The sequence below is a fragment of the Gymnoscopelus microlampas genome, assembly GCF_963454915.1.
Source record: "Gymnoscopelus microlampas genome assembly, chromosome: 11".
NCBI lineage: Eukaryota > Metazoa > Chordata > Actinopteri > Myctophiformes > Myctophidae > Gymnoscopelus > Gymnoscopelus microlampas.
This window is the reverse complement of record NC_139948.1, coordinates 5,611,731-5,720,895: the sequence shown is the minus strand read 5'-3', so window position 1 is coordinate 5,720,895 and position 109,165 is coordinate 5,611,731. Positions and strand designations below refer to the sequence as shown.

General features: G+C 41.8%; 1 protein-coding gene and 1 pseudogene across 2 annotated transcripts; both read right to left on the bottom strand.

Annotated features, from left to right (window-relative positions):
* Positions 1-36,891: 36,891 nt before the first annotated feature.
* LOC311054528 (high affinity choline transporter 1-like) lies at positions 36,892-63,326 on the bottom strand (the record flags this gene model as incomplete). The annotated part of the gene is made up of 8 exons (XM_084070541.1): positions 36,892-37,452; positions 50,690-50,907; positions 52,549-52,702; positions 55,218-55,352; positions 57,566-57,714; positions 58,528-58,683; positions 60,934-61,047; positions 63,143-63,326. The coding sequence occupies 8 exons, from the start codon at positions 63,324-63,326 to the stop codon at positions 36,892-36,894; spliced, it is 1,671 nt and encodes a 556-aa protein (XP_083926667.1).
* Positions 63,327-77,985: 14,659 nt separating this feature from the next.
* Positions 77,986-93,872, bottom strand: LOC311054527 (sodium- and chloride-dependent GABA transporter 2-like; annotated as a pseudogene). Its single transcript has 14 exons — positions 93,747-93,872; positions 93,527-93,661; positions 91,029-91,169; positions 90,811-90,898; positions 90,270-90,401; positions 90,036-90,170; positions 89,826-89,932; positions 89,464-89,588; positions 86,467-86,579; positions 84,229-84,366; positions 83,514-83,616; positions 83,315-83,415; positions 80,086-80,256; positions 77,986-78,183 (listed from the first exon to the last, which is right to left on the bottom strand). The product of its transcript is annotated as a sodium- and chloride-dependent GABA transporter 2-like (transcript).
* Between the last annotated feature and the right edge of the window lie 15,293 nt (positions 93,873-109,165).

Genomic DNA, 109,165 nt, shown 5'->3' with positions numbered 1-109,165 from the left:
ACATTGTATCATTTCACCTTTCATCTTGGCATCATCTTGACCCTCCTGGCAGGTGGTTTTGGTACACAGGCGAACATCCTTTTCGTCCTGGCAGTCCATATGGACCAAGAAGCTGACCAGTATGGTCTCCAGCAGGCTCACACCCGTCAGGGTGAAGACTGCGATGCAGTGAAGAGCTAGAGACAAACAACAGCCATTATTCATTACGAAACACAGATACATTTTTGTCTCCGCCAGGCCGAAAGGCATGGCAAGAGAGTATGCTTTGCACCCTGTCCAACCGTCCGTCCGCGCGTCCGCGTGTGTGTGTGTGTGTGTGTGTGTGTGTGTGTGTGTGTGTGTGTGTGTGTGTGTGTGTGTGTGTGTGTCCTGTCCGTCCGTTAGCAGCTAATCTCCGGCACCGTTGGCCCGGTCGCTGCGAAACTGTGCACACACACTCCCTGGATACCAATTCAGAACCTCTGTCCCAAATTTTTCAAATGGGCATATTATAGCGCCATCCGGAGGCCAATTTGTGCAAAACCCATTTTTTTTTATATTACTACTACAGATTTTATTCAAACTTCATGAAAATTGGTACACAGTATCTCTATAGTCATGTGATCCAGAGGGATCTGTTTGATTTTTCATATTCCATCCTTATTGGCTAACATTGACATCTAAAGTTTGCAGGAGTGGCCCGTTTTGAACAAAATGCCGCAAATCATGAATCATTGCGGTGGAACTTTGCACACACATTCGCAGTACGTTGAAGAACAAATGCTACCCTTTTAACATTGCCCTATTTTAGCGCCACCAGGAGGCCGAATTTTGCTAAACCTTTTTTTCTTATAACTTATACAAATTTGGTCCATCATGATTGGTGACTTACGAACATTGCTGGCCCACAATAACCTACCTGACCTGGCGGAGACCTCTGCTCCGAGGCGCATTTTTTCTAGTTTTACTTTCAATTGCAATTGCAATTGAATTGATTAAACATTTGGTTATCGTTGTGTGCAACTGGTTCATTGATATGTACCTTGTCATGACTTGTGATGTAAATTGTCTACCCCCCACACACACACACACACACGCGCGCGCGCGCGCACACACACACACACACACACACACACACACACACACACACACACACACACACACACACACACACACACACACACACACACACACACACACACACACACACACACACACACACACACACACACACACACACCCACAAGTTGCTCCAGTGGGCCTGGGTGTCTGGTGTGACTACTAAACTGAATGATACACAGTATGAGTATTTTACAGTATACACTAAATGTTTCCAGTGTCCTCACCTATCAGTGGCAGACGGTTGGCCGTGGAGGGCAGGAGGTCTTTCAGTATCAGCAATAAGACAGAGATGGACAGCAGGATGGTGACTTTGAAGCCCAGTTTCTCGCCTCTGGCCTCGTCGATGAAGAAGGAAGCCACATCCAGGAACAGCAGAAAGGTGACGGGGATCACTAGGTTTATGATGTACAGCAATGGCCTGCGCTTAAGTGTGATCTAAAGGAGAATGCAACAGGAAAAAAAGGCAAAGCAGGTGAAATTTGACTTTACTCCATACTGCATGGAGAGTGTCAAATGTGTTATATTGTGAATTGTGTTCTAACAAGTGTTAAATATAGTTCTTCATTCTGATAGCAATCATTGTTGAGTGTTAGTTCAGTAGTTTTCAGGTCAGAATAGCATTGTCCAATTAAGAGAGAGAACTCACGCAGGATACAGGATTAATATTGGAAGTGATGAACCAAATAAATGAGCAGACAAAATTGTAACTGGAACTACCGATACATGATCCTTGTATGATTCTGTCTCCTGATTGGATAACATTGGTATCCTAACCCAAACATTTATTTCATGTTTACTGAAGAGCTGGAGAGACAGGCATACCCATTACTGAACAAACACTCTATAGCAGGGGTGGGCAACTTTTATGACGGAGAGTGCCACTAAATGTCCACATTCACTCCAGGAGGGCACATTGTGTACCTGCACTCTCACCAGTAGTATACTGTAAACCTCATCTCTCAATTGAGTAATATTTATATTAACTTGATGAACAATACAAATAAATTGGACCTGCAAACAGTGCAATTTAATAAAAAAAATATTTTAAGGTAAATAATATCTCAAATGGGCCAATGTCCAGGAGGAGCAAGAGCATGTAGTTTGGCTATTTTCACAACGTTTGCCTCTTTCTCATGTGATATTTGACAATTTGGCCAATTTGGTATTAAAAAGGTCTCAAAAGTAATTAAATTGTAACTTTAAAATGGTGCAGATACCCTGTATACACTTTTACTGTTTGTTGTTGTTGTTTTTTTTTTACTGTTGAGTGACAAAACAATGTTGCACAGTAAGCTAATCATGGACCCCCCCCCCAAAAAAAAATATATAAATACATAAATAAATAAAATAAACAACGACCCTCGGTTTTGGAAACACTGGCTTACGGTATACTTCAGCTGGTCCCAGGCTAATGAACCTATGTTGTACTTCCCCACAGTCATGTCAATGTCCACCATGTCCCATTCCTCTAGCGACGTCAAGATGTCTTCAGTGTGCTTCTTCATTGTGTCCTGGTCAAAGTAGGTCCCCAGCGTTATTTCTAGATCTGACATGAAAAAGAGCAGAGTTGGATTTGCTGGGAGGGGGGGTCATGCCTCTGCTTTTGAGCTTCTGGTCAGACTGAAGTAAATAATACACTTCCTGTGAGGATATTCAGACTTCTCTGATTATGTTTGATTATTTATGTTTGATCATATCACAATGTATCAATGTAATAAACCACTTAAACCCTAAATTTACAATAGGCTCTATGCACAGCAGCCATATTATCACTTCCTTCACATGTGTTACCAATGATACTAATGAATGCTCTGTTCCATTTAGTGTAGCACAGTGGTTCTCAGATTTTTCAATTTCCAGAACCCCCATAACTCTGAGAGTGTACAAATGGAACCAAATGGACCCGTAAGGGTCCATTTGGTTCCATTTGTACAATCTCAGAGTTACACACCCGTAAGGGGCCATTTGGGAACCCCTTAACCCATTAAGACCTGAGGCCGCTTCTAAAAAAAATCTAAATCCTAATAGTTTTTCGGAAAAAAATATTAAAAGAATTCACGATTTTTCAAAAATAGCAGATCTACAAGCTCGTAGCGCGGCACTCGGTGCCGCGCTATGAGCTTGTATATCTTCTATTTTTTAATAGCCAAAGAGATCTAAAGTGACTCAGATGCGTTCCCGGTCTTAATGGGTTAAGGAACCATGACGGTCCCTGGACCCACATTTTAGACCCACTGGTGTAGCAGAGTGTTTCCAGTGGGCCAACATGCACAATATCAACACCCTGACTCTGTTTGACCAGAATGGAACACAGCCTTCATTAGTATCATTGGTAACACCTGTGAATTTCTTAACACTATGGCTGTTGTGAATAGAGCTTATTGACCAGATTCACAAGAGCTCTACCCAGATAGCAAAATATGGTTATTCAACGTTGAATTATAGTGGTTAGGGTTGATTTTTGGTTACGATTGAAGACTGATGGTTTTTCAACATTGAATCACTGTTGTATTGCAGTGCAAAATTCAATGATTGAAATGCCAACATTGAATCAGCGTTTAATCTATGGTGCAAATTCAATGATTGTGATGCCAACATTGAATCAGCGTTTTAAATATGGTGCAAATTCAATGATTGAAATGCCAACATTGAATCAGCGTTTAATCTATGGTGCAAATTCAATGATTGAAATGCCAACATTGAATCAGCGTTTTATCTATGGTGCAAATTCAATGATTGAAATGCCAACATTGAATCAGCGTTGAATCTATGGTGCAAATTCAATGATTGAAATGCCAACATTGAATCAGCATTGAATCTATGCTGTTTGCCTTTTTCTTTTCTTTTTTCTTGATGGGGGGAGGGGGGGAGGCACACCCCTCCTCACACCCCCCCTCCCCCCATTTAATGATTGAAATGACAACATTGATTCAACGTTTTATCCATGCAGTTTGCCGTTTTCTTTTCTTTTTTTCTTGTTGGGGGGAGGGGGGGCAACCCCCTCCTCCCCCTCCCCCCTCCTCCCATTTAATTATTGAAATACCAACATTGATTCAATGTTGAATCTACACTGTAAAATCCAATAGCTATCTATACTTAAATAAATATAAGTTAGCTTTACTCATTTGTTACAATACTAGGTTTAATCAAGTAACGTGTACTAAAAAATACAATTTACTTATTGTTATTAAGTAAAGACATCTTTGTTTACTTGCCCAGAATCAGTAACATTTAATTGCACTGTGTTTAGTACACTCTTAAAAATGCTGGGTTATTTCTATAAACACATTGCTGGGTTGATTTGGCTGGGTCATAATTATGGGTTATTTGGGTACTGTAAACTGATGGGTCAAAGGGGTTATTAGGGCTTCAATTGCCTGCCTGGGTTATTTTTAACCCAGAGGTTGCTTTATTCATTTTCCCACTTGTGAATCATTCTGATACCTTCTTTTTGTCACTTCTCACATGAAAACACAAGGTACGTAACCTATATTTTATCACTATATTTGACCTATATTCATATAATGAGGGGGATCATTATAGGGATCTGTATTAATTGTAATATGGTACAATACTGTGCAAAGTATACACTGTAACAAATTTCTGTAATTTCTACAGTAAAAATGTACAGTAATTTACTGTTCTGTCATTTTACAATGTTTAACTGTATTTTGCAATGCATCATGGGAAAAAAATCATTACAGAAACTTGAACATCATCATCATTATCAGTTATTATCATCATTATTAATTGTATCCTTCATCTTCTTGTTTATGCCCCAAAATGACTGAAGAGCTGATCGATAATCCATTGCCCGATTGTTTCGGCGCACCCTAGGGGCCGAGACAATAGTGAAAAAGTGTTTGAAAGGAGTAAAAACTAAATTGGACACCAAATTCTGGGTCAGCGCGTCGCCCCGAACGCGAACATATAACTCCCCTAACACACGGCCTTACCGTTCTCCTTAATTGGCTAAGGTCCAATGTCAAGTTATTATATGCGCAATAAAGCAATATATCTCGATACGATACGTTTTTCGAATCCGCCTTTCGGATATGTTGTACAGCTTGCCAAGACGCACACGTGGATGTCTTGTTTGTCCCGGTACGACACTCCTAAGTTGACCTCCTACACTATTGGAAGGCACATAGAGTCTTAAACCTTAAGACCATACCAAAGGACAAAGTCAGAAAAAAAAATGTGCCGTACTGGGACAAACAAGACATCCACACGTGCGTCTCAGCCAGCTCTACAACATATCCAAAAAGTGGACCCTAAGTCCTTATCGTATTCGAGATATTGAGCGAGATAGCGAAGCCGTAACCATAGCCAATTAAGGGATAATTAAATCATGATTTGATATGAGGGTTTGATGATTTCAAATTTTAGCATTATTTTACATGTAGATTTGGAAAAAAAATATATCGGGGTTATCACGGGCCTGGAACACCCTAAAACCAACCAGAAAGTGGCCTTTTGAGGCACTTCCTGTTTTCCGAGAAAAATATAACTTACATATTTGGAATCAGCGTCATCACATTAGTCTAAAGCCAGAGTATCGAAGAAAAATACAATTTCTAAAAATGTAACGAGGGTTGACCTTTGCAGTCTTTTCGCTGAACTTTGAGCTTTATCAGTGTCTAAAAAAATCAAGGCTGGTGCCAAAAAATCTGGCTTACTCTCAATATGGATGGAGAGAAGTTTTAGATTTTAAAAAAATATCTGGAGCGATTAGTTCCAGATTTTGTGCTCAACAAAATCTGTTTTTTATTCAAAAGTCAACGTCCAATCTTTTTGGTGAGCTTTTGTATTTCCCAAGGTCATAGAAAATCGAGACCTATCCCATTCGATTCAGCGTCCTTTTCTAAGTCTGAAAAAGTTTTTTTTAATTTAAAAATAAAATATTTTAAAAAAATGTGAGAAAAGCTAGACTTTGAACTATTTCAAAAATCTTTAACTTCTTATTAAACAATTCTAGACTATTGTTTAACCTACCATTCAACTCTAAATCATCTAAATAAGAGGGTTGAAGGGTCAAAATAAAATAATGATCATAATAATATGTTTGTGAAAAAAGCTTCAAGTTTATGAAACTTTAACGCTTGTTTAAGCCACTTTTTAAGGGTCATACAAAATCAAAACCTAGCCCATTCAATTCAGCGTCCTCTTCTGAGTCTGAAAACATGTTTTTTAATTAAAACAAAATATTTTAGAAAAATGTGAGAAAAGCTAAACTTTGAACTATTTCAAAAATCTATAACTTCTTATTGCAGATCGGCTATTTTCTTTTTTTCTCTCTTTCTTATATTATTTGACAATTTGGCCAATGTTTGACCAGTTTATAGTATAGTTTGTTGATTACTTGTATTACAGTCTTTTTCTTTGATTTGTTTTCATTTATTTTCTAAGGTATTAAAATTATTACTTAAATTGTCAGGGTCTCGACCCACAGGTTGAGAACCGCAGACATCCTTCATGCACAAGGCGGACAGTGTTGCCAGATTTTGCGATAGAAATAAGCAACCAGGTCTATGGAAATTAGCCCAAAAGAAGCAACTATGACTAATTGAAAATAGCCAATCTACAAGCTCACAACGGGTTGCGATGCGACGCGCTGTGAGCTTGTAGATCTGCTATTTTAAAACAAAACTCTTATCTGGAAGAAAATGTGAAAAATTAGGAATATTTTTGAAACATTTTAATACGAATCTTGTATTGGGGGTCCCCCCTGGCATAACATGTGTTCAGATGGGGGTCCGTTGATTGGATAATAGCCTACATATTAATCTGGGGGTCCTTGACATGAAAATGTTTGAGAACCACCACTGGTTTAAACGACAGTAAGGAAGCAAGCCCAAAAAACTTCACAGAAAAAGAAGCCCAAAGTCGCTTATAATAAGCGGATATGGCAACACTGAAGGCGGAGCTTGTTAGTTTTGAAATCACACCGGAAGGCAGAGGAAACGGCTGTTGGCTGAGAGATTTCTTTTTCAAACCGGGGTGCTTTCGTGTTTACTGTACTAGATAACAGGTAAGTTTAATTAGTTTATGGAATTAAAATGTTATCCAAACACGGTCGTACACGGTTACATGAACTAACACGTTCATGTAACCGTGCACGACCGAGTTTTAGCCATGGTTCACACGACGCTCGTCCTTTCACGAGCCTCATAGCCGGAATTTCAACCTGTTTTTTGCACTTTCAACCCGTACATCAACATAAATATTCATACTTCAACTATAAAGTGCTTACCCCACGGCCACGAATGTTACAATTTTAATCGGGTGTGTCTAAGTACCCGCATCTTCCGTATTGTTGAATAAAATATATTTTAATCCGATCGGTGGCCATTTTCTCATAGTTGTAATGCATGTGTATAATGTAATACACCTCCCAACCGACGGTCGCGTAGTTTAAAGCATACAGAAAACTCGGAGAAAATGGCCACCGATCGGATTAAAATTACTTTTATTGAACAATACAGGAGGTACGGATACTTAGACCCTCCCGATTCAAATTGTAACATCCTTGGCCCTGGGCTAAGTGCTTTATATTTGAAATCTGAACGTTTATGTATGGGTTGTAACAAAAAAAAAAAAAAAAAGACAAATTTGGTAATCCGTTTTTTAACTTAAGTTTTGTTTTGCAGACAGTAGCTAACAAAAGCAGGTAATGTTTATCATCAAAGTGGGCTCCAGGGGAGAGACAGCGAGCTCCATTTGCGACCGCGACGGGTCGCCTCGACTGGTGCCTGCTCGCTTCGACGGGTGCGCACCCTATAATCAACATAACCACACATTGCAACAATCCCATTCATGGCTCCTACAGGCATAATTTCCTTAAAGCAGTAAATTGAATGAAAGAATGAATGAATGAATGCATTAATGAATGGATGAGTAATTTATTTCGGTGCTGAATAGTTCAATGGAAAACTTAAACATTAATTAGAATAACAGATGAAGGGAGTCTGTAGGGAGAAATAAAAAACACAATAAGTGAATGTTTGTCAATAAAACTAGAAAGCCAGGCTGTTATATAAGTTAAAACAAAGTCTCACTATAATTTGCGTCACACGCACATGTCTGCGTCTGCGTGCGCTGACAGACAGACAGACAGACAGACAGACAGACAGACAGACAGACAGACAGACAGACAGACAGACAGACAGACAGAATACGTCTTTCGCAAAGCAGCAGATATGAGCTAGTATATGAGCGGCTGAATGTAAATGCATTGTAGGCTATATTGTAGTGTGATTTCTGTGTTATCTATTGCTCTCCCTCTCTCTCATGCGTAAAAAAACCGTCTCCAAAAACACTTATGTTTTCAATAGGCCACCATTAAACGATAAAATCGAATCAAACAAATTCCTTATTTCCGGAGGTTATTGAAGTTATATCAATCGATAAAATGTGATGCAACATATGGTTATTGGATTAAAATAATGGAAGCAATCAAATGGAAAGTTAACTTCGGGAATGCAGCCATAATTCACGGGGACACATGAAGGCATGCGTAAAGGGATCCCCAAGGGGACCCCCCCCCCCCCCCCAAAGGTCCACAGGGACCCCCACATATTAGGAAGGAGGGAAGGCAGATGCAAACAATTACATTGTGGATGGCGATGATGGATTATTTAGGCACGACGGAGTAATATTTCGGCGACGATGGATTCTTTATGTCGCGACGAGTCACACCCGTCGAAGCGACCCGTTGCCGTCGGCCCTATTTCGCCGCGACCGAGTAAGATTTCGGCGACGACGGCTTCTTTCCGTCGCGCCTTGCGTTGCCGTCGCACTTAGCTATAGCCCCGACGAGAACTTCAAAAGCCACGACGAGATCAAATGTCCCGACGTGTCGCAATAAACGCGACGGTGTCTCGACGAGCGCCCGTACTCCGCGGAGCCATACCGTGCGTCATGGCGCACGGGTGAAACGTCGCCAAAAACAGCCACCCGTCGAAGCGAGCAGGCACCAGTCGAGGCGACCCGTCGCGGTCGCAAATGGAGCTCGCCCCTCCTGATGGCAGGACCGCCCCGTGCAACGTACGTTTAGGCTGCATTATGGTCATGTAGTAATTTCAGATAATTTCGGTCCGATTAGGGCAGTGCCTATCCCCCCCCCCCCCCACCCCCCCAAATAATCATATTTGAACTGGGGACCCCCCCATTTTGTTTGACTCCGTTCCACAAGTCAATATTGTGAAAATAGCAGATCTACAAGCTCACAACGCCTCACGTTGAGAGGCGTTGTAAGCTTGTAGATCGGCTATTTTCAACATGTTTGCCTCTTTCTTATATTATTTGACAATGTGGCCAATGTTTCATAGTATAGTTTGTTGACTACTTTTGCTGCAGTATTGGTCTTTTCCTTTACTTTATCTTCTTTATTGTCTCCGCCAGGCCGAAAGGCATGGCGCGAGAGTATGTTTTACCCCCCTGTCCGTCCGTCTGTGGATAGCTAATCTCCCGCATCGTTGGCTTGATCGCAGCGAAACTGTGCACACACACTCCCTGGATGCCAATTCAGAACCTCTGCCCCATTTCTTTCACATGGCCCTGTTATAGTGCCACCAGGAGGCCGCTTTTTGCAAAACACATTTTCTCACAGTACTCCTACATATTTTGCCCTAACATCACGCAAATCGATACACAGTATCTCTATAGTCATTACAAAAAAACTGTCTTTCAGATTTTTCATATTCCATCCTGATTGACTAAAAATGGCTTCCAAAGTTTGCAGGACTGCTCCGTTTTTACCAAAATGCCTCAAATTATGAACACAGCATGCACTTTCCGTGCAACTTTGCACCCACATTCCCACTATGCCGAGGAAGAAATTCCACTTGAGATTTTTCTAATCAGCCTCATGGTGGCGCTATAACAGTCCGATTTGTGTTTTTACCTATAACTGCACCTATCTGTGTATAACTTTGTATGTGCACTCTCTAGAGGTCAAGGAAAAACCTTTCCCCTGCATTTTTCACATCTACCTTTTATAGCGCCACCAGGAGGCTGACTTATGTAAAACATATTTCTTTACATTACTCCTTCCCATTTTATCTAAATTTCACGCAAATCGGTACACATGATCTCTATAGTCATGTGATCAAGACGGATCTGTTTAATCTTTCATATTCCATCCCGATTGGCTAAGATTCACATCTAAAGTTTGCACAAAATGCCGCAAAGCGGGCTATAAGTAGCTTCTACCTGGCCCTTAGGTGGGCCCCAACTAGCCACGTTTATGTGGGACCAAGGCGGGTCCTAACTGGGTTTGCCCATGCAGGCTTGAACTGGGTTCTACCTGGGCCCTAGGTGTACCCTAACCAACCAGAGTGCAGTGCCCATCGCTCCAAATGTTGTGACGTCAGGGCTCTCAATACTGCACATTGGTGGAGGAGGAGGGGCCGCAGGGCGACCGCACACATCGCTGAACCAATGGTAGCCCACGAATGTTTCCTATGGAGATTTAAAATCTGCCCCTCTATGCCACATATCATCCGCGCTACAGGGTCTTCACTGACCGAGCCACGGCCCCACTGGCCCTCATGACGCTACGCCACTTATATGCGCTGCCAAGTGGCCGCGGGCGCTACGTGGGCGTGGCCGCGGGCTAGACGCGAGGCCCTGCGTAGCAGGGCCGAGCTTCTAGTATTTTCAATTCAATTCAATTCAATTTTATTAAAGTGTCAAATCACAACAAGTTGTCTCAAGACACTTTACATGTAGAGAAGAGACCCAACAGTCCCACCCTGAGCAAGCAATTTCGCGATAAATTAAATAGATACTATATAATATGATTAAAGTGGTTAAAGAGTTTTATTTTAGCAAATTCCCTTTCACCCGCGATTTTCTGGACGGTCTAAAAAGTGTTTGAACCAAATGCAACTGTCCACCAAATTGTCTGTGTTAAACACCCTGAATTACCTCTCTCCTCTCCCCATCCTAAATATGACACTGTCATAAGCCTGTTAGGACACTAGGTGCAGTGCTGGACCAGGCCTTCCCTGAACCCTATGCAGTGTTGCCAAGTTTCAGGAAAACTTAGGAGTGAGACTTATAGGGAGGGGATGCTTATGTTGGCGGCGAGAAATGTGTTGCCTTTTTTAAACGTCGATTTAGAGGAATATCCAAATTTAAATTAACATTAAGACTGTTGTGATGTCTTCACCCCCATGCCAGCTGCTCTCCTTGCACTGTCGGCCTCCTCGTGCTCTCTCTCTGCTTTACTCTGAATAGTGAGCATGCCAGAAATATTATCAATTGCGAGTCCAAGTCTACATTAGGATTAGACTGTCGGATGTCATTATTCAGTCTTATTCTGTCATTATTGAGGCAGCCTCTCCACCCAATTATTTTTGCAATTTTAAAAACAGTTTCCTGCTATTTTGTATGTAGTGTTAATAATTGACCACCAGCACAAGTAGAAATGAAAACAATTGTAACAAAGAAAATACATTTAGCCTATTTATAAAATGTCAGTTAATTAAAAAAAGCCTTTTAAGAACATATAGCAGCCTTTTCCTTTAGTGCAATATTCATAGTCATGCTTACACATCAGCATGAGTCAGTAACTCTTAGGGCAGGTACACACTGTAGGACTTTTAAAGTGGTCGGGGGTCGTCTGATCGTTAAGCATTTCACACTACAGGAGTTTATTTCTTGAAATCGGCTGTCATATCGTTGTGGTTTTCACACTATAGATTGATACCCGACCTGGGATTACACACTGTAGGATAGTTCACTAGGATGCTGTCCAGAGTCAGACCCAATACATACAGTATTTGTTTTTATTCCAATTCATTTTAATCAACGTCTCCCGTGATCTCCCTCTCCCTCTCCCTCTCCCTCTCTCTCGTCAGAAGCAGTCAGTGTTGCCATGTCTGCTTATTATAAGCGACGTTGGTATTGTTTTTCTGTAAAGTTGCTTGAAAGTGTAGTTGCTTATTTGGCCTTGTTTCCTAATGTTGTTTGAACCAGTTGTTCTCAAACATTTTCATGGCAAGGACCCCCAAATTAATATTTGCCCGCAGACCTCCCCCTTCTGAAAATAATATGTTGTGCCATAGACCCCCATACAAGATCTGTGGATTTGGAAAATATTCGTCAATTTTCAAGATGTTCTTCTTTGAAAATAGCCTATCTATACAACGTGACCTGGTAGATCAAACTCTGAGATTGTGGGCCTCTTTAATTTAAGCAGGTTCAAGGTCTTGCTGTTTTGTTTGTTTTCACTTATAGTGACTCGCCTCTATCCATTTGATTAACTTCAATAACAATAGCTGCACCTTAGCATGTTAATGCATTGGAAAGATGACCCAAGACGATGATGACGCCTTATAGTGACTCACCTCATATGCATTCACAAGTCATTTGATGTACTTAAATAACAATAGCTGCAATAGCAGAAATATGACCCAAGAGGATGAAGAGGCACCTTAGCACGTTAATTAATTAGAAAGATGAGGCGTTATAGTGACTCACCAGTCACCTCTAACATACTACAGTAGGCTACTCCATATTACATTATATTATATAATGTAATATGTTAACCATAAATTGGGTGGCATAGACCTAATATTATTATCCTACAATTTAGTATCTACAAATAACTAAAAGACTAAAATGCGTGGTGATGCAAGATTTGAAAGCACCCCTGCCCTCGAACTACGGCATTAACGTCAAGCAGCAAGTTATGGAAATACTAAAAAGAAGTGAGAGGGGAAAATGACTAAATGAGCGTGTGAAATGGCAAGTGTGGCGTGAGAAAGGGTTAAATTGCATGACTCTCACACAAAGGGTGAGACTTGGTTGGGAGGAAGACCCCACTAACTGCACCATTTTGTATTCATGTACATTTTCAGACACCCTACAGTATATAAACCTGTATGTTACTTATTGTGTTAATTTTATTTTTTATTTTTTGAGTTAAACAGACTAAATTAAAACGTCACCAAAACCAGGTACTGTGTGTTTTCAATTAGTCTAATGGGGTTAAATTGGGGTTTGAAGTTTGAAGTTACACTGGGTATAAATGAGTATCAAATATCTAAATATTGAGTCAAGCAATTTAAAAACTGGAGTGCACACAAAATCCAGGGGAAAATGACCCTAGAAGTGAAATACCCCATTTAACCTGTCTAGTCTCATTGAAACAGCACACATTACAGACACTTGAAAATAACCTTATATAGATAATACAGAATATAGATCACCATGCACGTATAATTAATAAAACAAGATCCAGTTCTATATTGAAGTCTGGTAAAATGTTCTAAGTGTATTGCATATTAAAGTCATAAGAATATAGTTTCCCTAGAATATAGTTTAATTCCATATTGTGGAGCGAAATGTAGGGAACCTATAGATTCCTGGAGGACTCCGGTGAACCAAGTATATAGGGTTAGGTTAATTTGGGATTTCTATTTTAAGAAGAAAGTAAGATGATTTTTTACTGCTTATTCTGTTATGCCTGTACAGAGCCTGTTGACGTCAGGTTGGTGGGAGGAACCAGTCACTGTACTGGTACACTGGAGATGAAACACGAGGGAGAGTGGAGACCAGTGCAAGTGCATAGCGTGTGGAACCTGAAGTCATCATCTGTAGTATGTAGACAGTTGGATTGTGGCTCTGCTGTTTCAACAGAAGTTAGTTCTGGTTTTACAGTTCAACCTGCATGGTTCATTATATCTTCTTGCACTGGGTCTGAGTCTTCACTGAGAGAGTGTGTAATAAAGCAGTCTGGTACATACTCCACTGACATACTGGAGGTGATCTGTTCAGGTAAGAAACAATTAGTAAATCAATCAATCTATCTATCTATCTATCTATCTATCTATCTATCTATCTATCTATCTATCTATCTATCTATCTATCTATCTATCTATCTATCTATCTATCTATCTATCTATCTATCTATCTATCTAATACTTTGCTATAACACTAATAATAATAACAACTAGAAAAAGTGCTCCTCGGAGCACAAGTCTCCGCCAGCAGACTTGTGTTGGGAATGTTGGGAATGTTCTAATTCTTATGTTCTAATTCTTACAAAAAATAGAACATGTTACTGTGTCAAAGTAACATGACACAAGTGTCCTATCCGTCTGTATAACTGTCCTATCCGTCCTGTCTGTATAAGTGTCCTGTCTGTATAAGTGTCCTATCCGTCCTGTCTGTATAAGTGTCCTATCCGTCCTGTCTATGTCAGAGTGGCAGACAGACACTGACAGACTGGCAGACTGGCAGAGTGACAGACTGGCAGACTGGCAGACTGGCAGACTGGCAGAGTGGCAGACTGGACAGTGACAGAGTGACAGACAGACAGTGACAGAGTGGCAGACAGACAGTGACAGACTGGCGGACAGACTGTGACAGACTGGCAGACTGTGACAGACTGGCAGAGTGGCAGACTGGCAGACTGGCAGACTGTGACAGAGTGGCAGACTGGCAGACTGTGACAGACTGGCAGACTGGCAGACTGGCAGACTGTGACAGAGTGGCAGACTGGCAGACTGGCAGACAGACAGACTGTGGCAGACTGGCAGACTGGCAGACAGACAGACAGACAGACAGACAGACAGACAGACAGACAGTGACAGAGTGGCAGACTGGCACACTGTGACAGAGTGGCAGACTGGCAGACTGGCAGACTGTGAGAGAGTGGCAGACTGGCAGACTGGCAGACTGTGACAGAGTGGCAGACAGACAGACAGACAGACAGACAGACAGACAGACAGACAGACAGACAGACAGACAGACAGACAGACAGACAGACTGTGACAGAGTGGCAGAGTGGCAGACTGGCAGACAGACAGACAGTGACAGAGTGGCAGACTGGCAGACTGGCAGACAGACAGACTGTGACAGACTGGCAGACTGGCAGACAGACAGACAGACAGACAGTGACAGAGTGGCAGACTGGCAGACAGACAGACTGTGACAGAGTGGCAGACTGGCAGACTGGCAGACAGACAGACAGTGACAGAGTGGCAGACTGGCAGACTGGCAGACAGACAGACAGTGACAGAGTGGCAGACTGGCAGACAGACAGACTGTGACAGAGTGACAGAGTGGCAGACTGGCAGACTGGCAGACAGACAGACAGACAGACAGTGACAGAGTGGCAGACTGGCAGACAGACAGACAGTGACAGAGTGGCAGACTGGCAGACAGACAGACAGTGACAGAGTGGCAGACTGGCAGACAGACAGACAGACAGACAGACAGACAGACAGACAGACAGACAGACAGACAGTGACAGAGTGGCAGAGAGAGAGAGAGAGAGAGAGAGAGAGAGAGAGAGAGAGAGGGAGAGGGAGAGGGAGAGGGAGAGAGAGAGAGAGAGAGAGAGAGAGAGAGAGGGAGAGAAAAGAAAGAGAGAGAGAGAGGGAGAGAGAGAGAGAGAGAGAGAGGGAGAGAGAGAGAGAGAGAGAGGCAGTGAGAAAGAGAGGCAGTAAGAGAGAGAGCGAGAGAGAAGAAGTGAACATGCATTAATTAACAAAGTCATGATTTTTGTTCAGTAAATTATATTTGGACCGGTTAAATTGGGGTTTGAACCAGGGACCTATAGACTTGTGGGTAGACAGTGTAAAGGATAAGGATAATTCCAGGTCCGTTAATGAAAGTCCTTGCGGTCTTGTTTCCGATGAGGGCCTGTGAGCAATTAGGGGTTAAGAGTCTTGCTCAGGGACAAATTTCATTTCATCGACACATTTGCTGGCCTGGCCTGGAATCGTACCTGGGAATCTGGCTCGCTAGGTGGGCTCACTAACCACTCAGCTATGGCCACAGTACAGACTGAGTCATTGGATAGACAGAATTGGATTTCATATGTGGTAAGTTATCATACAGCATGGGTTGCTTATTATATACATACAAGCTCATAACGCGTCACATTGTAGATCGGCTGTATGTGGTTACTGTAGGTGTTGTATTAATAATTACATCTGCAAAGTAACAAGTAACTAAAGCTGTCATCTGCTGTAATTGTAGTAGAGTAGAGTAGTAAAGTAAAAGTACCTAAAAATTGTACTGTGCATGTGGCAGGTGTGATTGGTGATGAGTGAGAGCAGGTGAGAGGGGTGGATCCAATCCATGGGAATAGGGGGAATTCCAAATGATGATCACCTCAACGCATTGTTGGGGACAGGGATCGAACCAGCGACCTATGGATTCACAGGCTGCCTCTCTTCTCATTGAGCTAAAGATATGGCCTCCCTGATGGTGTCTGTTGATATCTATAGCTTTTTACGTCCTATAGGTTCTTCTGGTGTGAGATTGTAGATCAGCTATTTTCACAAGAAAGTATGTCATACATAAAAAACAACTACTCTCAAAAGCATTTCATGTTATTGTTTAAAAATTGCACATGTCTGAATTAACAGGGTCATTTTGTACAATGCAATTTAAATGTAAACTGTGACGAGTGGGGTTTGAACCATGGACCTCTGGCACATGAGACTAACAGTGTATTGATCAAGCTATTCAATGCACAGCCTTAATCAGTGAAAAAGGAGAATCCAACAAAACAAAACAAAAGAGGGAATGAAGTACGTCATACATTGAAAATAACTACTCTCAATAAGCATTTCATTTATCAATTGCATGTTTATTCATTGATACAATCATGTTGTGTGCAATGCAATTGAGTTGAAGTCTGCATGATGTGGAATTTGAACCGGCGACTCTGCGGTATCAAGGCAGATGATTAAGCCATTGGGCCAACAGACCTGTACTAGTGAAAAGGGAGTTCACACACATGACACACTTTCACGCAAATTGCTCAGAAATCCTTGGTTTAAATGTTTTTCAAACTGCTCAATATATTTCGGAATGGAAACTAGTGGAAAATAGTCGATCTACAAGCTCACAACGCGTTGCTATCTAAAAAGGTGTGAGATTGTAGATCGGCTATTTTCACAAGAAAGTATGTCATACATAAAAAACAACTACTCTCAAAAGCATTTCGTGTTATTGTCTAAACATTGTACATATCTGAATTAACAGGGTCATGTTTTGTACAATGCAATTACAATACAATTTAAATGTGAACTGTAATAAGTGGGATTTGAACCAGGAACCTTCGGCACAAGAGACTCACACTCTACTAATGCAGCTATTCAATACACAGCCTTAGTCAGTGAAAAGGGAGAATCCAACAAAACAAAACAAAAGGGCGAATGAAGTACAAGTTCATACATTGAAAATAACTACTTTCAAGTATGCATTTCTCGTTATCTTTAACAATTGCACATGTATTCATTGATACAGTCATGTTGTGTGCAATGCAATTATAATTAAGTCTACATGAGGTGGGATTCGAAACGGTAATCCTGTGGTTTCAAGGCAGATGATTAAGCCATCAAGCTATTGAACAAACACACCTGAACCTGTGAAAAAGGGCCTCAAACATTTATTTGACACAGTTTCACGCAAATTGCTCAGAAATCCTGGATTTAAATGTTTTTCAAACAGCTCAAAATTGCAGACAACCTAAGGGCAGAGCTTACTGGTCAAAGTGATACATGTGTTCCTCATGAGTCAAGGCACATGTGTAAGCAGGTTTAACGGCTGTCGGCCAAACGAGGCATGACTTTTGCCTGTTTAAAGTTTGCATTTTCAAAAAATTGCTATAGCGCCCCCCTTTGACCAATTGGAGTAAGATTGGTTTCAGTGATACTTGGAATAACCCTCTACAATATTGCAAAGTGTCAAACAAATGTGAGTCTGCGTGTATGTGTTAGGGGCAGATGAATAATTGTCATAAAACTGCAATTTTCATTGGCTTATAAAAGCTTAACGTTTTCACTTATGGAAAATCCGCTTGCTCACGTCTGTCGGCATTGGTCCAAAGTTCATGTGTAGACAGTTTCGTACAGATTGCTCAAAAATCCCAGGAGGAGTTTGATTTTTACTGCTTTTTACTGCTTTTCATAGAATTCGAAATGGTGGGAGATCTAAAGGTCAGAGAGGGAGGGAAAGAGACAGAGAGAGAGAGAGAGAGAGAGAGAGAGAGAGAGAGAGAGAGAGAGAGAGAGAGAGAGAGAGAGAGAGATGGAAACTGGAGAGAGAGAGAGAGACGTGGAAACTGGAGAGAGAGAGAGAGAGAGAGAGATGGAAACTGGGGAGAGAGAGAGAGAGAGAGAGAGAGAGAGAGAGAGAGAGAGAGAGAGAGAGAGAGAGAGAGAGAGAGAGAGAGAGAAACGGAAACGGAAACGGACATGGAAACGGAATAGATTGAAAAGAGACATGGAAACGGAATATATTGATGAGAGAGAGAGAGAGATGGAAACAGAATGGATTGATTGGACATCTCAACCTATTGCCATTGACAGGAATCGAATTCTCAATCTTCGGACTAATAGGCTTCAACATTACCTATAGTGCTATAGCTTTGTCCAGGCTGATGTTGTCTGTTGAAGATCATAAACTCTTGCCTTCTGTCATGAACCAAGCCAACAGTAAGATCACTCGTTCACAAACCATTTACCAATAGAGAAATTGTATGTCTCCTCGCAACCGAAAACAGTGAAAGCAGCTGATGTACAAGCTCAGAAACACGTTGCTATCTGAAAAGTTTTGAGATTGTAGATCGGCTATTTTCAGAATGAAGTATGTCATACATTGAAAAAGCGTACTCTCAAATAAGCATTTCAGGTTATCTTTACCATTTGTACATGTATTCATTGATACAGTCATGTTGTTTGCAATTCAACTTAAATGAGGTCAGCATCAAGTGAGGCTTGAACTGGCGACCTTGAAATTGTGAGGCACTCATTTAAGGGAGACGCCATTGGACCAACAGACAAGGAACTGTGAAAAAGGAGACCACACAAATGATACAGTTTCACGCAAATAGCTGAAAAATCCTGGGTTTAAGTGTTTTTCAAACTGCTCAAAATTGCTGACAATCTAAGGGCGGAGCTTACTGGTCAAAGCGATAGATGTGTTCCTCATGAGTCAAGGCACAAGTGTAAGCAAGTTTCACGACTTTCGGCCAAACGAGGCATGACTTTTGCCTGTTTATTTTCAAAAAATTGCTATAGCGCCCCCCTTTGGCCAATCGGAGTGAGATTGGTTTCAGTGATATTTGGAATGACTCTCTACATTACTGCAACGTTTCAAAGAAATGTGAGTCTTGCATGTATGTGTTAGGGACAGATGAATAATTTTCATAAAACTGCAATAGTTAAAATCTATTTCCTCCTGGGATTTTTGAGTAATCTGCACGAAACATTTTACACATGAGCTTAGGACCTTTGCCGACAAAACAGAAGCGGCGGATTTTCCATAAGTGAAAAAATGCAGAAGTTATGAGCCAATGGCTGTTTTTCATATAATTCAAAATGGTGGGCGATCTAAAGGTCAGAGGTCAAAAGTCAGACCACGAAAGTTGTCGGGCATGAAGAGACGCATGTGTGTATCAAAGTTTCATGGTTGTAGGTCAAACAGGGCATGAGTTGTACCCGTTCAAAGTTGGCATTTTCAATTGAGTGCTATAGCGCCACCCTTTGACGAATGAGTGTGAGAATTATTTCTTGATAGTTTTTCATGTGCATCTACCATATGGCCGAGTTTCGTAAAAAGCGTATGCACGGTTAAGCCAGAACTGGCAAAAACAAGTATTTTTCAAACTGCTCAAAATCGCGGACAATCTAAGGGCGGAGCTTACTGGTCAAAGCGATACATGTGTTCCTCATGAGTCAAGGTACAAGTGTAAGCAAGTTTCACGACTTTCGGCCAAACGAGGCATGACTTATGCCTGTTTAAAGTTTGCATTTTCAAAGAATTGCTATAGTGCCCCCCCTTTGGCCAATTGGAGTAAGATTGGTTTCAGTGATGTTTGGAATGACCCTGTACATTTCTGCAAAGTTTCAAAGAAATGTGAGTCTGCATGTATGTTTTAGGTGCAGATGAATAATTTTCATAAAACTGTAATAGTTAAAATCTATCTCCTCCTGGGATTTTTGAGCAATCTGCACGAAACGTTTAACACTTCAACTTTGGACCTCTGCCTACAAAAAAATCCAACGGATTTTCCATAAGTGAAAAAATGCAGAAGTTAGGAGCCAATGACTGTTTTTCATATAATTCAAAATGGTGGGAGATCTAAAGGTCAAAGGTCAAAAGTCAGAGGGTGAAAGTTGTTCAGCATGAGGAGACGCATATGTGTATCCAAGTTTCATGGCTGTAGGTCAAACAGGGCATGAGTTGTACCTGTTCAAAGTTGCCATTTTCAATTGAGTGCTATAGCGCCACCTTTGGACGAAAGATTGTGAGAATTATTTCTTGATAGTTTTTCATGACCATCTACCATATGGCCGAGTTTCGTAAAAAGCGACTGCACGGTTCAGCCAGAACTGCGAAAAGTGGCAGAAGAAGAAGAAGTGACAGAATACTGCCAATAACAAAACAGGTCCAGAGCTGAGCTCTGGCCCGTAATAATAATAACTAGAACATGTGCTCCTCGGAGCAAAGGTCTCCGCCAGTACTGTTCCTGATTAATCCTGTCTTACCTATTTATTGTCTCCGCCTGGAGACTATGTTTTCGTTCTCGTCCTTCCGTGTGTCCACCAAGCTAACATTGGTCAAGCTTCACGTGACAGGTGACAATATGTTGAAAGGGTGTGCTTTGATTGGCTAGCAAGACGCATGATGAAATAGAGAACTATAAATAGGTGTGTCACTTCAAAAGATCATCTATATCTTTTGAAGTGAGGTAAGACAGGATTAATCAGGAACAGTACTGGCGGAGACCTGTGCTCCGAGGAGCACATTTTCTAGTATTACATATTGTCACGTGTCACTTGACCAATGTTAGCTTAGCTTCACAAAATCGGTGTGGTCACAGTGGCGGTGTGGTCACAGTGGTCATCACAGTGATGGAAGTGATTCACTTAAAAAAAACATAAAAGTGTTTTTTTTAAGTCCATACTGCTATTCATAGGGCTGCACATGTGTCTTGTGTTTCGCTAGCCAATCACAGTCCTGAATTTGCAAAGTCAGCCAATCACATTACAGCTAGTGGTGATGACACTAGCTGTAATGTGATTGGCTGACTTTGCAAAAGTATAGATTTGCATTGACTGTGGAAGGGTTAAGGTTGTAGACTGCGTTGTAGACTATTGGCCAATCACGGTGCAGGATTGGTCAGTGTCCAAACCTCACTTATAGGGGGCGGTTACACCGCCCCAAAAATATAAATGATTTTTTGAAGCACATTTGATATTTATAGGTTTTTACGTCATCATGCGTCTCGCTAGCCAATCAAAGCATTGGTGACAACATATTGTCACGTGTCACGTGAAGCTTGACCAAAGTTAGCTTGGCTGAGATGGACGGACACACGGAAGGACGGAGACGAAAACATACTCTCCACCTCTGGCGGAGACGATAATAATAATTATTATTATTATTATAAAATTAACTTGTCCATAATTTATTTAATCATAAAATGATCTTTCAACCCCCTCCACCCCAATGTCTGTTTGTATGTATGTATGTATCTCTCTCTCTCTCTCTCTCTCTCTCTCTCTCTCTCTCTCTCTCTCTCTCTCTCTCTCTGCTCTCTTTGCCTTCAGAGTCTGTGAGGTTGGTGAGTGGGACTACTTTGTGTTCTGGCAGAGTGGAGGTGAAGTCTAATCAGTCGTGGGTCTCAGTGTGTGAAGATGAATTTGACCAGCAGGATGCAGAGGTGGTCTGTAGGGAGCTTGGCTGTGGGGCCCCTTCAGTCCTCCAGGGGGCACTCTATGGAGAAGTGAAAGTACCAATGTGGGCCAAAGAGTTCCAGTGTGAAGGCAGTGAATCTGCTCTCCTGGACTGTAGAACCTCAGGCTCAACTACAAACACCTGCTCACCTGACAAGACTGTTGGACTCACTTGTTCAGGTAAAGGACAAACTACACTTTTTGATTATTATTTCATATTCAAAATGGGCTAATATGAATTGTGTACTGCTTATTCTATTGTCTCTGTACAGAGCTTGGCGATGTCAGGTTGGTGGGAGGAACCAGTCATTGTACTGGTAGACTGGAGACGAAACACCAGGGAGAGTGGAGACCAGTGTATGGTTTCTGGTGGAACCTGAAGGCATCATCTGTAGTGTGTAGACAGTTGGATTGTGGCTCTGCTGCAAAAAGTAGTGGTGATTCTACAGATCAAAATGTAAGCCAATGGATTATTATACCTTCCTGCACTGGGTCTGAGTCTTCGCTGAGAGAGTGTGTAATGAAGCAGTCGTATAATTCCACTGCAATGCCGCTGGAGGTAATCTGTTCAGGTAACACACTATGACTTCAACAATGTCAGTATTCCATACAGTGTCTCATTTCATCAGTCAGTCGGCCAGTCGGTCGGCCGGCCGGTCAGTCTTTCAGACAGTCAGTCAGTCAGATCTATTTATCTAATGATACCTACCTTAACTCTTTCACTGCCAGGAATGAATGAATGAATTCATCCGTCTCCGGTCACCTTGCCAGCAAAAACAGCGATTTTACTGTGCCCTTGAAAAATCATGGAATATTCTCTGTGTCCTCCTTCCTCGTTCCTCATTACACGCACGGGGGTCCAGTAGAATCGGGGGGTGGGGGGGTTGGGGGGAATTGGCCGGCCGCTTTCCTCCATTCCAGAGCTATGTATGGCTGTTTGAATGTGGCTTTGAATGTGTTGTTTTGAAAAACACTTAGAAAACAACAGAAATCCAAGACAATTTTACTTTTGTGAATCCTTTAACATGGAAGCAGGCGATCTTTTTTTGTTGTGAAAAGTGATTTCTGGGTGTACTCTTCTTCGGTGGTGCTTGGATCATTCACAGACTGCAGAGCAATTACCAAAAAAACACATTCTCGTCAAATCTCGTCCTTGGCGGTGTGGGCGCTGTTCACTTGCCTATGGGTCACCGTTTGACTCTCTATGAAGGAAAGGAGCAGCGGGTCACGTGATGGCAAAACAAACAGCCCGTTCTCTCCCTTGTAATTTGATCTGGAAGAATGGCTCTTCCGCTGTTTGTGATGCTTTTTTTGCCGAAAACAGCCTACACTCAACTTGCCACAACTATTGGACGGATGATTGCGCGGCTGGTGAAAGTAGCCCCTCCTGCCACAACCCATTACCATTGCCAAAAAAAGCGGTTCTTATCATGCTATCAGGCCTGCTCCTTTGACTCAATTTCATAAACATTTTTTTGTGATTAACTTAACTAATTTTTATTATGCCACCTTTATTTTTATTATGCCATGTTGTATCCTATATATTTCAGTTATTTCTTTATTAAATGCTTTATTATTATTATTATTTCATTTATACACAACTTATACTAATATATACTCTCTCTCTCTCTCTCTCTCTGCTCTCTTTGCCTTCAGAGTCTGTGAGGTTGGTGAATGGGACTACTTTGTGTTCTGGCAGAGTGGAGGTGAAGTCTAATCAGTCGTGGGTCTCAGTGTGTGAAGATGAATTTGACCAGCAGGATGCAGAGGTGGTCTGTAGGGAGCTTGGCTGTGGGGCCCCTTCAGTCCTCCAGGGGGCGCTCTATGGAAAAGTGAAAGCACCAATGTGGGCCAAAGAGTTCCAGTGTGGAGGTAATGAGTCTGTTCTCCTGGACTGTAGAACTTCAAACTCAACTAGAAAAACCTGCTCACCTGACAAGACTATTGGACTCACCTGCTCAGGTAAAAGACAAGATACACTTTTTGATAATTATTATATTATCAAAGTCATATTAATTGCATAAAGCTTAGCTTATTCTATTATCTCTGTACAGTGCCTGGCGATGTCAGGCTGGTGGGAGGAACCAGTCACTGTACTGGTAGACTGGAGGGGAAACACCAGGGAGAGTGGAGATCAGTGGTTGGTTTTTGGAACCTGAAGTCATCATCTGTAATGTGTAGAGAGCTGGATTGTGGCTCTGCTGTTTCAACAGAATGGACTTCTGGTTCGACATATCAACCTGTATGGTGGATTAAGGCTTTTGTTTCAGCGTACCAGTCTTCACTGAGGGAATGTGTCATAATGGATAATGTTAAGAAAAAATCCACTGAAAGAATGGAGGTGATCTGTTCAGGTAACAAACAATGTCAACAATGACAGTAAGCTAAAATGTATTATGTATTAGCCCAGGTCAGACCAGGTCTCTAGACCCATACTGGACCTGATGCACATTTATTTCTCTGTGGCATTGAGAGACTAGCCATCTGTGAGTGTCACCTCCCCTGCCCCAGCGGAGCCTCCGGAGGGGAGGTCTCAGTCACAGACAGAGCTAAGTTGAGAGAGGAGGGTGCTCTGCGTTGCAAACAGAGCACATTTTCTGTGACTTTCTTACCATCTCTGCCGATAATAACAACAAACTTGTTCCACTTAGATGACGTTCCAACTTCCGACTTGGAAATAACTCTAATCTGGCTTTTGTTTATAATTATAATAGATCGGACCCGTACCCAAGGAACAAGTCAATATTTTGGACCCAAACCGGCTTGTGTCTCGGGTTTTCAGTTGCAGGGAGATCCTTGCTGCCCGCTAAAGCAGTGTGTAATGTTACCTCTAGAACTCAGCTATGTTATCAGCTGCAGAAACCCCCTGTATAGTGCATGGTAGTAAGTTTTGTCCCTGTTCAGAGATCTCACCACCTTCCAGAATTAGGCTTCATTCACCAGCCTTTCTGAAGAAGACAATTCTTCTTAAGACCCAGTTACTTACTGTATGTAAGAACATAATCTATGTTACTCAATAGCACACTTAGGCACATTTGAGACATGTTTGCACAACAATAATTGGTTCAATTCTACAGTTGTGTAATAATACACGATTGAAATTACAATGGTATTTCATAATATATATTACACAATAATTGGGCCTCATTCACCACTAACGTTGTAAGTTTTCATCTTAAATTTCTTCCTAAGTGAATTCCTAAGTGAAGTTGAGTCAGATTAATGTGTGCCAGTTCATCCTAATTATCATAGGTAGATGCCCCACATATCCTAATTAGCATCCCAATTACCATAGGGAGCCGCCCCACCAATCCCCATATAAGGCATGACCGCATGGCTCTGCCTGCAGTCACACCTGTGTGTGATTACTGCTCACACACAGCATATACACACAGAAATAACGTTGAGAGAATTAAGTCAAGAATGCCTAAACTAAAGTCTAAAGATGGCATGTTATGATCCATATTTCATGTTCATGGGGCTTGGGCTAATTTCAGGCCCGGTGAAAACTCTAAAGCAGTGCACTGCAAGAAAAGAGGCATTAATGGGCATTTTTGGGCATTTACAGTTGCTCAGTAAACCTGCAGTTTGCTGGTGTTTTTGTACGCAATTGGACATTTACAGTTGAAAATGTTTACTGTGAAATACGTCTATATACTTTGGAAATCAGTGATTTACCGTTCCTCTGCCAGACAAAGACCCAGCAGGAGACTGGCCATTTCCTTTGACATCCAAATTCACTCTTTGTTTAAAGAGGGGGTCTCTCTCTCCCTCTCCCCATTACCAAAGCAAAAATGGAACAAAACAAAACTATACTTTTCAATGTTTTTAAGGGCTTAAAAAAGGGCTTCATTTGTTAATCTTTTTTTTATATATAATCTAAGTGAATAAGAATATTTCCCATATCTGTTCACCGAATAGGTGACTGACTTAGTGGTGTGTGTGTGTGTGTGTGTGTGTGTGTGTGTGTGTGTGTGTGTGTGTGTGTGTGCGTACGTGCGTGTGTCCACCTTTGCCTGTGTGTCACGCTTGGGCCCTGGGCCAGACTTTGGACATGTCTGCTTTATGTGCTGCTGCGGGTATCTTACCTACTGTACACTGTTACGACCTGGCTCGTAGGCCATAACAAAAAGGAGGAAGACACACGGCTGGTTTAAAAGTGTATACAATAATATCATATATTTAACTTAAATATAACAAAGAATGGCATGGAGTGTGTTAGTCTGTAGAATCAGTAAGTGAGTGGATGTGTGCAAACCAAAGACTAAACTGAAGAAGACCAAATTAGTTGCTGCTATATCGCTGTTGTCGAAAAGAAACCTCTTATCTCCATATTCAAACTTATGTTTTTTATTAGATAAACGCCCTACTTCTTCATACTACAGCGTCACACAAAAGCATCAAATGCTTTTATAAATGGAATCCTGAAAAGTAACTGTTTTGGACACAAGTTTTTCAGAAAACCCAATGCCCAGCCTGCAGGACCTGTGGGAAGACACTCAAAGACAGACAGGGGAGTAGCCTAAGCAAGCGAGCTTGCTTGAGGTGTGAAGGGGGATGGTGTGTGTGTGTGTGTGTGTGTGTGTGTGTGTGTGTGTGTGTGTGTGTGTGTGTGTGTGTGTGTGTGTGTGTGTGTGTGTGTGTGTGTGTGTGTGTGTGTGTGTGTGTGTGTGTGTGTGTGAGACAGAGAGAGAGAGAGAGAGAGAGAGAGAGAGAGAGAGAGAGAGAGACGGGTGTTCATTTACAGCAGCACATGTTATGTTGATAAAGGCTGGTGATGTTTGCTTTTATGCATTATTACACATTTACCTTAAGACAGGCAAGCCCATTGTATTTAGTATTCAGTTAGTATTTTATTGTTATTTATTTATTGTTTATTTGGTCAGGCATTTCTCAGGACAGCTAAAGGTCCTTATTTGGGCCCTTCCAGGACCCCATTGAGTCCCTTTGTTCACCAAATTCAAATCAGAAAAGGAGCCAAGCAGAGAGGAGTGAAAACTAAGAAAGTAAGTGGATTTACATGCTGTACAGATCTCTTTAAGTTATAGATTATTGTGTATTCCTTTGTTTGATTTTGATTGAATACTTTATTAGCAGTTTGCTAAAAAAAAAGAGCAAGTAACCTACAGTTCAATACAAGGTCTGCTAAGAGGATTTTAAACCCCAAAAAGCCTATGGCTTGTTTACATCAAGCTAAACACAAGCTAAACTTTATTTTCATGCTGTTTTATGCTGCTCAGTTTGGGTATTCTTCCTGCTTGTCTTGGTTGAATTATTATAGTATGCTAGCTAAGCTATTAGCTGAAACTTTTACATGTGCTACAACATATTTATTGATTTGTTTTATTTTATCTAAGTAGGTAATTGTGTTAGCCTTTCACATACAGTTCAAAAGCTTAAATGCTAGGTTTTGATGGAGGCTTTGAACAGGTCGGGGGTGGGGTGGAGGTGTCTACAGTCTGCAGTCTGCACTCTGAAACTGGCTTCTCTGGAATCAAGTCAACTAACATATACTGCTTTTTAGACTTTTACTGGGGCCAGTTAAACATTGCAGTCACATGTAGGTTCTCTTTTAGAGCAGTGTAGATGTGGAATTGTGTTGTTTGTGTAGATAAACAACTAAATAGATCCTAATTGTGTTTTCCTTGTATTTCAGCGGCTTGCAGGACTCTCTTTGAGTGTCTGAGAAGAAGCCATCGCCTGGACCAACCAGAGAATGCTGACCAGAAGAAAAAGATGAATGCCTCAATGAAGAGCCGACAGAGAAGATTGAGGGTAAGTTATATGGAACTGTTTGTAAGATGTTTTTTTGTTTTACATTCTGTGTTCCTGTAATAGTGGTAATGTAATACATAATTTAATTGCTATTCTATGTTTTACAGTTGATGACCACCAGGACTGCATGTCTGGAGTCTGATGGAGAAAGGGCCGTGTGGGCGCAGAGGACGGCATCGTAGATGGACGGGCGGTGTGGATTGTTTCATCTCCACCCGAGAGAGATGAGGAGCTTTCTGCTTTATGCCAGGTGCTTCAGGAGAGGAAAGACAACCGAAGAGACCCGCGTTCCCTTCATCACCACCGCGTGCGGCGAGACACACTGGCACAGAACAGCTCATTTTTAGCTCTCTTACACAGTAACTAAGTTGTCCAGTTTGGTGGAGGGACTCCAAAGACAAGAGAGGCCGTTCAGCGAGACACTGCCTGAGAGACAGAACTACAATTTCTTTTTGTTATTATTGTCCCCTTTGTGGGAGTTTTGTACAACTTCTGGGGGTCCCTGGAAAAAAACATTTGGAGATGGGGATTTTTTTTTTTACTGTTTTAGAAGATATTTGTAGAATCCCCAGAAACAAAGATTTGAGTAACAAATGTTCGCTTTAAGAAAATATATATATTCAAAGATTTGCACAAATTTTCCACGATTTTGGAGCAGATTTGGTTCCATTTGTACACTCTCAGAGTTACAGACCCGTAAGGGTCCATTTGGTTCCATTTGTACACTCTCAGAGTTACAGACCCATAAGGGTCCATTTGGTTCCTATCCATCATTTAGCTGGGGACCCCCTGGAACCCCCTCAAGGACCCCTGGGGATTTTTTGTTTTTACTGTTTTAGAAGATATTTGTAGAATCCCCAGAAACAAAGATTTGAGTAACAAATGTTCGCTTTAAGAAAATATATATATTCAAAGATTTGCACACATTTTCCACGATTTTGGAGCAGATTTGGTTCCATTTGTACACTCTCAGAGTTACAGACCCGTAAGGGTCCATTTGGTTCCTATCCATCATTTAGCTGGGGACCCCCTGGAACCCCCTGGAACCCCCTCAAGGACCCCTGGGGATTTTTTTTTTACTGTTTTAGAAGATATTTGTAGAATCCCCAGAAACAAAGATTTGAGTAACAAATGTTCGCTTTAAGAAAATATATATATATTCATATGTTTCTTTTTTTATCAATAAACACAATTTACCTGACTGAGATTGTTGCCTATTTGTTTTCAGAATCATGTGTGTGTGTGTGTGTGTGTGTGTGTGTGTGTGTGTGTGTGTGTGTGTGTGTATAACTAAATAAATGCATACATATAAATAAATATATATATATATATATATATATATATATATATATATATATATATATATATAAATAAATAAAATAAGGGGGGGGGGGGCACCCCCCCCCCCCCCCAAGATCCCTAGGAGGGGGGGTCACCTTGTGAGCCCCCCCCCCCCCCCACACACACAATGTGACCCCCAAAATGAGGGCGGGATGCCCACCTACGTCACAGCCAATCATACGTGGCTTATTGCACATGCTCAGTAGCATTACTCGAGATAGGGAGGGGGGATCTCCCCCCTACCAAATTGTGGAAATCTAGGTCAGGGCTGAAGGTGTGATTTTCTGGCAGCAACCCCAGCAGGGGGTCACGCATACTTAATTTGGTACCATACAGGAGTTTACCGACCTACAAAACTTTGAGTTTTCCGAGTGGAAAACTCTTGTAAATTCTTGTAAATTCTCTGAGTTTACATCTCATATTCATCGGTTTTCATAGCCGGAAACCTTGTTTTTTTTGCAGTGGTGGTTCTCAAACATTTTCACGTCAAGGACCCGCAAATTGACCCCCATCTGAAAATATTTTCTGACAGGAAAAACTTTTCAAGGTTTATCAGAATATTTAGAAAATAGATGATCTACAAGCTCAAAATGGGCAGTAATATATCCTATATTATACAATTGTAAAATTGAGAAAACAGAAGAAACAGTTAATTTGCACAAACATGTCACACTTAAGAAAACAAATGCCACCCTAAGAGTGCTCTTCAGTGTGCTTAGATTCTGTTCTTACCTAAGAACAGATCACAGGTAAGAAAATATTGGAGTATACCAAAATCTTCTTAGTGGTAGTGTTCTCAACGGGCCTGAACATTTAATCCAACCCGAACAGACCCAGGTGAATTGAAGCCCATACCCACCTCCATACCCATTCCCCCCACAACACCCTCTCTCTCTCAATCTCTCTCTCTCTCTCTCTCTCTCTCTCTCTCTCTCTCTCTCTCTCTCTCTCTCTCTCTCTCTCTCTCTCTCTCTCTCTCTCTCTCTCTCTCTCTCTCTCTCTCTCTCTCTCTCACACACACACACACACACACACACACACACACACACACACACACACACACACACACACACACACACACACACACACACACACACACACACACACACACACACACACACACACACACACACACACACACACACACACACACACACACTTCTCTCTCTCTCTCTCTCTCTCTCTCCAGAGTCTGTGAGGTTGGTGAATGGGACTAGTTTGTGTTCAGGCAGAGTGGAGTTGAAGTCTTATCAGCAATGGGTCTCAGTGTGTGAAGGTGACTTTGACCAGCAGGATGCAGAGGTGGCCTGTAGGGAGCTTGGCTGTGGGACTCCTTCAATCCTCCAGGGGGCGCTTTATGGTGAAGTGAAAGCACCAATGTGGGTCAAAGAGTTCCAGTGTGAAGGTAATGAGTCTGTTCTCCTGGACTGTAAAACCTCAGACTCACCTATAAGCACCTGTTCACCTGACAAGACTGTTGGACTCACTTGTTCAGGTAAAATACAGACTACTACACATTTATTTTAATTATTATTTTACAATCAAAGTAATATTACTTATTTATACTTATTCTATTATCTCTGTACAGAACCTGGTGATGTCAGGTTGGTGGGAGGAAGCAGTCACTGTACTGGTACACTGGAGATGAAACACAAGGAAGAGTGGAGACCTGTGGATGATATGTCTCACTTGAACTATGTATTATCATCTGTAGTGTGTAGACAGCTAGATTGTGGCTCAGCTATTTCAACAGGTTCCTCTCGTTCTATAGCTCAACCATCATGGGGGATTATATGTATGTGTTTTGGGTTTGAGTCTTCACTGAGGGAGTGTGTGACAGTGACGTCTTTCACTTCAACTAAGAGAATAGAGGTGATCTGTTCAGGTAACAAACAATGACTTCAGCAATGACAGCAATTTATAGTGTCTTATTTTGTCAAAGGACTTTCTGTATATATTTGTCTTTTTCTCTCAATTGAATTTAATTGAACTCTCTTGGCATTGTATAATTCAGTATGAACATGTCTATATACCTGTTATTCACAGTGATGTGTTAATGGTTACGGTCAATCAATCACCTCTATCTTGTTACAGATCTGCTGTTTAAGCCAAACATCACCTTCTTCCCCTCCATAAACGGGATTCCTGAGGGCCAGCAGCACGGGCTGCACGTGTTGGAGGGTTCCAACTTCACCATCAGCTGCTCCATCCAACCACAATACCCAGGAGGCTCCTTCAACCTCACCTTCACTGGATCCAACACAACACACAACCACACCCAGCCAGCTGTCAATCACTCTGCCAACCTCTTGTTTGCCAACTTCCTGTTTCCTGCAGCAGACCACACACACCAAGCGAACTATAGCTGTATTTATCACATCTATGTTTTTTATCATGACTTCTCCTCTGAGAGCGAGTTCCTCTCTCTCACTGTCAGAGGTAACCTGAATGGCATGAACAAATCACAATATGAGACTACATTTTAACAGAATTATATCAAATAAACATTTTTGATTAGAGCTGTTCCTTACATGATGTTTTATGTTCCGACATATTCTCTACAGCCTCTATTTCGACATCCAGCTTCTTCAGAGTTATACTCACAGTGCTGCTGCCGCTGCCTCTGTTACTGCTGTTAGTCCTCTATTGTCTCTGGAAGGTATACATCTTTACACAATACAAGACTGAAATGTACATTAAGAAGTAGCTACACCCTTTTTATATAAGAGAGCCTGATCTGATCCAGTAAGTAAAAGTTGAGTGCTTCTGTGTTTCTCCAGGCTGACAGGGGGCAGAGAGCAGGAGTGGAGAACGTCAAGTTGGTTTCTTATAAGATTGTTGGTTCCGGTGCTGAAGCTGGGCAGAGTCAAGTGACAGAATACCACCTGGACTCAGAGGTGCATCTCCATGTTGAAGCTGGACCCAGTGAAGATGCAGAATACCACCCGTGCACAGAGGAGGATCTCCAAGGAGGTGCTGAAGCTGGACCAAGTGAGGAGGCAGGAGTCCAGGAAACAGAGTTGTAACTCCAAGGAGTTCATGTCAGTTCCATCACATAACATGACCTCAGTCAAGGTTTGAACAATCACAATGGACACACAAGGTACAGTGAGGTTTAGAACAAGTCTTCAGTGAAAACATTCATGAGTATAACACTCTGAAGACAATGACACCTACAGAGACAGACAGACAAGAGCACTGCTCTGTGTTTGAAGATAATAATAGGTGTCACCTAGGCACCTTATGAGCTAGGTCTGGGGCCCTATTTTCGCTATTACCCATTATCCCTAAACTTCTTTGCCATTTATTACTATTTAAAAAACATAGTAAACATAGTAAAACATGGCAAAGAAGTTTAGGGATAATGGGTAAGGCACTGGCGAAAATAGGGCCCATGTCTTTTTCTTGATGGAGAGCTACAGAGTGTGGTCTGGGGTGCATGTCAATGCCTTACAAACAACATGAATAAACCACATGCAGCAGCTCATGTGTAGGCTGTGGTTGAAAGCCTTTAATAGACCACGAGGCTCTAAAATATGTAGCTGGTATCAACAGGATGCGTAGTTCGGGCCCACAGTGGTTCCAGCTGACAGCTTTAAGTTCAATTTACAGGCCAGGCCAGGAAAAAAAAAACATTTAAGGTTGTAAACAACAAAGGCACAACAATGTGTCAACCCATATACTGTACTCATTTATGTATGTTGTTATGACCAGTGGTGTAAAGTAACTAAGTACATTTACTCAAGTACTGTACTTAAGTACACTTTTGAGGAATTTTTACTTTACTGGAGTATTTCCCATTTTCAATACTTTTACATAACTACTCCACTACATCTCAGAGGCAAATATTGTACTTTTACTCCATTACAATTATTTGAAAACTTTAGTTACTAGTTACTTTGCAAATTATTACATTATAAAACATACATTAACCACTTTATCCCTATTTTATACATAGTCTATTTGCAAATACGTGTCGCGATTGTAGATCTGCTATTTTCAAACATTTTAGTACTTTTACTTTTGGTATTTTAAGTATATTTTGATGCCAATACTTGTACTCAAGTAGCATTTTGAACACAGGCCTTTTACTTGTAACAGAGTATGTTTATATTGTGGTATTGCTACTTTTACTTAAGTAAAACATGTGAGTACTTTTTCCACCACTGGTTATGACCTAGCTCGTAGGCCATAACAAAAAGGAGGAAGACACATGGCTGGTTTAAAAGTGTAAAAATAATGTATTCATTTACAACATAAATTAACTAAAAATGCCACAAATAATCATATAGGGTGTGTTAATGAAAACAGTAGTGTCAGTGTGGTTCTGTGGTATGTGTAGTGTGGGGTGTTGAATGGTGCACACCAAGGACTGAACTAAAGAGCACCAAACGCTGTCATCTGGGGTGAGAGAGTCTGAAGTGTGGCCAACACCCACTGTGGGAACACAGGCCAAGTGCTCCCAATGCACCTGGTTGGCAGCCCATTGCCCAACCTGCAGGCCCTGTAGAAGACATAACGACAGACAGAATACCCAAACACACAGGTTCTGGTTGGCCAGACTACAGGGGCTGTGACATAGTCAAATATCAAAAATATATGTTGTTAGCTTGTAGATCTGCTATTGCCAGTGAATGTTGCCAAGCTGTCTAGAACAGAGTTTGTATGACCTGCCTGTATAACCTACATCCTACATCACTGATATCTATGGAACAGCCCTGCACCTTCACTGACAATAGAGGGAGCCAATATCACATAGGGTTAGGCAGGGACGCGGGAAGTGGGGTGCTGAGGGTGCTGCAGCACCCCCTGCCGTTGTGAGGGAAAAAAAAAAAAAAAGGCTGAACGCGTGCGTGTGTGTGTGTGTGAGAGATTTTCTCCGGTGTGCGCGGCTCCCCCAAAATAATTAAATCACATAACCCTAATCCAACCCTAACCCTAACCCTAAAACCGAAATAAAGTACAAAAAATAGTCACTTTATCCGCGGGAGACCCGAAAAAAATCGCGCGCACGAGGGACCCATGCGCGCGCGTGCATGTGTCCCGTTTACCAGCACCCCTTGCTCTAAAGTACTTCCCGCGTCCCTGGGGTTAGGTTAAGGACTGGGAATTTTTGACCAACTTTGATACTTTGTTGACGAGGTAAGAACAGAATCTAAGCACACTGAAGAGCACTCTTAGGGTCACCTTTGAGTTCTTAAGAGTGATATGTTTATGCAAATTAACAGTTTCTTCTGTTTTCTCAATTCTGTATAGGATTTAAATTATAATATTTGTATCATATCTATCTCTCAAAGTTTGGTCTGGGGACCCCCAGGGGTCCACAGCAAGCGAGGAGCAGTTTAACTTATATTTTGTTTGAAAATAGCCGATCTACAAGCTCACAACGCGTCCCATTACTGCCCATTTTGAGCTTATAGATCGGCTATTTTCGAAACATCTTGAAAACATTTCCCTGGCAGAAAATATTTTCAGATGGGGGTCTGCAGAATGCATGTAAATTTGGGGATCCTTGACATGAAAATGTTTGAGAACCACTGCTTTAGAGTTTTCAACGGGCCTGAAAATTACAATCCAACCCAAACAGACACGTGGGTATGGGGCTTGAGTTGAAGCCCAAGCCCCATACCCACCCTCAACCGGGTCTGTTTGGGTTGGATTGTAATTAGCTGGTTCTCAAATATTTTCATGTCAAGGACCCCCACATTCTATGCATTTGGCTGCAGACCCCCATCTGAACATATTTTCTGCCAGGGACTCGCATAAGAGAAGATGTTTGCATTTTTCACAATTTTTCAAGATTTATCAAAATGTTTCGAAAGTAGCCGATCTACAAGCGCAGTAATTTGATGCGCTGTGATCTTGTAGATCAGCTATCCCAAACAAAGGGTCAAAGTGGTTAAACTGTTCCTTGTTTGGCTGTGGACCCCCTGGAACTCCCTCAAGGACCCCTGGGGGTCCCCAGACCAAACTTTGAGAACCACTGCTCTAAAGATATGATGCAAATATTATTGTAATTTAAATCCTACGTATATTATACAACTGTAGAATTGAAGAAACTTCAAGAATACATTATTTTTGCAGAAACATGTCACACTTAAGAACTCAAAGGCCACCTTAAGAGTGCTCTTCAGTGTGTGTAGATTCTGTTCTTACCTAAGAAAATATCACAGCTAAGAAAACATTGGTGTATGCCAAAATCTTCTTAAGAACCGAAGTGGGTCTAAGAAGAATTTTTCTCTTAGGAGCGGTTGGTGAATGAGGCCCAATGCACGCACAGCCTATAATAAAACACAGTAAAAGTCTGTTACTTTTCAGGATTCAAATTAAAAAGTAGCTAAAGTAGCAGATCTACAAGTTCAAAGCGCATCAGCTTGTGCCACATTTCGAGCTTGTGGATCTGCTACTTATGATGCTTTTGTGTGACGCTGTACAATGATCAAGTTAATTTACGAAAAAAACACAAAAAGTTAAAATATGGAGATAAGACGTTTCTGCCCAACAGCAACGATATATAGCAACATTTTCAGAAAACTGTTATGATTTAGAAGACATTTGTAGAATCCGCCTCAGGTCTTAATAAAGTCTAACTCCTCCCACCCTTCCCACCATCTCTTTGAACTCCTCCCATCTGGTAGGCCGTTCAAGAGCTTATGGGGAAGCACCAGCAGGTCATCCAACAGCTTCTTCCCCCAAACCATCAGAACCCTGAACGCTCGCCACATATTGCCCCCAAAACTAACATCTTGAGGGATGAATAGCACTTTTATCTATACTGCACTTTGAATGCATCAGCACTTATTGTTTTACCAATGTTGTCTGCTCTCTCTACCTTGCCTCGGCCTTGTCTCCTTTTAAATGTGTCTATTATTTTTAAGTGTAAAGCACCATGAGTTGTGGAGAACGATATGTTGCTCCCCTGTATGCCTAGTGTGTATTGTGGAAGTGACAATAAAACTGATTCTGATTCTGATTAATGGGTTATAAGTGATTCAGACATTCAAGATCTGCAAGCACTAAGCTGATGGCCATGAATGGTCATCAATGTGTCATATGACAGATTTGCACATAACCAGCTTGAATGTGAAAACTACAACAATGTATTTGCTGCTTTCTGTCTCACTTATTTACAGGATGAACTTATGTCGAAATCACTGAGGGCCTTTTTCGCTTCTGCAATGTATTACGATGAAAATAAAGGGGATTTATTTCTAATCACTGTCTGTCGCTCTAGACGGTAATAAAACCAAACAGTTGGCAGTTTGCTGAAGAATGGCAATAACAATACAATTCTAATGTTGATCTGCTGTAACATGTATATTACCAGATCAGTTCCCTTGGTAATATTCTGTAGGGCTATTGTTGGAGCAAACAGAGAACATCACAGAATGACCACTGTAGTTGATTTTAAGCAATGCAACTGCATTTAATTTCCATTTATAACCAGATTCAGGTTCTAGGTACACACAAATATTTTGATTGAGCTAGAATGACCAGCATGCAGACCTCTAGATGCGATGTGATGAGAGAGTGTGGTCTAGCCTACACCAGCTCAGGACTCCTGAATCGCTGCCCGTCACACTCTCCTATCTATCAGGGTTGTGAGCTCCTGTAGAGCCTGACCGATATATATATATATATCTATTTGGGTGGTATAGCGGCCATTATTCTTTTTGTAGACACAGATTTTTAACCACTTTCAAATTTTCAAACATTTTTTTAAAATTCATGAATAGGGCTTAAGCGGTTAAATAAAATTCAGTTTATGTGTATAGTATTTTATATTTATTATTGCTTGTTCATTGTATAATTAGTAGAACTTTAATTAAATAAGATTTAAAGATTTTGCCTTTCTTTATTTCTTACAAAACATCACATTGGTAATCTGTGGTCTACAGTATATTCTCCAAAATCAGGATAATTGCCATAACCTATGTATCATGGGTTGGGCTCTACCATCCTCCTAGCAGCTGGAGGTGGAGGAGGTAGCCAGCAAATTCTCAGTAGTCTCAGTAGCAGCAGGTAAGATTACTTCTGCTCTCCCCGCTCCATTTACACCCTTTACAGCCTTCCCAGCCTCCCTCAAGACACCAAGGACGTCCCAGGAAGGAGGCAGCACGTGGCGGGTGAACACCAGACGTGCCAGCAAGGAGGCTGAGGGAATGATGAGCAAGGTTAGCAACGTTATCAAAGACCTGAAGGGAAAATACTGGTGGATGTTCCCTGTTAACTCATCCTCTCTCCAACCGGGAAACATCAGGACAGGGGGGATGTGGAGTAGAGGCTCCCCGCTCAGAAATCTCAGAAAAGCCCCCAGGAAATAGCCGGTGGCCGCACCGTATCCATTAGCGAAGGGACAATGTACGACACAGATGATCTGCGGGAAGATCACACAGTACAGCAGGTCTGCACTCATCAGCCAGAAAGCCATGACTCCTTTCCCAGTGAATGCCAGACCGGTGCTAGCCAAGCCCACTAGCAGCACACTTAGGCGGATCACCCATGCATACTCCCTCTCTGATGCCTAGAGAGAGAGTGGAAAAGACTTGTTATTACAAAATGACGACATCGATGCAATATTAGATCTAAGTATTTGCTTTATGACCGTGTCTTAATGACGATGCAAATCAGTGTTGGCCATCTGATCTCCTTCTTGTGCCTAATACCGAATGTATGCCCCGTCATATGGTATGCGGTGTGGCATGCAGAAAATAGCAATGTGTTGTGGATGAGCTTGTAGATCTGCTATCTTCAGCGTGTGACACCATAATACGTCAAAGTCGGGCTTCAAGCTCATCAAAATTCTCAGGGCTTAAAACTGTGGTCTCAGAAGTGTTTATACTCGTTCACCGATAAGGTCCCAAATGTATTTCTTCAATTCAATAAAGCTGCAATCCATAACTTTAATATCCTACCAGGGATTCGAACAAGATCAAAAGAAGTCACACACATCAATATGAATGACAGGTGCAGGTCATGTGATCATCACCTGATGAAACCGGCATGTCCAGACCATGTCCAGACCTTAGCACAATCATACAATATACAAACCTAATCATGAAATATACAGCCTATATGGTAAGAGTAGATCTTGTGAGACCACAGAGTCACGTTTGTTCGTCGTGTTGTCGTCTTGGTTTAGCGTTGCTCGCCGGTAGCCGGCGCCGTGCATGCTTACTTACTACGGAGGTATGTTACAAAACATGCTTTGTTTGTATTATGAGTGGTTTTATGAGTCCTTATTGCTGTTACTGCACTTCCAGAATATCTGGTGTTGTGAAGCAGGACGTGTGTGGGAGCCAGAGACCACACACAGGTAGATTGGCAGAGTCTGAGGTAGGAGTTAAAATATGTCCATTGTGTTTGATAGCAACCAGAGGTTCATGTGCACAATGGAGTTTATTGCATTCACCCAGCATGGTGGTTTATGAGTAAACCTACATACCTTTTTGTGATGTTTAAATATTATTTTCTGTATTTTACAGTGCCAGACCAGACCCAGACCCTGGTCAGCCCATGCTCCTACCTGTTGGGTACATCGGTTCAGCTTAAGGCTGAACTGGTGACACACAGGACCGTGGTCAGCAGGGCAGTCACTGTTCTTTTCCTCCATTTAGTTTATTGTTTGTAGTTGCTATACACAAGTGCCCCACTGTTGGTTCAGCTTTTATAAGAGTCCTCAATTACCATTGATGACCGTGCTTGTCCCTTCCCCACTTTTAGTGTGCAGTGTTTTAACAGTGTTCAATTTCATTAGTGTGTGTGCAATGTAAGTCGTACGTGTCTTAACCAGTTTGCAGTGTGGGTTATTATAATCTTATCAGTGTGCCGTGATATTCTTCTTAATTCTTCTTAAAATGTAATTATTGCCCCCCCCCCCAATAACTGTTGGTACCGTAGACTCTCTTCTGCTGCTATTTGAATAAATAAAGTTATCAATTGATTGTACACACGAAAGCCTCTGTCCATCTTGTCAAACTTGTGTGGGGAAATTTGGTCACAACAGTAACAGTAAAGTAACATAGTTTGTTCATGGTCTCTCCCCTTAAAGAGAGTGGCGTAGTCACTTTGATTTATCCAAAAGTATTGTCAGTGTCCCTCTGGTCACATTTGGTGTAGGTCGGCAGCGGACGCAGAGGCTTTTTGTGTTTCTAATTGGAGGCACTGAGATTGTAGAGCAACAGGTTAGGGTTGGAGGAAAAGAGCAGTGGTTGTCCAGGAGGAGATCAATACCATCCGTGTGCATCAGGGACGTGCAGAAGGATTTGGAGAGGCAGGGGCTGGAATTTCAAAAGGGCACCTATTGGATTTTTTTTAACGAACAATTACCATACGTTTAGGCCCAAAAACCTGAAAAATGTCCTCAAAGTTAAACACCCAACAAGCTTTGAACTGAGCAGATTGGACCTTCCGTTCCAGAGATAGTGGCCAAAATGTCTTGAAAACGACGACTTTCAATCGCCGATTTTCGATTGAGTTTTGGCCATTGTCGCCCGTTTTTCTTTAATAAAACAGGCTAGAATCTGATGAACATATCAGGGCTTTGACTGAGCGTGTTAAGCAGCTACAGGCAGAGAATAATAGGCTAAAAGACAGGTGTAATGAGACAGCGAATGTAGAGGCCCTTGGGCCAGCTAGCCAGGTAGCTGCTAACGGTGTCAGCCATAATCTAGCAACAGAGCGGGTGTATGTTTATGCACCAAGAGAGAGGAAATGTCTACGCTTTTCAGGAGTTATGGTTCAGGATGGTTTGACTGTAGAGGATTGGGTGGAGGAGGTGCGAAAGTCATTGGCCCTCATTTATCAATGGAGTGTAAAAAACGGCTTATATTTTTGCCTATATTTCCAAGTAACCTTTATCAAGCGATCCTATACAGCCAATCCTAGCGTACATTTGGTCGGAGCTTTGATAAATCTGACGGCTGAAAACGAGCTTTATTTAAATAACACGCCCTTAAATATACCCGAAACGCCCCGATTTTACGACACAAAGAACCAGAATACGACCAAACAATGCAAGGAAAGCCAATAAGAAAGAGTTTTGCCGGCTCGCCTCGCTGTCAAGTCACACACACACACACACACACACACACACACACACACACACACACACACACACACACACACACACACACACACACACACACACACACACACACACACACACCTACTTGCAAGCCCAACTGCGTAATGGTACAATCTTTATCAATGAAGTAGGCTAGTATAGCTTACATGAATGACAGACTCTAAACTCCTGAAAATGCTCTCGCATAAGCGCTCGTATATTTTGAAAATAGCAGATCTACTAGCTCACAACGCGTCACATTGATGCGTTGTGAGCTTGTGTGTCCAGATGCCTGTCAGACAGTCAAACAATACTGTTCCGATGGTCTAGGATGGAACAAACGGGTGTAGGCAAATAGTAGGGCGGGTAATTGATACGATAGTGCACTTTGTGATACAAGCGCAACATTTGGCACAGATGACCTTCATATGACCCTAATTGATAATCAACCTCTGGCCACGCAGAATTCCTAAGATTTCAAGATGGCCACCACCAGTTTTCAAAATGGCTGCACCTGGGCCAATGTTTTGGACTTTATCACTTTATCGCTTATTTTAATATATGAGAATATGTTCTGGAGGTATGTCTACCAAGTAAGATAAAAAATAACATTATGTTCCAATATGGCGGCATGTTTTCCAATATGGCTGCCGATAAATTGCAGAAATGTGCATCTGCTTATGGTTTATCCACATGAGCTTGTAGTACATGTATTTGTATTAATTAGCATTCACAGAATCCATTTATGGAACATTTTAAAGTAATTTATTAGCTTGGTAAAGCTTAGTGCTTACTTTTTGTTTTGTTATTAAGTCATTATAAACACGTTCTCATTTACAATGGTGTCTGGGCAAGTGACAGGCCAGTGTACTAGCAACTGCAACCACAGAGGGGTGTGCAGATAAGTCCAAACTTAAAGCATTTGCAGTGGCCAGAACATGCCATTCTACATCCACATCATGTCAGCTCCTGGCATGATTTGGCCACTGCCGGAAGATCCGTCCAGTGTGGAAGCCAGGTTCTGCCCTTCTGGTGCCATCCCCAGTGGATTGGACTTGGCAAAACAGGACTGCACAAGAGTGACTGGCCCCATATTGCTTGGAATGCAGCTTTCCTGCAGTGTTCCTTCAGAGCAGCACTTGTTGGTGGAATGCAGTCATATGATCGCTGCTTTCTTGCAAACAAATCCAGTCGTGCCTCATTCACTTCCTTGTAAGAACTACTTCTATCGTACATGAGTGCTACGAACTCCTCAATGACTTGCATATTTTTATTATTTACTGCAACAGGTGTTGAACCTAATTTTGAGAAGTTTCATGTCTGCCATGCTGACCTTTTTCCCTTTCCATGGAAGGACAAAACTCTATGGCATCCGCTGAATGCATGAAAGAAGCAAAGACCTGATGACTTTGATTCAATAGCTGATGCAATTTCATGAACAGGGTTCCATCTGAGGTCCTTCCCTCCTTCCAAAGGCAATCCACAGCTAATGAACAAGTGAAACTGTTCAACAATGTCATTAAGTCAGTATCTGAGGCAGAGCTGCAGAGGATAGCATCTGACACACCATGATTCGCAGCTCAGATACTGTTGTCGTAGTTGCACTTGTTCGTATTAACTACATCTGAGAGATTTATTGTCAGTATCAGCTGAGAACGCAGGAGTCTTACAGACCCCTGGTATTGCTAAGGTGGAGCGCCACACTCACCGTACCTATTCATACACTGAGTTGGCGATGCCCAGGATCGAACCCATGACCATGTGATCCGAAGGTGAAAGCTCTATCGACTGAGCTACCCAGACACAAAGACTTGGCTTGAAAAAGGTGTCGAAGGACCTCAGATGGATCCCCGTTCATGACATTGCTATTGGATGAAAGTCATCAGGTCTTTACTTCTTTCATGCATTCAGCAGATGCCATACAGTTTTGTCCTTCAACGGAAAGAGGTCAGCACCTGTTTGAGAAAATATCCCTATACATATATACGTTTTTAGCGGCGCTAGCCGCTCTATACACTGCTCTATACCTGACTTTGTCCGTGTTCACCGTCAACGTTCTGATTGGTCAGACACGTCAACAAAGTGATTGGTCAAGCTTCACGTGACACATGGCTATAAACACATTATAAACACATATCGATGACAAAATGTATCAAAGGCGCCGCTACCTTCACACAGGGTGTGATTTTTGTATTTATTGGTGAACATATTGAAAAGTCTGTTGCCCTAGGTCATTAAAAAGCTATCAAATCACTTTAAAATGTGCTATAAATGGATTCTGTGTATGATAATTAATACAAATACATGTGCTACAAGATTAACCATAAGCACATTTCTGCAATTTATCGGCAGCCATATTGGAAAATATGCCGCCATATTGGAACCTAAAATATATATTTTTTATCTTACTTGGTAGAAATAGCTCCATAAAATATTCTCTTATATTAAAATAAGAGGGAAATCAAAGATTTACAGCCCCAGCAAAGTGATATAGTCCAAAATGTTGGCCCAGTTGCAGCCATTTTGAAAACTGGTGGTGGCCATCTTGAAATCTTAGGAATTCTGCGTGGCCAGAGGTTGATTATCAATTAGGGTCATATGAAGGTCATTTGTGCCAAATTTCTCGCTTTTGATCACCAAGTGCACTTTCGTGCAGTGAAAACAGCAATTTCCCACCCTACTAAAAGTCAACAACTGCCTTTGACCTGACCTGAGATCTGAGCGTACGGTACCCTAAACTCAAAGTCAGGATATATTGATAAATGCCGAAAGTTGTGGTGATCTCGCCGTACACCAATTATTTGGTCTACAACACGTTGATAAATGAGGGCCAGTGTCTGTACAGCAAACATCTTTTAGACGGGGGAAGCTAAAAGGGAAGTCAAATTTGGCTCTTCAGCAGATAGAGCCAACCCGACTCAATTTTCATATTGCTTGACAATTTTGGTTGTGATCAATTATGTGGCACTGAAGAGACAGTTCTTTTAACGCCGACAACAGGACAATGAGTCCATACGTGAATGTTCTCATGCGTTGTTACATTTGATGGAGCTGCTTAAATGCAAGGATCCACATGGTGTTTTACATCCAGAATTGGTAATTCATGACACTTGCATTGAAAATGTATGTGATGCTAAATTACAGCGTGAATTCGCTCACCTGGTTCGGCAACACCCGAACCAGTCATTTACCGAGGTACGCAATGCAGCCATCAAATGGGAAAAGCGAGGGCCCCCTACTAGTACACACAGAGCACGAGCCTATTCTTGTGACTCTCATGCCTCAGGAATTGGTCAAGGTGAGGTTGATACTAATGCCTTTTATGTTAGGCCCAGTGATGAGTTGGGGGAATTGAAGGAGTGTTTACGTAAACAGCAGGAACAACTTGACGCCATTCTTAAACACCTAGGCCCGAGCTCTTCCTTTGTCCCTAACTATGTAAATCCCCAGGACTTCCCCAATGGCAATAGGCCGAAGCCATACACGTTTCAGCAGATGGTAAACCAATATGCATGCGGTGGAACAGAGCAGGTCATATTGCAAGATTTTGGCTGGTTGACACTAGTGGGGCTCACAGATGCGATGAGGTCAAGGGGACAGGGCCAAAGAGTGGGGGTAAGGGTGAATGCTAATTGGACGTTGCCCAGTGGTTGAGGTCATCATAGGGGTGTGGTGGTGCCGTCCTTGCTTGATACCGGGTCAATGGTAACTACCGTAATAGTGGAGTCACAAATGGAGGTTCCGTGACCATCCTTTGGCAAGGATGGTTTGACGATTGATTTGACCTCTATGGACCCTTTAAAAAAGATTTAGCCCCCAGGTCCCTCCCAAAAATCCCGGCATTTTTTGCTAGACAGCCAAATTCAAAATGGCGCCCGGCGCCGTCTCTAAAAATTAACTTTTGATCTGGATGACCTAGAATCATGTATGAAGGCACTTTTCCATACAAGTCAACCATGAGGATTCCAAATCTGACACAATTTTAATTGTAAGACCTCGTTTTGACTCCGAAATTCAAGATGGCCGACATCCAGTAGAGTAAAAACTTATACCCAGGGGGCAAAGGGGGGTATGCTGCATTTGCCCTGCCATAAAAGGTTGGCCACCAGAAATAATATCTATGACCCAGTAGGATCACAACCTATATGGACAACAAGGTCACCTTGCTGCTGGAAATCCAATATGGCCGCCTCAATATTATCAGAAAATAGCTTTGGCAATAACTTTTGAACCAGATGGGCTAGAAATAAAAACTTGGTGTCTATTTCATGGTTTCAGAGCATGAGAAACTCAATGGAATACTTATCTTTATGATTGGGTGTGTCTGGACCTTTCATTTGCATATTTCCAAGATGGACGCCACGCGAAAATGAGTTTTACTATGACTTTTACAGTGACAGCTGACTGTTATGGCAAAAAGTCTGCTTTTTAAGTAATATGAACACATTTGGTCAGTTGGTCAGCGTATGCCATGCGCCATTGGTTGTTCCTGAAATGTGAAGCATTTGGAACAATCGCTGAACGATACCAACGTCTGCTGTTGAATGATGTGCCTGCTGGCACAGAGATCATTGACTTCTGTTTTGACCGGTACAGTGGACCTAGTCTTAAGACAGCTGAGCAAGAACACAGATATGCTTGACCAAAACCTACCAAAGAATATGAAGTTAGTATGCATTACACAGCTCCAGATCCTCAGGAGTTTTTTGCTGTGTCAGCTAACAAGGCAAACCTATTGAGTTTCCTCTGTGACGAATGGTGTGAAAATGAGAAACTTAAGTCAGCCCTTGGTCCAACACATCTTTACCTGGGTGGGGGGTTTAAAGAAGAGACAAGGAGTGTGGTGATCAAGGAGGGGTCTATTGAAGATGTCCCTGCACTAGAATCCACACAACAGGAGGCTGATACAAGAATAATACTCCACACCCTGTACAGTGTCCAGAATGACAAAGTTGACAGAGTTGTCATCCATGCCAATGACACAGACATCATCATCATGTGCCTTTACTATGCAGCAACCCATCTCAGATGCCTTCCAGAGCTGTGGGTGAGAACAGAGCAAAATTCATACCTTCCTATCCATCAAATGGTATCAGCACTGGGGCTCGCACAGTGTCGTGCCCTGCCCTTTATCCATAGTTTAAGTGGCAGAGATACTGTACCACCAGCTATCCCTTCTTCACTGGGAAGAAGGCATGGTTCAAGGCCATCATGCGTCTGGATCTCTGCACTTGAGGAGTTTGGTGAAAACTCTTATGATTCCCTCTCAGATGACGTCCATCAATAAGGCACGAGACCTCACAATTGCTGTATATACATCCAAAGCGGACCACCAGGACGATTTTGACCTGAGTAAGCTTAGAGTGTACAAGTTCCTCAATAATAGATCAACCCTCTTAAAGCTGCTGCCCCCGACAAAGAATGCCTTTGACCTCCACCTGAGAAGAGCTGTTCTAGCAACCATAATAGATAAATGTGCACATATCGCCAAGCCGGATATTCCTTCTTTCACAGAGTATGGATGGTCTCTCAGTGCTAGCAATGCAGTCCCCCTTGCATCTACCGAGCCAGCCTGACCTGTGTCAATGAACAAGGCAATATCATGCAGCTGTATCAAAGGCTGCCAGAAAAACTGTTCCCGTGCAAAGAAGGCAATTCCATGCTACTTAGGATGCCGTTGCCAGGGACTAGAGACATGATGCAGCAAGATCAGTGCAACACATGACAACAGTGACAGTGAATAGCATTGTACCATAGTATCATTGGCTTTAGAAGCAGGCAAGACAGCACCATAGAGGTCAAAATGAACCTTTTGTAGGCAACCTCAACTCCGCCTTTACTCTATTTGTCACTAAGTACTCTATCTTTTGTTATGTTACTTGAATGCATACCACTATGTTAATTTGTATAGCCCTAAAGTTTAAGTTTTTGGCAAGTCTTGGAGTGTGCATGTGTCTTTTATGGCAGGGCAAATGCAGCATACCCCCCTTTGCCCCCTGGGTATAAGTTTTTACTCTACTGGATGTCGGCCATCTTGAATTTCGGAGTCAAAACGAGGTCTTACAATTAAAATTGTGTCAGATTTGGAATCCTCATGGTTGACTTGTATGGAAAAGTGCCTTCATACATGATTCTAGGTCATCCAGATCAAAAGTTAATTTTTAGAGACGGCGCCGGGCGCCATTTTGAATTTGGCTGTCTAGCAAAAAATGCCGGGATTTTTGGGAGGGACCTGGGGGCTAAATCTTTTTTAAAGGGTCCATAGAGGTCAAATCAATCGTCAAACCATCCTTGCCAAAGGATGGTCACGGAACCTCCATTTGTGACTCCACTATAACACAGGCCTTCTTTGAACAACATCTTAAGACCCAAACTAACAAACAGCTGAAATCTTATAACTGGCTTCACTTAACAGCAGCCAATGGATTGGACATCCCATATTTGGGATATGTGGAGTTGGATGTTGAAGTCCTGGGCACAGTCCTCCCACAGATGGGTATTCTGGTGGTAAAAGACCCTCCTAACCCAGTTTCCAAGCATCGAAAAACTGCTATTTCTAGGGGGACTGTCAATATCCCCATTGTAAATGTTGGCGAGGAAGACCAGTGGCTGAAACCAAAAACAGTGCTGGGGTCTCTACATCTGGCCGATCTACATTCCCCCTCCCGGTCAGTACACGTGGAGGAGCAGCTTGAGGACCCTGACAGGCAGGTCGTATTCATTCAGTCCATGTCAGCATAGCCCCGTCCCCCGCCTCCTCTCTCTCCCTGGTCTGAACGAACTGAAGTGGCCTGACCTGCCCCCTGAAGATGTACAGGCGGCCAAGACATTGATAACTAAGTATCAAGACGCATTCAGCCTTCTTGATGGGGAGTTGGACTGTACCAACTTGATCCACCAGGACATTCCAGTGATGGACGAGGCCCCAGTACGCCAGCGGTTCCGCCGCCTCCCCCCCCCCCCCCCCTTTCAGTTGTCACTGATCAAGGCCCACATACAAGACCTACTACAGTGAGGCATCGTGAGAGTGAGCTGCAGCCCCTACTCCTCCCCCATCGTGGTGGCCCAGAAGAAGTGTGGGGATATACGGCTGCGTGTCGAATACAGACAACTCACCGCCAAGATAAGAAAAGCTGCCTACCCTCTGCCACGCTTTGAGGAGTCGTTGGATGCCCTTACCAGTTCTCGACTGGTTCTCGACTCTCGACTTGGCTAGTGGTTAAAATCAAGTACCAATGGCAGAGAAAGTCATAGTGAAGACGATTTTCTGTACCTCGTTTGACCTCTTCGAATTGAACTGAAAGCCATTTGGACTCTGCAACGCACCAGGCACCTTCCAACGCCTGATGGAGTGTACCGTCGGGGACCAGAGTTTCCAGTCACTGATGCTGTACTTGGATGACATCGTCATCTTCTCCACAATCTTCAGTCAACACCTGCAGCGGTTGGAGATGGTCCTGAGTCGACTCCAGCAGCACAACCTGGTCATTCACCATACGAATGGATGTTTGCCAGAAGCCCCAGCTGCTTGTTGACTTGACTTGCTGGGATGAGCCGATGAAGAGCCATCTTCTACTACACCAGATGATTGGTTGAAGGAACACCAAGATCATCTTGCCACTGTGTATGTTGCTGCCCAAACAAATCTGGATGCAACCGCTACAGCCAGGGAGCGGCTCAAACCCCCAACAGCCACATCCATTCTTCCAGTCAGCACCCTAGTCTATCGGAAAAACCATGGACCAGGACGAAGAAAAAATCAAGACGTGTGGGAATCAACAGTCTACCAAGAGGTGGAATGCCTTGACAAGGTGGGTACAGTATACAAGATCCAGTCCCGCAACAACCCAGAACAGCAGAAGAATGTCCAACTCCCCATCAAGAAGGCTGAATGCGTCTCGATACTTACACATTTCGGGTTCTATATCCAGTACTTCGCTTTGGGTCTCGCTATGGGAGAGGGCCCCTGGCGTGAACACAGAAGCATTTCTTGATACACTTCCAGACAATTTCCATTGGCTGGACTTTGATTCGCCTTCCTGCCCCCCCCCCCCCCCCTCCTGGCCAAAACATTGATAACTAAGTATCGAGATGCATTCAGCCTTCTTATCTTGATGGGGAGTTGGGCTGTACCAACTTGATCCACCACGTCATTCCAGTGATGGACGAGGCCCCAGTACGCCAGCGGTACCACCACCCCCCCCCCCCCCTCTCAGTTCTCACTGGACAAGGCCCACATACAAGACCTGCTACAGCGAGGCATCGTGAGAGTGAGCTGCCCCCCTACGTCCTATATAGTCCGGGGGTGATTCCAAATCACCACTTTAGTTCCTCTTCTCGTCTGACGGCTAGCTCACACTGCCTCTCAGCCACAAGCTAACACCGAGCAAACACGCCAGCGTCTTCCGCTCATAATTTGTTTTGTCTTAGGGACAGCTCTGCATGCCACCAGCTAGCACCAAGGGCTACCAGCTGGTCAAATACGGTACCACCGGTGAGCCTAAAAGCTCCCGCTGGACAACCGTGGCATGCTACAGGCTAACACCGGGAAAATGCGGCAGCACTCTATGCTTCACATCATGTATTTTCCCGAAGTGACCTCCTAGCCCTGAGCTAACACCGAGAAAACACACCAGCGTTCCGCTCTTGTGTGTTTTCATCTCTGGACAGCTCTGCACACCACCGACTAGCGTCTTGTGCGACCAGCTGGCATGGCGCGCTACCACCGGTGAGCCTGGGAGCTCCCGCTGGAAAGACGTTTGCACATCATATGCTACCAGCTGGCCTGGCGTGCTGCCACCGGTGATTTCTTAAGGCTCCCGTTAGCAACACGTTTGCACACTGCATGTTATCACCGGGTAAACACGACAGCATTATGCTTCACACCGTGTTTTTCCCTGTAGTGACTTCTTGGCAACACGTTTGCACGCTACCTTTTTAGCTACAAGCTAACACAGAGTGAGCACAATAGTATTGGTTGCCCATACTATGTTCTTCGTCGCACACTACCACCTAGCATCACATGATACTAGCTGACCTGACACGCGACTACTGACATGCTTCACAAGTTGCTGTTAGCAACCGGTTTAGCAGGCATTAGCTATACGCTAACACTGCCCTTGTGTTGTTTTTCTCTGGTTAGTATAAACCTAGTAAGCTTTTCTACCACACAGAGACGTCTCTCCTACACCAAACAGGGGAGAGGACACGGGCGAGGCCTCCTCCTCCATATGTCTTATATTATGCCGTCTTACATTATGAAGCCTCCTCACGTCAGAAGCTAGGGCTCTGACGCTGTGTCCGATACTAGACCTAAGAGCCCTCAGTCAGAATCTAAAGGTTTTCAAAATGTTGACTACCGTGGGCCACACGGTCACACTCAAAACCTGCATGAGGATGGCAGGTCTCATGGCCTCGGCCATTTCGTTATTACGAATTGGGAGGCTGCACATGAGACCGTTTCAGAGGTGGTAACGTCCCGGGACATTCCCAACCGACGTCAATACCACAAGGTGCTAGTCACAACAGAATTTGTGGCGGCGCTCAACCACTGGGGGATGATATACTGGGCTTGCCAGTATATTATATTTATTGTGTAATGATGGTGGGTGCTCAGTGATTAATTGGTGTTTCTGTACATTTTAGGCTGAACTGGTGACACTCGGGACCGTGGTCAGCAGCCAGGGCATCCACTGTTCTTTTCCTCCATTTAGTTTATTGTTTGTATAGTTGCTATACTCAAGTACCTCACTCACTGTTGGTTCAGCATTTATAAGAGTCCTCAATTATATTTTTATTAACATAATAATATTATAATTCTCGTCTATCCACCAGAAAAAATAAATAAAAATAAAAATATATTCATATATAGGCTATATATACACCGAAATAGTCCATTCTGTATAATCGGCAGTTGAATATGGCTTATTTTCTCCAAAAAACGCAGTCTGGGAGAAGAAATGTGTTTTTCTACATCTCATGACATGGGAGTTGATGGACTGACTTTTTTTGTGACCTCATCATTTCTGCTTCTATCAATATTATTTTTTATAATTAAAAAATATATATTTATTTTTGAAAGGACGTATACATACTGTACGCCTTTGGCAGGCAAGTGTTGGATTTGAAAGGATATATATATACGTCATATACATATCCATCTAACATGGTTAAATTTGATACAGGAACATAATTTAGGATGGTAAGTTGTACCATGTAGTACCCGGGATTTGGTTTGTTCCCCCTGTGAGTGCTGAAATTTCTACTGTTGAGATAATAACGGACAGCTAATTTGGGAGGGCGAGACATTTCCCTCAGAATTTCATCTTGTGAAACAGTAGTGGTCCTCCCCAACCACAATGTCTCAATAGAAGTGCTAATCCAACCACTGCAATTGTGTTAGTTATATTGTATTAACATACTCTATCATAAAACATTGTCAAAATAACGTTTTATTCACAAAAAAGTTTGGATTGCAGCTTTAAAAGAGCTGCTATCACACCAAAACCTCTTTTGCGTAACTGAAAGCCTACAGGTCCTCTGTGCTTATCACAACAACGGTTTAGCATTTCTTGGCAGGATGCAAAGTGATACAGTATAGCCACTGCTATATACATGAAGACACATGAACACAAGCAGACACACACATGCAGAGACACATAGTTACATAATTATAGTACAAAGCAAAGTTTCCAACCTGTTTCCTGAGGTAGCCTTTGTAGATATTCTGAGTGAACATGGATGCAGAAGAAAGCATGGCAGAGTCTACGGAGGACATGACGGCTGCAGTCAATGCTCCAATGCCCAACGCAGACACCCAGGATGGGGCGAGGTTGAGCAGGACCAGTGGAAGCACATTCCCTGCCTCCCCTTGCTCAAACGGAGTTGGAAGACCATACTCTGTCTGGTTCCAGTCTGAAAGGGGGAACCGGACATCCAAAGTGATGAGAAGATGAACTTGAACATGTTTTTTGTCTTATAGTCTGTTGACCAGCAGAGGGCAGCCCAATGACAAATATTTCATCATTGATCAGCGAGATGGCAACAATTAGGAACAGAATCAATCTTTAAAGTCATTGGGCCGGATTCACAAAGCAATTTACGTCCATGTTTTATTGTCTGTGATTTTAGAGGAGGCTCCGCTCTTTCTCAAGTCAGCTCCGAGGCTGACTTACCAGGGATCAATGCTTGCGTATGTCATTAGAATGATTTATTCTTGACATGATGCAGATTCCTATTTTCTAGTCAACAACTGAGGGACCCTGACAACAACTGAGGGACCTAATAATTCAGCTCTAAATGTAAATGATAGGCTATCATTTGCATTTAGAGCTGAATTATTAGGTCCCTCAGTGTGTTTGCCAGTGTCGGCCAACTCAGACAAAGTTTCACTTAATGATGAAAATAGACTATCCTGCCTTAAGGCCGTGCTATTAATTTATAATACTGTAGGCTACTGTATATTAATCACATGAACGCCACACACAATAGCCTAATACATCTTCTTACCATCTGATGAGGAAACCACTGTAAAGGTGAGCAATGTTCAGTAGAAAAGGCTTTATTAGTCTATTATTTAGTGGTGGGGTTAAACGTTGTGAACTTCTTTAGTCTCATTACACATGAGATCATTACGTTCAGCTGATCCATCATGCAGTAGAGGGACTAGCTTCCAGACAGAACAGATGTACTAGTTGTCTGTAAAGGCGATGCGACATCTGTATTTTTAGATACAGAGACGGAAACGTTGCTCTTCTCCAGCACCAGTGTTGCCAGATTTTGAGAGAAATAAACAACCAGATCTATGAAAATAAGCCCAAAAGAAGCACCAATAGGGCACTAGGCCATATGAGAACTGTAAATCTTGAAAATAGCCGATCTGCAATATTCCACATTTTATTTGAAGATTTTCAGGTTCGGGTTTAGTATTGGAAACGTCGGAGCGCTGCGCTGTCGGAGGAATGCGCTGTCGGACTAACGTACTGCACCCTTGTGAATTGCATGTCAGTTTTAGCTTACAGAAAATACACCCTCCTTTAGTAACTTTATTTACACCTTATTTACGACCAGCTTAGTGAATCTGGGCCATTGTGTGTGATTTTCTCTTTGGTATTTTGGCTACACCTTATGGTGACTAGTGGCCACATCAAATGTGATTTATTTTGCCTGCGGCACCCTGCGGCAAATGTGATTTATTTTGCCTGCGGCACCCAGGCGCAGCGAATTCTGGTTGGTCTGTGGGGGGAACCAGTGGCTTCCAACGTAAAATTCAGATCACTTCCTGACATGCCTATGTAATTGGTGACGTTTGGAAATATGAGTCAAATAGGACCATGGCCAGAAAAGCGAAGTGAGAAAAAACAAATCCACCGAATCAGTCTGGATCCCAGGCTAGGTGGTATTGCCTGAAGCTCATAAGGGCAATATTCTCCCCTAGCCAAGCAAGCGATCTGTCTTTGCTCAGCGGTAGAAATTTGGTCTCATGCAGTCGAATCCTGGGTAGAACAAAAGTTACGGATTGCAGCTTTAACGGTGTGTGCAATGTTTGTAAAGTACCTGCAGAAACAGCCACTGCTCCTATGATGAATGAGGGAATCAACGTGATGAAGTAGATGATCATTGAGGCAAAACACGTGATTCGGGCCTGAGCAGGTGATGCAGCAGAAAGGACCCTCTGATAGAATGCCTGGGTGCCCAGTCCTCCCAGGGACTGCACACACACGCACACACACACACACACACACACACACACACACACACACACACACACACACACACACACACACACACACACTTGTATTACTATACTTGTGAGATCAAAATATTAGTCAATAGAGTAGTAGCACATACACATCAAATAAAGTAGTAGAGTCAGAATACCAGCCGCAACACATCAAATAGAGTAATGCCACTTGAATACCAGCGCCCACACATCAAATAGAGTACTACCGCCTGAATACCAGCGCCCACCCATCAAATAGAGTACTACCGCCTGAATACCAGTGCCCACACATCAAACAGAGTAGTACCGCCTGAATACCAGCATACACTCATCAAACAGAGTAGGCACCGCTTACTCACTAGGTTGATCTTTTCTGCCAGAATGTGCCAGCATGAGGTTCCACACAGCTGAGTTAATACACCAGACATTGGGGTCAAGCCAAATAAAATAAAACTAGAAAAAGTGCTCCTCGGTGCACAGGTCTCAGGTAGGTAGGTTAGTGTGGGCCAGCAATGTTCGGAATTCACCAGTCAGTCTGGAATGTGAATAATCAGGCGGATGGGACGGATCCGTCTTGATCACTTAACTAAAGAGATCATTTGTACTGATATGTGTGATGTTTGGACAAGATTTGTAGGAGCAACCTCCTGGTGGCGCTATAATAGGGCAATGCTAAAAGGGTGGCATATGTGGCCTCAACGTAGTGCAAATGTACATGCAAAGTTTCACCGCAATCGGACGCTGCGTTCATGATTTGCAACATTTTGTTCAAAACGGGCCACTCCTGCAAACTTTAGATGTCAATCGTAGCCAATCAGTATAGAATATGAGAAATATAACAGATCCGTCATGATCACATGACTATAGAGATCATGTCTACCGATTTGTGTGAAATTTGGATAAAATCTGAAGGAGTAATAGCAAAAAAAATGTTTTATATAAGTCGGCCTCCTGGTGGCGCTTTAAAAGGCAGATGTGAAAAATGCAGGGCAAAGGCTTTTCCTTGGTCTCTAGGGAGTGACTCTAGGGTTATAGCGCCACCATGAGGCTGATTTGAAAGTTTTCAAGTGGCATTTCTTCCTCTGCCCAGTGAGAATGTGCGTGCAAAACTTCACAGATTGCATGCTGTGTTCACGATTTGAGGCATTTTGTTCAAAACGGACCAATCCTGCAAACTTTGGAAGCCATTTTTAAACAATCAGGATGGAATATGAAAAATCTGAAAAACCTGTTTCGTTTAATGACTATAGAGATACTGTGTACCGATTCGCGTGACGTTTGGACAAAATATATAGGTGCACTGTCAAAAAATTGGTTTTGCAAAAAGCGGCCTCCTGGTGGCACTATAACCGGCCCATGTGACTCTCTGCCCATGTTTGGGGCAGAGGTTCTGAATTGGCATCCACGGAGTGGGTGTGCACAGTTTCGCTGCAATCAAGCCAACGGTGCCAGTTATTAGCTGTCCACAGACGGACGGACAGACGAACGGACGGACAGGGTGCAAAACATACTCTCTCGCCATGCCTTTCGGCCTGCGGAGACAATGAGATACAGTAGTAATACCATCAGACGCAAAACAAAGGAACTGAACCAGTGCACACATGGACGTCACCGCTGTCGGGCTGAAAGCTTTTAGCTGTAGCTTGTAACTATTACTTTTAAGACAATGGAAAAAATAACCTGTGTTCCAATGGACCCAATGAAGTTAGTCACAAACTCTTGTTACCAAACAAACCCTAAAGCTATTCTGAGGCAAACATTCTGTGAACGTTGTAGATCTTCCAGCTTGTAGGCCGCTACTTTTGTGCAACACTGTCATACCACAAAGTATAACATATGGCGTTAATTTATGAAAAACATAAAAAGATGAAATATGGACATTGAGGGTCTCTGCCTGACAGTGCGGATATGTAAACACAGGTGCACATTGTACATGAACTAGAGGGTCGGGGCACTGCGCGCCCCTCCCCCCTAGCCGCTGCGCGGGGCTTTGTGTTTGTTGGTCTCTATAATATATAAAGCCATAATAGGAGATGTTCCCAATGGAGCTATGCCCAAATATGGAGTGTGTTGTCTGACCTCACTTGGGTCTCGTTGGGCGGTTATATAAAGCCATAATAGGAGATGTTCCCAATGGAGCTATGCCCAAATATGGAGTGTGTTGTCTGACCTCACTTGGGTCTCGTTGGGCGGTGGTCGGCGATGACGCTAAGGAACAACATGGCCGACTGTAATGTTGTGAGTTTGTGTTGGCCGCAATTAATTATGCTGCGAGGGGGCAGATGTGTGCTGAGCAGTATGAAGTGGCCTACAGACTGCGCGTAGTAATTCTGCACGTTGTGGCGTGTCTTGTTAGTGACATTGATATGTTGTTTTTGTGTTTAGTCCCACACAGTGGCAGGTTTTTTTGGGGGTTTTGGGTTTAGAAATGTATATATAATAATATAGATATAGATAGATAGATAGATAGATAGATAGGATTTTGGGGAAAACAACAACTAACCAATAAGAGGAATTCATCGATCCATTTTCCAACATCCTCCGTCTTGAGCTCCCCCATCCAGGGCGGTGAGTGTAAAGGTGTGAGTGTCACATTAGATGATGATGGGTGGAGAATTACAAAGGGAACACACAGCCACTGGGAAAGGCAAGATAAAACAGAACAAGGAAATAGTTAAACAAAAATATAATTATGTTCACCACTAGTGAACTATGCTATCGGGGATGGAGGGATTGTGGCTAGCACGCAGGGAATCCAGGGTTAAGAACCTCACTCATGGACACCTCAACCCATGTTCATAGATAGGAATCGAACCCTTGACCTGAGGACTCACAGGCTGCCACACTGCCAATTGAGCTATAGCTTTGTCTAGCCTGATGGTGTCTGTTGAAGATCATAAACTCTTGCCTTCTGTCATGAACCAAACCCCTGTTTCACTAACACTAAGATCGGTTCACAAACCATTTACCAATACATAAATTGTATGTCTCCTCGGAACCGAAACTAGTGAAAGTAGTCGATCTACAAGCTCACAAAGCGTTGCTATCCAAAAAGTTGTGAGCTTGTAGATCAGCTATTTTCACAAGGAAATAGGGTAGGCCTATACATTGAAAATAACTACTCTCAAGAAGGCATTTCATGTTATCTTTAAAGTAAAAGTGATTTACTTTGGTTAAAATAAGTCTTAAATAGCTCTATATTGTGATAGTACTCATTGTTATAGAGTGTTTGTTCAGTAAAAGGAGTCTCCCATGTCTATCCAGCTCTTTATTAAACAGAAAATGCATGTTCAGTGCTCTCTCCTGATTGGCTTAAATGTTGTCACCTACCTGAAAATGTACTATGTTCTGCTTACTAAAGAGCTGGAGAGACCCCTGTGACCGAACAAACGCTCTGTAGCAATGATCACTATCAGAAAATAGCAATTTAACCTTTTTAAGGGGCCAAGACCGTAGGGCCTTTAGACCCTTATTGCATCTCTACACTTTTGTCTTCTTCTTCTTCTTCTGCCATTTTTCACAGTTCTGGCTTAACCGTGCAGTCGCTTTTTATGAAACTCTGTGTAATGGTAGAGGGTCATGTAAAACGGTCAAGAAATTAAACTCACAACTATTGGCCAAAGGGTGGCGCTATAGCAATCAATCAACTTTGAACAGGTATAACTCATGCCCTGTTTGATCTACAGCCATGAAACGTTGATACACACATGCGTCTCCTCTTGCCAAACAACTTTCACGGTCTAACTTTTGACCTCTGACCTTTATATCTCCCACCATTTTGAATTATATGACATATTATGAAATTATATGAACAGCTAAAATCTATCTCCTCCCGGGATTTTTGAGCAAAGTAAACAAAAAGTTCTACACATGTACTTTGAACTTATGCCGACAAAAAAATCGGGGGTGGATTTTTAAGTGAAAAGATTAAGCTTTTATGAGCCAATGAATATTGCAGTTTTATGAAGATTATCCATATGCCCCTAACACATACATGAAGACTTTTTTTTAAAACATTGCTTACACATTTGTCTTGACTCATGAGGAAACACAATATCTATCACTTTGACCAGTAAGCTCACATTTTGCCACTTTGAGCAGGTTTGAAAAACTTAAACCCAGGATTTTTTAGCAGTTTTTCAAACTCTCACACAGGACGAAGTGGCTTTGAAGGTAATGTAAGTTTCTAGGACAGCAACCTCATACAAGATGGTCCATGGTCGGGATGGGTGGAGATGGGTGGAGGTGGGTGAAGCACACTGCACTCTGGTTGGTTGGGGAAATCCCACTTCCTTATACCCAGGACAGGCTATGGTTGGTCCAGGCTTTCATTTTTTAGCAAAACTAAACAATAAAAGCCTGGAGATCGAGGCTAGCATTAACCTGACTCTGGCTGTATTGACTTCACAATACAGCCTCCATCTGGATTCGCTCAGACAGTAGAGCTGCCCGCACCACTGCGTGTTCGAACCAATCAGCAGCTGCAAGGGGCGGGATCATCCAATCACCTGCCAAGTAGCTTGAAAAAAAAAAAGGGACTGCTCCTTCATTGATTGTGCTACCGAGGTCCCAGATGGAAGTAGCCTGTGAAACAAATGTGATGCAAGCTTCTTCCATCTGGCAGTCAGGTTATATTTGCATGCCTGTAGGTTAGGGTCAGCTATTTAAAATGCTCAATTGTTAATTGCATGGCCTTCTTTCTCTCAAGTTCAGTCTTCAATGTTTCTATGTCTTATTGTGCATATTACTTATAGTTTGTCCTAGTTGTTTATTTTTTTCTCTCTGCATTCCTTGGCCCCGTTTATCACTGCTTGCAACTATATATATTATTATTATTTTGTCTGCTCTCACCAGACTGATGAAGATGATCAACAGCTGGATGACATCGGTGTAGGCCACTGAGTAAAGGCCTCCCAGCATTGTGTAGGTGATAGCAACACCTGCAGACAGGAGGATGGCGTAGGACGAATGAAGATCAAGAATCACACTGACTGTCCCACCTGTAAAAACATACAATACACACGTGTCTATAAGAAAATTGAACTCTAGTGTCCCAACTCTGCGCATAGTGTAGGTGAACGAACCATGACAATAGGCAAACTTTCAGCGAAGATAGCAGATATACAACACTCACATGCCTTCCACGGAGTGCACTTTTGTAGTGGTTAAATATTGTAGGAAAGAAAACATCATTTAACCAGTAATGGAGATGTCTAATTTCTAACAATTAAAGATGATGACCTTTCCATTTTGGTTTCTGCTCCTATAAAATATCCTTTTGTTTCTGTGTCTTTTTTGTTTCTGCTCCTGAAACCTAGGTAGGTAGCCCTAGGTAGCCCTAGGTAGTATGTACTGACTGATAAGTAATAGTGAACAGAGCCAACAGCTAAAAAGAGTTAAATAGCATTGATGTTGCAATGAACTTACACAGTAAGGCCTGCATCCCATGTACTGTACCATTTGTACACTCTCAGAGTTACATACCTGTAAGGGTCCATTTGGCGCAGGTGGTCCATGGACCCGACATTGAATAACAGTGATATAAAGTATGACTGACCCACGATGGGCAAGACCTAGTCGGTTGAGTGTCTACAGAAGTACCGGAATTTGGTGGAAGTAGAACCCAAGGAAATTATGCCAAGGCTTGTTTACATTTTCCGTGAAGGAAACGAGTGTTGTGATTGGTCGAAAAAGATTGTTTCCGGGGGAAGTACATACGATGGTCCCGCTCTATAGACACTCTCTGCATTAGGTCCTGACCAGGCTTTTCTCCTCAGAGATGATAAAAGACTGGGAACGAGGCTATGACTGACCCAAGGCACCCAGGGTGGCGGCCACCCACAGAATGTCACCGAGCAGACTGGGAAGCAGAAGGGCTGTGGTGATTGCGTTGCCATAGCGATGCTGAAATGGATCCATCATCGTCACGAAGCACTTAGACCTCATTTGTTCAGCAAAGAACAAGCCTCCTGTTGGGACACAACATGAAGGTGATGGATTAGACCAGTGGTTCTCAACCTGTGGGCCCCACCTGATTTTTTTTTTTTTTGTGGGGGAGGGGGGGTCCACAGAAGACAGTGAAGTGACAATTTAATTGAAAAGAAAATAAAAAGCATCAAAAGTAACCAACAAACTATACTATATGAACTGGTCAAACATTGGCCAAATTATCAAATAATATAAGTTTGAAAATAGCCGATTTTGAAAATAGCAGATTTACAAGCTGTGAGCTTGTAGAGCTGCTATTTTCACAATATTTATCTGTGGAACCGAGTCAAACTAAATTGAATGACTCAACTCCTACAATTTCAAGTGCTTGTCAGGATGGGGGGTCCCCCAGTTCCAATATGATTATTTTGGGGATTCAAACTCTCACACAGGACAAAGTGGCTTTGAAGGTAATGAAAGTTTCTAGGACAGCAACCTCATACAAGATGGTCCATGGGGGTTGGGCAGACACTTCTCAAACAGTGGGCCCACGAGACATGTCCACATGTTTCTTGTGATTTTGTGACAACCATCACGTCATTATGGATTATTAATGTACTATATCAGTACATTGTACAAACTCATATCCAAATACAGCAAATTGTATACCCTAAAAACAAAAAAAAACTACTTTGTACCCAATTCCCATTTTAACTAGTATAATGGAATAGTCTAAGCCCATCCCTCAAAAAATGCGGTTCGCTGGCTCATTTAAAACAACCTTAAAGACTCACCTTTCTGGAGGCCAAAAGAGGACGTGATGCCATTTTGCCGCTCGACAGACGACCCCCCCCCTTTTTTTGTACATATGTTATTTATTTTTTTGCATTTTTGTTTTGTTTGTACACATATTTTTTTCAGTATTTATGTGATATTTGAACTGTTTGGTTGCTACTATATATGTCTATGAATTGAATACCCAATGGAAACAAGTCCGCAAGCACTTTTTTGGATGGACCTTTTAGACAAAGTATTATAAATGTAATTGTGCTGTTTGCCCAATAACATATTCAATCAATCAATTAAATAAATTCTCTACTGCCAGAGTAATAGTGTGATCCCCAGTGTCACCCCAGTGCCAGCTTTAAACAATCATGGAATATTAACCATGATCGCTGTCCTCACGGCGATCACCTCGTCTGATTGGTCAGGTCCGTCAACGTTCTGATTGGTCAGGCCCGTCAAGGTTCTGATTGGTCAGGCCCGTCAAGGTTCTGATTGGTCAGGCCCGTCAAGGTTCTGATTTGTCAGGCAAGGGGACTATTCATGACATCACTATGATGTCATGAATATAGAATTAGATGTCTATATAAACAATGACTAAATAAACAATGAGTAATATCTAGAAATATTTAGTAATTTCATTTTATTATTCATTTGGCTAAAGTCTCCTTCTAGGTAAGTTTTTAGCGGCGCTAGCCGCTCGGATCCTGCTCTATACCTGACTTTGTCCGTGTTCACCGTCAACGTTCTGATTGGTCAGACCCGTCAACGTTCTGATTGGTCAGACCCGTCAACGTTCTGATTGGTCAGACCCGTCAACGTTCTGATTGGTCAGACCCCTCAACGTTCTGATTGATCAGACCCGTCAACGTTCTGATTGGTCAGACCCGTCAACAAAGTGATTGGTCAAGCTTCACGTGACACATGTCTATAAACACATTATAAACACATATCGATGACAAAATGTATCAAAGGCGCCGCTACCTTCACACAGGGTGTGATTTTTTATGTTGCTGGGGTTCCGCGGACCCCCTGCTGGTCCACGGACCCCCTGTGGAGTGTTGGGAGGCGCGGGGACCCCCGTGGAAGATGACGGACCCCTTCGGTGTTTTTTTTTTTTCATGAAGGTGGTTGCTTGTTTCTGGCGCTTGTTTTTAGAGAACCTGGCATGCCAACCTGGCATCCCAATGGCGGCGGCGTGTTGTTTTGCCTCGGTGGTGCGCACGGTAAACGGTACGAAGCTGTTTCCCCTTCCGTTTTGTCCGAAATGTGGTGAGTAGAATTAATTATGTTGCGACGTGGAAACTGTGTTGTGAGCAATGAGAGGTGCCCTACGCCACCCGTAAATTCTCCGCGTCCGCCGTGGCTACTGTGTTGGCGAAAAAATGAACACATATATTTTGAACGTGATTTCCAAGTCTGTTACATCACAGGCTTGAATCTCAGCTCTTCCCGGACTACAATGGATTACAGTTGAAAATTGAGAGAATATACATGCTGCTTTTTACCGATGAGGAAGGTCATCACACATGAAGGGGGCCCTAGGGCCCAGATGATGCCACGAGAGGGAGTGTAGACAGCCTCAGCAGTACCCATGATGGAGGCTCCTCCAACCCAGGTGGCTGATGATGAAGACAAGGCATTTTACACAGTTACACATACACATGAACACACACACACACTTAGATTGACACTTGCACACAACAAAAATGTTTGCTGTCAGGAACAAACCTTGTACTCTATGTCCAAAACCGTTACTTTTCAATAAATGAAAAAAAAACCTAACTTGTGTCTCCAATGTAGTATTGTAGTATTAAGAGCCACAAGCTCTTAATACTTTTCATTGGTTAAATATTTACTGCAGAAAGCCCACATGGAAGACTTAACCACTTTCAACCTGGAGTCCCTATTTTGGGCATGTCACTATAGGCAAAATGTTTCATGCATTTTCAAAGTAGCAAATCTACAAGCTCACAACGCATTGCATCTTTTCAGTACTTTTGTACAACGCTGTCGTAAGACAATGTGCAACAGGGAATACATTTTATTTTAATAAAAAAATGAAATGGATATACAAGAGCCCTCATTTATCAATGGAACGTAGAAACCAGCTTAAATTCGAGCCCAGGAATGAGTTTACGCTCACATCCATGTGGGATTTATCAAGCAATCCTATACAGCCAATCCAACCGTACATTTGGTCTGAGCTCTGATAAATCTGAAAACGGTACAATCTTTGTCAAGTAGGCTAGCAGCCTACATGAATGACACCAATCCCATCGTCATGAATGCAATACGTTTGTATATTAATTTAACCCATTACCCATAACCCATTTCAATTACACTAAAATAAAGCAATCATGTATTCCTTGTGAGTCACAGGCTGCCGTTAAACCACATTAATGAGAGATAGCCCGGCAAGGCAGTCATAATCTGAACGTTTGTGGAGTGATTAATGTGTGAATGCATAAACATTAATGGATGAAGGCTGGTGTGTAGGGCTGCGCTTGAATCTGTCGGGAGTCGCGTTGAGAACCTATGCACATTGGCTACAAGTGGCGGGCCTTCAGATCAGGAACCAGGCCGCACTTTAACCAATCAAATGTAGTGGGTGGGATTTACATCTGTGCGCTCACTTCCCACTGGAAACAAACCGAAACTCATTTAACAATAGCGTCCTCGAAGCCGACAAAACCACAGAAAGTTAGTAACATTTTAACTTGCTCTTTCGTCATAGAAACAAGTGTGCTTATAACCAAAATGATCCATGTTCTGTGGGAGAAATGGTGTTAGTGTTCCGTGGAGAAATATTGTTAGTGGGAATAAAACATAGGCGCACCACCGGAAGTGGAGGGTTGAGGGCAGACCAAAACCCCGGTTTCCAGTGGGCATAGTTCTACATAATCACTCCTCCCAGAGTCAAATCAAAGGTAAAAAAAACAGCAGGTGGCGCTGTTTTTACTTTTTTTACCATGGGTTCCCAGATTGGTGCTGGGATGGTAATATCTCCGATCTCCCGTGGCCCAAATAAATCCACAGCCTGAAGATCACCTGCGCTGGGCACAGGTTTGGAGCTTCAGGTTTTAATCCTTAACCCAAGTTACACACAACTCCAGAGGACTTAGCTTCTGTATATACGTTTTAAAATATTTACAGCTGCGCCTTTCCCGACTCCCGAAAATGCTCTCGCATAAGCGCACGTATAGCCTAGGACTGAGCCAATCTCAGGCTCGTATAGCCTAGGACTGAGCCAATCTTATCTGAAGGACTGTTAAAGCACATGTTTAAATGGGTGAATGATTAAACAACTAACTTATAACATTGCAAATAGACTATGTTAGATTGTTTCCATATCGCTTGATTTTAACACCCGTTTTTTGGTCTACACCAATTTGATAAATGGGGGCCAAGGTTTCTGCTCTCGTATTATTGCTCTACCTAAAGCTGACAATGGGAATCCAGAAAATTGTTTCACAAACTGACAAAGTCTGGTGGCGAGCAATGACTTACTGAATACATAGACCCAGCTGTACTGATGTAAAGATGACGCCACCAGTCTTCGTGAAACCATTTTCTTGGAAGGCTTTATCAATGCATGTTTTTCAGATAATTACTTTTCTTCAGATGTTTTGGGGCTTGTAGATCTGCTGTTTTTGAAACATTAGGAAATCTTGAACAATTGTGAAAAATTATTGTGCACAAATTGTATTTTCTCACCTGTCATTGTGAAGATGCCAATATAAATGTTGATGTTGCGTCCTCCTATCAGGGTGACTTCACTTTTAGATCCCACACATTTCTTCTCCTCCCTCACGGATTTCCTAGAAGCCCAGATCCCCATCGCCAGGATCAAGGCATAGAAGACCAACACTGCTACCAACCCAGCTATGTTTAGAGCCATTGTGAAACTGTAACAAACAAATGCAAGCAGACAGGATGTGTAACAGTTAACATATTGAAATGTTCTTGAGCGATATATTGAATACCTAACTGCTCTTGGGCTGCCGCTGCCATCGGGTGAGTCTAATGATAAAATGTATTATTTATCACGGAAATTTCATAATTAATGCTGACAAATGCATTCAATTCCATGCCTATTCACTGTTTCAACTGCACTGAATCAAAAGTAAATAACCGTTATTTTGATATACATTCTCATATCAGTTACACCCCCTTTTTGTGCTCAGCATGGGTACAACTTTTTTTTTAATTCCTTACATACTGTAAGTTACAGTACAGTATCATAATCTGAGTCATAGCCTACAGTAGCTGTTGTTTTGCTATTATTGTGGTTAGAATGAGTGCAGAACAAAAGTGCATTGTCTTGCCTCTATATGCACACATACATTATATATGAACTGGGGACCCCCCACCCTGACAAGCACTTGGAATTGTAGGAGTTGAGGCATTGCATTTAGTTTGACTTATTTAGTTTGACTGGTGATAAACCAGAGGCATTATGTGCATACTGGGCCCTGATTGGTCCCTCACAACTTCGGAGGGAGAGAAATACAATTTCTATTGAGAGGGGCCGGACCTAACCTTTTTTTTTTTGCAATGGCAGATTCGTCTGGAACCAGGCTACACTCCTCATGCATTGAAGGAAGCATGAGCTCAGTTTGGGGCTCTCCCCAGGCCGGCCCAAGGATTCTGGTGGCCCTAAGCAAGATGTTTTTTCGTGGCCCCCGCAAACACCTCCATTATAAAATAATTATGTCATGAGGTAACTTTGTTTTATTGAATATTAAAATAATAAGGCTAGTTTTTGGATAGGAGATATATGACATAATTGCAATAGAAAGAAAAAACAACAACATTTTTTTTAATTATTTTTTTTAGATGTGCCCACATTAACCACTTCAACCCTACTGTATAGTGTATACATTTCGGCCATTTGAAATTACCCGTCAATGCTCTTGATGCGACGCATTGTGAGCTTGTAGATCTGCTATTTTTTTTTAATACATTTTATACATTTGAAAACTTAAATGAGACATTTTGCATGATGAGTCCATCACATGTTGCATTACTGGCTATAGATCACTCACCCATCGTTGTGTCCTAAAGTCAACCTACAATCCCTGACACCTTCATCTCTAAATCAATCATTCGTAGCTCCCCACCTTGGTTCACACATCACTATTAAGTCATGTTACAGCCTATGGGACACTACTTACTTGCCGAGAAACCGAGAACCCGCAGTGGATTTGAGAAAAGGGCTGATAGATGTGTTTTTAATAATCATTTGTCTAGTGTCATGTCTGGCCTGACTCATGTGAAGTTCATATAAAATGTCAGGCATTCTCAGATTACTTCTCTCTATGCGAGGTCACTGGCTGCTCTATCCTGTCTGACTCTCCCTACAGGAGAAATGTAATGTCTCATTCTGCCTGCTGTGTTGATACCAGTCGGCACGGAGTATGCAATAATATTGTTAGTTAGAAGGAATTGTTTTAAGAACTCTCAGCAGTGCCACTGGGTCATAGCCAGGGCCAAAGTGTTTTCAAAGTTTTACTGTATATTAGTCTGTTATATTTATTTAATTTAACGGGAGCTTCTCCCCTCAGCAGCCCAGCTACCCTCTAATCCAGTGGTTCTCAACCTTTTCGAGACACAACCCCCCAAAATAATCATATATGAACTGGGGACCCCCCACCCTGACAAGCATTGGAATTGTATGAGTTGAGGCATTGCATTTAGTTTGACTCAGTTCCCACAGATACATATTGTGAAAATATCAGATCTACAAGCTCACAACGCCTCGCAACACAAGTCGTTGTGAGCTTGTAGATCGGCTATTTTCACCATTTTTGCCTCTTATGTTATTTGACAATTTGGCCAATGTTTGAGCAGTTTTTAAAGTATAGTTTGTTGATTACTTTTGATGCAGTAATGGACTTTTTCATTTGATAAATTATATTAAAAAAGGTATTAAAAAGGTCTTAAAGGTTTTTAAATTGTCACTTTACTGTCATCTGTCCCGACCCACAGGTTGAGAACCACTGCTGTACTCTACCCCCTCCTTCTGTGTGTGTCCACAGAGAAAGCCTTTGAAGCTGATAAGTGCTTTGGATATCATGTCCATAGGCCTAGTGCTCTGCACTATTCCAACCATAGACTTTAAAACAAAAAAAAGGGGGTGTAGAAAACTAAGGGGACGTGACAGTTTCTATACAGATTTTGAAGCTACTCTCCACTGACGCCATGCCTGGGTATATTGTTAATCTTATAAAACGAATTGTGTGTGCTTATTTTTGCTCTGCATTGAACTTACCTACTAAATGAGTTAATGCTCTCTTTTGGCGTGGTGTGGTTTAGAGATGGGATCGGCAAGATTTTTTTCAGCCCGAACTAGGGGTGTGCCGATACACTAATTTCACCAAACGATACGATACGATATTGGGCTCACAACTTCGATACAATTTCGATACGATACGATACGCACTTTTTGTATATATTGTGAAAATATATGGGGGAGAAAAAACATCAAATGCAAACAAATAATTCTCTTTTTGCATTATTCACACATGCAAACTTGTAGCTTTTCAGCTACAATAGCCGTTTTGAATCCAAATAGGGTAATAGTGTGACACCTGACCCGAAAAAACAACAACATGTTGTCACCCTTTTCACCTCGGGGCTGTTTGCATGCATGATTATTATGATTGTAAAAAAAAAAAAAAAAAAATCAAAACGATATTTTTTCCCCCTAAAACGATACATATCGTCACAAAAACGTATCATATCGGCACACCCCTAGCCCGAACAGGTCCCGTTACTGACAGCTTTGTGTCCGACCCGAATCGAGCCCGACCATTAATTATTAATATGCGTCCGACCCGGGGCAGGGCACCGACGCTCTTTCTTTTTCTTTGAGAAAGGCACTTTATTAGTCAGGTAGGCTGCACATTATAACACGTTTGCCTGTCAGTGTATAATAAAGTGTCTTCCTCAAAGAAAAATAATGAAAAAAAGAAAGAAAATGCGACTGACTGATTATATTAGGGGCCTGTAAATTACCATGAAAGGGGACCGTTTTATATCTATTCAATACGTTGATTATTAAATAGTATAAGACATGCACAGTACTGCACACACACACCTTTTCCACAGTTATCAATAGCTTTTACTGTTTCGGCCTGGCGAGAGAGTATGTTTTGCACCCTGTCCGTCCCTCCGTCCGTGTGTCCTTCTGTCTGTGAGCAGCTAATCTCCGGCACCATTGGCCCAGTCGCTGCGAAACTATGCACACTCCCTGGATGCCAAAGCAGAAGCCCCACATTTTTCCGATCAGCCTGTCATAGCTTGTTATAGCGCCACCAGCAGGTATAATTTAGCAAAAAAAATGTTTTGGAACCAAATGCCTGAAAACATGAATGCAGTGTCTGATTGCCTTGTTCGATAAAGATATCTTTGATTTGAGTGACTACTTGGTAAAATAAAGGTAAAATAAAGGTAAAATAAATAAAGATAAGTCATCATGCTGAGGAAAGAAGATCACACCCTAAATCCAACACACTTCCCAAGTTCAAGAGCACTTATCAACATACAACCAAGCAGCTGGAACTTTTGTCTTCCATGCTAGTGGTTCTCAAACATTTTCATGCTAAGAATCCCAAAATTGATATGTATTTGGCCCCGGACCCCCATCTAAAAAGACCCGACTGTCCGTCTGTCTGCAAGCAGCTAATCTCCGGCACCGTTGGCTTGATCGCAGCAAAACTTTGCACACACAATCCATGGATGCCAATCTGAAAAAAGTTTTGAATCTTTAAAAAAAAGTTTTGATAGGACGAAAGTGTTTTTCAAATCTCTGCAAACACATTTTCATAGTTTCAAATTTGTCACAAACACAGTTTCAGAATATTCATTTTGGGACTGTTCTCCCAGGGTATTATTTTGTTTTCCATGTTTGAAACCTGATCCTTTTAGAAACTTGTAACTTTATTGTTGAAAGACTGAAAATCATTTTCAATGGTTAAACTTTATTTTGAAACTGTGATTCAGTGTCACATACAGCAGCACAGGCAGCTCTCTCCCCAAATCTCTGAAAAAGGGCTTTCTGTTCCAAAACTCTGCAGGGAGGAGGGAGCGGAGGCAGGCAGGACCGGGGCGGGGCAGTTGTAAGTCCATTCCAATTACATTTTGTATTTACTGAGTTGGGTGGGACCAACAGCATCGGGCCAATGACTGACGTGCACAGGGGATTGGCAGACTGCTCAGCCAATGACAGCCACAAGATAATCGTACCACTGTACTATTTGCAAACTGTTAATAAAGTTTTCAATCAATCAATCAATCAATCAATCAATCAATCAATCAATCAATCAACGTGACTAACATTAGGCTAAACTGCCCTATATGTTCATTTCTGCTAACTTTAGCAAACAAACAAGCACTTGTATGCCGGCAAAACTTAAACAATCCAATTAATACGTGTGAAAAATGGACAGAAAGACCCACAGACAGTGGTGGAAAGTAACTAAGTACCTTTACTCAAGTACTGTACTTACGTATTTCCAATGTTCAATACATTTACTTCTACTCCACTACATCCCAGAGGAAATATTGTACTTTTACTCCACTACAATTATTTGAAAACGTTAGTTACTAGTTACTTTATAGATTTAGATTATTATTACGATACATAGCCTAGATTAACCACTTCAGCCCTATATACATTTCGGCCATTTTAAAATAGCAGATCTACAAGCTCACAATGCGTCACAATGCGTCACAATGTGACGCATTGTGAGCTTGTAGATCGGCTATTTTCAAAAGATTTGTATACATTTGAAATTTTAAATGGGACATTCTGCATAATGAGTACTTTCTACTTTTGGTACCTTAAACTAATTTTGATACCAATACCCTTAAGTAAATGTTGAATTCAGAACTTTTACTTTTAAGGGCACGGTCCCACTACCTTTGGGGCGGAATCTGCCAATGCTTTGTCAATGCAAATGCGTGGATTCTTGTAAAAGAATGCGCAAGACGATGAATCCACGCATTTGCATTGACAAAGCATTGGCAGATTCCGCCCCAGAGGTAAAATAAACCGCACTTTTATTTTACCTCTGGGGCGGAATCTGCCAATGCTTTGTCAATGCAAATGCGTGGATTCACGCAAGAGCAGGTTTTTCCGCTTGTCACACAGACCTTGGGTTTATCCGCTCTACACGAAGAAGCATAAAACTGCTGGAGGCAGGAGCTGATTTTCCCCCTCTGTCCAATCGGGTGAGTCGAAGGCGGACCGTCCCAAGACTCAGGAAGCAACATGGTGCTCTCAGTGGACCAACTGGTTGTAGCTGTTGCATCTCACCCAGTACTTTATGATTTGACCATGAAAGAGTTCCATATGACTGACATTAAAGAACTGGCCTGGTTACAAGTCAGTGCGGTCGTAAAGGCTTTAGGTTAGTGTAATAATATATTTAGTGTAATAATATTACTCTATATACACTATATATTTAATAGCCTTGTCAGTTAAAAATAGTCTTCACTTTTGCACTTGGGGTTCGTACATCTACATACACATTCAGATTTAAAATATAAAGTGCTTACCCCGTGGCCACGGATTTCACAATCATGTACGGGCCCTCAGAAGTACCCGTATCTTCCGTATTGTTCAATAAAAAAGCATTTTAATCAGATTGGTGGCCAATTTGCCATAGAGTTATAATGTACCAACAGTGTTATACACCTCTCAACCGCTAGGGTCGCGCAGTTGAAAGCATACAGAGAAAATGACCACTGATTGGATTAAAATGCTTTTTATTCAACAATACGGAAGAAACGGATACTTATGAGGGCCCGTACATGATTGTAACATCCGTGGCCATGGGGTGAGTACTTTATATTTTAAATCTGAATGTATGTCGATGTACGAACCCCAAGTGTGAAAGTGCAAAGGCATTTTTTTGTCTAGTGGCTAGTGTCTAGTGGCGGTGCGGGCTACGGGACGGTCTTGAATGTGAGTGACAGGTGCGTCACAGCGTTTTTTTAGAATCCGCTGGCTGCAAAAAACTGTGGCCGCGCACAACCTGCGTTTAACAGTGGCCAGCCAACTTTTGGTGAGAGCGCGCCCTAACAGAGTATTTCAGTATTGATACTTTTACTTATGTAAAACATTTGAGGACTTTTTCCACCACTGCTGTCCAGAACATTTTTCCCACTAAGTAACTCAACAACCTCCATTGTCTCCATATAGTATACCAAGGGTTAAATATAGCTGCAAGCAGCGATAATACGGGGCCAGTGAATAGAGAGAGAGAGAGACATGGAAACGGAATAGATTGAAGAGAGAGAGAGTGACATGGAAACAATAGATTGATGAGAGAGAGAGATGGAAACAGAATGGTTTGATTGGACATCTCAACCTACTGCCATTAACAGGATTCGAACTCTCAACCTTCAGACTAATAGGCTGCAACACTACCTATAGTGCTATAGCTTTGTCCAGGCTGATATTGTCTGTTGAAGATCATAAACTCTTGCCTTCTTTCATGAACCAAGCCCCTGTTTCACTAACACTAAGATCACTCGTTCACAAACCATTTACCAATGAAGAAATTGTACATCTCCTCAGAACCAAAACTAGTGAAAGTAGCCGATCTACAAGCTCACAAACCATGAAAAGTTGTGAGATTGTAGATCAGCTATTTTCAGAATGAAGTATGTCATACGTTGAAAAAACGTACTCTCAAATAAGCATTTCAGGTTATCTTTACCATTTGCACATGTATTCATTGATACAGTCATGTTGTTTGCAATTCAACTTAAATTAAGTCTGCATCAAGTGAGGCTTGAACTGGCGACCCTGTGATTGTGAGGCCTTCATTTAAGGGAGACGCCATTGAGCCAACAGATAAGTAACTGTGAAAAAGGAGATCACACAGATGATACAGTTTCACGCAAATAGCTGAAAAATCCTGGGTTTAAGTGTTTTTCAAACTGCTCAAAATTGCGGACAATCTAAGGGCGGAGCTTACTGGTCAAAGCGATAGATGTGTTCCTCTTGAGTCAAGGCACATGTGTAAGCAAGTTTCACGACTTTCGGCCAAACGAGGCATGACTTATGCCTGTTTAAAGTCTGCCTTTTCAAAAAATTGCTATAGCGCCCCCTTTTGGCCAATTGGAGTGAGATTGGTTTCAGTGATATTTGGAATGACCCTGTACATTTCTGCCAAGTTTCAAAGAAATGTGAGTCTGCATGTATGTTTTAGGCACAGATGAATAATTTTCATAAAACTGTAATAGTTCAAATCTATCTCCTCCTGGGATTTTTGAGCAATCTGCACGAAACATTTTACACATGAACTTTGGACCACTGCCTACAAAAATTTCCAACGGATTTTCCATAAGTGAAAAAATGCAGAAGTTAGGAGCCAATGACTGTTTTTCATATAATTCAAAATGGTGGGCGATCTAAAGGTCAGAGGTCAAAAGTCAGACCACGAAAGTTGTCGGGCATGAAGAGACGCATGTGTGTATCGAAGTTTCATGGTTGTAGGTCAAACAGGGCATGAGTTGTACCTGTTCAAAGTTGGCACTTTCAATTGAGTGCTATAGCGCCACCCTTTGACGAATGAGTGTGAGAATTATTTCTTGGTAGTTTTTCATGAGCATCTACCATATGGCCGAGTTTCGTAAAAAGCGTATGCACGGTTAAGCCAGAACTGGCAAAAACAAGTATTTTTCAAACTGCTCAAAATTGCGGAAAATCTAAGGGCGGAGCTTAATGGTCAAATCGATACGTGTGTTCCTCATGAGTCAAGGCACATGTGTAAGCAAGTTTCACGACTTTCGGCCAAACGAGGCATGACTTATGCCTGTTTAAAGTCTGCCTTTTCAAAAAATTGCTATAGCGCCCCCTTTTGGCCAATTGGAGTAAGATTGGTTTCAGTGATATTTGGAATGACCCTGTATATTTCTGCAAAGTTTCAAAGAAATGTGAGTCTGCATGTATGTTTTAGGCACAGATGAATAATTTTCATAAAACTGTAATAGTTAAAATCTATCTCCTCCTGGGATTTTTGAGCAATCTGCACGAAACATTTTACACATGAACTTTGGACCACTGCCTACAAAAATTTCCAACGGATTTTCCATAAGTGAAAAAATGCAGAAGTTAGGAGCCAATGACTGTTTTTCATATAATTCAAAATGGTGGGCGATCTAAAGGTCAGAGGTCAAAAGTCAGACCACGAAAGTTGTCGGGCATGAAGAGACGCATGTGTGTATCGAAGTTTCATGGTTGTAGGTCAAACAGGGCATGAGTTGTACCTGTTCAAAGTTGGCACTTTCAATTGAGTGCTATAGCGCCACCCTTTGACGAATGAGTGTGAGAATTATTTCTTGGTAGTTTTTCATGAGCATCTACCATATGGCCGAGTTTCGTAAAAAGCGTATGCACGGTTAAGCCAGAACTGGCAAAAACAAGTATTTTTCAAACTGCTCAAAATTGCGGAAAATCTAAGGGCGGAGCTTAATGGTCAAATCGATACGTGTGTTCCTCATGAGTCAAGGCACATGTGTAAGCAAGTTTCACGACTTTCGGCCAAACGAGGCATGACTTATGCCTGTTTAAAGTCTGCCTTTTCAAAAAATTGCTATAGCGCCCCCTTTTGGCCAATTGGAGTAAGATTGGTTTCAGTGATATTTGGAATGACCCTGTATATTTCTGCAAAGTTTCAAAGAAATGTGAGTCTGCATGTATGTTTTAGGCACAGATGAATAATTTTCTTTAAACTGTAATAGTTAAAATCTATCTCCTCCTGGGATTTTTGAGCAATCTGCACGAAACGTTTAGCACTTGAACCTTGGACCACTGCCTACAAAAATTTCCAACGGATTTTCCATAAGTGAAAAAATGCAGAAGTTAGGAGCCAATGACTGTTTTTCATATAATTCAAAATGGTGGGAGATCTAAAGGTCAGAGGTCAAAAGTCAGAGGGTGAAAGTTGTTCAGCATGAGGAGACGCATATGTGTATCCAAGTTTCATGGCTGTAGGTCAAACAGGGCATGAGTTGTACCTGGTCAAAGTTGGCATTTTCAATTGAGTGCTATAGCGCCACCTTTGGACGAAAGATTGTGAGAATTATTTTTTGATAGTTTTTCATGACCATCTACCATATGGCCGAGTTTCGTAAAAAGCGACAGCGCGGTTCAGCCAGAACTGCGAAAAGTGGCAGAAGAAGAAGAAGAAGAAGAAGAAGAAGTGACAGAATACTGCCAATAACAATACGTGTCCAGAGCAGAGCTCTGGCCCCGTAATTACCTGTTGGGTTTGTGGCTGCATGCAGTCTGAAGAGGGTTGTAAGCTCAAGCTATGGTCCAGTATGCTGCAGGATGTTACAGGATGGTCTAGGATGCTCCAGTATGCTCCACAATGCTCCAGTAGTTACAAGTGGAAGCTACTGTCTTTATACTGTAGCTCACTGGGCTGGACACATGTAGTAAATACAATATATCCTCAGTTGAGGTGGTGATTGCTTTTAAAAGGTCGAAGGAGCCAGGTATCACGTGATGCAGATATAACCTGTTTAACAGGTCAAAACTGGGGCGGTGAGGTGCTTTTACTTTACTGGAGTATTTCCAGTTTTCAGTACTTTTGCTTCTACTCCACTACATCTCAGAGGCAAATATTATACGTTTACTCCACTACAATTATTTGTAAACTTTAGTTACTACTTACATTGTAGATTTTGATTGTTATTACAAAACATACATTACCCACTTACATACATTTCGGCCATTTGAAAATAGCTGATCTACAAGCTCACAATGCGTCGCATTTGCGACGCATTGAAAACTTGAGAAATTATACATTTGAAAACTTGAAAAATGGGACATTCCACCACTGCATGAAACATTCGAATGATTACAAACAACAGAAACACACACAAACTAGAAAAAGTGCTCCTCGGTGCACAGGTCTCCGCCAGGTCAGGTAGGTTGTTGTGGGCCAGCAATGTTCGGAATTCGCCTATCAGGATGGAATAGGAAAAGTGTGCAAACAAAGTTTTACACAAATCGGTGCAGTTATTGGTAAAAACACGAATCGGCCTGTTATAGCGCCACCATGAGGCAGATTTGAAACATTTTAAGTGGCATTTCTTCCTCGGCCTAATGGGAATGTGCGTGTGAAATTTCACGGAAATTGCAAGTTGCGTTCATGATTTGAGGCATTTTGTTCAAAACCGGACAGATCCGGGTTGATCACATGACTATAGAGAAACTGTGTACCGATTTGTATGACGTTTGGATACAATCTGTAGGAGTAATATAAAAAATGGGTTTTGCACAAATCGGCCTCCTGGTGGCGCTATAGCAGGCCCATGTGAAAAATGGACGGACGGACGGACGGACAGGGGGTAAAACATACTCTCTCGCCATGTCTTCGGCCTGGCGGAGACAACAAATCTAAGACATTCCACAAGTGGTTCCTAGAAATGTCCAAAGAGGCTGCAGCTCTCAAGACCTGTAGAAGCGCATTCCATACCTTTTTGTTTTTTACCTTTTTTCATGCCGCGGGGGAACATCAGTTTTCAGCCTCACCCAGCTGAGTGCTGCAGTCCATGTTGGGCCTCGTTGTGCGCTGCAAATAACTCAACCTGTATTCTTAGAAGGATGCATTCTAGATAATTTAAGTGCTGCGTTCATCCCGGTAACAGTCTTCCACGCCGACATCTCGCCACTCCGACTAGTGGCTTCCGCGTGCGGTTAGGGTTAGGGTGAGGGTTAGGTATAGGGTTCGTTAACGTCGGAAAGGCGACATGTCGGAAAGCCGCCATGTAACCATTCATCCCTAGGTACAGTATGTGCAGAAACCGGTTTATTAGTTTCACGGTACAGCAAAGTAGAACATGACGCAAACATGCGTGCACAATGCACATGCAACAGCCACGTGCCATGTGAATGGCAACGACGTGCAGTACAGCACGTTAAGTTACATTTCTTTATTGAGACTTTCAGAGGTCTTTTATCTCTCCATGCCAGTAGATAAAATAACACCTTTCTGGGGCACCATGTAAAATCAAACACACACACACACACACACACACACACACACACACACACACACACACACACACACACACACACACACACACACACACACACACACACACACACACACACACACACACACACACACACACACAGTCTAGTGACAGAGTTAAGCACACTAAGTTGGGCATTCAGAGATGTTCCTTGGAAAGTAGACGCGCAATCAAACACAACCCTCAACTTTTTTCTTCTGTGGGTGGTACACACCATGATGCGGTATGTACCACACCCTGCCATCAGAACGACCCAGACCCTCAGTTGGCACCTACTCAGCATAACCACTGGAGATGACCTCACTCATAAAGTTGGTGTAGTCTGCATGAAAAAAACAGTCCTTGTTGAATCTCCTTTTTAGAGCCAGGGCACGCTGTTCAGCAACCTTCCTGTTGTTCGGTATTCTAAAATCACCTTGTCTCAAAGGCAGGCCACGGCTCTAAAGCCTTGGGAACATTGGTTCCAATAAGAAGATCCACCCTGAGTCGATCGCCGTTATTCAAGGTGTTCAAGGTGCGACCAATTCCGCAGATCTTCCTGCCTAGGGATGTTGTCTTGGTGGACAGGCATACATTTCTGAGTGAACATTGCAGGTAGCTCGCAGAACAAATCTGTGTCCAGCCCAGCTACCTCCAAATATATCACAATGTGACTGCCCACCACCTTCTCCTGACCCATTGTTCTTAGGAGAATGTCAGACCGTCTTCTTGAGAGGTTCAGCCGGTTCATGAGCCCTTCTGTGCAGAATGAAGCCAAGCTCCCAGGATCAAGAAAAGCATAGGCGACCACTGTTTTATGACCTTTCTTGGACTTGGACTTTCACCAGCCCCAGTAAGACCACTGGACTGCGCCGAGATCAAAGCACTTTTATCTCTTGTACCCGTTTGTCCATTGGCTGGTGGGATGTTTCATACTGCACACTTTGCACACAAGGCGTTTGCGGCAGTCTTTGCTGTGCCCAATGCACATGCAGCCAAAACACACCCCTTTCTCTTTCAAGAAGGACATCTTATCACTGTGTGTCTTCCTTTCCAATATGAAGTGCATGTCCAAGGTATGCCCAGCTCCACAAAGCAAGCAAACTCCAATAGGTGAGCTCTTTTCCCTCTTCCATCCAGTGTTATTGTTCCTATCTATGGTAGCGACAGTGGTCACAAAGCTACTTCCCATGGGTTTAGAAAAAGACTGAGGTTTAGCAAGCCTCACTTCCTGCCTCGATACTTCAGGGGAAGAATCTCCAAACAGTGGGTTGCTTGCAATTTTCACCTGCCTTTCAATGAAATCAACAATATCACGAAAGGTGGCTCTGCGACGGTACTTCTCCTGCAAACTGCAGGCAACATCTCTCCACTTATCCCTGACCGTATAAGGCAACTTATTGATAATAGTCTACATGTAGCAGGGACATCCAGCTCGTATGTGGATTCAAACTCTCCTAGAGCATTGCAACACGCCCGCAGTAAGAAGCTGTAAGATTGAAGTGCTTTGACGTCCTCGGACTTATGCGCTGGCCACAAGAAGACTTTGTCCATGTAAGCAGAGGTGATCTTCAATGGGTTGCCAAAGTGCTCTTGCAGTAAGGATTTGGCCTTGGCATAGCCACTTGCAGCAGGAACCATATCTCTGGGCTGCCCTTTAGTATATATCTAAAGGTGTAGGTTGGTATGAATGCAACTGCGACTGAGGACGTGCTTGAGGGTTATGTGTTTCACTTTGTCACCCTAACTGTCTCAGTCCTTGGCTGTGGCTGGTCTAATCCAACTTGTGACTGCAGCCCCACATAATTCACCTTAGGCCGAGCATCCAATAAGTGAGGACGTGGCTTCTTAGGCCGAGCATCCAGCAAATGTGAACGTGACTGCTGTTCACTAGAAGCATATTGAGATGGTTGACCTACTGGCTGCCTCACTGGCAAAGGCACACATGTCTCAGTATCAGCATCCAACATATGAATAGTTTATTTTTCTCAAAGTAGGAATTATGTACCACTGGCTGCAGCACCAGACGCTGGAGAGGTGCTAGAAACCTTCAAGACATTTATTTTAGCTGCTGATGCCACTATCTCCATCTCCAAATCCAACTGCTCTCTCTTCTTTTTGACCTGCGCCTCTTGCTCTTCCAAAGCATGTATCTCCTTGAGCAGCTTCCGACAAGCAAGGAATGCTTCGCTATTATACGTGCAGACAAAGTAGTTGAGGCAGTGGCTACCCTTGCTCCCTGCAGAGCTCATTTTCTTTTATGCTTCAACTGCAACATTAGAAATACTGTCGTCTGGGTTACCATCTGCAACAGATGTTCCCACCTCATCCTCAGGATGTTCTGAAACACAAGTAACATTGTCATTATTCACTGCATTGGGTGTTTCAACATGAGGTGGTTGTGGCTGAGGTGAAGCAGAAGTAACATCTTCATGTAACTGAACTGTACTTTGAATTTGGCCATTTATGTCTGAACGCCATTTATTTGTATTTTCAATGAATTCAACTTTACGTTTGTGTATGTTTGAAAACCAAATATTTACCTTTGATGGAATGACTGAGCCATGAAGCTTATTTGCTTCATCGTACAGTGCAGATGCATTGTGAAGATGAGATTGAGAATTGTCAGAACTTTGCGCTTGTTAATTACTTTTACAACTGCTTAAATTGTGTTAACCTAAGCTTTTCGTTCCTTTTGAAGATGTTCCATTTTATTTACTAATGCTTTGGCAGTGAACTTTGATTGTCTTTTCTGATTAAAATTAAAAGGACTCACGTCCAAACAAAAGCTCAAGTTTAAAATGTTTTATTTCAGTGTCACCAAACAAATACAATACAAGTTTCCAATAAATATATGCAATAAATATGTGCAAAGAAATAATTTAAACAGTGAGCAAAATTCGAAATGAGGTCAACAAAATATACCTCTTCCAGCTCACCGTACCTCCACGGTCAAACCAGCCTTAAGGTGAGCAGGTGAGGACAATTACTTGTAGCCGCTGGAGGCCACCCACAGAGACACTCCCACCATCAAGGTGCCAATGCGGTGCCAACATCTATCAGACCTATCAATATGCCCATCACCCAATCCAGTGCTAAATACAAATAGCCCATTTGGCTCCTTGAGTAACTGTAATATGTATTACTAAAACGTGAACGTAATTAGTTATATTACTAGTTACTGGAAAAAGGTAATTTTTTTCGATAAGTTACTTTAGTTACTTTCCAACACTGGTATTTTTTCTGTACTGAATGTATGCTCCCTTTATATGATAAAACTGTGTAATGATTTTACACCCAAAAGATAATTCTAGGTCAAGTTAACCTTTTCATCAGAATCACCTTTTTTGCTTTGGCACATGGCACATGGCACAGCGACAATCATTAAACGTTTAATCCAGGATTGCTGATTTTATATATACACATGACTCAGGCTGATTACACATGAGATACAGCTGGTGAAGACATGAACATAGAACCATGAAAACTAGAACATGATTATAACAGAAATACAAGACCTACACAAGAGGGGCAAAGTCTGTAACTGTGACACCTGGAGGATGAACCATTATTTTGTTGACAGGAATCACAAGACTTTCATTAGCTTCTCCCTTTCCATCTCTCGCTTCCATCTCTGCTTCTGAGGTCATGTGGTGCAGCAAAGCATTTGTCTTCTGGGTCAGCAGGTCGGCTGGCTCACATAACAAATGGAGGCGCTAATGAGTAGAGAGAAATAATTACATTACCCATTATTCCATGAAATTTCACATTTGGGGAATTTACATTCATTCCTAAGTCATTAAAACATGAACAAACTTACCTGAATAATTAATAATGGCGAAACATTATGTGGCCAACAAGGCATGGACTTTCCCACTTTCCAATCATTTTCGACTTTTCTGTGCTTCAGTTCTAAGTCTGCAAGTATATTTTCATACTGCAGGCTTACTGAAACCAATCCAATCCAGTGGCTTCCACACAAATCAACCAAGTCACAATATAGGCTTTGGTCACTGGTCAATTATACTGTGAGATATAGTCATTGGATTAAACATGCCAGATTATAAGTATGGTCCTTTACATTTCCAGTGTAAACTAAAGGGAAAATCCACTCTATGATATCTACAAACAGACTGCAAATCAGTAGTCTGGCTAATGAAATTCTGGACTGCATCTAAAGTCTGGGAAGATTCTTTTGATACTGTCTGCATATGCCGAAGGCAAGGAGCTGTTTAGTGGTGTGTAGGCTACTACGCTGGTTAAGTCCCCATCTTGAATCGATCAAATCACAATCTATAGCCTCATGAAACAATAGTTTCACATGTCCTTCATCTATTAACTAGGTAGCATTGAGGGTATTTATGCTTGTCATGTAGCATTGTCCTCCCACAAAAGTGATGTGGCCATATCTGCCATCGTCTTTGAGATGCAAACAACACAGGTTTCAGCATTGCAGACGGACCGTATACAGTGATATCTTTTTCTGTTCTAGTTCAAAACTATGTATTGTATAGTGCAGGGACCTGCGACATCCACTATCTTCTGAAAAATGAGGAAGCACCTTTGTTTTATTCGTTTGCACCTCCAACGCACGTCATAGATTCATACCCCTATATTCAAACATAGCCTACTAGGGCATGACATCACTGTAGCTAAAATAATACAACATTCAAATCATGCTTTGATTTATGTCTTATAGGGAGACATGTTGTCTGTTTGTAAATATTAACTTAGCTGGCCAATATCCTTAGAATAGCAGAATGCCTCTGTTTTAGGGTGGATTTTCCCTTTAAAGAGTATCAAAACTGAGAGTTGCTGATGTTTGTGAACAGTTTGTTTCCTATTAGTAGTAGTGATAGCGTTTACAAGGAAATTGCTGTTGAGATGAGATGAGAGATGTTGGTAGTTAGGCATACAATTATGGACTTACTGTAAGATGAGGCACCATGTTAGCAACTATACTTTAGGCCAGGGGTATTCAACTAGATTAGGCAGGGGGCCACAACTGTAAAATAATTTGGAGTTGGGGGCCACACAGTGGCAAACATTTTCGGGTCTAATTCGGGTCTAATTCAGTCTAATTCGGGTCTAATTCGGTTCTATTTGACCAATATAAATCAACCTTTTTCGGGTCTAATTCGGTTCTATTTAAGGTTCTAAGTTAAGTTCCAATGAAAGATGGCCTTTCAAGAACTAATGAAGGATAAATATTTTGTACTGTTTTAACTTTGATAACATAAAAACGAACATATATTTACATAAATAATAATTATGAAAATTTAAAAAAAAAACTTTTTTTTTTTTTGTTGGGAATATGGCCAGGGGCCACAAGGAAGCTCCTCGCGGGCCGCACGTGGCCCGCGGGCCGCCAGTTGAATATCTATGCTTTAGGCCCTCATCACCATATCACATTCATTCTGAAGACTTTAGTTAGCAGTGTGGGCACAAATGGTAATGTTGCTGAGTTGAATCAGTGTGGGGACTGCATGGGTACAATGTTAATCATTCAATATATCCCAAGCACCACATTTACACCTACTGTACAGAACATAATCCCCTGTCACAGTATATCTCTCAAATTAATTATTCCAAAATGTTACTACCTACTGTACTCTCACCTGGCGGAGGGTTCCTGGCCCAGTGGTCAGTTTCATCAGTGCCCACCCTGGTACAAGTACAATGGAGGAGAGAGCCAACAGCCAGCCCATAACGTTGGCCCATTCTGGATAGATATACCAACGGTTGTAAGTTAGGGGCTGGTACTCCACTAAGGAACCTATGAAACAGAGCTGAGGGGAGAAAGGAAACAAAAAAGCTTTTGTGCCTATAAATGGCATGGATATTTATTACACGGCTTGGTTGAATGCTTGATTCTGATTGGTCTGTCATCGGTCAATATTTCTGGATAATGACCGATGAGCTCTATACCGGACCGCTGTCTAATCAGAGACTCAGAAAACCTGCTCATGTCAACCTGCGCTGCTTGGTTTTATGCTTTATCCAACATGACAGCCATGTAAACAAACAAACAAACAAACAAACAAACAATGTAATTTACAACTAAACTTTGCTCTCAAGAATGTTTTTGAAAACATTTGAAGTGAGAAATAGACAATGCAATAACCGAAAAGTGATTCTATTTGATCCACGGGGGAGTACCAAAACGCTCGCCCTGGGGCAAATCTGGCGGTATTACAGGCAAATCGTCGGTATATAGAATGGGGGCGAGTGTGTTTTGGGGCGAGTCTTCCCGTTACCTTATGGAATGCTGTCATTTGTTTTCCGAGGCGAACTTGTCCGCCCAGCCCAGTACTTAGGGACGGGTCGTTATTTACGTTATTTACGGAGGTTGGTATGGCCCAGAAGAGGGGGGGGTCATCAAACTTTCTTTTGAGCCATGGGGGGGGCCATGTTTTTTTATTTTGGCTTTAGGGGGGGTCATACAACTTTAATTTATTGAATTATGTATGCTAAAAATGTTTAGTTTTTCATACGTGTTATACTCCCCTATTTATATTGCGTTTAATAATCCTGTATGGTGAATTGACATGGTATCTCCCACAGTGGGAGTCTCACTTCTGTTTAGTTGCGCAGTGAACAATGGTGCCAGACTGGCCAATTTTAAGTAATTGGGCTGGAAAAAATAGCATTGGGGCCCCATGCTATGCTATGTACATTCGCTTTCTTTTTAACATATCTGGCTATCTTTTCACGTAGCAGCAGCAGCATATTGGCAGCGGATGATTCAAAATGACTATACGGAAATATCTCAGCCGTGCCCAAAAGCGGCTAGAACAGCAGAGAAAAAACTAAAATATAGAAAAACTACAAAAAATGTTTTCAATATTTCAACCAACACAAACGGATGCTACTGCAAGTAGGCTACCAAGACTTTCTTTACACGCTGTCTTGTGCCTAGACAGAGTGAGCAAAGATGTCGCACAAGTTTCCTCATCAAATGTAAATATGAGAGCTGCTCATTGACACATCGTATCGTACCACTGAAAGAGCGACAGCTCATCCGTTTTCCAATGTTGACATTGGAAAACGGATGAGTTGTCTGAGATGCTCTCAGAATCTGTCTCTTCCCTGTATCAGTGGGGAAAGATCATTTTGCAAACTGGAAATGATCATAAATAGACTGGGGACTGCATCGATTCATGACAACAGACTGAACCATTTAACTTGTCCATTGAATCACACGTACGTTGCATGAATTGGATGTTTCCGACCTTAGCGACCTGCAGCGCTTTAATAGTGTTAATTTATATTTATTTATGTATGGTTGGACATAAGGCAGCGCCGACTGCAGTCAGTGCTTTCTGAGAGAATGTGACAGCTGATTTTGTGTGTGTGTGTGTGTGTGTGTGTGTGTGTGTGTGTGTGTGTGTGTGTGTGTGTGTGTGTGTGTGTGGTGCAGAGGGCTTATAATGATGATAGCACTTGATTGCAAAGCACTATTATATTAATTTTGATAATGTCTAATAAACAATGTTGTCTATCAATGCATGCGCTCATTACGCACATAACACATGCGTCTGCTGACTGCTGGTGTATGAGAGACGCACGCACACTAACTTTCCTAGGCAAGTGGAGTAAAGTTTGCGGGGTGGCTCGGTGTGTGCGCGCGCGTTTGCGTGCGTGCGTTATTGTGTTTGCCAGATGTGTTGCATTTTGGTTTGTCTGACACGTTACTCTTTCTTTGCACTCTGTGGTTATTAGTCTCTATTTTGTCTACTTTGGTTATTTAATGCTTTCATGCTATGATATGAAGCTTTGTATGCAGTGTTTTCTGTTGCATATGGAAACTGACTTTATGATCGGAGGAAGCAGAAAAAGAGAGAGAGAGAGAGAGAGAGAGAGAGAGAGAGAGAGAGAGAGAGAGAGAGAGAGAGAGAGAGAGAAAACAACTCACGCCCGACCCTGTGTTTTTGACAGCTTGACGAGTACTAGTAGTTAATATGAAAAATAGAACATAGTTGCTCAATCTTTCTTTCGTTTAGGGTGTTTTTGTAACCCCAAGAAGACACATATGGAACCAAATCATGGCCGGCGCACCCATAGAGGCGACCTAGGCGGCCGCCTAGAGCGGCAGTTTGGAGAGGCGGCAAAAAAAGTCAGGAAAAAATAATAATAATGATAATAAATCGGTAAAATCAGAATTAAATAACACAACCCTAACCTAACCCTAACCCTAAAACTGAAATAAAGTAACCAAAGACACAAAAAAACCTATCATAATCCTCCCAGAACCGCACAAAATGTCGCGCGCACGCTTTGCGGGCGCAAGGGTCCTGCGCACAAATATAAAAAAGGAAGGGGGTCAAGGGAAAAAAAAAGAAAAGAAATTACATCTGCACCACCCCCCCTGGTAACTAAATAACGTCCAGTCCCTTATGGAATACTTTCATTGTTGTAAGCAAGGAAATACTTTGTTTTGTTGTTACTTTTGGGTCAATTTATTTATTTATTAAGTAGCCGTGCAATAAGCGCCTCGGTGCATAATCACCCTGTCAGGCTTTAAATTTCAATAATGACCTGACCACCTCCCCATGCATTATCCCTTGCTTATTTTGTTGTCTGACTTTACTTGGAATTTAAATTCCAATGCTGTGAATTGTTTTAGATTGCTCCATTTGGTGGCCTAAACTATGGATATGGGGCATTTCCAACATTGACATTATTCAAAAAAGAGCAGGCTATTGGTTTTCATTCAAGCCATCTACTCAGGGACTATTTCTGTTTCTGAGACATGAGGTGAATACAATTATCTGAATGTGGATAAAGTCTTTGTCACCAGGACCACAGTTGTGAACCACTGCAACAGATAATGTTGCTTCAACTCACCAGTGAGACCAAGGGGGTGAGATAGAGCCAGCAGAGTTTGAACATGGGATTGGGGCGCACGCCTGTCATGTCATGTATGATGCCACACATACGATCTGCTCCTGATTCAGAATTTGGTACAAACAGAGGTTAGCTGTTGGCATGTTTGGACACTGCGATTGCTTGTGAATGACTTTTTATTATTTCTGAGAATACCCACCAAATACCCAGGCCAAAGCCAGGGACTCAAACACAGCAAGAAAGAGAAGGCAGGCTCCATTGCAGGCATAGTAGTCAAATAGCTGGAACACATACATCCCCCCCTGGTGGCAAGAGACATGAGGTGTGATTGCAATTGGCAACAAAGTTTATGTTCTGTTGTTTGGTTTTCAAACAATAGGTCACACCCATGGGCACCTGAACCTAACCTAGATATTTTCCCAGGGTGCAATTGAGAATCTGACCTTAAGTTTTCTTTCTTTTGGTGTCAGCATTTCTGACCTTTTGGAAGACTACCTACGGTGCAAGCTTTTAATGTTGCTACTATTGTGAACCTCTCCTTCCCACCTTTGAGCACATTTCATGTCTCACTATTCCCAACGTCATTTTAAAATGTATTTTAGATTTTTTTTGTGGTGGTCACTTTGCTACTATGATTTGGCAACAGGCAGGCATTGTTAGCTTGTTACCTGCCAAGCTATGCTGTTGTGTAGTATTAGATGCGGATTAGCCTTTATGCATAAGAAGAAGAAAAAATCACACCCTGTGTGAAGGAAGCGGTGCCTTTGATGAGCCCCGTATTGATGTTGTCATCAATATTTGTTTATGGGACAGACACACACCCGGACATACACACACCCGGACAGACACACGGACACACGGACAAAGTCAGATATAGAGCGGTTGGCACCGCTAAAAATAAAATAAATACTGACCTCAGTGACCATGAGAAGCTGGGAGAAGAAGCAGATCATGCAGAATATGAGAAGGAATATCTCCCGTCGCCCTGTCCTACGCAGCACTGTGGGAAACATATCTGTAATGGATGTCATCACCGCCTCCATTGCAACAAACTAGAAAAAAACACAATGAGAATGAGAGTGAATAACTTTTATGACTTATATGGGTATATTGTATACTTCAATGCCTGATTTATACTCGTTTGCACACCAGAAATAGCAGATAGCAGATACAAACTCGCAACACATTGCATCATCAGGCTTTAGATGGACTAACCCAAACACCCTCTTATTTGATATTAGGTTTGTCACACAGACACCAAATAGAGGTGAAAGTTATGAAGGTTCAAAGGGTGCTGGGTTGACATGGTCCTTCTATGCCATGGTTTATAGACATTAATAGCCAAAACATTGTGGTCAGTTTGTCATGTTTTGCATTAGGCAAAGAATTGCAAGAAGCTCCTGTTTGGTCCAATTGCTAATTATATCATACATTTATCTGACAATTCAGACAAGGGGAGCAATTACTTCACAGGTCTAGTGGGACTTGTAGGCCTATGTTTTTATTTTGGGTAATATTTCATTAAGATTAATAAAAACAAGACTCAAAAAGGCTAAATGCGCAATATGGCTATTTGATTGTTTTTAAAAGCAGTTTAAAAGTTATGAAATTGGCCAATAAGGTAGAGGGGTAGAACAAGTGCCAAAGCCACACTAGTAGAATCCACACATAGCAGGGCTTAGTGACAACAATGTGAGCCCAACATCACCCCTGGGGGCCCACAACTGACCAAATGACCAACAAAGTAAACAATCAATGTTTCTATTCCTAGAGCCTTGCAACTAAAAATGTAATGGTTGACCTGAGGGTAGCACTGGAGGAAAGGCCATGGGGTCAACACAATAAGAATGGTTAATCCTCCAGGTGTCACAGTTACAGACTTTTCTTCTCTTGTCTAGGTCGTATGTCTATGTTATGTTCAAGTTGTCATGGTTCTATGTTCATGACTTCCCCAGCTGTATCTCATGTGTATGTCATATGTATGTCTATGCTGTCCGGCAGGAACCAGCTAACTCCAAAATGTTCATTTTTCAGGAAATGAAAAAAAGTGGAGTTAGGAGGTTTTGTTCATCATTGATAAGAACAGCTGAATGGACCTCTAAGCTCACAATGAGGTTGGAGGTCAAAAGGGGGTGGAGCCTGGAGTCAGCAAAACCAGCTAACTCCGGTGGACTTCGCTGGTTTAGCAGAACATATGAGGATCCAATGGAGTTAGCTGGTTTTGTCAGAAGTGCTTTTTAATGCTTTTCATTGGTTCAATATTTTTTTAATCAACACACAGATGTAAAGGGTGTTCAATGGCCCTGATTTATGGAAAAAATTAGGGATGTCCGATATTATCGGCCTCCCGATATTATCGGCCGATATTAGCATAAAAATTGATATCGGGAAAATATCGGTATCGGTTTTTGAAAAAAAAAAAAAAAAATTTTTTTTTTTTTTTTTTTTTTTGCTTTATAAATAAGTTACAGGAGTTCTTACTGTATATGGTGTGTGTGATATGAAATTTGAGCTTACCCTAATCACAATAATCCCCGCATATATCGGTATCGGTTGATATCGGTATCGGTAATTAAGAGTTGGACAATATCGGTATATCGGTTATCGGTAAAAAAGCCAATATCGGACAACCCTAGAAAAAATGCAAAAATGTCAAAATGGAGTTAGCTGGTTTCTGCCGGACAGCAATGATTATAGTCTTGTTCCCCAGTCAGTCCTTAAGGGGGTTATTGTTTGGTGTTGCATGATGTCAGTTTGTTTGTGTTGTTTGTTCTGTTCATCTGTATTCACCCAGTCATGGGTTTTGAAAACTACCTGCCTGGCTGTCCTGCTTTTGCCTTCTCAACACTCCAGTATTTGAGTATGGGGTCAACAAAATCATTGGGGTTAATAGCTCAATGTAGCAGTAGTGGCTCAATGTACATGGGCTTATGGTGCATCTTCTTCTGATTATTACTGACATACAACATAAAGGGGTATTTCACAACAACAACAACAAAAGTCACAAGCCCAAAACTACAACATTGAGCAGTTCTGATTTGATATAGTAAAAGTGATTTCATAACAACCACTATGACCAAAGTCTGAAACTTTGAAAACTTTGAAACCTAGTATATTTCAATATCAAATGTAGTCTTCCATTTGTATATCACCTGTGAATCCAGACCCAAGAGCATGATCATGAAAAAGAAACAGACAGCCCATAGCTGAGGTAAGGGCATCATGGCTATTGCCTGAGGGTATGCAATGAAGGCCAGCCCTGGACCTGAAAACAGAAACATAACACTGTAGATCATTACCATTTGTCATTATTATCCAACCATGAGCCGGTGTATGAGTCCGAGCCACATCCAAGGCCTGATGCAACAGGGCTGCCAGTGTCTCCTCAGATGTGAAATGTACCAAATCATCGCTGGCAGTAACAATTCAGTGCACATTGGCACTTGTACTGAGTGGTCAGCTGGCATATGATACAACCCCTCACATAATCTAACCAACTCACAGAGAATACCTCTTTCATGACCTTCTGATGCTAGTTTACATGTTGCTTGCTGAGTCGTTGCTTGAATAATCCCACACACAATGGCCCTCATTTATCAACGTGGTGTAGACCAAATAATGGCCGTATGGCGAGATCACAGCAGTTTTCGGCATTTATCAATCTATCGTGACTTTGGCGTCAGTGTACGGCCCGCTCAGATCTCACGTCAGGTCAGAGGCAGTGTAAACTTTGGCTACACCCGTTTGTTCCATTTTGGACATGCGGAGCAGCATTGTCTGACCATCTGACAGGCATCTGGACACATGTATCCACTCCAAAATGTATATGTACTGTAACACACTAATAAATAATCCCTCTGAAAATTTTATAAAATCATTTAAACACACTACTTTAACAGTCATTCAGATAAGATTGCAGATCTGGCTGCATTGGCTATTTAACTCCGACCAAATGTACGCTAGGATTGACGTAAGGGAAAATATAAAGCAAAAAATAAGCCGTTTTACACTCCATTGATACATGAGGGCCAATGTGTGTGGGATTATTCTTGTGTCTCGAACTCTGTATAACTTCAGAATGGATTACATATATAAATATAGCTGCAAGCAGTGATAATATGGGGCCAGGAGAGAGAAAGAGAAATGATAATTCCTTTAACAGGTCAGTTCATGAAAGTCCTTGCGGTCTTGTTTCCAATGAGTGCCTGTGAGCAATTAGGGGTTAAGAGTCTTGCTCAGGGACAAATTTCATTTCATCGACACATTTGCTGACCTGGCCTGGAATCGTACCTGGGGCAACCAGAGTCTCTGGCTCCCTAGGCGGGCTCACTAACCACTCAGCTATGGCCACCCCTCAGAGAGAGAGAGAGAGAGAGAGAGAGAGAGAGAGAGAGAGAGAGAGAGAGAGAGAGAGAGAGAGAGAGAGAGAGAGAGAGAGAGAGAGAGAGAGAGAGAGAGAGAGAGAGAGAGAGAGAGAGAGAGAGAGAGAGAGAGAGAGAGAGAGAGAGAAGAGACATAGAGAGAGACAAATGGAATAGATTGAAGAGACAGAGACATGGAAACGGAATAGATTGAAGAGAAAGACATGGAATAGAGAGAGAGAGCGCCATGGAAACGGAATAGATTGAGTCATGTTTTTTGCATTTCAACTTAAATGACTCTGCATCAAGTGAGGCTTGAACCGGCAACCTTACGGTCATGAAGCACTCTTAGGTAGCTGCAACACTACCTATAGTGCTATATCTTTGTCAAGGCTGATATTGTCTGTTGAGGATCACAAACTCTTGCCTTCTGTCATGACCCAAGCCCCTGTTTCACTAACACTAAGATCACTCGTTCACAAACCATTTACCAATGAAGAAATTGTACATCTCCTCAGAACCAAAATTAGTGAAAGTAGCCGATCTACAAGCTCACAAACCATTAAAAGTTGTCAGATTGTACATTGGCTATTTTCACAATGAAGTATGTTATACATTGAAAAAACATACTCTCATTGCTATCTGAAAAGTTGTGAGATTGTAGATCAGCTGTATGTAAAAAACACTCAATTAAGTATTTCATGTTATCTTTAACAATTGCAGATGTATTCATTGATAGTCATGTTGTGTGAAATGCAACTTAGATGAAGTCTGCACCAAGTGAGGCTTGAACTGGTGACCTTCAGGTTGTGGGGCACACATTTAAGCGAGAAGCCACCAACAGACAAGAACCTGTGAAAAAGGAGATCACACAGATCATACAGTTTCACGCAAATAGCTGAAAAATCCTGGGTTTAAGTGTTTTTCAAACTGCTCAAGATTGCGGACAATCTAAGGGCGGTGCTTACTGGTCAACGTGATAGATGTGTTCCTCATTAGTCAAGGCACATGTGTAAGCAGGTCTAATGGCTGTCGGCCAAACGAGGCATGACTTTTGCCTGTTTAAAGTTTCAATTTTCAAAAAATTGCTATAGCGCCCCCGTTTGACCAATTGGAGTAAGATTGGTTTCAGTGATATTTGGAATGGCCCTTTACATTTCTGCAAAGTTTCAAAGAATGGTAAGTCTGCATGTATGTGTTAGGGGCAGATGAATAATTGTCATAAAACTGCAATATTCATTGGCTCATTAAAGCTTCATTTTTTCACTTATGGAAGATATTTTGCAAACGTTTTTTGGTATAGGTCCAAAGTTCATGTGTAAAAAGTTTCGTGCAGATTACTCAAAAATCCCAGGAGGAGATAGGTTTTAACTGTTTTTCATATAATTCCAAATGGTGGGAGATCTAAAGGTCAGAGGTCAAAAGTCAGAGGGTGAAAGTTGTTCAGCATGAGGAGACGCATGTGTGCATCGAAGTTTCATGGCTGTAGGTCAAACACGGCATGAGTTGTACCTGTTCAAAGTTGGCATTTTTCAATTGAGTGCTATAGCGCCACCTTTTGACGAAAGATTGTGAGAATTATTTCTTGATCGTTTTTCATGACCATCTATCATATGGCCGAGTTTCATAAAAAGCGACTGCACGGTTCAGCCAGAACTGCCAAAAGTGGCAGAAGAAGAAGAAACGGAATAATGCGAATAACAATATGGGTCCATGCTGGAAGCCTGGCCCCATAATTACATAATAATTATATAATTTATGTAGATATTGTGACTTGCAGTAGGCTACCTGACTCTGCCACTTCATCAATGGGAACACCCTGCTCGTGAGCCATGAATCCCAGCACTGAGAAGACGGCAAATCCAGCAACTATGCTAGTTGCACTGTTCAGCAAACACAGATAGAGGCAGTCTCTGCAAAACATAATAAAAAAAAAAAGTATTTAGCTTCAGATTTGATCTCACAATAATTCAAAACAGCTTTTTTCTGAATATCTTTCATTTGGTCGTTAGCACAGTAGGCCTAGTTACGATGGACCAGTATAGATACAGATACAGTATAGGTTATGTGTTCACAGCCACCCATTTTTCTTATTGCTAGATACCAAGTAACCAACGCAACTTCACACAATGCATTTTGAACAGACTTGCCTGTAGCAGTTGTTGTTGTTGTATGTGTTGTAGCTCCCTAGAACAGTTAAGGAACCCAACCCTATGGCGTAAGAGAAGAATACCTGGCCAACTGCTTCCATCCACACCTGTTCTGACAAAAGTAGCAACGAGAGATGCATGCATAAAGCCATTCTGTTAACCTCTCATGGACTGAAATCAGCCTATAATGTTTTAATTGTAATCTGCTACCTGTGGGTTGGTGAGATGTGAGGGTTCAGGAAGGAGGTAGTACACAATGCCTTGTAAAGCCCCTGGTAGAGTGAGTCCACGGATCAGAAGAATCAACAACATTGCATAGGGGAAGGTAGCGGTGAAATATACCACCTGGAAATGATGGGTTGTTATTGCATCTACAAACTTTTTTAATAGTGAATACTACAGTGGTAGAATGACTTCATCAGTATTATATTTGTGCACAAATACCTTTCCAGTAGACTTGACTCCTTTCCAAATACAAAAGTAGCAGATTATCCACATAGTATGAGGCATAACACAATCTCCCATCTGATGCTGCCCACCTCTTCAATGCCTCCTGAGATAGCCAGCACTCGTCGCCTGGACAGAGAGACAGATTGTACAAAGAAGGGATGCATTTATTTTATTGTCTGGCTGAAATGGATGATATGGAAGCCTCTAATTTCCTATTGATACTTCCATCAATGTCAGTTTTACATGTGTGATAACTGAATATCCACCACTTTAATGTCATTTGTCACAGTCACAAATGTATACTCTTCAACAATCCTCCACATGAACGTGCATGTTGTATGTATTAGCATACAGTGTTCATTTCTAATAGAAGCATACGGTAAGTAAAAGTTACTTTTCTTATTTAGTAATGTTGCAACAAAAAAAAAAGAATTACAGCTCTTTATCACAGTGTTTAACCCTGGCCTGTAGTGCAAAGGATTTAGAGAGCAGGAACAAAATGAAAATTATCTATAATCGTCTCTTATAAACATACTCCCAGAATTCTGTGGCAGCAGAGGTGGTGTTGGTCTGGTTAGCCCATTTGTTGAAACCATTGTGTGATGAGAAGTTTACACAATTATCTGATGGGGTAGAGAGAACTTGGTTATCATAACAGTGATATGTATGTCAAATGTTATAGGGCTATACACAGACTCAGTTTGTGGACAAAATGAGACTATGTTATGTCAAATATACTGTACGATGTCTTACCTGTGTTCCAGAGGTTATTACAACTAACCCAAGGGAGCTGGGAGTTGAAGGATGAGATGAGGTAGAACAACCCCCAGGCCAAAATAATAATATAAGACATACAGAAGTAGAAAAAAATCAGCTGCTCTGCATACCCTATACCTGTTGGGCAAAATGTATATCATTTTGACTGGTCAGCTTTGCACTAGACTGAGAAAACGAGAGGAATCCATGGTCTCGAAGGGCGGATCCAAACCCAGGCGCCTGGAGCAAGGCGCGTCCTCCGATTGCTTCACCAATCTATGTCCCCGCCTCCCCTCCCCTCCCCCCCTCCCCCCCCCCCCCCCCCCCGGTCTGTGCACGGAGCAGGCTGACGTCACCAAATTTAGAGCGACGCCCCTCTGCACTCTGGTTGGTTAGGAGTTAACAAGGTCCTAAGACCATCGTTCCTGCACCGTTCGCCCAGACGTTTTTCTTTTGAAACAAAAAAAAAGGCTGGGATTCCGAGGCTAGCTTTGCACATACACATTACATTACATTACATTACGGTCATTTAGCAGACGCTTTTATCCAAAGCGACTTACAATAAGTGTATTCAACATAGGTAGGGAACGAAAACTACTAATCACCAGAAGTTTTAAGTACATTTCCTGCAAAAACAAGCAACCAAGAGTATACCTAGCGCTAAGGTAAAAGTGCAATATATCAGCTACCTACTTTCTTAAACAGATGAGACAAAAAATGGCAAAATCAAATGAGCACGAGCTAAAACAAATAAGTGTATCGACTAAACAAGATCCAATAAAACAATACAAAAATAAAACAAGAGTTCGTACAACTAGTTAACAACAAGTAGGCCAGGCAAAGAGGAAGGATACACTAAATGGAGTTGGTAGGTAGCAGTGCCATCTATTAGAGAGTTACGCCAACTCCGTTCACTTCTTCGGGCCAGGTCTTCTACATACACATACATTGGCGAATAGTGACAAATCCCTAAACCGGAAGTTCATGGAATGCATTAAAGTCGACGGCTCCTTGACACTATTTCCAGCTACATGAACCACATGACCGACGCTGTTTCTGACCCCTCATTGGCGCAACACTCTAATAGAAGGCTCTGGTAGGTAGGCCTAACACAACTAAATTATTCTAGTGGCAAATAAGACAGAGAAAAGAACATTTATACAGAAATGTATAGACAAGGGAATGTGTCATGGATTATGCACATTAGTTGCACTGATTGCAATACAAATTTACAGCAAATCAGACAAAACACATTAACGTATCGGTTTTACTAGTATTTATATTGTATTTAGAATTAAATTTACATTCACAATTCCATTTAGTTTAGTTTAACTATTAGTTCCAAATACTACTGCATTACATATCTTGATTTTTACACATTAATATCTCAAGTTTTAACAATAACAACCAGTCAAAGGCTGTTAAAATGTTTGCTATTGCTGTTTAGACTTTGTAATTGACCAGCCCCTCTGGCATGAGACCAAGCATAATTTGTCATGTCCTATTCCATTCTGTGAATCCAATTGGCTGATTAAAGGGGAAAGTGGGTTGTGATTTTTGTGATTTTTACTATAACCAGTGTCAGTGTTGTTTTTGGCAGGCATTTTAGATGTAGTCTTAGTCTTAGTCTTTTGGACGAAATGCTTATTAGTTTTAGTCACATTTTAGTGTGACTAAAATACCTTGATAGTTTAGTCTAGTTTTAGTCGACGAAAACTCAAACGGTTTTAGTCAGATTTGGTGGATGAAAACTCTAAAGGTTTTAGTCCCGTTTTAGTCATTGGTTTTAGTCAAACAAATAAAATAAAATGTATTTACACTAATTTAATTAGGTCAATACAGATGTCGTATTTAAGATGTTTTTTACTGTTTTCGCTGCCGCCATGGTAATCGGAGGCAGAGACGTCTTTCCTCAATCAGATGATTAGCTTGTATTTCCCAACAGAAACCTAATAACACGCCCACTATCATAAGGCAGCTAGACAACTCGCTTCTTCACGTTCATAACAACAACAACAACAACCACTAAACGTGTTAAACAGATGCCGGTATCCCAGCCAATCACAGAGCCAAAAAAATAAAAGAAAAAAGAAGAGAAACCAATCACAGAGCCGGATGTTGCTATGCATCCTAGAACCCTCCCTGTGATTGGCCACTAATCCCCCATTGAAATAATATCGCTATAATATTGTGATCTTTTCATGCATTTTGAACGTCGATAGCCCACCCAATAACATTTTCGTCTCGTCTCGTCAACGAAAACACACATTTGTCTCGTCATATTTAGTCATCAAAAAGATGTTTAGCACGTCAACGTCACGTCGTTGTCATGAAAAAAAGGGCCGTTGACAAAATCATTTCGTCATCAAAAACAACACTGGCCAGTGTCACCTTTATGCCTTGACCACCACCAATGCCACCATCAAATCCCTTTTCATCTTGACTGTGGAAAACCACAGTAGATGTCCAAAATTGTTGCTATCGTTATGAATTACCTTCTGCCAGTGGACACAACTTCCTCCAGCAAGTGACACTCCCCTCCTGGGTGAACTGGCCCATGGAGGTCTCCAGAAGGAACAGGGGTACACCACATGTTGCCACAAATATCAGGTATGGCAACAGAAATGCACCTAAATTACACAAAGCATCACTACCTTGAATAAGAATTACACATTTAAATACTGCTGGCAAATGAGTTGTTCTCAACAGACTTACCTCCTCCATTTTTGTAGCAGAGGTATGGGAATCGCCACACATTGCCTAGGCCGACAATTTGACCCGCTACAGAGTAGACAGGAAAAATTCCACTTTGCTGCCCCAATGTCCTCTTTCTTCAATCATTACCTCTTCTGCCCGTTCAGCTGTGCATCTTTTCAACATTTCCAGAAGCTTTGTCTAGGTCTTGGTTTATATCTTTCCCATATTCCTTCTCTTTGTCCAGGTTTTTCTCTCTGTTTGTTGGTGTCTATCAGATCTACAGTGTGCCTTAAAAACACAAGATTGGGTGATTTATTACAAACTAACAGGGAGAACGTCACAATCACAACACTAAACATGATGTGACACCAAACATGATAGGAACGACAAGGACTGACTGGGGAACGAGGCTTATTAACACATGAGGGCTGATTACACATGAAACATGTGGGGAAGGTACGAACATAAAACCATGAAAACTAGAACAAGAACATAACATAAAAATGATACTGTGTACCGATTTGCGTGACGTTTGGACAAAAACATTGTTTTGCAAAAAGCGGCCTCCTGTTGGCGCTATAACAGGCCCATGTGAAAAAATTGGGGACGGACGGACGGACGGACGGACGGACGGACGGACATGGTGTAAAAACATACTCTCTCGCCATACCCTTCGGCCTGGCGGAGACAATAACAATAATAATAATAATAATGATAAGGGTAATAATAATAATAATAAGGGTAATAATTATTATTATTATTATTATTATTATTATTATTAGTATTATTATTACCCTTATTATTATTATTATCCTTATTAATATTATTATTATTATAACATGTTTCCTCCTATATATTTCTGTGAATTCTTTCAAGGCATACACACAGTACAAATCAGTAGCCTAACATGCCAATATGTCACGGTTGGTGAATACAAAGAAATTAAGAAAGTAAGAAAGAAAGTCGATTTGCAAATTCCCCATCCCACTCTTGATGACATTGTAAATTCAAAATAATAATACAATACATTAAACCATAAATGATTAATGTATCCTTTGCAGTGGTTTAATAAAATGATGCCTCTCTCTCTCTCTCTCTCTCTCTCTCTCTCTCTCTCTCTCTCTCTCTCTCTCTCTCTCTCTCTCTCTCTCTCTCTCTCTCTCTCTCTCTCTCTCTCTCTCTCTCTCTCTCTCTCTCTCTCTCTCTCTCTCTCTCTCTCTCTCTCTCTCTCTCTCTCTCTCTCTCTCTCTCTCTCTCTCTCTCTCTCTCTCTCTCTCACACACACACTACTCTCTCACAAAGTAGTGCAAAACACAGTGCAAATGTCCTTGCTAGTGTACAAAAGACACACATATTCATGCGCCCACATTGTGTAAGTACTACTGAATCATCTGTGCATGGTAGTGTCTTAAAAGTAGGTGTTGTCCTAAAAATAAACTTCTTCTTAAGACCCATTCATGCAGTTGTGACAATCTCCAAAGTTGACTTATGTGGGATTTGTTCTTTGGTAAGAACACAATCTATGCACACTCAGGAGCACTTACACACATTTGAGTGCTGACATATTTATGAAATATAATGCTGCTATTTTCTTCAATTCCACAGTTCTATATGACTTAAATTCTTATATATCTGTATCATGTATAATACATTTAAATATATTTTAAATAATTGCTATCATTATCGTTCTCAAGGACCAGCATATGTAAACCCAACCCGAACAAACCCAAGTGAGTTGAAGCCAAGCTCATTCATAACATACTATAATGTTGAAAATGTCGAGTAAAAAAACACAACCAAAAAACGTCTGGGCAATTCACATAGCACAGGGATCTCTCTCTCTCTCTCTCTCTCTCTCTCTCTCTCTCTCTCTCTCTCTCTCTCTCTCTCTCTCTCTCTCTCTCTCTCTCTCTCTCTCTCTCTCTCTCTCTCTCTCGCCAAGCGATCAACATGAGCTGAGTTCACATGCATGCAGAAAAAAGGGGGAAGCACGCACATCTCAATGAAAATTTGAAGGTGCTGGACTCAAAAATACACACCGATAACAGAAGAAGAAGTCCGCACACTTTTGAAGCTCCAGCGACCAGTTTTATTTAGGCTCACAGGGTAACAACGTTTCGACCCCTTCGGGTCTTCGTCAGGTATGAGGAGTGCAGAGGTAGGCAGGCTAAAGTAGGGAGCAAGTAATCAAAGTCCCAGCTGTGTCGGGGATAATAGACACACCCTCCCCCCATCTTAAGGGGACAGTTTACAAATATAATCAACGGTATCATGATAAAAACAGTTCATTTTGGAAAACATTATTTTGTAGAAAAATAGAAGTTCATCTTTAGGAAAAAAAATCATCTTTAGAAACAAATCATTCTATTCCTTTTAGAAAGTAGAAAAATAGAAATTCAGTAATTCTAATTCATTTTTAGAGAAAAAATAGAAAAAATTAGAAAATCATTCATTTGTGACATGATGTAGTGACATAATGTAGCACAGTACAGTTTTAAGAGGCAACATAGCCAAAGGACTAATTGTAAGTAGTACATGGGTGTTCTATGGGATCCCAAAAAAGACACATTAGGAAATAAAGCAAAAGTTTAGCAGTTCCAAAAGAACATTGCTCAAGGCCTAGATGCACAGGTAAGGCATAGACAAAAACAAAAACAAAATAATACAAGGGAAAAAAGGAGAGAAAAACATTTTTAAAAGCATTTTTTAAGCAAACAAAAGAAAACTATTAAAGAAAAGGTTTAACGTCAAACTCCTCATTCAGCCCATGAGGGGCCATGGTATTCAGAGTATATATGTAGAAAGATTCTCGTTGCAGTAAAAGTCGATTCTGATCACCTCCTCGGGGGGGCCTATCCACCTTTTCTATACCCCAGTAGCGTAAAGATGCAATACTGTGTCCCATTTTCTTGAAATGAGCTGCTACTGGGTTTCGTTCATCCCCACATCTAATGTTACTTCTGTGTTCACTTATACGAGTACGTAGGGCTCTACTGGTTTTGCCCACATATGCAAGTCCACAAGGACATTTTATCAGGTAAACAACAAAAGTTGTGGAACACGTAATCACTCCTTTTATGGGCAGCTGTTTCCCACTGTGAGGGTGAGTAAAGGATTGACATTTCGAGGTGAATGTGCATTGAGCACAATTTGAGCATTTGTAATTACCAGCAGAAATGTTTGATAAAAAGGTAGAGGGGGTGGTGGAGGGGGTGTAGGAGCGTATTAGTTGGTCCCTTAAGTTAGGGGAGCGTTTAAAAACCAACTTCGGGGGCTCTTTAAAGACCACTTTTAGTTTAGGGTCAGTATCAACAATGTGCCAATGTTTGTAGAGGATCTTTCTAAACTCAGCACCCATAGGAGAATATCTAGTAATACAAAGAGGAGAAATGTTTTTTTGTTTAGAACGTTTAACTGGGTTCAAACACTCTTCTTGTGTGATAGATTCAAAACGCTTAGATGCAGTGTGAACCCATTCAGGTTTGTACCCTCGTGACAGAAAACGGTTCGTTAAATCAGTTGCTTGTGTCTGGTAACCTTCGTCTGTGCTACAGATCCTTCTAGCCCTGTGGAACTGGCTAATGGGAAGGCTTCTAATGAGGTGACCAGGGTGGAAGCTGTCACCATGAAGTAAAGTGTTCCTGTCGGTAGGTTTCCGGTATAGATCCGTCTGTAGGGAACCTCCTTTTTTGGTTACTAAAACATCTAGGAAACTTATATGGGAGTCACTATGTTCAAGAGTGAACTTCAAGTGTTCAGTACATGAATTTAAGTAACTGTGGAACAAGTCCAAGTTTTCAGATGTGCCATTCCACACAATAAAAATGTCATCAATATATCTCTGGTAGCTGAGTATGTGGGAAAAGTAGGGGTTCACCTCAGAGTCAAGTACATAAGAGAGCTCAAACAGACCCATATATAAATTGGCATAGTTAGGGGCCATGGTGCTGCCCATTGCAGTCCCGTTGATTTGAAGATAGAAATCATTTTTGAATTTAAAATAGTTAGAAGTAAGCACAAGCTCTGTAAGCTCACTGATACAGGTAGTACTGGGTTTGTCAGAGGGATCTCTCTGTCTGAGAAAATAATTCACAGCCTCAATGCCACCACTGTGGGGAATGCTGGTATATAGGCTGGACACATCAAAAGTAGCTAGAAGACAATCAGAGGGTACATCAATAGCTTTCAGTTTGTTGATAAAATCTATAGAATCTCTTGTGTACGATGACAGAGTTATTACCCAAGGTTTTAGTAAGTGGTCCACAAAAGTGGAGACGTTATTGGTGAGAGAGCCAATTCCACTTACTATTGGTCTGCCAACTAAAGGGACAGTTTGAGATTTATGGACCTTGGGAAGGGTATAGATAACAGGTATAACAGGGTGATCAGTTTTCATAAAAGCATGTTCATCTTTACTGAGTTCCCCATTCTTAAACCAAAAATCAAGCTTGTCATGTGCATGTGCTCTGAATTGAACTGTGGGATCAGAGGGCAGTTTTCTATAGAAAATGGTATCGTTAAGTTGTCTCATAATTTCACAGCTGTAATCAGTAGCATTTTGAATGACCACACTGCCACCTTTGTCGGCCGATTTTATGACAATGGTGGCATCTTTGCGTAGATCATTGAGACATTCTCTTTCAACTTTAGACAAATTGTTAAAGGTTTTAAAATCACGTTTCTTTTTCAGAGCACATTGCACATCGTGTTCAACCATACGACAGTAAGTTTCAAGGGAGGCATTTCTGTTTCTGGGAGGCATATACATAGATTTCTTTTTAAACACAGCTTTATTGACCATAGGGGTGTCGAACTGACCCATTGGTTCAGTAATGGCTGGAACCACATCATTATGTGCCATATTGGACACATTAGAAGTACTGGAGTGAGAAAAGTTGGCAGTAGTGGGATGAAAAAGTTCTCTGAGCCTTAGTGTTCGAAAGAATTTTTGAAAATCTATGTAGGTTTCAAAGTCATTGGTGGTGGCAGTGGGTGAAAAGGACAGCCCTTTATTCAGAGCCGATCTGGTCAGATCAGTCAAAGGCTTTGATGAAAAGTTCATTACCGTGTTTTCTTGCTGGACCGGGTGTAGTGTGCGTGGTCTCTTGTGTAGACCTCTTCGGAGTCGTCTGACGCGTGCTGGTTGTTTCTGCTGTGTCTCCGACCCCGACCTCGTCCTCGTCCTTTTGTGCCGCCTCGTTGCTGACGCCGGGTGGGTTCTCCTAAAAAAGGGCCACCCCGACTGTTGGCATCAGAATCGACGGAGGAGGAGGAAGGCCAGGAAGATGGTGGTAGTGGTAATGGGGGGCGACCATGATGAGGGTTGCTCTGCGACGATGGGACTCCGTCTGGTGCCGGATCCGGTGTCGTGGGTTTCCTCCAGAAGTAGACATTCTCGGTCCTGTAGTCCTTGGTGTCTCTGGTGAACTTTTTTCTTTTCTTGATTAGTAGTTCATCGTAGGTTTTGTTTTTTAAAAGTTCAATCTCTTTCTTAATTTCAGACAATGCATTTTTGTCTGTGTATACAGTGTCAAGGCGGGCATTGATGACCGTCATCTCCTCTCGTGTTTTGGTCAGTAATGCTGACGTCTCTTTTATCACGAGTGCCATTAAGTCCATGGAGCATTTGTTGAGAATTTCGCACCAACAGTCTAAAAACTCTGGGCTGTCTACGCCGATAGCAGGGGACAGTTTTTGCACCCTGAGGCCCCTCGGTATTATCTTGCTGCGTATGCAGTCACTGAGGGACACGGCGTGTAGATATTGTTTGGTCTCACGTACCGAAAGCGCTTTTAGTGATTTCACCAGCGAGTCGGTGTCATCTTGGGCGTTGACACTTGCAACGTTGAACAAAGAGTCAGCCAAGAGAATGTGAGAGACCTCTGCAGAGGAGAATTCAAAAGTCTTGAATAGACGGGCTGGTATGTCGCTCAGGTCTTCCGCCATGTTTTGTCTTGTCCTGCCGTTGTTTAGGTCTGTGGAGTCAGAGTGAGAGTGCCGTGCAGAAAACATTAGAACTCAGAAAAAAGGGGGAAGCACGCACATCTCAATGAAAATTTGAAGGTGCTGGACTCAAAAATACACACCAATAACAGAAGAAGAAGTCCGCACACTTTTGAAGCTCCAGCGACCAGTTTTATTTAGGCTCACAGGGTAACAACGTTTCGACCCCTTCGGGTCTTCGTCAGGTATGAGGAGTGCAGAGGTAGGCAGGCTAAAGTAGGGAGCAAGTAATCAAAGTCCCAGCTGTGTCGGGGATAATAGACACACCCTCCCCCCATCTTAAGGGGACAGTTTACAAATATAATCAACGGTATCATGATAAAAACAGTTCATTTTGGAAAACATTATTTTGTAGAAAAATAGAAGTTCATCTTTAGGAAAAAAAATCATCTTTAGAAACAAATCATTCTATTCCTTTTAGAAAGTAGAAAAATAGAAATTCAGTAATTCTAATTCATTTTTAGAGAAAAAATAGAAAAAATTAGAAAATCATTCATTTGTGACATGATGTAGTGACATAATGTAGCACAGTACAGTTTTAAGAGGCAACATAGCCAAAGGACTAATTGTAAGTAGTACATGGGTGTTCTATGGGATCCCAAAAAAGACACATTAGGAAATAAAGCAAAAGTTTAGCAGTTCCAAAAGAACATTGCTCAAGGCCTAGATGCACAGGTAAGGCATAGACAAAAACAAAAACAAAATAATACAAGGGAAAAAAGGAGAGAAAAACATTTTTAAAAGCATTTTTTAAGCAAACAAAAGAAAACTATTAAAGATGCATGCACTCATGCACTAGTTATCCAGCAATGTTTTAAATAGTAAAGTTTGAGTGAGAATGATGTGTTTTGGAATTAAGCATATGACTGAATTATACTATAAGATTTGTTTGAGTTTATACATTTTTAGATGTTTTTTCATATCGTGTTTCTGTTGAAACACTTAAATACTCAAGTACATTTTTCAAGTATTTTCTTAGTTTTTGGATTGTCACACAATCTCCATGAATTCAAGGTTTCATGAGGTGAGGGTGATAGGAAGAAAAGGAAACATTTTGGGGTTAAGTATATAATTCCTTTGAGGCATTCTTTGAACAATCTGGTCAAAATGATAGCCTCTACACGGCCTCATAAGTAAGTACAGTGTGGTTGAGATTTGAGTCGTATAGGGGAGTCTGTCTTTCACACTGAAGCAACAACCAGAGTTTGCTGTTATCTGACCAGGTCCAACAGGGCTCAGCTTCAGTGTGAAAGGGCGAACACATTTAACTCAACCCTTTGGTTTATAGGGGTGTTGTTTAAACGACATTCAGCACTGTGTTTCAACTCAATTATCCAATGTATGTTCTTTCACTCACTTGTGAAGTCAGTATAGAGTGTATCCTGACGTCACTCGCTCATCCCTTGGGTCACAGAAGTTTTTCTCTATGGAAAATAACATTGGGTCATCTTAGAATCGTCTCATATAAGGATTGTGGTCCAAAAACGCATTCTAAATGGATTTATTTTGGATTTCATACACTGTGGCAATTTGCAGGGCAATTTCTCTGCTTTGGGGTTTAAGGTTCAACAAAATTCAAATGGTCACATCTTTAAATATTTTCCAATTTCAATGAATGATACATCATTCATTGAAATTATGTATCATTCATTCATTCTGAAAAATGAAAAATGCCCACTTGCGGCATAAACCATTGTACTCAGCCACATATGAGTCAAACTAGCGGGCTCACTTGTTTTTTTTTTGGAACACAGTTCCACTGCAACATTAAAAACGTCTATGGGAACTTGACCCAGGCAGGTAGGATGCGTACATTATTTCAGACTTCGTGCTCTGTGGCCCTCTGGGGACCTAAACACATACCTTAAAGTATGCCAAATAAATGTGACAGCAGTGTTAAACATTGCATTTATACAATATTATAATATTTTTGTATACTTTGTATCGTTGTACCTTCAGACAATGATAAATAAACTAGAAAAAGTGCTCCTCGGATCACAGGTCTCCGCCAGGTCAGGTAAGTTATTGTGGGCCAGCAATGTTAGGAATTCGCTAATCAATATGGAATATGAAGAATCGGACGGAACCATCTTGATCACTTGACTATAGAGAGAATGTGTACCGATTTGCATTATGTTTGGACAACATTTTTAGGAGTAATATAAAAGAAAAAAATCGGCCTCCTGGTGGTGCTATATTAGGGAAATATTAAAAGGGTGGCATTTGTTCCTCAACGTAGTGCGAATGTGTGTGCAAATTTTCACCACAATCGGACGCTGCGTTCATGATTTGCGGCATTTTGTTCAAAACGGGCCACTCCTGAAAACTTTAGATGTCAATCTTAACCAATCAGGATGGAATATATGAAAACAGATCCGTCTTGATCATATGACTATAGAGATCATGTGTACCACGTGTATGTGCGTGAAATGTGGATGAAATCTGAAGGCTCTATATGAAAAAATGTGTTTTATATAAGTTGGCCTCCTGGTGGCGCTGTAAAGATCAAATGTAAAAAATGCAGGGCAGATGTTTTTCCTTGGCCTCTAGGGAGTGTGCGTGCAAAGTTTCACGCAGATCGGTGCAGTTATAGTTAAAAATGCAAATCGGCTTGTGCAGTGACCGGGCCAACGGTGCCGGAGATTAGCTGCTCACAGACAGATGGACACACGGACACACGGACGGACGGACAGGGGTTAAAACATACTCTCGCCTTGCCTTTCGGCCTGACGGAGACAATGGCCCTCATTTATCAACGCGGTGCAGCCCAAAAAAATGGGCGTACGGCGAGATCACCGCACCTTTCGGCATTTATCAATATATCCTGACGTGGGCTTCATCCTACGGTACGCTGAAATCTCACGTCTGGTCGGGACCAGTTGTTGACTTTGGCTGCGCCCGTTTATTCCATCCTAGACCTGCGGAGCAGGATTGTCTGACTGTCTGAGAGGCATCTGGACACATAATCCACTCATAAATGTATATCTACACTAATAAATAATCCCTGTGAAAATATAACATTTCATGAAGTAATTTAAACAAACTGCTTTAACAGTCATTCAGATAAGATTGTAGATCTGGCTGCATTGAAAATAGCAGATCTACAAGCTCACAAGGCAGCGTCGCATCGCGACGCGTTGTGAGCTTGTAGATCTGCTATTTTCAAAATATAGGAGCGCTCGGGAGTTTAGACCGATGCAGCGGCGCTGCTGTTATATTTTCATGGCCACCGGGAGATCAGACATTTAACCCATGGTCCAATACACACCAGCCTTCATTCATTAATGTTCTCTCCAAGCTATCTCTCATTAATGCGGAGCGGGACGGGACACCGCCCGCCCGACGGTCCGAGTCTCACTGGTAAATGGGAATAGCCTACATGACTGCTTTATTTTAGTGGAACTCGAACGCGCACTGCTTGTTATGGGTTAAATAAATTAATACACAAACGTATTCCATTCATGGCGATGTGATTGGTATCATAATATGTAATTCGTGTAGGCTACAAGCCTACGTGACAAAGATTGTACCGCTACGGTATGGATTACATGAAAAACACAGCTGGGCGTGTGTGTGTGTGTGTGTGTGTGTGTGTGTGATAATTTAGGATTATTGATACAAGATCTTCAATAATGAACCAAGCTATCACTGAAACCCGGACCCTGTCACGGTCTGATTTATAATAAGGGGATCGTTATAAAAAGTATGTTTGAATAAAAAGACACCACAAAGACTTTTCAAAGAAGTAGTTATTATTACAATTAAGTTTGGTTTTACAAATATTAAGTTTGCACAAAACAGTTATGACGAGAGGCGCTACAGACAGCGATCAAAATCGACCTGTATTCTAGAATCAAAAATCACAACTGCTTTCAGTAGGCAGATTTCACATATTAAAGGGCAACTTAGAGTCCGTTATCACAAGGAGGGGGGAGGTTTGACCTCGCCTGCATGTCTTCAAAACCATCTCCATGGTTTCCGGCAAATGTCAGTATGCAGCTTCCGGAAATCTTGTGACCCACATATCTCCTATGGGTCGGGGCAAGCTTGATAGCAGGCGTCAGGAATCCACAACAGTACAGTTTCCCATGGTTAGGTAGCCATAACGTCCAGGGCCAAGCGACACCACGGCCAGACAAATTCACAACATTTCTACTGTTTAAAGTTCAGGGCTGCATACTGGGGTTGTATGCAGTCTGGCATGGAAAAGTTGACGGCCTTTATGTATGTCCATGACGGTTAAACCTTATGCATATGTATGTCTTATACCAACAAATCATTAACAAACAAACAGACAATAAATATTATTTATCAGTGTGTGTGTGTGTGTGTGTGTGTGTGTGTGTGTGTGTGTGTGTGTGTGTGTGTGTGTGTGTGTGAGAGAGAGAGAGGGGCGTGTGTGTGTGTGTGTGGCGAGGCGAGCCCAGAAACTCTTTCTTATTGTCTCCGCCAGGCCGAAAGGCATGGCGAGAGAGTATGTTTTACCCTCCGTCCGTCCGTCCGTCCGTGTGTGTGTGTGTGTGTGTGTCCTGTCTGTGTGTTAACAGCTAATCTCCGGCACCGTTGGCCCGGTCGCTGCGAAACTGTGCACACCCACTCCCTGGATGCCAATTCAGAACCTCTGCCCCACATTTTTCACATGGGCCTGTTATAGCGCCACCAGGAGGCCGATTTGTGCAAAACCCATTTTTTCTCATTACACCTACAGCTTTTAACCAAACGTCATGCAAATCGGTACACAGTATCTCTATAGTCATGTGATCAACCCGGATCTGTCTGATTTCCCATATTGCATCCTCATTGGCTAAGGTTGGCTTCCAAAGTTTGCAGGATTGGTCCGTTTTGAACAAACTGCCTCCAATCATGAACGCAGCTTGCCATTTCCATAAAATTGCACACGCACATTCCCACTAGGCCGAGGAAGAAATGCCACTTGAACATTTTCAAATCAGCCTCATGGTGGCGCTATAACTGGCCGATTTGCATTTTTAACTATAACTGCACCGATCTGCGTGAAACTTTGCACGCACACTCCCTAGAGGCCAAGGAAAAACATTGGACTGCATTTTTCACATCTGCTTTTTACAGCGCCACCAGGAGGCCGATTTATGTAAAATACATTTTTGGAGATTATTCCTTCAGATTATGTCCAAAAAACACGCAAATTGGTACACTGCATCTCCATAGTCATGTGATTCTGATGGATCTGTCCGATATTTCATATTCCATCCTATTTGGCTTACAGTGGCTTCCAAAGTTTGCAGGATTGGTCAGTTTTAAACAAAATGCCTCAAAACATGAATGCAGTGTGCAATTTCCGTGAAAGTTTGCATGCAGATTCCCACTTGGCCGAGGAAGAAATGCCCCCCTTTTCACATTCACATTGGCCTTTATAGCGCCACCAGCAGGTCTAATTTAGCAAAACACATTTTTGGAACAAAATGCCTCAAATCATGAATGCAGTGTCATCCCATTGAAAGGCCTAAGAAGAAATGCCACCCTTTTCACATTGGCCTACTATAGCGCCACCAGGAGGCCACAATAACCTACCTGACCTGGCGGAGACCTGTGCTCCGAGGAGCACTTTTTCTAGTTGGCTTTCTTTCTTATTGGCATGATGATGTCTTTGGTCGTATTCTGGTTCTTCAATCTTCATGTCGTAAAATTGGGGCGTCTTGAGAATGTTTAAGGGCGTGTTATTTAAATGACGCTCGGTTTCAGCCGTGACATTTATCAAGGCTGGGACCAAATGTACGCTCGGATCAGCTGTGTAGGATGTGTTGATAAATGTGACTTTGACGTTGGTGTACGGCCGAATATATGGAAAAATATACGCAGGTTTATACGCTCCGTTGATAAATGAGGGCCAATAAATCAAGCGAAAACAGGTTGAGGTGTCCTGTGTCCTAAACGTTTAATGTGTAGTAGAGGAAGTGTGGATGGCATTGGTCTATAACGTACAGTGTGGTCACCTTAGCCACTTAAACCCTACAGTACTTTGTTGTACGTCAAATATAAAAAAATAGCAGATCTACAAGCTCACAGCACATCACAATGTGATGCGTTGTGATCTTGTAGATTTCCGTCAATGTTTGCCCATTTTCTGCAAATATTTGACTATTATGACATCCCAGAATAGGGACAGTAGGGTTCAGGTGAAGGGACTTCACCTGAACACCTGCACTAATATAAAGCGCCTTAAATCACCCGATGCTTCAGGGGGTAATTGTCTACAAGAAATAATACATGATTAGCCGACGGGTTACGCGGTTAAAACTGGCAAAACAGCATTTACATTACAAAGTGTATCTTTTACATAAATAGTATGTTTGACTTTTCTATATAGTTCAACCAGCCTCTTATTCTCCATGACATCTCTTCTGAAGAACACTAGACCCAAATGTCATGATGTCTATTCACCTGTTCATTTTATTATAGCTTCAAAAAGGTATGTTCATCTTCAACTTAAACTTTATTGTCACATCGTAGTCGAAGTTTACACTAGGTATAAAGGAGTGGATACTATTATTTTGTTCAGGCTTCCTATGAATTGCATATTGTTAAATAATGAATACGAGTGAACAGCTATATGCTTAAAGCATAAAGGTATGTACTGTACAACTAAGGCACATGTGGTACTGTGATATGTACACGATCAAATATACAGGTAAAATCTACAGTACCTCGGTTCCTCAGTTTATTATGCAAATGTTAAAAATTATATAAAACTACCCTCAAACAGTTTGGAAACTTAACTTGTGGTTGTTTATTTCTCCCATTTAATTACACCAATTGGTAGTATAGTATTTTATATCATGTTCATTGCTGATTAGTCACCTTTACAATGAGGTATAACTTAAGGATTGTGCAATCGTGAATGAGCAACACCTGCTGAGAAGTGTGTGCCACGACTGGCACCTGAGCAGAGCCAGTCACACACCTGTGACTGGCACACATCAGGGTATCAGGACCAGTGCCCTATTGCAATGTTTGCACGACAAACGTGGCATCTTTCCATCGGGGCAGTGTTTCTGCTTGGAGCATACACAACACAACTCCACAAAGTTGCATCCTAATTGATTGATTATTTGCTTTTATTAAACACTTAACCCCTATTTTATACTTTAGTCATATGATTATGTAATGCAAAAATAACAATCTCCAAGCTCACAAGTCACAACGTGTAATTGCATATTGCAATTGTTATGTCCTTAGATCTGCTGTTTTTGCAATTAATGAAAATTTCTGCCAATAATGACATTCCCAAAACCAGGACACCTCAGGGTTAAAGTGGTTATAGAGTCAAGCATCATTCCCTGGTGCCCTGGAAGCCCATATGGGATTAAAGGACATTTATAACAATATGTAGGCAATCTAGGCATCACAATATTGTTTCAGTCAGTGTTATTGTTTACTGACCTTTCAAAATGTTCACAGGGTCATACATACAAAACACTGAATGACTTTGCTGTTACAATAAAACAACGTATTTGCATACACACAGTATGCGCATTACAGCCTTCACTATGTACAAGTTGCCATCCTCATACAGCCTATAGATCTAACCTTAACAGATACATTCTCAGATCATTATAGCCAACCCTTGTTTTCTATTCAGCTAACTCATCAGTCACTGACAACTCACTCAACTTGTCCCCTCCATGCTTTTCATTTAGACCAGTAACACACTCTGAAGTTTTATCTGCACTTTCACAAATATGCACTACGAAGTCGGCTATCGGCCAATATCAGAATTGTGCTGTATAGCCAAGATCCTTGAATCCCTAGTCAGTTCCCAGTAACGTGCATTCCTGAACACACACAACATACTCCAACCTCAACAGTCGGGTTCAGACCAGGTCATAGCACTGTGACAGCTACAACGCTTGTCACAAACAACATACTAACTGGTCTAGATAATCACCATCAATCACTGTGCAGCCATTTGTATTGATCTTTCAAAAGCATTTGATACTGTAGACCATCATATTGTATTATTGTATCCATTTGCTTGGATGATCTCTCTGTCAGATGGGTTTCCAATGATCTGACGGGAATAAATCAAGCTGTTGTTGCTGATGGTTTTAGATCGAGTTCTCTATCAATTGGTAAAGGTGTCCCTCAGGGTTGAATTTTGGGGCCCTTTTAATTCACTCTTTATGTTAATAATATTGCATTCCCCTCTCCGGACTGGGATGTCAATTTTTATGCGGACGACGCAATGTTATACAGTATTGGCCCAATGCTTGAAGTGGCCACTGCCTTCAATAGGTTTCAATGGGCTCTAATTAACCTTAAGCTTGTTTTGAACTAACCCTAAACCTAACCCTAACCCTAACCCTAACCCTAACCTTAGTGGGGGAACATAGAACCCGGGGAACATAGGGATGACCCCGTATTTACACTCTTAAAGGTGAACAAATTGAGCTGGTCACATCTTATAAATATACCTGGGCATTTGGCTGGATGCCAAGCTCTCATGTAAGGTTCATGTAGAGAACCTAAAGAAAAAATTGACACATTGGTTTCCTCTACAGAAACAGGTCCTGTTTTTCTTTTGCCAGTAGAAAGACTATTATTGAATATGTAATAGTGTCTCTTTTTTGACAATGGGGATGTGCTGTATATACACGCTTCACTCTCCACACTGAAGCCTCTTGAAGCAGTCTACCACAGTGCCCTACGTTTTATTACTGGCAATGATTATCTCACCCATCACTGTATCTTATATGATAAAGTGGGTTGGCCATCTCTCGCAGTTGGTAGAGAGCAACATTGTATTTTATTTATTTATAAGGCCTTGTGTGGTAAACTTCCTATGTACCTATCCTCGCTTTTAGAACCATACTGGACATTCAACACGTTCACAAACACACATTAGATATACCAGTCCACGTAAGAGCAGTGAACAAGGAAAGATGTATTATGTATTATGCTCCACACAAATTGAACAAACTTCAGGACTCTCTGAAACTGGTGCGATTGGTCTCAATAGAGACATTCAGGGTGCTTCTTCAGGACACACTACATAGTGACTGCACCTGTTTCATGTAACACTATATTTATTTGCATCTGCAACATTGTAATGTGATTCAAATGTTTGCTATTGTTTTTCATTTTGTATTTGTTTTATATGGTGTTATCGGGGCGTCCTTGAAAAAGAGAGCTTGCTCTCAATGGGCTACCCTGAATAAATAAAGGAAAAAGAAAAATATAACTAGATACATTTCTGATTGTGATTGCATGCCAGACTAATTTCTGCATGTAATCAGGTTCATATTTCATCGATTCATAATAGTCCTCTACTTCTTGTCCAAGTGTGTAGGTCCAATACATCATCTCCACTGGAGATGATCTCTCCAGAGTAAGGTAGATTGCTGCCAGTGCCATGATGTGCTTTAGCCTGCATCCTCCTTATAAGAGCAACACACTCA